This window comes from Panthera leo, chromosome B2, assembly GCF_018350215.1.
Source record: "Panthera leo isolate Ple1 chromosome B2, P.leo_Ple1_pat1.1, whole genome shotgun sequence".
NCBI classification, from domain to species: domain Eukaryota; kingdom Metazoa; phylum Chordata; class Mammalia; order Carnivora; family Felidae; genus Panthera; species Panthera leo.
This window is the reverse complement of record NC_056683.1, coordinates 31197928-31323593: the sequence shown is the minus strand read 5'-3', so window position 1 is coordinate 31323593 and position 125666 is coordinate 31197928. Positions and strand designations below refer to the sequence as shown.

At 37.7% G+C, this 125666-nt stretch overlaps 3 protein-coding genes and 3 pseudogenes across 3 annotated transcripts; 3 read left to right on the top strand and 3 right to left on the bottom strand.

Moving 5' to 3' along the window:
* The first annotated feature begins 6920 nt into the window (after positions 1–6920).
* BTNL2 (butyrophilin like 2) lies at positions 6921–22661 on the top strand. Its single transcript, XM_042940373.1, has 8 exons — positions 6921–6999; positions 8928–9275; positions 10940–11221; positions 12644–12664; positions 16005–16352; positions 17365–17646; positions 18342–18437; positions 22621–22661. The coding sequence occupies exons 1-8, from the start codon at positions 6921–6923 to the stop codon at positions 22659–22661; spliced, it is 1497 nt and encodes a 498-aa protein (XP_042796307.1).
* A 437-nt stretch (positions 22662–23098) lies between these two features.
* LOC122218983 lies at positions 23099–23426 on the top strand (annotated as a pseudogene).
* A 4212-nt stretch (positions 23427–27638) lies between these two features.
* Positions 27639–38985, bottom strand: LOC122220660 (butyrophilin subfamily 1 member A1-like). The gene is made up of 9 exons (XM_042940372.1): positions 38907–38985; positions 38005–38352; positions 34187–34468; positions 33901–34068; positions 31003–31023; positions 30882–30908; positions 30034–30060; positions 29561–29587; positions 27639–28340 (listed from the first exon to the last, which is right to left on the bottom strand). The coding sequence occupies exons 1-9, from the start codon at positions 38983–38985 to the stop codon at positions 27700–27702; spliced, it is 1620 nt and encodes a 539-aa protein (XP_042796306.1). The 3' UTR covers positions 27639–27699.
* Positions 38986–39007: 22 nt separating this feature from the next.
* LOC122220659 (butyrophilin-like protein 1) lies at positions 39008–52879 on the top strand. Its single transcript, XM_042940371.1, has 10 exons — positions 39008–39066; positions 45487–45670; positions 46223–46304; positions 47268–47618; positions 48220–48501; positions 48641–48870; positions 49555–49576; positions 49760–49786; positions 51568–51594; positions 52291–52879. Exons 1-10 carry the CDS (start codon positions 39008–39010, stop codon positions 52803–52805), a joined length of 1779 nt encoding a protein of 592 aa, XP_042796305.1. The 3' UTR covers positions 52806–52879.
* Positions 52880–53122: 243 nt separating this feature from the next.
* On the bottom strand, positions 53123–75060 carry LOC122220658 (annotated as a pseudogene).
* A 25036-nt stretch (positions 75061–100096) lies between these two features.
* Positions 100097–116214, bottom strand: LOC122220657 (annotated as a pseudogene).
* Between the last annotated feature and the right edge of the window lie 9452 nt (positions 116215–125666).

The window sequence follows — 125666 nt, the reverse complement described above, 5'->3', positions numbered from 1 at the left end:
TCAGCTTCCTTCTGCACACATGGCCCCCTGTAGACCTCCATCCTTACTGATCCTGTAATGGGCAGCCTGAATTCATCATTTAAGCCTCAAATATTACTTTAAAGTGAGGGAACCATTCCTCCTCTCAAAGCCAGTTATCTTCTATCTTGTGTCAGAAAAATCCATTTTCAAGAGGAACAAATACAAGAAATATTACTTTAAAACATTATTTCAAAGCCTCAGGCTTCTTCTAAACAGCAATAATGACAGTCACACTTTCTTGTCTGTTGTTGTTCCCAAGTTTAAAGGGTGATGGAGGAGGGGGACAGAGAAGGACCATACCCCCCTTCCCAAAGTGCCCACTGAACTTGTGAAGAGAGGCCACGCTCCACTTCTGAGCAGCAGCTCCCCATCAGTGCTCTGGGGAAGCCATCTTCTGGGTGGGATCTTAGGGCTCTGCCAGTGCCGTCTCCCCTCCAATCAGAGAGAAGACCAAGAAGACTATGAAATGATATATTGGTATGTCACCAGAATATGAGAATTGATTATTTTTATTTCTTTTCCCGGAGAGAACTCTATATTTATAAGACCCATTGCTATGGGACTCCATGAAATAAATTATCTTTCTGGTGAGTTGACCTGACAATTCTCAAAAAAGGTTTCCATTAGGAGCCCCAAGAATAGGAGCTGATGGTCATCACCTGAATGTCTCCAAATTCTTAACAAGGCTCCTGACTCCTCTTGCATTACTCCTTTCTTGTCATTTCTTATCTCCTCTACTGTTGTAGTCTCCCTTTTTTCCACAACTCCACTCCCAATAATGAAACCTATACCTAAATAGGAATTTTATGTCATGATTATATTCTCACATTACCCTTTTAGGAATATTTTAACATGAGTAGTGCACGTATTATCCTTGTCCTTATTTTAAAGCTAAGGAAATTGAAGCACCAAAAAGAGACTTATCCAAAGTAAAGCTTATCCAAATTTATAGCAAAACCAGAGTTAAAATCTCAGACATCCTAAGCTCAGGGCTCATTTTATCATACTGGCTGAGGGAGTCGTGAATGACAGCAGCATTTGGAGGAAGAAACAGCTGAGTGAATCATGTGTTGAAGAAAAGCCCTTGAAGGCCTAATAGTGAGTGTGTCTCTGCTGCCCTCTGGTGACCATGTAGATGCATGACTCTCCTTTCCTTCTGTTCTCCCTCCCGCCCTCTCTGGGATCCTTGCCTGGTCCCAGATGCTTAGTCTCCTCAGTGCTTCCTGACTGTTTCTCCCACATGTCAACATATCCCTACACAAAATGGACATCCATAGTTTACATAATAATTCAGGACACAGTTCTTACTTCCAAACTGGTAGGCCCTTGAGAAAGCATATGTAAGGGTTTTTTGAGAAGAAATGCACAAAAATTTAAATAAGTTTCCTCAAGTTGGCAGTTACTACTACTGAGACTGACCATAAACAAAATGTATAAAATGGGTGCTAAAGACTCCTGGGAGAATCCCAACAATCTATATCGAGGTGATACAGAATATGTGCAATGGGTAGAATATTTTCACACCGCAAATTTCGGTGTAAAAAATTTTCTGTGTTTACTTACTGATCCTAACCTTTATGTCAAGCACTATTATGTCTTATAGTAGAGGAATTAAGCTAATAATTGCAAGTGAAACTCAGTGGCATTCACAAGAATTAATCATTTAAAAACAGACATCTTCCCAGGGTTATTTCTAAGTCTTGAGGTAAGGATGATGCAGTGTTGGTATGGAAGGTTGTCCTCAAATTTCCACCATTGACTCCCACTATATGCCTTGATGATGACTATTCTTTTCACAACATCACTCTCCTCTTGCTATATCATTCCACGCCAGCATTTTAGGTAGCAAAATTCCTTCCAATATTTGAGCCTTACAAGGCCTACCTCTTCTTACCTTGGGTGACTTTCCTTTGCTGCTTCCGTGTTATTTTGGGAGAGGGAAGTCTGTGGCACAGCAGCCATTCTGGGAACCAGAGGTAAAGTGGGGCACTTGCCATATTTACCTAACAGATACATAGAAAGAGTAAAGAGATGCTTGGCAATGTTTAATTATTTTTCTCTCTTCTTTGAAGCTCTCATTCTCCACAGTGGAAAGACTCTTCATCTACACTGAAGGATGAAGGAGAAAAAATCTTATATTAGAGATAACAGCATCAAGTTAGGTGCCAAAATATGGGCTTATGATAACAGGGAGGAGAAGACACTTCAGGAAAAAAAAATCAGCTCAAATCTTGTTATATCATAATATCAGAAATGCTTATATTTTATACTGAAATGAACATCTAAAATTAAATTTTAAATTATTCTGGAGAATTCCTGAATCCCTGAGAATGTCTCTGCAGAACCCCAGGGGGACTTGTACTTTGATTAAAAAACTGACTTAGGAGAATTTAAAGGAAAATCTAACCTAAACAAGAATACACACCCCCCCCCCCAAAAAAAATGTGCTTCTGGCCTTTATTGTTATAATTTTTGTGTCCAAGCATTTGGTTGAGAAGCTTATTAAATTTCCTTAGTATCTGAGAGTCAATATCTGACTCAGCAAAAAGGGACAAAGAGCCAAGATGAAAAGAGCAGTAAACTTGCACATATGAGACCTTGGCTGGGTGCTGTGAAGCTGGGGAGGGTAATCCCTTTCTGGCCTCTGTTTTCTCCCCAGGAAAAGGAAGGATGGGACATTTGCTATTCAGTCTTTCTTCTAACTCTAAGCCCTAGCAAACTGCATTCAGGTGCAAACCTGACACTAAGTGGGGGGGGGTGGGGGGGGGGTGGGGAGGGAGACCCCTGATATACGGGAGGTGGAAGGAAGGGTGAGGACAGACCACCAGTGCCAGGGGCTGTGTGAGGACCTGCCAGAGACAGCGCACACTTAGTGTGTCAAATGGGGCCCAGTAGTGCCATGGCTTTCAGGGGTTGGTGGAGTGCTAATGTCACAGTTTTGGCTGCAACTAAACCCAGTCAAAGTCCACTCGTCTGAGTTTCACTTTTCCGGGGATTTCAGCTGGTAGGAGGTGAAAATGCTATTCTGATTGCAATCCATTTTCAGGGTGGGCCTCCAGGACCCGGCTGTCCCTTGAGCTTGGGTGAAGTGGCACAAATCCCCCTTCACCCTAAGCCAGGGGTACCTGGGGCCACCTCCATGCCGTCTGGCTGTCCCTCAGTTCTCCCTCGGTCAGCACCCCAGGACCCTGACCTGCCTTTGGACACCTGCACGTGGATGAAGGGTACACCTGAGACCAACTGAGAAGACCCAGCAGCCCCCAGCCTCACCCTGAAGGAGAAAAGAGACACGTGAGTGGCTTGCTGCGTCCCTGGCCAGGATGGCCAGGGGAAGTTGGGGAAGTCGACTAAGATGAGGAAATGGGATATGTGGACAGTCAGCGCCCACAGCGAAATTCTGCCGCTTGCCCTAATACCTTTCACTTGCATCTGACACTCATACCCAACTCCGTGCTTTTCAAAGTCCTACTGTAGTTTATGTGATCCTTATAGTACTGCTGTGCTGCAGGCCGGGTGAGGGCACTAGATTAAACTCAGAACAGCAGGATCACGTTATTAACTTGTGCGTGATGTTGTGCTTGTGTCTCTGGGCCTCACTTGTCTGTCGTGGCGATGATACAGCTGAACAAATGTTAGGAATGAGTATCTCCATCAGAGATGAGAGAATGGAGAAGTTCAAGAAAATAGAGTGAGATTCTCAAGGTCATAGAAGTAAACACAAAGTCACTTTGTCTCCTAGAATTCTTATTTTACCTTGCTTTCCCTCTATAAAAATGTGTAACATATCATCAGTTATATCTATTTTTAAAACATATAGATATATAAACTTCAAACTTTGTGGGCTGAATAAATTTATTCTCACTAGTTAATTACTGTAATTACTTGGCATTTTGCGAATTTAACATTTGATGTCTTTTACTGAAAAAACCAAACCAAAACAAAAAAAAAACCTCTAATGACCCAAATATATAGTAATTTGTCATTTTCTTTGGTGTGAATTTTAACAGTGCACACATAGGTCTCAGAATTCGGACTTGTTACTCACCAAATTCGTCAACACAAACTGCCACTTACCACTCATTTATCATTGCAGCTTAATACTTATACTTTATCCAGAAAATTAAATGAAACATAGGCTTTTAAGAATTCGATGATACATACACAAATTAGACCACATCTCTTGGGAATACCAAAGTTTACCATATTTAGTAGCAATGGCAATTTCAAAAGGTTCCTGGCCTATGTTCAAATGGTAAAATTGAGATGTAAAAAACCTTGTAATAAAAATGTTTTCATTTAAAGTTTGCAATGTAAGTCCATGTATTTATATACAAAAAATCTGCCAGAGATTTTCCGCACACTGACAGCAGATGGTCCATGACAGTGTTTTCCCTCGGCACTGTTGACATTTTAAGTTGGATAATTCTTTCCTGTGAATTGTATGATGTTTAGCAGCTCATCGGGTGCCCCCTTCCCCCAGTTGTGACCACCAAAAATTTCTGCAGACATTGCCAAAGACTCTCTAAGGGCAAGATTGTTACCTTTCCCATTCAGAACCCTGGCCTAAGGCAGTCATTCTCTCCATTTATACTCGCTCATGAATTTCTCTCTGAGCACCAGTGAAGGTTAAGACACATTTTCACCATTCTCTTCAAAAGTCTCAGGGGCATCAGGGTGTCTCAGTCAGTTAAGCATCTGACTTCAGCTCCGGTCAGGATCTCATGGTTCGTGATTTCCAGACCTGCGTTGGGCTCTGTGCTGACAGCTGGGAGTCTGGAGCCTGCTGGGGATTCTGTGTCTCCCTCTCTCTCTACCCCTCCCCCACTCACGGTCTGTCTTTCCCTCTCTCTCAAAAATAAATAAACGTTAAAATTTTTTTGAAAGCTTCATTAATTTGGGCAGTTTTTTTCTAGTTGCATTTGTAGGTTTCCCCCCTGCTTTAACGTGAAAGGCCTAAAGGAACACAAATCTATAAACTGATTTGTAGCAAGTGCGGGTCCTTCTTAGTTCACATGACTGAGCCATGGTGCTTAGCATGAACTTGACAGGCTTCATTTGCTCTTTCTTGGCAAAACAAAATGTATCTGCTTTTCACAAGAGGGGGCATCGGCAATCTCCTTCATTCCGAGGGGAAGTGACTGATAATGTTTCAAGCAGCGAGCAACAGATGGTCTATGCAGTCTTCTAACACCTGGCCCCATTTTCATATTGATACTTGAGAGCTCTTTTAGATCTTCATGTTGTGACTAGGCTTGTATCAGTTTCCCCAAAGGTATTTACATTTTTTTAATGTTTATTTCTTTTTGAGAGAGATAGAGACAGAGTGCGATCAGGGGAGGGGCAGAGAGAGAGAAAGAGAGAAAGAGAGAGACAGAGACACAGAATTTGAAGCAGGCTCCAGGCTCTGAGTTGTCAGCACAGAGCCCACAGCGGGGCTTGAAGTCACAAGCCCGAAGAGCATGTTCTGGGCCAGAGTCTGACACTTTACTGACTGAGCCAGCCAGGCACCCCCTCCCTAAAGATGTTTTAGATGAAAGTGTGCATCATTTTAAACAACGAACAGTCATAATAAAGTATAAATCATCTCCGGAAACACTTGGTTTATAATCTCTATTTGAGTGAATGTTGCTTTCCCTGCCCTGTAGAATCGTAACTGGCATTAGTTTCTGGGGAAAGAGAAGCAATAACTAGTTTATTGTCACTCCTAAGCAGGTTCTTCCAGTTTGGTGTGAAGCAATAAGATATTTGATGTGTCAGATGGAATGAGTCTTATGCTGCTTTCACTCTGAATTTTTCAGTTTTCAGAACTAAAGCTAGCCTTCTATTTTTGTCCTAGTAATTTTAAAGCTTTTTAGTTGGTGGAAGTATTTTTATAATGCTGGTACAATGGGCATGTTGGGTTCGCCAACCTCTGCAGTTGCGCTATTTCTTATACTTATTCCTGTGTATTTCAAGATGACACTGAAAGGCCATTTAGGGTGGTTTCCTTGGCGGTCTCCTTCTGTAGCCCTATTTCCACCACTCTGTCCTTCATTTTCCAAAGCGTGTCCTGCCCCTGGGTTCTCCCAAGGCACTAGCAATGGCTTCCTGGCTGCAGAGTGAGGATGCGGAGCCCAAATGTCCATCGATGGATGAATGGATAAAGAAGATGTGGTATATATATATATATATATATATATATATATATACAGTGGAGTATTACTTGGCAATCAAAAAGAATGAAATCTTGCCATTTGCAACTACGTGGATGGAACTGGAGGGTATTATGCTAAGTGAAATTAGTCACAGAAAGACAAAAATCATATAACTTCACTCATATGAGGACTTTAAGAGACAAAACAGGTGAACATAAGGGAAGGGAAACAAAAATAATATAAAAACAGGGAGGGGGACAAAACATAAAAGACTCATAAATATGGAGAAGAAACTGAGGGTTGCTGGAGGGGTGGTGGGAGGGCAGATGGACTAAATGGGTAAGGGGCATTAAGGAATCTACTCCTGAAATCATTGCTTCACTATATGCTAACTAATTTGTATGTAAATTTTAAAAAATTAAAATTAAAATTAAAAAAAATTTTCTACGTGCTCAGAATAAATGGACCTTAGGAGATTTTTTAAAACATGGAAATATTATTGTCCCTTTAGCTCAGGAGGGCTTTTCATTTCAATCAGAAATCTTCCCTCAGGCCTAAAAAATTGATTGAAGTACCTCACCTGACGTAAGGGGTCAGAAATGAACGGTAACTGCAGAGAAATGGTGTCAAGTCCGTTTCCTTGTTTGATTGTGGAGGAGTTGATGTTGATCCCTTGTTGTGACTGTGTAATTATTGGAACCCACAGAGTGAGTTTGCTCCATGACAGTGTACTCATATTTTTCTCCTGTGTTTGCTCCAGGGAGAATGGTGGATTTTCCAGGATACAGTCTATCTGGTGTGGTTGCCTCTTTCTTCTTCGTACTGTTCACCATGAGGCAGCCAGGTACGATGAATGCCCTTGTTCCTTTTACTGTATGCCCAAATGTCCCAGCGATACAGTCAACATGCAGAGTTCCAAGTCAAAAGGGCTAGGACAATATTAGGACTGGGGATCCAGGAACCAAAGCATCTATGTTCCAAAAAGGGTCCTCAACTTCCAGCTGTGCTATCTTTGGGAAGTTACTTGAGTACCTTCTCCCTTAGTTTCCTTGTCTCTATGATAAGAATAACAGTATATCTGTGTCTTATAGGCTAGGACAGACTTTAGGATTAAATGAGGCTTCACATAAAATACTACCAGGAACGCATTAAGATATTCATCCACCTTCCTGCTTCCATGCAAGACAGCACTTTGGAGACAAGACAATCGACTGCTTCTTAGCATAAATTAAACAGCATGAAAATACTTGGAAACAAGAAATAGAAGAGATTTCCAAGAAATGGATTTTGAAATCTCAGTAGCTGAATTGTATCTTTAAAAAAGATTATGGGGGCGCCTGGGTGGCTCAGTCGGTTAAGCATCCGACTTCAGCTCAGGTCACGATCTCGCGGTCCGTGAGTTCGAGCCCTGAATCGGGCTCTGTGCTGACAGCTCAGAGCCTGGAGCCTGCTTTGGATTCTGTGTCTCCCTCTTTCTCTGACCCTCCCCTGTTCATGCTCTGTCTCTCCCTGTCTCAAAAATAAAATAAACATAAAAAAAATAATAAAAAAATAAAAAAGATTATGAAAATTAGGTGTCAGAGGGAAATGTCAGAGGCCCAAGGAAAATGCAGCATGCAGAAGTGGAAAACATATTAGACAGGGCACCAGAAGGCACAGGCACCAGACTGATTGCTGCAAGAAATTATGTGATGTGACGTGGGGATGCTCTGCCCTCTGTGTAATGCAATTTCTTAACCTGTAAAAGATGTCAACTAGATGGAATGAGTTCAGATCTAGCTTCATATTTGGATTCCATAAATGAAGAACACAAGCACATCTCCATTCAGTTCTATAGTGATTTTTGACGTGATATTGATCAGCAAGTGAGGAAGTTGAAGTTCCTTTTTAAGATGATTGGATGTGGCAGAGAAAGTGAAAATGGCCCCAGAGCATTTTAGGATAAGAAAGAATATAATAACATGACTTATGAGATTATTAAACTTAACAACAAATAGAATTATTAAATATCTCTTCAATTTGTAGATAACAACAAAGAGGTCAAGCATGACTCAAAATTTGATTAAAAGGCTCAGACTCTCTAGACAAAACACTGCCCTTACTCTACCACAAAATGCCCTTGAAAAAACTGAATTGTACATACATAGCTCCAGTAACTGGAATCTTGCCTACTCCAGACCAAAAATTGTTTAAAGTTAAAAAATAATCCCAGTTCCTTACCTGGGACCAGAGAAATCCTGAAAAGCTGAAAAATCTAATGAATGAATTTATTACCTAAATTTTAGGAAAAATGATTATGAAAGCAGTCACTAACAGTATAGAGTAAAATCACTAACTATAAAATAAATTACTATAAAATATAAAATAAATCACTGACAATGTTCCCAATGTGAAAAATCAATTTATACATTAACTTATTTGAGAATAAAAACAACCCAGAAATTGTAGCTTTAGTATCTTAAAGGAGAAGAACTTGAGATTCCAAATCTCAAATCTCACTGGATATAATGGCTTCACCCCCAAAATCACACAGCTGGTGACAGATATAGTACTGACACTCAATTTTTTTCAACTGCATGTTCTCCTCAATACACAAAATTGTCTTTTTAACAGCAAAATGTGCAAATATCATGCTATATTTCTTTAAAACACTGAAAATAAAACCCTTCCTTCTCCAGGTGCCTCCATTTTGATAGGTTGGACATCCCAAAGCAAGCATATTAATCTCCCAACTGACATTTCCCAATTCCTCTTTTTCACTCTGTTTTGTAGATAGCTGGAGAGTGATTGGTCCTGCACATCCTATACTGGCTAGGATTGGGGAAGATGCTCTACTCACCTGTCAAATCCTACCCAAGAGGGCCGTGATGCCCACAAAGATGACATGGTACCGCTCAGATCCCAACGCAGTGGTGTTTGCACAGTGGGATGGAGCTGATGTGACCGAGATGCAAATGGAGGAGTACAGAGAAAGGGTAGAGTGGATAAAGGATGATGTTCCAGAGGGAAGTGTGACTCTGAAGATAAACAACATTCAACCATCTGATAATGGGCAATACTGGTGCTGCTTCCAAGAGAAGAACTATTATGAAGAAACAAGCTTGTTGCTTGAAGTAGCAGGTGAATATCTTGGAAAAGACAGAGTCTTGGAAGGAGAGCTTTATTAACTTGTGGTAAGCTTATTGCCAGTTGAAGAATTACCTTCTAATCATCAAGGCAATTCCTAATGCTCAGCCCTCTTCATTTGAAGAGGAATGCTTTCATTCGAAGGCAGATAGTTCTGAAGTCTTCAAAGCAAGCTCACCTAAAACAGTCTTCTCAAATTTAACTTACACAGTTTTGACTATTCTTTACAATGGAATGGCAATCTGTGACATCCGGTCATTAACAGTTTTTCTGAGCCACAGATTTGTGGTATATCAGGCCGATGTGTTAGGGTAAGTCAATCACTGAGTGAGTGAGTCTAGCTGATTGCCCAGCAGTCATATCTCAATGGAATGGGTTGTTCTCTACCCGACCTCCAATATGCAGTAAATTAAATGTGAAAATTGTGTTTCATTGTGGAATGCCCCCCAGTTAGAAAACTAGTGCTGAGAACAAAGTGGTTAAGAACTTTGTGCTTTTATGGAGACTACCAAATATTAGTGTTCAATGAATTGAGGACTTCCAGACGCATTTGGACATACCCACTGTGATGCTCTTGTATTAGCAAAGTGAGAAACAGTTGAGAAAAAGGGGATGATTGACCAAACGATTTGTGCTAGGGAAAAAAACACGCATTTGAAAAGTAAATAATCATATGGTTCCCTGACAGGAATAACTCCCTCATATGCTAATGAGAAAATCAGGCAAATCCACTTATCTTCTCAGGGAAATAGTTCTCTGGAGATGTTACCATCTCTGACTCACACTAAAAATGTTCCCTAACACTGTTTTTTCTTAATACCTACAACTACGATCATTATTTTTATGTTCTAGGTGATTGAAGATGGATGAAAGAGCATATGTATTTCCGAGATGTGAAGAGAGGGAGGCAGCTGTTCACTATCAGGAACCTTTGAAAATAAGCCACACATTTCCTAGGGCTCTAGGTGAAGGGAGTGAGTCTCTTTCCCCTAGCAAGTGATAGAGTCAGAATTATCATCTATGGGGACCCCTTTGTTTGGGTTTGAGAGTGATGTTGGATAAAGAAAGAATTTCATGATTACATATAACTGGGATTTCTCAAAAACATTTTCCCATTTACTGGAAGGAAGATTTAGAAACAAGAGCTCCTCATGGGGCATTCCATTCTACATGTGCAGGTTATCTACTTGCTCCCCAAGGTCACAATCACCAACAGAAAGAATGTGAAGAATAGTCCCCATGTAGATGATTTCTGGCTTTATATTAAACATTCTAATTCTTGACTCTGCATCAGAGTCAATGTATCATCTAAAATGTCGGACAGAGTTTGTGGCATTGGGAAGCTCAATGAATAAATTATAACACCTCTTTGCTGGCAGTACTAGTGACATAAGCAAAATGTCGTTATGTCCCTTTCTCTATTCTCCTCCTGTCTGGATCTGAAGAAAAATACGTATGCTAAAGTTTATACATCCAGACTGGAGAACAAAGTGAATATGAACTCCAGTTTGAATGCGAAGAAGATTTTGGGCTACTTCTTGCTCCCCAGACCTATGAACTCTTGCCCCCTCCCTATAAGTCATGTCACTGGGATCTCAGTTTCTATGATTTGTGCCTCCCTGGGTTCCAGGCCTCAGGGCTGTGTCTTCCTTCCACAGGTGTGGGATCTTCCCCTTACATCCACATGGAGGGACCTATAGAAAGTGGAGTCCAGCTTGTGTGCACTGCAAAAGGTTGGTTCCCAGAGCCCCAGGTCTATTGGGAAGATGCCACAGGAAAGAAGTTGCTGTCTGTCTCTGAGCATTCCATCCAAGATGAGAACGGCCTGTTCTATGTGGAAGCCACTCTTGTGGTGAGGAATGCCTCTTTGGAGACCGTGTCCTGCTTCATCCACAACCCTATCCTCAATGAGGAGAAGAGCTCAGTCATCTCCATTCCAGGTCAGAGCTCTGCCTCTAGGACTAATGTGCTCAGATTAACAAGAAAGGTTCAAGGGACTGTTCCTTAGCACTGAATATTCTTTTTATCAAGGAAAATATCTAAAATTTAATAATATGTATTAAAAGGTATAAACTACTAATGGTTGGAATTTTGATTGAATACTTTGATTGAATAGCTATTGTGAATGATATTCCAGTTATTTTCAAGTTCTACCTTTTCTTTTTGAATTAATTTTCTTTACTCACAAGTATGCATCACATGACAAAGAAAATAAAACTATGTTCTTTCAATTAAAATGTTTTCCTATGCCACATTGTGCCAATTACTTCTGGAAACCTATCATGTGATGATTATCAGAGATGGAGACAACTATTTACATAATAGCATCTTATCTATAACCTTATTTATAAATAGCAACAAAAACAGCAAAAAAGGCACAATACAACAGTGGAGTGTTGTGTCTTATGTTATTATAAATTATAGTATTGATGCAAAATGATATTTTCAAATGATTTTAATGGTTGAAAAATCCTCATGATGGACTATTAATGATGAAGATTATACCTATCTACCTACTTACGTATCTATCTATCTATAAACATTTACAATCATGTGAAGAATAATGGCTTTTAAATAACTTAAAACAGCACTAAGACTTTGGGACACTTTCTTATATTTAGATATTAGGATATAGTTATTATTACTCATATAAATGGATATGTGAAAGAATTTAAAGTAAACATTACATGTGAATTTTTTTTGTCTTTTTTAAAATGTTTATTTATTTTTGAGAATGAGAGACAGAGTGTGAGCAGGGGAGGGGCAGAGAGAGAGGGAGACACAGAATCCAAAGCAGGCTCCAGGCTCTGAGCTGTCAGCACAGAGCCTGACGTAGGCCTCGAACCCACAAACTGTGAGATCATAACCTGAGCTGAAGTCAGCCCCTTAACTGACTGAGCCACCCAGGGGCCCCCACATGTGAATGTTAAAAGGAGCTGAATATATATATTACATGCTTTATATATATAAATGCTTTATATATATGTTTAATCTGTCGGTTTGGAATTTGAGGTAATAATTGTGTATGCCCATATATTTTTATACTTTCCATGCACTTATAAGAAGAATATGTATTATTTTTATAAGATATTAAATTTCAATATGTTAAATATCAGGAAAAACAAACAATTTTTTGTGTGTGCAAAAAAAAAGGAAACACAGCTGGATCACAAAATGATCTATGGGAAAGAATATTTTTCTGCATTTAATTTCTTTTTTATAAATTCAGCTTTTCAATTCAAAGTAGAACTTTTTTCTTTTCTTTTCTTTTCCTTTTCTTTTCTTTTTTTCTTTTCTTTTAATAGTTTCTCTCCTTTCCTTAGATCAAATTCTTTAATATATTATTTTCATTCTTTTTACAGAGAAACTCCAGAATGAGCTAGGTAAGTAGACATTGGATGCACAAATGTAGAAAAGACTTTGCCTCCCCAAAGGAAAGTGGTAATCCCTGGACAAAGCCAGCAGGAGCTACCATGACAGCTCGTGATCCAGATGAGAAACTGAGGCACGACTTTACCAAGTATCAAGTTCAGTTACTACCAAAGGTGACTAGCCAAATGCAGGCCTCCACAGCCTCCTTCAGGCACCATTGCACAGTGTAACCTTTGACTTTAAGTGTTCACAGGGACCCCAGTGAGCTTCAGATAGACACCCGTAAGGGGCACAGACATAATCTCGGCTCTATTTGACTGGAGGAAAGGGTGGTGCCATTGTGTCTAAGGAATGGTATAGGACAGGTGGTGGGGCTCTGGAGGTCCTTTTAAAATATTTTAGTGTGAAGGGGCAGTGTCATGGTAACTGGAAGTCACTACCCATCACCTTAACCCTCTGGCCTGCTATGGTTTCTGCACCTTCTCCTCACCCCAGTGGATGGGAGCCTCATCACTATTGGATGGGAGCCATTACTTTCCCAGATCAGGCTGGAACAATGTGCTGGGTCAATCAATCATTTCCTGTTTTTCTGTTTCTTTTTTTTACTTAGTAGTTGGACTGCAGTATTATTATTTTACTGTACTTAAGATAAAGATAAATGGTTTAAAAAGTAACCAACTGATATTTGAGTCTCTTTCAGTTTTTCCTTTACTTCCTACCATCTTCTTCCTTTCTGTGATGTCTTCTCCCAAACCATGATAACCAGCCTGCTCCCTGCCCAGATGCATATGTATCACTTATTTTTTCCATCAATATCCTGCTCTCTCTCAAATCACCAGTTACAGGAATGTGTGTGTGTGTGTGTGTGTGTGCCTACGTGCACATTAGATGAGCTTAAGCATACTTTTCAGTCCATGTAGGAATTTTTGAGGAAAATCATGGTGGCAAACACACCTCAATCTCTGCCAGAGTCTAGTGTGACACTTTCGACCCTAGGAGCCATAAAGATAAAGGGAAGGGCCTTGGGAAGGTCAAAGGTAATGCCACAATCTGAGGAGAACTTCACCCCTGTGAGTCTTACCTTCTAAGTTAGATCCCTTTCTGCCTGGGTGGTATCTGCTTATGAGCAGTCAGAAACCTTAACCAACAAAACTTGTTAGTTACAGATCAGAAAGTCAAGCCAGTGTTTGGGGCAGACTGACATATGTCCTTCTCTGTCCCCCAGGAAGACTTTAGGTAAAGAGTCACTCCTCCAAGTTATCTGAATCTATTTGACATGTCCATTGCAGACCCAGCACACAAAATGCAATCTGATGTTGTGCTGTTCCTAGTTGTGCTGACCTTCTGGGACCACAGTAAAACATGATGAAAATATGGAGCTCCCCTGGCTTCCTGTCAGGTGGGGATTACAGGGCTGCACCTTCAGGAGCTTTGAGGGTTGGTGATCATCATTGGTCTCTATTTTCCTCATCTTCAGAATGAACGTGTTGAATTTAATCTCTAATGTAGTGTCAGGCCCTAAGAGTCTGGATATGATATGATACAATTAACTTAATATTATATAATATCTATATCTATATCTATATCTATATATAGTTCACTTAATTGAATATGCTGATTGAAAGAGGATTACATGACATATGATGGGATTATCAGTTTTTAAGGAATTGGTGTATTATGCAGTAAACTGCACTCTCCAGAGAATATTTAATTTTCAGTGAATATTCAGAGGGCATTTCAGTAACGTACATACAATACCACCAAATAAAACAAAACAACATATGTCATCACAAATTGTGTGGAAGGATATGGACAAAACTATATAGAGAAAGGGAATTATGCAGAGCTTCTCACAAGGAACTTGTATTCTAGTAGAATATCAATTATTAACAGATTGCACTACATGATTTTTTTCCTGCACTTTAAACTTTATTTTTTACTTGGATATTGGAAAAACAGGAGTTTCATATATGTATGATACACCTACTCATACGGGTAATAGAGATAAGGAAATCGTCTGTTTTATTAAGCAATTTACTGTAAAATACATGGATAGAGAAAGAGCAGCAGACTAATCCCTAGTTCATTTTTTCTGACTCCTACTTTTCCCTTAAGATTTTAAAAGATATATATGCAATGGAGATAATATTATTTTAGGTAAAATTGAAGGATAAAGCAAACAAAATGCTGGAAATAACTGGGAGTCAAATTTTAGCTAGAATAGAAAGGAATAATCTGAAAATTAGGATTGTGTTGACAGAAAGTTTCCTTTCTAAAGAAGTACCTGGCAGATTTTGGCTAATTACATAGTGAGGACATTTTTGCCATCAACTCCCATCCAGACAATATATGAATTTATGCCTGTGTTTCTATTATAAATGATCACAACCTAAGTGAAAACATTTTTACCACTTGATAGAAAAGGTTGACTCTCAATTTAGAACAAAGCAAAACTGGCATGGTCAGAGCCTGATGAACTGGAAGTGTAACATAGCTTGGGTCCAGGAAAGCCACCAGAGAATATCTCCCATTTTCACAATGGGAGGATTAGGACTCTTTTGTGTATTTGTTGTTGTTTTATGTTTTGTATTTTAACAACCTCCCCAATTCTTGATCTTATAATGCTTCTCAAAATATCCTGATGACATTGAACCTGATGTGTGTTTACAACTCCACATATGTGGGACCTCAGGGAACTAAAATATAACACCTTATAAGGTGTTATAAAAAGCAAACCAGGGGAAGGTTTCTTGATATTTCATTACTAAAAATCCACCTGACACTCCTTCTTATCCCTTCTCATTATCAAGCCAGAAAGAATGGTTACAGTGCCCTTGAGTCTCACGGTCTGCATGTCTCCACTCACATTGTTTGATCATCCAAGAGGTTTATATAGATTTTTGTGTATAACTCCAGAACAATCTTATTATTTTGATAGTGATATACTTATTTTACAGTTTAAGAAACTGAGGCATACACAGATTGAGTAGTTTAAAGAGGTCATATAGATGTGAAGTGATAAAATACTAATTTTATTCTAGAAGTATTAATTGCAAAATTATTTTATTGGGGTGTAATCTGAATAAAATTATAAGTAAGGGCAGGTGTGGGTTCCATCAGTAGTTCTTTTTTTTTTCAGACTGACACACATCATGGGATGGTTCTACCTTGGACAGGGACAGCCTCTATCCTGATTCCACCAAACTTCCCCCTCTCTAAAGGATGACCTTGTGGCTCACAGCTTCCTTGGGATGCCCATGGGTTCTAAACACCACTGGAGATGTTCTTACTGATGGCACTATTTGTTTCATTTTGTTTCTTTCATTGTGTTTTGTCTGCTGTATTTCATAGCTTCCTTAAAAGTGATTGGACCTTCCCAGCCCATCCTTGTCAGAGTGGGAGAAGACATACAATTAACCTGTTGTCTGTCCCCCAAGACTAATGCACAAAGCATGGAGGTGAGGTGGCTCCAATCACACCATTATCCTGCTGTTTATGTGTATGTGGATGGGGAACATGTGACTGAAGAGCAGATGACAGAATATAGAGGGAGAACAACCTTGGTGAGTGATGCCATCAATGAGGGGAGACTGACCCTGCAGATACACAACGCCACAACGTCAGATAATGGGCAGTACCGGTGCCGTTTTGAAAAAGATGGTGTCTACCAGGAGGCCAGTTTGGATCTGAAGATAGTAGGTAAGGATTCCAGATGTTTTGGTTTCAACCTCCGTTCCTACTGCTTTAACATGCTAGTTCCTGGAAATTTCCCTGGTACCTGAAATTTTCTGAATGACCATTCATTTGTCAAATTTATATTGAACACTCTGATGCACAGGAACTGTAGTACATACTTATAAGTTCACAAACTCAAATGAACCAGATTTAATTCTCTGGGTATAAAATCTGTGCACTTACCAGGATCTCCATAAAATGACCACATGTTTACTAAAATTGGAGAATTTTACTCCATAACTTTACACAAAACTAATTATTTCACAGAGTGTTATTAAAATTCTGGAAAATGTGTAGTTACTAGGAAGTATAACTGTGCGAAGATTAAACTAGATCCACATATCAGTTAAAATAATAAGTATCAACAGAATTGGCAGGATGGAAGAGGAAAGACAAAATCACTCCCTGAATGATAATTTCCCACTGCTTATATTGTGAGTTAGAATTGATTTTTCAAGGTTAGCAAATGCCATTGAAGACACAGGTCAACATCTTAGATAATTGATTTGTTTCTCTCATTGATTTTGTGTCTCCGTTCATAAACATATTCATGACACATCCATAGGGGCACACGTTGGGAAGTTAAATGGACTCCATCATTTTCTGCCACTGGACACACATATTTCTAAAATCTTGATCTTTAAGAATATTCTCTTAATCATTTTCTTTTATGCTGTCCATGAGATTTGTGTCATGGTCAAACTTATTTTGTTCACAGATACAGAAAAGATTGGATTTAAAATTTATTGTTCCTCTGACTCTCACTGAGGATTGAATTTAGGAAGACAAAAAATAAAAAACAAAACAATAAACCACTCCAGCCAATGTCATCTCTCAGTGGAATATAATTCCACTATAAGCTTTATTCTCTTCCCAAACCTTTGACTTGCCAAGCTCTTTCCTCTCAGTGAAGTTACTGCCCATATAACCACTTGGCAGATACTTGAGGTTTTGTTCCTTGATCTTTATTCCCCAGGTCTAGGTTCTTCCCCTCTGATTACCATAATAGGACAGAAGGATGGAGAAATAGAGTTGATGTGCAGTTCAGAAGGGTGGTTCCCACAGCCCCATGTGCAGTGGAAGGACATGGAAGCAAAGATAATACCATCATTTTCAGAGGTTCTGACTCAAGGAAGTCATGGGCTTTTCCATGTGAAGACATCTCTATTGGTCACAAACAGCTTTATTGTGAATGTAACCTGCTCCATTAGCAACCCCCTTCTTGGTGAGGAGAAAATGGCAACTTTTTCTCTCTCAGGTTGGTGACTCCATGTGTTCCTCTCAGCTGTGGAAAATAAATATGAAGACAAATGCAGACTTACTTATTTTATTGCTCTACCATATTTTAATTTTTATTTTATTCTCTCTGATAAAATCTCCACTATCTCTTGCAAAACTGGTCTTCAGGACACCTGGAGATCCTATCGATATCCCTTGACTAAAGTCCTAAGGTTATATTGTTGTGTATACACTGACTTTTAAGAATTGACTCTACTGTGACTCTAAGGACAAAGTCTTTTCTTCTGATGTAAAAACAATATCACTCTTGGTGTTCTTTTTTCTTTATTGTGGATTGTCTTCAGAATTAGAAACTAGTTTTCCTTAACATCATCTTCATGCCTGTGGATTAAATAATTTTATCCTTTTGTTATCCTCATTACTCCAGCGATGGTGATATAATTGGAAAAGAGAAGGGAGAGAAATGTGTGTGTGTGTGTGTGTGTGTGTGTGTGTGTGTGTGTGTGTATTTCTGACAGGAGCAAACAATAAAGCTAGCATAAACTTTGGGTCTCTCCTCAGCTTCTGCAGAGCAGGGAGGAACTGACCAGCTATCTCCTTGAGAGACCCACTTCTCATCCTCCTTTCTAGCCCAGGAGTTGTTCAGATAAAAAGAACAATCTTTGAATTTTCCCAGGTTCATGACTTAATGAGCTTATGGGTTTTCCATTTTAGAGTCCATGATGACTTTTTCATGGAAGACAGTGTTTATTTGTGGATTGCTTCTTGCTGCAGCTGTAGGCCTGGTCATGAGGAAGAGCTATAAAAAAGGTAAGTCAGGTAAATAGAAATGGTATGGAGCATACTTTGTAATGGGAACCTTGCTGTGCACTTTCCCTAGCCTCTCTTTTCAGCAACCGCATAGGGGAGGCTTTCAGTGAACATTCAGTAATTAATGAAACATAAGGTCCATGGTTTTACATTCATGTAATGGAGGATTGGTGTTGACTGATATCAGAGTTTACAGTGATAAAAGTAGCAAAAGAATTAAAAGACAATAATTGGATCCCACTATGAACATTCCCAAGTGATCTAGTTAAGGAGAGGATGAAAAAAGTAGCATAGTCATCTATGCTTTCAAGACTGATAGCTGAGACTTGACTGAGGTTCTGTTGGCATGAACATTTCACTAAGATCTTTAAAAATATGGTGACTCACTTATTGGTGGTTCTTGTTCTGTGGATAAAGGGCCCTTATGTGTTGACATAGAGATTGTTTTTTGTGCCCTATAAAGTTTCTTCACTTCAAATTTCTTATGTCACTGTAACTTTGGTTTGCCTGTTTGGATGTTAATGTAATGAAATTTATATTTTAAAATACTCTCCACATTGATTATTATCATAATGGATTTTCTTTCTCTATAATGAACATGACATTGGATCCAAATAGAGCTCACCCAGAATGACACTTTCTGAGGAGAACAAGCATGTGACCCCTGAACACTCATGCAGCCATACATCCTATGGAGATTTGACAACTTGCTCAATGTGCCAAGCCAGGAGGGGCTCATGTGAGGGAAGTGATACTGTGAGGTGGAGGTTGGGGACAAGACATTATGGGTCTCAGGTGTTGCCAAGGATAATGTAGCAAGGGAGTCATCCCTGTGTTACCTGAGAATGTGTTCAGGCAATGAGTCACTATAGAAACCAGTACGGGGCCATTACCTTTCTTCCAGGCGTCCTCTCCATGGCTCCAAGATGGGTCAGAATCTACCTTGAAGAGCCTCTGGATACCTTTCCTTTTATAATATGACCAACAAGTGCTCTATCTACACTTTTCCCCAAGTTTTCTTCTCTGAAACTACACTCCTTCTTCATTTTCATTCTTTGATCCTTTAATGTGGGTTCTCCTGACATCTTTCCTGCACCCATGAAATTTTGCAACATCTCCAAGGGAAATAACAACCTTGGATTCTGGAAACAAGGATTATATTCTAAGTCCCAGCTCTTCTCCTTTTACCAGCTGCTTGAAAGGTTTCACACCATCGTCAAGCTACCAAATCAAGATGCTTTAATGTCAGTCTGGCTTCAAATCTGATCTGGAGACTGATCCTTCAGAGAACTATCCTCTCCCAAGCTGTCTGATATCCTGCCACTCATCACAACCTGATATGTGATGACCAAAGATTCTTAGAAAATCCAATGGGAAATGCAATTAGGCCTATAGGAGGAAATGCAAAGAATTATTATTTGATATGTTTCTTTACGAAGGTGACAATTTTCCAAGTGGAGCTAAGTAAATGAAAAATACTGTTGAAAAGAGTAAGAGAAAATACAGCTAAATGGAAAGAGAAAATATGATCACTGAGATATAATCTTGAATATCATATGAAATGTGGAATTCCTGTTCCAGACTTTTTCAAAAAGTTAATAGAGAACTTGGAGTGAAAAAATGTTTCAGAAATTCTAGTCCAAGACAAATGCCATATGATTTAATTTATGTGTGGAATCCAAAAGCAAAACAAATGAATAAATAAACAAAAAGCAGAATCAGATCTATGAAAACAGAGAACAAACTGATGGTTACCATAGAGAAGGGGTAGGGGTATGAGCAAAATGGGTTAAGGGGAGTGGGAGACATAGGCTTCCAGTTATGGAATGAATAAGTACAAAAATTAAAGGTACACCATAGGAAATACAGTCAATAATATTACAATAGTATTGTATGGTGACATATGATGAGCATAGCATAATATACAGACTTGTTGAATCACTATGTTGTAAACCTGAAATTAATGTAACATTGTGTGTCAACTTTCCTCAAATAAAAAAAATTTAAGTAAAAGAAATTCTAGTTCAAGAAAAAAAATAATTTCTTTTCATTGTATCTATATGAGATGATAGATGTTAACTAAACCTAGTGTGGTAAACATTTCCACAATATATACAAAATGAATCATCATGCCGTGGACCTTACTCTTATATAGTGATATATGTCAATTATTTAACAATAAAAGGAAAAAAAGAGAAAAATTCATTGTGTCATGTATATGAAGGTATCAGTTTTATTTTTAGAGTAAAAAAAGTGCACAATTAAAATTTATAATTCCAAGATAAATGTACATAAGTGATAAATGCAACACATAGAAAAATTTGTTTAAAGTCATAATGAATTAAAGAAGAGAGGCTACATGTGGAAGAGGAAAGACTCTGGAAAAGGGAAGACTTGGAAAAAGTCTTAAAGTCTTCTTAAGTGACAATGAAGAATACCTACTAATGGCACTCTGCTGCTTTTTAGGATGACACCATCACAGTAATCACTGTCCTTTGAAAATCATTCATTTGTTGCATCCTGGAGAGCCTCTTTTGGCTCATAGTATTTTTTTCTCTTTTTTTTTTTTTTTAAGTCATACATTTATGTTTGAAACTATGTATTATTCTCCCACTGGTATTTACACATTTATTTTACTTAGTTTTAAATTTTTCAGTTGTGAAATACACATAGCACAAAACTTATTCTTTTAGCCATTTTAAAGTATACAATTCAGTGGTATTTATGCCTTCATAATTTTGTGCAGCCATCTTCAGCATCCAGTTCCAGAATATTGTTCCAGAAGAAAACTCTATAACGATTAAGCAGTCACTATCCATATTCTCCTCTCCCCAGCCTTTGGAAACCACTAATCTCACTAATCTGCTTTCTGTCCCTATGAATTTGCCTATACTAGATATTTCATATAATTGGAATTGTAAAATATATGGATTTTTTTTTTTAGTGTCTGGCTTTTTTTTTTTTTTACTTAGCATAGTGTTTTTAAGGTTCATCCATGTTGTAGCATGTACCAGTACTTCATTCCTTTTTTCTGTTAAAAAATTTTATTTTTTTAAGAGCTGTTTTAGTTTTACTACAAAATTGAGTGGAAAATTCAGAGCATTCTCATATCCCTCCTCTCTTTCCTCACAATTTCCTCTACTATTAATACCTTGCACTGGTGTAGTACATTTGTTACAACAGATGAATTGATATTGATGCATTATTTCCAACTACAGTTCATAGGTAGGGTTCACATCAGGGTTCACTTTTTGTGTTGTACATTCTGTAGGGTTTGGCCAATGACTTACCATTTTTGGTACATTAATATACCCTGATATACTCTATATTTTGAAGACAAACTTATTAGTAGATATGTTAGTTTTGCCTTAAAATATTTTTAATGTTACTCTATTTTGATTTAATATAATTTAAAATATTTTGTCTAATAAAGTCTGAAAGTTAACTATCCCTTTATTTATTTATTTATTTTTTGTCTTCCTTCCTGATCAGTCTTTTTGCTTCTTAGTTTTATGTACTTGTGCCAGCCCTATATATAAACATATAGGTTTTCCCTAGGAAGGTCTCAAGAAAATGTGTTTTTTATCAGTCACATTCTTTCACTATGTATTAAGAAACCTGCTTTTCTTTAGCTCACCAAATTGGGGATTAATTTATTTTCTCAGTTCCAATGCCACTTGGGAAAATCATGGGGAAGGAGAATGATTGGTGGCTTGACTAAGACACCCCAATCATTGAGCCATCACTGTGGCTGATGGATGGATTGGTCATCAAGGATCCTGTTCCCTGACACTCCTGATGCATAGGTAGCTGGTCGTAGTCATGAAAAGCATGGGAACTCTCAGAAGAGATGTACAGATTGGATGGATCTCAGTTTAAAGGAGAGGACTGGAGGAAACCAGAGACTTTAAGTTCCATTAGGGCAGTGATTGTGTGTGTGTGTGTGTGTGTGTGTGTGTGTGTCCTCACAAAAAGTGACATATATTAGTTGATCAATAAGCATTTATGAAATAGAGGAATAGATTCATAAATAGGATATTTATAAGATATTTTATCTGTATAATGCACTGCGGTCAGCTGTAGAGATAAAGTGATTAGTAAGGCTGATTCCTGCCCTAAGATATTTTTTTTATTCTACTACAGTGTCTCTTTGTTTTTTGAATGTCTTATCATTCCTTTCTAGGCTCTATTCAGAATGGGATTGCCAGAGTGGTCCAGCAATAAATAATTAATTGATGGAGTCAGATGGTGAATTCAAGGTCACTACTTTGTCAGGAACTATGGGCTACTTGGAGATCCTTCATTGCTTGTTGATTTACTCATAGCAGAAATGAGGATATGATGGAGGATGCTACCCATCACATTTCTACAACTGTGATCCCAGCAGAATATTAGCCTTAATATTTTCTTTCATTGCCACCTGTAGCCTATGTTCTTTAAGATCTAAGCTTAGAAGGACAAAACCCATTAAAATGAGTGGAGGAATAGGGGCGCCTGGCTGGCTCAGTGGTGAAGCATATGACTCTTAATCTCAGAGTCCTGACTTCATTAGAGCTTACTTAACAACACCACCACAACAATGAAAACAACATTTCAGAGCCAGGGAGCTGCCCCCCAGGTCCACAGTGGGTCTGCCTGTCTGCCCAGCCTCTGCTGCAGCCATGGGAGTGCAGGAGGAGACCATCTCCCCTGGAGGTGGGTGAACCTTGTCCAAGCATGGTCAGACGTATGTGGTGTACTACCCAGTGATACTTGAAGATGGAAAAAAATTGTATTCTTCCCAGAATAGAAACAATCCCTTTACATTTATGCTAGGCATGTAGGAGGTGATCCGAGGTTGGAAAGAAAGGATTGCCCAGGTGAGTGTGGGTCAGAGAGTAAAATTGTCTCCCTAGACTACATCTACAGTGTGGTGCCACGGGGAACCCAGGCATCATCCCACCAAATGCTACTGTCCTCTTTTGCATGGAGCTTCTGAAACTGGAATGACAGGAATGACAGGGCCTCCTCCCCATTCTTAGATGTGTCATGGAGGGATCCAGTGCCTCCAGAAGCACATGTGAATCATATGGAGCTTTTTCTGACATTCCACAACACTCTGTATAAACATGACCCTGACTGAATATGTTCTGGCACCCAGCTCTTTGCTCTTTCCCTTTCTTCCCCTAAGTGTGTTGAACTAAACTATATGCCATAAATGTCGTTACTCATTTTATTTAGTTTTTGCTTTTGGGGTGAAGGTTCAGTTTCAGTCTTTTGGATCTAAGTTTCCATGTAAGTACTAGTCAAGTATTAACAGCACAGGTAATGGGTTAACTTTAGAATAGAAATTGGTGTGGGTTGGGTGGGGGAGAATGCAAGAATCTTTATTTTATTATTTTGGATGAAATTTTTATCTGTCATATAGTAAACATTCTTGCTGCTGCACTGCTAAGTCATAGCAGATTTGAGGTGTTATTGAGGGCCCGCTCTCCAAGTTGAGACATGTCCTTGGGTCAAATTAAAAGTCCTACCTAAAACTAAAGTGGGGAGTGGGAGATCCTTGCCTCCAATATACCATGCCAGTCTCCCGTTAAACCCTCTGCCTTTTTGTTTGTTTGGTTTTGGTTTTTTTAATATAATTTATTGTCAAGTTGGCTTACATATAACACCCAGTGCTCATCCCAACAAGTGCTCTCCTCAATGCCCATCACCCATTGTCCCCTCTCTCCCATCCCCCATCCACTCTCAGTTTGTTATCTGTATTCAAGAGTCTCTTGTGGTTTGCCTCCCTCCCTCTCAGTTTGTTTGTAATTAATTTTTTCCCCTTCCCTTCCCCCATGGTCTTCTGTTAAGTTTCTCAAGATCCACATATGAGTGAAAACATATGATATCTGTCCTTCTCTGATTGACTTATCTCACTCAGCATAATACCTTCCAGTTCCATCCATGTTGCTGCAAATGGCATGATTTCATTCTTTCTCATTGCCAAGTAGTATTCCATTGTATATATAAACCACATCTTCTTCATTCATTCATCATTCATCCATTCATCAGTTCATGGACATTTAGGCTCTTTCCATAACTTGGCTATTGTTGAATGTGCTGCTATAAACATTGGGGTACATGTGGCCCTATGCATCAGCACTCCTGTATCCCTTGGGTAAATTCCTAGCAGCGCTATTGCTGGGCCATAGGCAGATCATTCTCACTGAGTTGCTGGACACTACAGGTATCTGTGTCCAGGCTAGGAGGGACCTCTGAAACCTTCTTTGTGGCCTGGCTTATTATTACTATTTTTTTTTTTCCATCCTGTGGTTTTTCTAATGGATGTTAAGGACTTTTGTAATTTCATAGCTATCCAAGCTCTACTTCCCCAATTGTAAGAACTTTAATCAAAAGTTTAAAATGAAAGGACACCTGGGTGGCCCAGTTGGCTGAGTGTCTGACTCTTGATTTTGGCTCAGGTCACCATGCTTCATGAGATTGAGCCCTGTGTCAGGCTCTGTGTTGATAACATGGAACCTGCTTGGGATGTTCTCTCTCCATCTGTCCTTGGCCCTCCCCCACTCTCTCTCTCTCAAAATAAACATTTTATTAAAAATTTTTTAACATTTTTATTTATTTTTGAGAGTTAGAGAGAGACAGAGTGCAAGCGGAGGAGGAGCAGAGAGAGAGGGAGACACACAGTCCGAAGCAGGTTCCAGGCTCCAAGCTGTCAGCACAGAACCCCACACAGGGATCAAACCCACAAACCATGAGATCATGACCTGAGCCAAATTCAGATGCTTAACCGATGGAGCCACTCAGGCATCCCAATAAACATTTTTTTTTTTTAAGTTTAAAGTGATGGGGCGTCTGGGTGGCTCAGTCAGTTAATTAGGTATCTGACTTTGACTCAGGTCATGATCTCATGGTCCGTCCATGGATTTGAGCCCTGTGTCGGGCTCTGTGCTAACAGCTGAGAGCCTGGAGATTGCTTTGGATTCTGTGTCTCCCTCTCTCTCTGCCCCTCCCCTGTTTGCCCCTCCCCCCCTCAAAAACAAATAAATGTTAAAAATTTTTTTTTAGAGTTTAAATTGAAGGTGCTGGTTATAGTCACCCAATGAAAGTCCAGACATCATGACAAACTCTTGAGTGTTGTCTTGAGAAAAGCTTCAGTGTCTCCTGGTTTTGGATGTTCAGCTACCCCTGCTGATCTGTTTCCTTGCTTTTCTTCCCCCCTCTCACCCTTTGCTGTCCTGTATAATGATTTGGTGAGAGAAATTATTGCTGTCTACCCACTCCCACCTCCCCACACTACATATGCATGTCAAGTTTTATTATTGCAATAAAAGTGCTTTTATGCTGGCCTTTCTAAAACAAAAAAATGAGCGGAGGAGTAACAGGTGGAAGCATTCTGTAGTTTCTTCAGTTGAGATACTTAAAAACATATCTGAAACCTCATGCTGATTGTCCAGGGTATATAACAAATGTAAAATATCCAAAACTCAACCTGTTATCCTTCCTGTTCTATATCACAGTTTCAATCCCATTTGTTCCTGTTTTGTGGTTATCTCCATGCAAAGGGTTCTTATGTCCAGAAATCCCTTCTCATCCACCATGTCCATTTGATTATAGCTATTAATACTTGTCCACCATTCATTTACCTCTCTCCTGCCTCTATTTTTGCTTGCTTATTATATAAGCCCTCCGTTTACTGTCAGTAAATTTAATATTCTGGGCTCTGGTTTCATTCTTCCTGGGTTTCAATGCTGGCTATAATGCATCAGCAGAATGTTGCTAAGGAGATACATCTTCCAAGAGAGGTTGATAATGAGATGTATGGTTTAAAGATCCGTTAATATTGTATACAAATCTAAGTGGATCTCTTCTATCTCCAGGAAGAGGGAGCTTGTTTGACAGGAGAAGCTCATATTTTATATCCTTGAAGACATAGGCTTAGTTGCATTAAAGGGAAAGAAACCCTGAAGAGTGGGAAGAAGATGGTCAGAAAGAAAAAAAAAATTTATATATATATATATATACCCACAAACCATGGGTTTGTATACAAACCATATATATATACATATCAGCATTCTCAATGACTTTTTCTCCATGAAGCCTATAGGTGTTTCTTCATTCTTATTTGACTATTTTTCTCTAAAATCATAAACTGCAACATCAACTCCTTTTTCATTCACATACTCACATAGGGCACAATTCAGGACCTGCTAACCAGTGAGAATTTGGTAAAAAACAACAAAAAGGGTGTGTTGGGGGGGGGGGTGGGTAGGTTTCTCTCACAGAAGTCTTGGGCTCCTGCTCAAATGGTTTATAGTTTTATATTAGTTCTCCCTACCCCATGGCAGACTCCAAGTTTAGAGGTCAATGGCCTGAAGAAAGGACAAGCTGAGCTATTAACTTTCACAAAACTTGGACAGTTTTGTGTATCTCTAACACTAGTAACATGTATCAAGAATTTACTCAACTGTGATTCTTCCCTTCAAACACCACCCCCTCCTTCATATTTGATAACAAAACTAGTAAGAAGAGAGATTTTTCTCTTTAAATGCAGTTTCTTTAAATGTTTATTTATTTTTTAGACAAAGAGAGTGTGACCAGGAAGGGACAGAGAAAGGGGGGACAGAGGATCCAAATCAGGCTCTGCGCTGACAGTAGAAAGCCCAATGCAGGCCTCAAAGTTACGAACCAAACTGTGAGATCATGACCTGAGCTGAAGTCAGATGCTTAACCGACTGAGCCACCCAGGCACCCCTCTTTAAATGTAGTTTTAAAAATACTACTTCAACACACACAACAGAAGAGAGGCCATGCACTTGTTTTGGATTTTCTTGCTGCTGCTCAAAAAAGACACTGAATTTCCCCAAAACCAATGCGAGAGGAAACTCCCCCAGACATTTTGTAGTTGTCCCATTTCTCTTTCTGCCTCTCTTTTTGAAAGGGGTTGATAATGTACCTAGTGAAGCTGACCTACTCTCCACACAGGGACAGCTTTCTTGTTTTTTCTTTTAATGTTTATTTATTTTTGAGAGAGAGAACAGTGTGTAAGTGGGGGAAGGGCAGAGAGAGGGAGACACAGAATCTGAAACAGGCTCCAGGCTCTGAGCTGTCTGCATAGAGCCCAGCGTGGGGCTTGAACTCAAGAACTGTGAGATCATGACCTGAGCCGAAGTCAGACACTTAACTGGCTGAGCCACCCAGGCGCCCAGGGCAGCTTTCTTTGAGAATATACTTATAAGAAGCCTGAGCAGAGACAGCAGAAGTGCTGACATTTCACCTCTTATGGAGGTAATAGAGGATTAGCCTCTTGGGCAACACCCATATCACGACTCTTTAGATGAGTCTTTGGAGAAGACTCAGGGTAATTTTCAGTGTCATCTGAAGCTGAGCAGATGGTCACATATGTGCCAGCACCCTGAAGGCTTAAATAAGGATGGAGGGTCCCATAGAAGGTGATTCCAGTAAAGGAATAGATGTGGGATCCATCAACCATGTTGTAAAAGGACACATCCTTATCCTCCAAGTCCAGGAAAACTCCTATCCTTTGAGGATGCTGTCTCAGTGACAGAGACTCTGGGCGGGAGATGAGAACTCCTTTGTTATATGCTATCACCCAGAAATTCTTCTCTGGACTTTCTACAAACCACCCATTTCTCTCCGCTGTATCTGAGCAAACACCCACAGCCCATCTAGGTTCAAGTCCAACTTCTGTGCCTATATTGACTTCTATCTCCCAGTAATGTCTCCCTGTGGTAAAGTAATTCTGGCCCAGAACACTGAAAATGGTTTCAGATTCCCCTTGTCCTTGGCGTACTGAAGCATCACAATTCTGAGGAGCATTTCCCATTAAAGAAACTTGTTTTCTATTCTCAGATAGGATGAGGTTGTGATGAGCTGTGTCTGGATCCAGAGTAACAGCAACTGCAAATGTGGGGGGTGGGGGGGGGGAATAGGTCATTCCACAGTGGAAAGTGGTTGTCCTTAGGAAAGATGCTGTCACTTTATGCTTGCTCTGAGTAATTAGGCCCTGTCATATTCCAGTCACAGTGTATCTACTTTCATTTAAGCTTCTTTGGTATCATTTTCATTTGGAATCATTTATTATGTAATAATTAAGTCACCCACTTCTCATGCACTCTTATTAGATTTCTAATGGCTGAAATCTTAGGCTCTGTAGTCAGAAAGATCTGAATTTTGATAATCACTCTGTCTTTAGTAAGTGTGATCTTGAAATTACTTTGTTTCTCTCAGCTTCACTTTACCCTCATAATCATGGACACAATTATGACACCTCAGCATAGGACTGTTGTGAGAAATAAACAAGATAATGTGTAGAGAACTCAGAACTAGGTCTTGCCCATGATGAACACTTGGTAAATTTTTTAGCTTCCAATATTTATAGTAACACTAATACCAGTAGTAATAGCAGACTCCAGTACTGATACCAGCAATAATTAACCTGTTCTTCTGAAATCAAACATCGTCAATAGTCAGAATTTTTCTCATAAGAATTTGTATGTGGGAATACTAGAATGTGCTTTAATTTGGGGAAGATTGAATTAAATAGGAAACATTTGTGGATGCAGGGATATTCAGAGTAAAGCAACATGTACTAGAAACTGATAATCAACTCATAATTCTGGAAAGACTCTAAGATAGTTTTCCACTTACACTGAGATACAATGAGCTAGTCCCTGTCTCAGGCTGATGTAATAGACTTCCTTCTTACTGAACTGCTCTTGCAGTGTTATTCACACAAATAAATCCACCGTATCACTAAGTCCCAGACTGAGAAGTCAATTCCTCAGGGAAATTCCTTTAATCCACCATATTTTTCTCATGGAAATCTTGTTCTTTCATAACCTTCATTACAACTTGTACATGTACTTTTCCATGAAATCAGAGATCAGATGTCCTTTATTTATTTGACCCTGAATAAACAGTTCTATAAATTAATTGTAAATGAATGAATGATATCAGAAAAGTAAGAAATCTGTTCACATTTCAGCATGAGATTGAGACTGAACTGAAAGCCATGAAATGAAAAAACAACCAGGTTTTATTGAGAGTTTATATAAATGTAAGAGTTTCTAATTTGTGATAGAAGAGATTGTGCGGGTCAAAATAATAAGGCCACTCACCTGCTTCAAACTGTTCTTTTCTCCAGTCTAAAATGAAAAAAAAAAACAACTCATATAAGAAAATACATCAAGAACATGTCTTCTCACCTGGGTGACTCAGTTGGCAAAGCGTGGGACTTTGGCTCAGTTCATGATCTCACAGCTCGTGAGTTCGAGCCCCGCGTCAGGCTCCGTGCTGACAGCTCAGAGCCTGGAGCCTGCTTCCAATTCTGTGTTTCTCTCTTGCTCTGCCTCTCCCCTGCTTATGCTCTCTCTCTCTCTCTTTCTCTCTCTCAAGAACAAATAAAACATTAAAAATTTTTTGAAAAAAAAAAGAACATGTCTTCTCAACTAGGAGAGAGAATCCCCTGTATTTTTTTGAAGTCCCACATTCAAAGTCAATTTTCCAGAATATAGCATGTCTTTGAAAAATGCCCTAGAATTGCCTCATGAAATCCCGGGGTGCCTGAAGTCCCAAGACATCTGTTACTCACCAGCATATAACTTTGCTTTTCTCCAGTCTGAAATAAAACAAAGGAATTAGATTCTCTCATCCTTAGGACCTTCACTCCAGACTATTAAATTGTTACAACCACATGAGATATGAAGATTTATAATAGTGCTATATTTCTGTATTAATCACCTCAATGACAGCTCTGGGGTATTTGTCTCCTTCAGTCTCCTGTTCTATTTCTCACATTTTCCACATTCCACCAACATATCTGTGATAGAATAGGAGGTTCTGATTCTTTTGGGAGAAGGATAAGATAAACTTGAATTGTGAGAGTGTATTGTAAAGTCTAAAACTTCATGTGCTGCCTTGACATCTTTGGACCTCACAGGGCTCTAAACGCCATAAGCTCCCCTTCTCTCACCAGATATGCCTCCAATCAGCAGGAAAATCTCCACATTCAACTAATTTCCCTACCAGTCAAGCCAGCTGAACCCCACCTGGTCCTCAACCTAATGCCTTTCACCTTCCTATCAACCTGAAAAGTTACTCAGACAAGCCAATCATATACTTCCAAGGAGACTAGTAGAATTTCATCTTATTATTACTAAAAAGCCTGCTTCCCTCAGCCCTTGCTGGTTCACTCTGTTCCCAAGTGAAAACCCATGTGGTCTGCATGACTTGTGGTGTCCTCCTCCCCCAGGATAGGAGTATACGTGATTAATAAACTGCTGTCAAGCTCATATGTCCAGTGTTGGATGTCATGTGTCTAACCATCTTATCCTAATTAGGGTGGAGGATCCCTTCCTCACTAGCAAGGTGAATAGGGTATGATAAGAACAGAGGGACAGATGAGATGACTGGTCCAACCACAACACTGATATAACTTACCTTGTTGATATAATTGCTTTCTTCTCCCTGAAAAGGAATAACAACCTGTGAGGTGCAAAGTACCAGCATGGAGTAAGGACTCTATTTCTTGTACTAGAGCAAAGAAAAATGGAAAACTTACCAAGCTCTTTCTCAAGTGATTCTAAAAAGGAAAGAAAATAACAAAACATTTTATGGAAAAAAAGTCCAGACTACATTTCCTAAGCTCAGGTCCTGAACACTACTTCCATATACCTAGATCAAGAAATTCACCTTAATTGAGAATTACTGTGACCATTTTTTTTTCTAACTCCATGTTTATAGCAGTGAGTTTTCTGTCTCCATTGGAGAGAAGATCCTAAGCTCCATGTCTTACTGGAGGTCTTGGGACTCTAACTAAGTACACTCCTATCTCTATGTTCCTATAGATGCCATTTATATATACAGCCAACAGGGGAAGATGGCGGTGTAGGAGGACGCTGGGCTCACCGCGTCCTGCTGATCACTTAGATTCCACCTACACCTGCCTAAATCACCCAGAAAACCACCAGAAGACTAGCAGAACGGAGTCTCTGGAGCCAAGCACAGGCGAGAGGCCCACGGAAGAAGGTAGGAAGGGCAGCGAGGCGGTGCGTGCTCCACGGACTGGCGGGAGGGAGCCGGGGCAGAGGGGCGGCCCGCCGGCCAAGCAGAGTCTGGCTTGCAAAAGCGGAGGGGCCGGACGGAGTATGTTCTGACAGCAAGCAGGACTTAACATCTGGAAGGTTATAAGCTAACAGCTCTGCTTGGAGAACGGGAGGTCTGGAAGACAACAGGAGGGAGAGTTGTTGAGCCCCGGACAACAGAGCTCAGCTTGGCGGGGAACAACGGCGCTCACCAGCACCATCTCCCTCACCCATCTCCCAGCCAAAATCCCAAAGGGAACCAGTTCCTGCCAGGGAACTTGCTTGCACCACCCAACGCTGTGCTTCTGCAGATCCATCCCTCCAGCGGTGGGTCTGACTCCCTCCCGGTGCCACAGGGCCCCTCCTGAAGTGGATCTCAGAAGGAAAAGAGAGCTGAGCCTGCCCCTCCCACCCCTGTGCACCTTGCCGATCCACCCCAGCTAATATGCCAGATCCCCAGCACCACAAGCCTGGCAGTGTCCAAGTAGCCCAGATGGGCCATGCCACCCCACAGTGAATCCCGCCCCTAGGAGAGGGGAAGAGAAGGTACACACCAGTCTGACTGTGGCCCCAGCAGTGGGCTGGGGGCAGACATGAGGTCTGACTGCAGCCCTGCCCACCAACGCAAGGTATTCAAGACAGCACAGGGGAAGTGCCCCGCAGTTCCGCACCACTCCAGGGACTATCCAAAATGACGAAACGGAAGAATTCCCCTCAAAAAAACGTCCAGGAAATAACAACAGCTAACGAACTAATCAAAAACAATTTAAACAATATAACAGAAAGTGAATTTAGAATAATAGTCATAAAATTAATCACTGGGCTTGAAAACAGTATAAAGGACAGCAGAGAATCTATTGCTATAGAGATCAAGGGACTAAGGAACAGTCAGGAGGAGCTAAAAAATGCTATAAACGAGCTGCAAAATAAAATGGAAACGACCACGGCTCGGATTGAAGAGGCAGAGGAGAGAATAGGTGAACTAGAAGATAAAATTATGGAAACAGAAGAAGCTGAGAAACAGAGAGATAAAAAAATCCAGGAGTATGAGGGCAAAATTAGAGAACTAAGTGATGCACTAAAGAGAAATAATCTACACATAATTGGTATTCCAGAGGAGGAAGAGAGAGGGAAAGGTGCTGAAGGTGTACTTGAAGAAATCATAGCTGAGAACTTCCCTGATCTGGGAAGGAAAAAGGCTTTGAAATCCAAGAGGCACAGAGAACTCCCTTCAGACGTAACTTGAATCGATCTTCTGCACGACATATCATAGTGAAACTGGCAAAATACAAGGATAAAGAGAAAATTCTGAAAGCAGCTAGGGATAAACACGCTCTAACATATAAAAGGAGACCTATAAGACTCGTGACCAATCTCTCTACTGAAACTTGGCAGGCCAGAAAGGAATGGCAGGAGATCTTCAATGTGATGAACAGAAAAAATAAGCGGCCGAGAATCCTTTATCCAGCAAGTCTGTCATTTAGAATAGAAGGAGAGATAAAGGTCTTCCCAAACAAACAAAAACTGAAGGAATTCCTCACCACTAAACCAGCCCTACAAGAGATCCTAAGGGGGATCCTGTGAGACAAAGTACCAGAGACATCGCTACAAGCATGAAACCTACAGACATCAAAATGACTCTAAACCCATATCTTTCTATAATAACACTGAATGTAAATGGACTAAATGCACCAACCAAAAGACATAGGGTATCAGAATGGATTAAAAAACAAGACCCATCTATTTGCTGTCTACAAGAGACTCATTTTAGACCTGAGGACACCTTCAGATTGAAAGTGAGGGGATGGAGAACTATTTATCATGCCACTGGAAGTCAAAAGAAAGCTGGAGTAGCCATACTTCTATCAGACAAACTAGACTTTAAATTAAAGGCTGTAACAAGAGATGAAGAAGGGCATTATATAATAATCACAGGGTCTGTCCATCAGGAAGAGCTAACAATTATACATGTCTATGCACCGAATACTGGAGCCCCCAAATATATAAAACAATTACTCACAAACACAAGCAACCTTATTGATAAGAATGTGGTAATTGCAGGGGACTTTACCATCCACTTACAGAAATGGATAGATCATCTAGACACACGGTCAATAAAGAAACAAGGGCCCTGAATGATACATGGGATCAGATGGACTTGACAGATATATTTAGAACTCTGCATCCCAAAGCAACAGAATAGCCTTTCTTCTCGAGTGCACATGGAACATTCTCCAAGATAGATCACATACTGGGTCACAAAACAGCCCTTCATAAGCATACAAGAATTGAGATCATACCATGCATACTTTTATATATACAGCCAACAAATCCATAAATTCACAGATCCCACCAAGTCTGATTCACAGTTTTACCTTTGTCTTTACTTTCTTTCTCTTTTTCTGCCTGGGCTTCCTGTGTTCTCTTCTTCTCCTGTCGTTCTTTCCAGGCCAAAAACACAACAGCACCCAGGAATATCCCAAGTATGATAAACGTCACAGCAAATGCCGTCATCCAAGGAGAGGTCCTAGGGAAGAAGGATTCTGATACAGAGGTCCCAAAGACTTGATTAAAAACATACACCAAGCAATCCTACTCCATCCTAGTTCTTAAATGTCCCCTCCTTACCCTTATCCTGTCCCCCAAATGAGCAACACTGACCTGGGATAGAAATGGTTTCCACCTGCTCTTGTCCAAAGAAGGGGTTCTTCATGGAGCAGGACACTTCTCTTTTTGAACTGTCTCTTACAATGAGGGATGCCTCTATTTGAAATAACCCATCGTCATCCTGGGTCTCAACCTCAGAAAGAGATGGTATCTTCTCTCCCATTGCATCTTTCCATTGCACCTCAGGCTGGGGAAACCACCTCTTGCCTGTGCATGTCAGTCTTATTCCTGTACCTTCTGGACCTACCATGAAAACATGAGGACCAGAACCCAGACCTGGAGAGGAGAAAGTCATTCATTTGAGACATGGACACTTTTGGCCCAGAAGTCCCTAATTTATACAGTAACACCAGTGTGGGGATATGGACAAAGCACCATCATTCTTGGGGGGAGGAGAGGGTTTGTTTTCTTCTCTTATTAAATAAACGGGTAATTGTAGTAAAATCTCAAGAGATTTGAAGCTGACACTAGGTCTTCATACTGATGCCTATCACACTTTCTCTACCCAGGCATATCTGCAATTGGCCATAGAAGGAAAAAAGCAGAGCAAATTTTACCAATGTTAATTTCTTTCAGGAACACACCAATATATCTATATCTATCCATTCCACTTACTGAAGTCTCTAGAACCACTACCTTTCTGTGATTAAACTGAGTCTTGTAGTCACTTCCTTAAACAATCTCATTTTGTAATGTTTTCCAAATTTTCTTTCTTCCTCTGAGTACAGAATAACAAAAAGATGAAGATAGCCAGGTGAAATGATTCCATGAAGGAGTCAATATGTTTTTCACTTTTACACTCTCATTTATTTATTTTCCCTCCACAACCTCTCCTTTTTAACTTTTCACAGGTTGGGTCTACTAATGAATCCAGCACCCATATTAAAACATTACACTACTAGAATGCTAGAAGAATCCACTGTCTCTGAGAATAATAGCTATCCTGGCTTCTAAGGCTATATATTATTTTGTACTTTTTAAACTTATCTCCTGACATGGTTCTTCTTAGTTCTGGCTCAGTCCTACTCCAATTCCTCAGATGTAGGAAATATATTATAAACCTCAGAGACATTGTCTTTTTTGGCTAAAAATTATAATGAAACTATTAATTTTTACTGTCAGATACTGACTTGCCTGGGAAGGACACACTTGTAAAAAATAGAAAGCAACCTGAAAGAAAATCTTCAGAATTACTTGAGGGAGGTGCCAACTCTCTTGAACAAAGGAAATGAATAGAAGTGAGTAAAACGGTTCATGAGCACAACAGATTCTTAACTATAGAGAATAAACTGATGGTTATGAGAGAGGAAGTGGGGTGGATGGGTGAAAAAGATGAAGGAGATTAAAGAGTATACTTATCATGATGAGCACTGAGTAATGTATAGAGTTGTTGAATCACTATATTGTACACCTGAAACTAATATTACATTGTATGTTAACTACCTGGAATTTAAATAAAAACTTTAAAAAAATAAATTAAGCAAGTTTATGTGAATGAAAAAAAGAAAAAAAGAAAAATAATATTCAATGTCATCAAAAGTATAGATAAATACTGTTAAGAATAAAAATTGGAACAATTATTAGACTGTCAGGGTGACATTGTGGTTATCCTGAAACTGGAATTATTAAAGTATAGGATAAAAAAGTTATAAGTTATAGGGGCGCCTGGGTGGCTCAGTCGGCTAAGCGTCTGACTTCAGGTTGTGTCATGATCTCATGGTTTGTGAATTCAAGCCCCGCGTCGGGCTCCGTGCTGACAGCTGAGCCTGGAGCCTGCTTTGGATTCTGTGTCTCCTTCTCTCTCTGCCCCTCCCCCACTCATGCTGTCTCTCAAAAATAAATAAACATTAAAAAAATTATGTTATAAAGTTAATTGTTTGAGAAGTTTATATTATATCAATTTATATTGCCGCATATTTTCATGCAAATATATGTATTTTGTGATTTTTGCAATAATATAAAATTGAAAATTGTCAATGTTCATTAAAAAGTAAATATTAACATAAATTATGGAATTTCTATATAATGAAAATACGTTTAGACATTAAAAAGCATAATTTTTTATAATCTGTCTCATATATTGTAAAGGAGAAAAAGGCAAGTTATAGAAAAAATATATCATGAAATATTGTAAATAATATTACTGTGTGTATATGGAGCAGAAAATTACTTGACACTTTAATGTGTTAACTGTGCTAAATTAACTTACTTAAATTTTCCTCTAAACTTTCCCCTCTCCTGATTCCAACTGTAATATTTCAGCTTCAGGAATATTTTTTTTGGCTTAAAGCATAACTGAATGGAGAAGACGACTCTCTTGCTGTATTGCTGAGTGTACAAATTAGTGAAAGTAATTGTGCAGTATGGGTGGAAAGAAGAATGTTGATGAGCTAGTGTCCATACGGGGAACAGAAGGAAGCTTTGGTAGATTGAATGGGAGGTTTCTCAAAACCTAACAAAGAGACAGAGATCTTCAGGGCTTCTAGAAGGGTAGCATCAAAAGTTTTTAATAATATCCGTAACTTAATCTTTGCAGTTAATGGAAGAGGTTAACAAAGTCTGGGATGATGATCATCCTAGCACTAACCAGTGAGGACCCAAGACTGGAGCTGAATCCTGAATGCTTTGAGCTGCATAGGACCTTTGCACAATGATTACTCAAGAGAAAGAGGGGCAGGAAGCCCCAGTAAGAATTAAGACAAAGCTTCACACTAGCCCGATTGGCTGGGGGCTCAAAGATTCAATTTTGTATTTAAACAAGTTACAATAAACATTTTAAAGGTTAGTTTATGAACAGAGATTAAGGTCTGCTACATAAATATATTATATTAATTATATAATATATAACATATATTATAATATATAATATATAATAAAATAATATCATATATTGTTATATTATATATAATATATACTATATTATTGTACTATTATTTTATTATATATAATTATATATTACTATATATAGTAATATATAATATATATATATTATATATTATATATAGTATATATATTGGTATTGATAACAATCTGGTATTGATAGTTACTTTGGAGAAGAAAAAGGAATATTGAAAGGACAGAAGGATTATCAACTTATATTTTCTATATTTTTTGAATTGTTGGAGTTTGATACAATGAGTTATAATTTTATTGTAATTAAAAATAAAAAAGCACCAATGGTGCCAAAATTGACAGTGGCCAATTCAACGTCCTATGGACCAAGGCTCAGTCATTCCAGCTTTTCACACTGGTCTCTCTCTTCAGGGCCTTTTTATTTCCCAAAAGCTACGCAGTTGATGGTTTTCTCTACTTCTGCTTCACTTAGTCACTGAGCGTCAGTTATTTTCTGGCCTCAATCCTCTGGTGACAACTTTTGTTCTCTGCAATACCTGTCCACCCTGCCCAACCCCCATAGTCACTTCCTCCAAACAGTGCATTCAAGACTCAACCACTGACATTCCCAGCTGAGCCTCTACCCAACACAGCAGCCAACTAGGACTCTGGTCTCTGATGGTAATTTTAGGGAATCATGGTGTCTTCCTTCAAAATGTGTGAGGAGAGACATATCAGAGAAATAAATGATCTATTTTTTATGGCAGATACTTATGGAAGTCATTGAATATTAAAGTACAGCACAATAAATGTATAAATAGATTAAGAGAATTTCGGATTAAACCCAGTGTGAAGGACGTTGACCAGCTCCGAGAATATGTACCTTTTTGTCTCTGTTCTGTTCACCATCCTCCCCAGAAATCAAATGCAGAGCACTTACATTCCCTTAGAACGATCTGTGTTCTCAGATAATTACTCACCGATCACCTTCAGCTCCAAAGTGGCTTCTTGAAATTCACTGCCTTTTTTAAAAAAACACTTGTATATTCCACTGTCTGAGATCCGGAGACTGTAGATTCTCACAGATACTCTTCCCTCAGTGATGTAATCTTTCACCAACTCCGCTCTCCCTTTGAAATCTACCAGCTGTTCTCCCACCTGCTCCATTCCATCCTGATATACATACACAGCCTCTGAGAATTCAGAACGGAACCACCGCAGCTCCATATTCTCTGCACTCATGGCCGGGGACACGTGACAGGGCAGCACTGTGTCCATGCCCAGCATGGCTACAATTGGCTCTGAGGGGCTGATAACCAAGAATGAATCTGTGGAATAGAGCCATAGTGAAAAGAATATCAATGACCTGTCTGGACATTTTGGAATACAGCATCATTATTGGCCCAGTAGAAGCCCGTAGACATTGTCATTCATACACTAGTTTCTGTAGCAAACATTCAGACTGAAGATGGTGGTGCACAAGACAAAGAGTATCTCTACCCAATCAATAGGGTAATCTCTTATTGAACAAATAATTTTTTAATTGCAATGGTGAGAAATTCTATGAAGAAGTAGGGAAGAGTGTTGGGAAATCATGAAACCAGGGTTTTTAATTAGGTCTTGGGCTCAGAAAAATGTGTTCTTCATGAAGCAGAGACCTGAATGAATTAGAAGGCATTAGTGAAATAATTCCAGCTGGTCTTTCTCTCTAAACTAATCATATAATGGCTTATTTGCCCTCATGTATGGGCAGATAAATCATTATATCAAAATGAAGGATTTGTAATTAACCCAGGCATATAGTGATAGGGTAATTTACTCCTTCTGTTCAGAGAATAAAAGAATCCAAGAATATAAAGTATAAAATATAAAATATTCTTACCTGAGCCCCACATGGACACCTGGAGAAGTAGGAGAGAGAAGAAGTCTCTTAGCAGAGACAAGTCCAAGAAACCCACCATCTTTCCCAGAGCAGACAACAGTATGACACAGAGTAAGGTCCTGAAAGTAGCTAGGGTAAAGACAAAAATGGGATCGATAAGGTAAAAAAAAAAAAAAAAAAAAAAAAAAAAAGTCGTAGTTAAGACAATTTGCAGTGATTCTAAGAAATGGCCTCCAGAAGCTCTCAAACAACTGTAGTGTGTCTCTCAGAGAACATCAGAGAAGCCTTTAACACTCCCAAAAAAAAGAACTTTTGTTTCCCTTTTCAAGGAAACAGTCTGTTTTAAAGTTTATTTATTTACTTTGAGAGAGAGAGCAGGGGGAGGAGCAGAGAGAGAAAATCCCAAGCAGGCTCCATGCTGAGCCCCGACACGGGGTTGATCCCACAAACGATGAGACCATGACCTGAGCCGAAATCAAGAGTTGGATGCTTAACCAACTGAGCCACCCAGTGAACAGTCCCTCCAAGTGAACAGTCTTCATCTCAACAGCCAAGTTCTGCAATGACAAATCTGTCCACAATCTCTCTAAATTCTTCTCTAACTCAATATTTTTTCCAATGGACAAAGAGACAGAAGGGAGGCAATGAGCAACCACAGAAAGAGATGGCTTTAGTACAAACATTAATTTGGCTTCAACAAATTCTACTTCCCCTCACCGCCCACCCCCCACCACATTCCTATCTGATGGAGGAGCACATATAACTTGGTTTGTCCTCTGTCAGCCCTTAGGATCCTTGCCCAAATGCTCTCACTTCCCTCTCTCTTGCCCATCACCCACAAAAATGCAACACTCACATCTTTTACATTCTTCTTACAGAAGTGAAGACATTCTGAAACTTCTCAGACTCAGGCCACAGGCACCATGGATAAATACTCTCATCCATTCCTTCCAGTTACCTGCTCTTGGCTGCCAACAGGTATCTCCAAGATGCCAAGAGGATATCAGACTTTGCAAAACATGGGGTCTAGGAGGAAGCCTGGGGTGGTTTTTTAAGGGGGTTGAGACAACTGGAAGAAAGACGGCCCCTACATAGGAATCTCTCAGCAGTATACTTCTCTTTGACGATACTGACACACTCAAAACCGAAAGTAAAATAAGATAAGGAAAGAAAACTTTGACCTGTCATGTATAGTAAATCTATCTAATGATTACTTGCTTATAAAATATAGACAGGATCAAAAGCAAGTCATTTCTTTCTTTCTGAGAAGTATATTGTCTAGGTTAATAGCATAGATATTAGAACTTGACTACCTGAGTTAAGATCCTGGTGAGGCTATTTACAATTTATGATTTTAAGCAAGTTATACAACCTATCTGTGCCTCAGTTTCCTCATGTGACAATGGGTTGGATAATAGTATGTACCCTATTTTGGGTGAGGAGTACACAAGTGTATGTAAAGCACTTAGAAGAGTGTCAATAACTTATAGATTATGTGTAAGTTGTTAGCAATTTTTATTTTAATGTCTTGCTCATTCACCACAAATGTCTGCCATTCTGATGAGAATTTTGGACTCCCTCATTTCATTAGGCAGGGAACTGAGAAGACATGGGCACATTCATACTCTCTAACTCATCTCCCAGAGAGAAATTTTCTCCACTAACATCCAGATTTTATCCATCTCAACAAGGATAAAAGAAAAACAGTATTAAAATTTCCCAAATGATCCTCCTAGATTTTCATCTTCATTCAATGCTATAAATAATGGGAGAGGTAAGGATGAGATTACCGTCCCCTGTCTACATAAATCATTTTTGTTTTGAAGATCCTTTAAGGTCTATGAATTCTAGAATAATTGTTTCTTGCTTAGAATGACAGAAATTCTGAGTTAGAGACTAAAATTTTTTTTTAAAACTCTAATTTAGACTTTTGAAACTCTGTGTCTAAGATTAAATATCTATAAATGGTTTATAAGAGACATAGAGAACAAGAAATAAATACAAACCAGACACATTCTAATACAGTTGTAGATATGGCGCTAGTAATTTTTTAAAAAATAACATTCAGAGAAATTCAAAGAAACAAAATTGTCCTTTCAAATAGATACATTTAGTAACAACACAGACTTTTGAATGGTGCTAATAGCATACAGTTGAATTAAAAAATGCAAAATCAGAAGCTCCTGGGTGGCTCAGTTGGTTAAGCATCCGACTTTGGCTCAGGTCATGATCCCACAGCTTGTGATTTCGAGCCCACATCAGGCTCTGTGCTGACAGCTTGGAGCCTAGAGCCTGCTTCAGATTCTGTGTCTCCCTCTCTCTCTCTGCGCCTCCCCCACTCATGCTCTGTCTCTCTCTCTCTCTCTCTCAAAAATAAATAAACATTAAAAAAATTAAAAAACGCAAAATCAGTTGGGAACTCAAAAAGGAATTTTAGTTATAATTTAGTCAGAAATTAACAGAACTATTATAGAAACATATAAATGAAGTTATAGAAGTTATGTTATATAAACTATGCTATATCAAACCTTTATGACTTTGTGAGATCCAACAATTTCTCTTAATTTTTGATTAATATAAATCCACTGCAGACAATTAACATGGATTAGTAGAAATGACCCAGTGTGACACTGATCTAACTCCTTCCTCCACTGTGCTGGGAGTTCCAGATCTTTTCCAGCTGTTCTTATATAAACAAATACCAAAATATCTGCTTATTTCAAGCATTCTTTTTGAAACTTTCTTAAGTATGTAATCTCAATAGGGATTTGGATTTACATTTTCTAAACAGTCAGGGATTCGACATGAATGTGAATGATACTTGAATTTAAGTTTATGAAATAAGTCACTACCACAGAAAAGCCACACAGTTTCTCTTGGAGGCAACTGCTCTTTTGGGAGAGGCTACCAGAAAAACAAAAACACAAAGTCAGCATGTGGCTCTTCCATTCCTAGGTAGCTAACTTCAGTAGACAACATCTACCAAATCTCCTATCTTTCCACCTTACTCCAACCCAAGTGGAGTAAACAGAGCATGAGATGTATCTCCAAACCTCCCTGCTTCAAGCCCCTGTGGTCAAAACCTCCAACTCTTCACTCTTTACATAAGAGAAGCTTTGTGAGGGGGAAAGTTCTGATTCCTTATTTGTCCAGAAATGTCTTTTGCCCTTACATTTAGATGTTCATTTTGTCACTTAGATAATTCTAGTTTCTACTCAGGGATGTAAAGACTACTTTGAATTGTTTTCTAGCAAATAATTTAACATTCAACATGGCAGATGTATGATGGAATCTGATTCTTCTCTTGTACATGAGGGATTTTTTTGGACTTTGGAAGCTTTGAGATTCTTTTTTATTTGTTTGGGATTCTAAAACTTTTTAAAAATTCATGCATAAGTGACATCTTTTTTCCCTCCAATAATCTAACTCTTTATGAAGTACTCTTTCTTCTGATTCTGGGCCCTAATCTGCTTCCCAGTTTGGAAAACCTATTAGATGAATGTTGAAGTTCTGGATCTAATGCACTTAATTTAACTTATGTTTCTTAGATTTTATCTCTTTGATTTAAAATATCAGATTCTGGAAGAATCCAGTAACCGTTTTTCTAGCCCAATACATTTTTTTTAAGTTTTAATTTAAATTACAGTTAGTTAATATACAGTGTAAGTTTCAGGTGTACCGTTTAGTGATGCAACATTCCATGTTACACCAAGTGCTCTCGCCCAATATTTTGACCTTCAGCAGTGTCTACTCCCATATCTGAGCCTTTCCCTTGGTTTCTACTTTAAGCCAGTTTTTCACTCCCAGGAATGTTGACTGTTTCTTCAGTCCTGCGTTTCCTACAGATGAATCCTTCCTATTGTACTTCACATTTGTATTTTTAAAAATCTTTATATGCATATTATTCTTCACTTTTTTATGTGAGAGAAATTTGAAAATTCAAGATAAGCAAAAATAACAGATAGAAACACCCATATTTGAGAGTCTCTTATGGTTTGGCTCTCTCCCTAACTCTTTTTTTCCTTCCCCTCCCCCATGGTCTTCTGTTAAGTTTCTCAGGATCCACATAAGAGTGAAATGTATGGTATCTGTCTTTCTCTGTATGACTTATTTCACTTAGCATAACACTCTCCAGTTCCATCCACCTTGCTACAAAAGGCCATATTTCATTCTTTCTCATTGCCAAGTAGTATCCCATTGTGTATGTAAACCACAATTTCTTTATCCATGATGGGAGGGTGGGGAGGATGAATGATGGGCATAGAGGAAGGCACCTGTTGATATGAGCACTGGGTGTTGTATGGAAACCAATTTGACAACAAATTTCATATTAAAAAAAAAACACCCATTTTTGGGGCACCTGGATGGCTCAGTAAGTTAAGCGGCCAACTTCGGCTCAGGTCATGATCTCACAGTTTGTGGGTTTAAGCCCTGCATGGGACTCAAGCTCAGAGCTTGGAAACTGCTTCAAATTCTATGTCTCCCTCTCTCTCTCTCTCTCCCCCTCCCCTGTTCACACTCTGTCTCCCTCTGTCTCTCAAAAATGAATAAACATTTAAATATATATATAAAAAAGAAACACCCATATTTGTATCACTCAAAAATAAATACCACAGGATACCTTTTTTTGTGATTTCAATGTCTATCCTTTCATATTTATTGAGCAAATAAGACCATACCGTTCACACTGTCTTAAAACTGCTTTTCGAAATGAATAATATCTTGTAGTGCTCACTTACCCTCCCTCCTCACCTTTCCCCTTAAAAACATTAACACTGCTATAGACATGATGTAATTCCCTTAAAATATTCTCCACAGATTGACTTTCCTCAAACAATTCTCTATTATTGGGAAAAATGTCTTAATATATATATATGAATTTTTCACATTTATTTTCTAGCTTTGTTGGAAATGTATATTGATCTATTTACATTTGGGAACAGAATACACACACAAGCATATTCAGAAATCTCAAAGTAAACAAGAGGTAAGTAGTATCTTTAACCCTCACTTTTTTTCTTTCAGTGTTCTCTTCTCATTCCCAAATACTTCAGACTTAACGTATTAGGTGGATGTCAGAGCTCAGTGCTCAGTGGGGAGGGCTGCCCTACGTGATGGGAGAGGGCTTGAGTGGATGAGTAGGGAGTGAGAGAGGTGGGAAAGCAACCCTGAAAATAACTGTAGAAAAATATATTGTAGGGGCACCTAGTGGCTCAGTCAGTTGAGCATCTGACTTCGGCTCAGGTCATGATCTCATGAGTTCAAGCCCAGCATCAGGCTTTGTGCTGACAGCTCAGAGCCTGGAGCTTGCTTCAGATTCTATGTCTCCCTCTCTCTCTGACCCTCCCCTGCTCACACTCTTGTCTCTCGCTCTCAAAAATAAATAAACATTTTTAAAAAAATTTTTTAAAAAGAACATATTGTACTATAATCAAACAATGCCATATTATGCAGCAATAAAAAAAATTTTAAATGTACTGATACACATGGTTGAATCTCCAAAAAAAAAACATTTTGTTTATCCAAAGAAGCCAAACGCTAAAGCAGACATGCTGTATGATTTTTTTTTTATTGTTTTTGAAGTTTTAGGAAAGGCAATATTAAGCTATCATGATTCATATCAAAATACTGTTTGTTTTTCCTGGAATGAATTGGCTGACAGTAAAGATGAGGGAAATTTTCAGGAGACAAACATGTTCCATATTTTGAGGGAAATGGTAGTTCTATGAGTGTAAGCATTTGTAAGACTTCATTGGCATGTACATTTCAAATCCATACATTCCATTGCATGCAAATTATATCTCCATAAATTTTATTTTTAAAGAGTCAAATGTACCTCACTGTCTCTAGAGAATATTTATTTAGAATCTTGGTATCCCTTTCACCAGACTGCTAGTGGCTTACATACTAATATTTACGCAATTGCTATTTGTGTCCCTAATTATCTGTCAACTTTGTGTGATATGAAAAAACATGACTTGGACTTGGAAAGAATGTGAAATGGAAAGAAACGCCTTTTGAGCACATTCTATGTCTGGGACTGTACAATTGTGTTATTATTTCCATGTTACTTTAGGGAGCCCTAAAGTTTTTGGATATACAGCCCTAAGTTCCTCAGAGTACAGAGCCCTCCATTTCCGACCTCTTGTTTTCCCCTGCACAGCGCAGCATGTGGCTTCCAGTGTCATTTGGGGTGTGATAGGAGGAAGCCTGTATCTGTGGTTCTTGTTCTCTTAATCAGTTAACTTTGTGAGTTAAACATTGGGATGACCAACATCCCTGAATATCACACAGGAAAGGGATTCTCCCTCCCTGAATAATGTGATTTCAGCCCTTTGCAGGTAGGAAGACGTGAGCATTTTTGACCAAAGCACACCTTAGACTTCCTATCATTTTATATCTTAGCCCAGTCCAAAGTCCCCTAGGATTAATTCTATTACCTCTACTTTTCAAAGTAACAGGAAGAGCTGCAGACAGGCTGTGATTTCCTCATTCGACTCCTTCTAGGAGAGGCATTCACCTGTCAGCGCCTCTTGGCAGCTCCATTTGCCCCCTTTCCTAAGTACATTTTCCAATCCAGGGATGGGTTAGAAACTTGCTGCTCCCAGAACCTACAGCCACACCTTTGGATGCTGACCACAAGAACAACCAGGTACCAATTGTCTCTGGAGCTGGGCCTTGTAGTTGCACTGAGGAGATCAGGAGTTTCCAGGAAGCCCCTGGCTCAATCTGGATGTGAGAAAGAAATGTGTGGTGATGTGGAGGTGAGTTTGTGGGAAATATGGATCCCAAAAACAAAAGGGCTTGAGCTCCAGGTCACGTGGAGAGAAAACTCCTTTCTCTTTCTGGAGTTAAGCCACAAACAAATAAATAAATGTATGAATGAATCAGTGAATAAATGCAAGAAGGAGGAAGTTAGATCGGCTAATAGGAGTGGACTAATTTTGTGTCTGCTTTCATTTCTCAAAATGAACTCAGGGTTTTCAATTTCAAGAGAGCTTTGGTGAGAGGATGAGTCCATAGATAAACAAGAGAACCCCCAGGGCACAAGAGAATGGTTTATAGTTTCTCTGCTGGAGAAACAGTTGGTTTTCAGAAAGAAGAGAGGGAAGGAAAACCCATTGGGGAGGGGTTGGAATTGGTAGTGGTCTGTCAGGAATAACAGCCAAAAAACTATGTATGAAAGTAAATCTTTGAACAGGGGATTTTTTTTCCCTAAAAGCCTTCTTCCTGCTAACTTACTCACCAGCTTCTCCTACAGAGTACTTCTTCCTTGTCAGAGTGAATATTTTGTGCTTTTACTTTCTGTTCTGAAGAAGATGGTGGGCTCTCCTGGCTATTATGCTGGCTTCCTCCTTCCTGTCCTCCTTCTCCAGGTGTCTACATGGTACTCAACAGGTCAGTGTTCTCCCTCAGGCTTTTTATTTATTGGCTTGTTTTCAATGGCTCTTCTCAGATGATGAAAATACTTGGTCATTCATCAGTCGCCAGTGTATCTCTTCTCAAAGGCAGTCAATATTGGGGGAAAACCGTGACTGTGTTCACACTAACAGAATGCTGGAAAGTTCTGGCCAAGAATGGGAGTGATCTTTGTATCAACACCCCTTATTACTTTGGGTAGACCTTAAAAAACTCATAGCTATGTTTATCTAAATCTTTATTGAGTATGGGTGATTTTAGCCTGCTTAATTTTGATGTAATTATCAGTTAAAAACATACTTTATAATGTTCACACTGCCAAGAAAACACAAGTCTGAGCATAAAGAATTTGGACTCAGGATCTCTGGGCTCTATCTGGTTATGACGCTTGACAAAAATTTTTTTTTCTGGGACTTGAGTCCTTCCATAAATACGAAGGTCCCTCAGGAAGTTTTCAGACTCCAGGTTTATAGACAAACCAGGCATGAGTTTACAATAATGATATTTTTTTTGTTAACATCTCTAATTTGATGTCAGTTAGGCAGGGAGTATTAAAATGTTTCATTTCTATACATGTTGATTCAGCAATTCTACAAGAATTTATCATAAAGAAAAGGTCTTCCTTGTGTATACGTATATATGTATTAAATGGGAGAACCTGGGAGGCTCAATGAGTTAAGCTACTGACTCTTGATTTCTTCTCTGGTCATGATCTCACAGTGTGGAAATGGAGCCCCAAGTCAGGCTCCATGTTGAATGTGAAGCCTGCTTGGGATTCTTTCTCTCCCTCTCTCTCTGCCCTCCTGCTTGTATGTGCACATGTGTGCATGGGCACACGTGCTCTCTCTCAAAAAAAAAAAAAATCTTAAAAAAAAGAAAAATGCAGTTGGGGCTTTTGTCTCCCCCTCACTCATTCCCCCAATCTGTCTGATTTTCATGCAGTGTCCGGGTTTTCTGTAAAGGGACCGGTTGAGCCAATCGTGGTTCTGCTAGGGGCAGATGCCACTCTGCCTTGCCAGCTGTTGCCTGAGCAGAGTGCAACCCACATGCACATCCGGTGGCACCGAGCCCAACTCTCCCCTGCTGTGCTTGTGTACCAGAATGGACAGGAACAAAGTGGGGAGCAAATGCTGGAATACCGTGGCAGGACAGAGTTGGTGAGGGACTCCATCAGCAAAGGGGGTGTGGCTCTGCTGATCCAACATGTCCGTGCTTCTGATCATGGCCAGTACTGGTGTCATTTTAAAGATGGTCACAGTTCCCAAGAAGCCGTTGTGGAGCTGCATGTTATAGGTACGTCAACTTGGCACAGAAGTGTGCATCATGGTGTAAAGCAAAGAGAAAAATGAGGACATTTGGATTCCTAACGTGGCATTTCTTATGATCTTCCATATATTGATATTGATATGCTAATTTACCTTGCAGGATATCAGTTTCCTAAACTATACAGAGAGGATATGACTACATACTCTATTCACTTTTAAACACCAAAAAGGGCAGTATTTTTAGGGTTGTTTTGGTATCCTAAAAGACTCCAGAAAATAAACTAATATTAATTCAGATCGGTACTGACACGCTCAGACATTAGTAGAATTTTATACATTCAGTAGGAAAAGACAATTTATAGAATTAAACTCCTTCTATAGCTTTAATTATACCTGTTTTTTCCTATCCGTGAAATGACCCCAAAGCTTTCTTGTCCAAACATAGTGCAAAGGCATCAAGTTGATTTCAAAACTGAATCACAGTTTGGCCTAACACTCACTACGAGAGGTTTCTTGACCTCTGAGCTTCAGTTTGCTCATCAGTCTAGTGAGGGCACTTTGGCCTTCAGCCTTAGGGGCTTCTAAACCCCAAGGACCACAGGCCTTAAGAACATGCCTTCTCTCCTCAGGGTTGGGCTCTGTGCCTCGTGTTCACATGATGGGGCCCGAGGATGGTGGGATACGAGTACTGTGCTCTGCAGAAGGCTGGTTCCCAAAACCCAGGGTACAGTGGAGTGACATGATGGGTGTGAAGCTACAGTCTCTCACTGAGTCTCACACCCAAGATGAAGATGGGCTCTTCCATGTGGAAGCATCTCTTGTGGTCACAGACAGCTCTCTGGGCAATGTGACCTGTTCCATCCAGAATCCCCTCTCTGGTCAGGAGAAAGTGTCAGCCATCTTCCTCCCAGGTGAGTGAGGCACAAACCCCAAGGCAGAGTTGAGGTGTGAGGAGGAGAGGGAGGGGGGAAACAGAGTTGAGGGAGCCTTGGAGAAAGGGCAGGATAGCCTCTAGGCTAGTCTCACTGTGTCTTCACATGCCTGTGTCAGAGCCCTTCTTCCCCAGGATGTCTCCATGGAAGGCAGCCCTGGTTGGGACAGTCCCTGTGCTGGTACTCCTCCTCACTGGGATCAGCTACATTGGCTGGAGAGAACACGAAGCCAAAGAAAGAGAAGTAAAGAAAAGGAAGAAAGAATCTCAGGAAAGAGATCAGATGGAGAATGAAAAGGAATTGGCACTTAAGGCGAAAGGTAAATTGGAACAGCAGGACAAATCAGATGTTCATGGAACAGCTGGGGGTATAGGTTGTATAATGTACATGGGAAAATAAAAGGTTGCCAAGGGACCCCAGGGAAAATACAGGGTACCAAGAATTCCATAAAGCTGGGAATCCTATGGAAAGGAGAAAACCATGTGGGAAGCTTGGAGATTTGTGGGCAGTGATCATCAGGCCTCTAAGGTGGGGCTCCTCAAACCACACCATGCCCTTCATGCATCTGTACCCAACCTATGCTGCTGTTTGTCCTTCTGGAAATGTCTTCCCCCATCTTATCCTCCTATTCTTCCTTCAAGAATAAGCTTCTGAAGAACCTAAAAATTCCTACCTTCTCATGAAGCATAGGCCCTCCTTCCTCAGTGACCCCATGACATTTCCCATGTAACTTTTCTTAGCACTTGTCATTTTTAGATTGTCATTTCCTAGCACTTGTCAAGATTAGATTGCTAATCCTTCTCACCTACTTAACTATGGACCCTTAAGGGAAGGCCACATGGAATTGATTCAGCTACTCCATGAACTCAAGAGCAGCGAAAACCCAGTTTGATGGATTTTTTATCTCTTCTTTCAGAGAACCTCAAGGAAGAACTTAGTGAGTCTTGCTTCTTCTCATGCCCTGTATAGAATTTGCTCCCCTGTCGACATCTGTTCTGGGTCTCTCACTGAATGTCATTTCTTTCAGAACAGCGAAAGGCACTATACGATGAAGGTAAGCAACTGGGTTTCCCACACCACTCAATGTTTTGATGTCCAACACTTTCTAAGCTCCCTCTCCTCAGAGGGAAAGACTGAAAGATTTAATAGCGATTGGTGGAAAAAAATAAGGGGGAAGGAGAAGAATGTGAGGCTCCGGATATCTTGGCTTGCCTTAACTGGATTTGTTCTGTTTTAGTTTGGAAGAAGGCCCTGCTGTATCCTGGTAAGTAACTCTCTGACTTAGATCTTTCCATGAGACTCTCATATTCTGAGTATAATAAGCGGAGACATAAACACACACAAGCACACATCCCCTTGCAAGTTGTGAAGATTTATTTGGTACCAATCTATAGTATTTTGTATTTGGGAGCTCAAATGTTCAATTATTTTTCAGAGCTAAAGAGAAATAACTGTTGACTGGTAAATTCCACATGACTAGAGTAGGACTTGACATAAATTGTTAACCTATCCACAATGGAGAAGGAAGAGAAAGAATTCAGAGCGATTTTGATGAGATTTAAGAAGAATAAAGAATAGCCTATATTATATCAGCACTCCTATACTGTGAATAAAGCTCAAAAGAGAAGATAATGTTACATTTCACATTTGGAGAAAAAGATATTATGATTTTATTTATTTTACTATAAATAAGGAAAGTAAAGTTCAGTACACAAGAACAAGGTTTAAGCTTGAAAACAATCTCTCAAAATATTTTAATATTATTTGTAAAAATATGTTTATCTGGTAGTAGAGGGAACTGGCTATTTTATATCTTCTAATACCTGTGCCCATGTACTGTATGTGTTTAAGACAGTGTATGTGCATATGTAATACAGAGTTAGACCTCAAAAGCATACTAGGTCATTCCTTAAACATACAGTTGTGCAATTTTTATATGCCAGATATTGTGTTAGATGTTGGTGCATAGCCATGATCTCTGACCATTTAGAACTTGAATGGTCTTAAACTTGGGGTGGGAGGGGTGAGTAAGCTAACAACCAGGCAAATGCACACAGTCTGGTAAATGCTTTGGTAAGAGAGGATCAAGAAGCCCCTCCCAAAGGCTAAAGTCAGGTAAGCAGTTTCTGTTAAGAGCTTTCTTTCCGGAGCTGCTTTAACATGTTCCATGATTCTACAAGAGAGAGCAAAGTATAGTATAGTAAGGATGAGGATATGTGGGTTTTAGTTCCAAATATATCAGTTAATTACAGCTGAGGAATTCAGTCATTTTTGCTTTCTTTACCTCAGCCTCCTTATTTCTAAGATGAAGAGATTGGAAAACATGATCACAGATGTCCTTCTTGACTCACATATTCATTGATTCTGTATATAGAGTACTACCCTTCTTAGAAGAGGGCTGGTCAGTGAGAGGCCATCAAGAATTATGGATAAGTTCTTATCTGCCTATTGCCCCAAGACACTAAGAGAATATCCAATCTTTAAATAAAATCATAAATCTTATCATAAGAGAAGTGGCCCCAGGCAGAAGCAGATGTAGTTCTATCCCCCATGAGAAATCTGTCTCTGGAGAAAAATATTAAAAATCTGATTACAAGTGTCCAAATAAAAGAGCTTAGTTTAAAAACCTTGGTCATAAATTTAACTCTACTCTGAAGTGGTCATAGGCTGGGAAAACCCTAAAACAACAAAACAAAACAAAACAAAACAAAATATACAATAACATTTTATAACTTTCATCCTCAGTGAGGAGTGCCACAAAAGTCTTAGGTGCCTAGGACACTAGACCCTGCTCCAAGTGTTCTCCAGACTTATTTCTGCAGCATCAGCTCAATTGAGGGGATTGTTTCTAATCTGAGACAGCAGGCAGGAAGTACATCCTTTGTCTTGTAGTTTCTGGACACTGCCGTTGTTCAAGGGGCTCAGCGGAGGACGGAAAGAGAGCTGAGAAGAGACAGCAATGATCCAGGAGAGGAAGTGTGTACCTCATCTTCATTCTGTGGGTATGCTTCCATCACAGTCTCAATTTGTATTGCTCTTTTACAGACTGGAGGAAGGAACAGTTCCAGCCTGGTGAGTGGCTCTTTGTTTACTTTTCTCACTCCTTTCCAACCTACCTGAGGATACCTTATTTTTCCCTCCTAACATTACCTCCTAGTTGAAAAGACAGAAGTACGATTATTCTGGTAAAGAGAAGCAAGAACATGAAGATCATTAACTGTTGGCCTGAACTGAAAGTTGCTGCTGGGATTAGCTACTCTGGTTGCATTTCTGCTTTCATATAATGGCCACGCTTTCTCATCTCTGTGTGTGGATGTGTGTGTGGTGGGGGTTCCACTTGGTTCTGAACAGAAATTGTAGCCCCTGTTGGGGAGATCCCCAACTGAGTAGCAAGTGCTCAAAATGGTGAGAGTAACTCAACCCTTCTTTTTAAAGAGGTCAGCTGACATGGAGTCTGTTACTAATTGAAGAACATGGTTCTAATTTGTAAAGAACATGGAAAAACACTATTCTCAAGTAAACACTACAAGTCTCAGCTCATTCTGGCACTCTGCCAAGACATTGATATTATAACATGGGTAATATAAGAAGAGATAAGTAAATTGCACCCAAGGTGAGAGCACTCCACAGCTCTACCTCCCCCAGTACACACACATTCAGGGGATAGGTGTTCTTTCACTACTTGATCCTGGTTTTCCAAGGTTTTGCTTGCACAACTTTCTGAAATATATAATGTTGGCCCTTCCCTTCCCTTTTCTTTACCCTCAGCCACTGTGACTGTAAATCAGGAAATCTTTCATCAGAATAATTCTGACCCAGAGAGAAAAGAGAACTTCAAAGAGGAAACACACGATCTATCTCTCAGGGATAAGCAAGGAGACTGCAACCTTATCACGCTGAATCAGCAAGACTTCACCTCAGGAAAACATTACTGGGAAGTGGATGTTAAGGACGCTGATGAGTGGACTCTAGGCATTTATGAGAATCCCACAGACAGCAGGGAGTTATCCAAAGATCTAAAAAACAAGAAATTCAGAGTCTTAGAGAAGAAAGGATGTGAATACAGGGCTCTCACCTATTACCTCCAAAACATTTCTCTGCAAGAGTGTCTCTTGATAAAAAAGTGTCCACAAAAGATTGTGACTTTTTTGGATTATGAGGATAATGACATTTCTTTCTATGACATGACTGAGGGTACCCACATCTTCTCCTTCACCCAGGCAAGTTTCTCTGGGTCACTCTATCCTTACTTCAACCTTAAATCCATGAAGCTCTCCTTATAGGTGTAACATTAAGTGACTTAGAGGAAGAACCCATACTGTGAGGATAATAGCCCATTCTCTGTAAACTCTAGATTGCTAGGGTGTTTTTTTTTTAAGTTTGTTTATTTATTTTGAGAGAGAGAGAGAGTGGGGGAGGGGGATAGAGGGAGGGAGAGAGAGAGAGAATTTCAAACAGGCTCCACACTGTCAATGCAGAGCCTGATGCAGGGCTTGACCTCACGAAGCATGTGAGTGCCAGAAGACCATGACCTGAGCCAAAGTTAGATGCTTAATCGACTGAGCCACCCAGATTACAGTTCTGATGGGTGACCTCAGGCTCACTGATTATCAGGCCTCTTGGCCTGAAGGTCCATGAGTCCCTGTGACCAGCGTTTCTGACTATATCCAGCAGTGTTTCTGAATTGCAGAGAAGAATCTTTTTGTTGTAGTTGTTATTGTTATAAGTGCTGTTTATTGCTTTATATTTAATATATCACAGACTGATAGTTTTCTAAAACAAATTATTGTAAAAATGAAGTCAATAAAAAACAAATGCATACAATTACAAGTTGTAATTATTGTTAGATTCAACATTCTTAAAATTTCTCTGTCAATTTACTCTAAATGTTAGAAATACTCTATTTCTATATTTATCTTGTAAAGAAGTGGTAAGAAACAGTTAATATAGTTCACTGGTGTGTGAACCATAATTTAAGTAGCACTTCTAAAGCAGTATTCAAAGGAGTAAAAGTTAGATAAACCTCTTCACATTTCCCATTGCAACACTGAATAAAAGTGACAAAATAGTGTTATTTTCAAATGCTGAAGGAGAAAAGTCAAATTATAATTTGATGCAAGCTAAGCTATATCTTAAATGCAAGGATAATTTGAGGAAAGAAAAAATAAATATCAATCACAATCCAATTCTAACAAATGTGATGATGTCAACATGATAGCAGTCTGGGAAAACTAATGCAGTGAGAGCATATTGAAGTATTTATCTTATTAAAGAAAGAGAGAGACATTTTATTACTGCTTTGCCCAAGATATTAATAAGGGAAATAACTATATATTTTGGGGAATTCTAAGTATAGACACCAACAGAGGTAAGGAAAAGGCCTTCTTCTCCTTCCAATCAAAACTGTCATATTAAAATGAAATGACTAGAGGAAACAATAATTAGTGTTTAAATAGGGGTAAGAAGAGAATGTGCTCCTGTGAACTATACTGAAAAACCTGGTAAATTCTGTGGATATGGAGTAGAGTACCCAGAAGAGTCTTGCCCCAGTGGCAGGGAATAATCAGACCTAAACTGATCCAATACTGATGAACAAACCTTAAAAGCAAAGCTCAAGAGGATCAAATTATTTACAAGTATCTAACTTTATTCCAGAGCAGAGTTCAAGTTAAAATTCACAGCCAATCAAAAATTACGAGGCTTGGAAAGAAGCAGGAAATCCAACTCATAATGAACAGAAAATCAATAAATTAAAATTGACATGGAACTGATGAAAGTGTTAGAGATTTAACAGACAAGGAGAGGGGCGCCTGGGTGGCTCAGTCGGCTAAGTGGCCGACTTCAGCTCAGGTCACGATCTTGCAGTTTGTGGGTTGGAGCCCCGCGTCCGGCTCTGTGCTGACAGCTCAGAGATAGGAGCCTGTTTCAGATTCTGTGTCTCCCTCTCTCTCTGACCCACCCCGTTCATACTCTATCTCTCTCTGTCTTAAAAATAAATAAACGTTAAAAAAAAAATTTAAAAAAAATAGACAAGGAGATTAAAACAGATGTTGTAACTATATTCCAGATATTTAAAAAGTTCACTGTATTCTAGATATTCAAAAAGTTCACTAGAAATATGCATTTAAAAGAAAGACCCAAATTCAAATTCTTTAGTTGGAAAAGACCATGAATGAGATGAAAATTACATTGGCTATGACTGGCAGCAGATTAACAGTTACAGAAATAAATGATTAGTAAACTTGAATAAATAAAAATGGAAACGATCCAAAATAAACCGCACATTTTTTTAAAGTATTTTTTAAATAGTATCAGTGAGTTGTGGGAAAACTTTAAAGGACCCAATACAAAGGCAATTGAAGTTTTTGAAAAGAAGAGAAGGGAGGACAGAAAAAGGATTTGAGAAAATAAGAGCCAAATATACATTCTAAATTTGATCATTATAAACTCCAGATCCAAAAAGCTGTCCTAGTCTGTTTGGGGTGCTATAACAAAAATACCACAGACTCAGTGACATACAAACTACAGAAATTCATTTTTCATGATTCTGGAGGCTGAGAATTCTAAGATCAAGGTGCCTTTAGATTTGGTGTCTAGTGAGAGCTAGTTGCCTGGTTTGTAGACGGTTGCCTTCTCACTGTGTCTTCACATGGTTGAAGGGATTATGGAGCTTTGTGGGGTCTCCTTTTTAAGGACACTAATGCCATTCATAAGGGCTCCACTCTCATGTTTTAATTGCTTTCCAAAGGTGGAAATACTAAACACCATCATCACTTTGGGGATTAGGCTTCAACCTATGTATTTTGGGAGAACATAAACATTCATTCCATAGCAAAGTTCAATGAACTCAAAGAACAAAAATACAGAGAATACATAGCATATGCAAATCAAATTGCTTAAAATCAGAGATTTAAAGATGCCAAAGTAAAAAAATTAAATTATGTTCAGAAAAACAAAGATAAAGATGACAACATATTTCTCATCGTAAACAGTGTAAGTGAGAAACATGGAAAAAATATATATCATCAGAATAGCATTTAATACCCAGTGAAAAATTTTCAAAAGCAAATGTGAAATAAAGATGTTTTCATTCATAGACAAGCAAAAAAAAGCAATCATCACCAGCAGACCCACACTACAAGAATGGTAAAAGCAGTCCCTTTAAACAGAAGGAAAATGGTAACCAATGGAAATTTGTATCTATACAAAGGAATTAAGAGCACCAGAAATGGTATCTGTATAAGGAATTATAAAATGATTTCTTTTTCTTGTTTAAAATTTTTAAAAGATAAGAGACACTTTAAACAAAAATAATAACAATTAAGAATGGGATTTATAACAGAAGAAAAAATTTAATGTATAACAACAAGAGCACAAAAACCAGGAGGGAGGACATGAAAAAATACTGCTGTAAGTCTCCTACTAGACATGAAGTAGTATTAACAGCATTTGAGGTTAGAACGTTGTAAGTTAAAAGTGAATGCTATAAACTGTGAACATTCACTAAAATAACAACAAAAGTACAGTTATTAAGCCAGAAATGGAAATAAAATGAATCATTAAAAAATAATCAGCTTGGGGCACCTGGGTGGCTCAGTTGGTTAAACATAGGACTCTTAGTTTTGGCTCAAGTCATGATCTCACAGTCTGTGAGTTTGGGCCCCATATCACGCTCCATGCTGACAGCAAGGGACCTGCTTGGGATTCTGTCTCTCTCCATCTCTCTCTGCCCGTCCCCTGCTCACGCGCTCACGCTCTCTCTCTCTCAAAATAAAATTAAAGATGTGGTTTATATATATAATGGAATACTACTTGGCAAAAAGAAAGAATGAAATCCTGCCATTTGCAGCAACGTGGATGGAACTGGAGGGTATTATGCTAAGTGAAACAAGTCAGTCAGAGAAATACAAATATCATATGTTTCCATTCATATGCAGAACTTGAGAAACTTAACAAAAGACCATGGGGGAAGGAAGGGGGAAAAATAGTTACAAACAGAGGGAAGGAAGCAAACCATAAGAGACAGTTAAATACAGAAAACAAACTGAGGATTGATGAGGGGTAGGGGAGAGGGGAAAATGGGTGATGGGCATTGAGAAGGGCACTTGTTGGGATGAGCACTGAGTGTTGTATGTAAGCGATGAATCATGGGAATCTACCCCCAAAACCAAGAGCTCACTATACACACTGTATGTTAGCCAATTTGGCAATAAATTATATTAATTTTTTTAAATAATCAGCTAACTCAAACAGAAAGAGGAAAAAGTTAATGTAGTATAGATAGAACAAATAGAAAATAAACAAATGATAGACTTGAACCATATCAATAATGACATTAAATACAAAGGCAGATTGTTGGGTTGGTTAAGAAAGTAAATCCCTGGGGCACCTCAGTGAATCAGTTGGTTGGGCGTCCGACTACGGCTTGGGTCATGATCTTACAGTTCGTGAATTCGAGCCCTGTGTCAGGCTCTGTGATGACAGCTCAGAGCCTGGAGCCTGCTTCAGATTCTGTGTCTCCCTCTCTCTCTGCCCCTCCCCCGCGAATGCTGTCTCTCTCTGTCTCTCAAAAATGAATAAACATTAAAAAAAATTTTTTAAAAAAAGAAAATAAATACCCAAATATACGCTGACCACAAGAAAAATAAATATAAAAACACAAATAGGTTAAAATTAAAAGGATGGGAAAAGACATATTATACAAATATTAATGAAAAGATAGCTGGAATGGCTCTATTAACATTAAAGTGGATTACAGAACAAAGAAAGAATATTATCCAGGATAAAGAAGGCCATTCTATAACATTAAAGGGGTCAATTCATCAAGAGAACATTACAATACTAAATGTTTAGATAATAATAATCATTTGCAGTAAACATAAACAATACATGATGAATATTATCTAAGTCATTTAAATTTTATAAATAAAAATCTGATAAAATTAGGAGAAACAGACAAATCCATAAATATAGTCAAAGATTTTAATACCTTTCTCTCAATAATTGATGGAATAAGTAGATTATAAGGACATAGAAGACTTGAATGAAACCACCAACTAACATGACCTAGTTGACATTTATACAACATACCACACAGCAAGAGAAAGCACATTCTATTCATATTCATGCAGAATATTTACAAAGAGAGATCATTTTCTGAGCCATAAATGATATCTCAATATATTTAAAAAGATTCACATTGTAGGAAGTATCTTCTCTGTTCACAGTAAAATTAAATTAGAAAGCAACCTGGGAAGATACCTGCAAAAATCCCCACATATTTTGAAACTAAATAACATACTTCTATAAACTTTGGGACAAATAAGAAATAAGAAAGGAAAGGAAGGAAAGGAAATTAGAATTGGAATCTAGAAAACAGTACATGGTGAAACCCCAAGGCCTAGGACAACAGAGGACAGCAGAAGAAGTTAAAGCCGTTAGTGCCTATGCTACAGAAAACATTAAATACAGGTCAGTTTCTATCAGATTAACATAAATCTTCTCACTAAAGGCCTAATTGCTTTAGTTCCTATTACCTCATCCAACACTTATGACTTTCAGCAAAAAATTGCAAGGCATGCCAAAAGGCAAAAGCAAAACAAAATAACACACACAAATACACAACAAAAAGCAAACAAACAAACAAAAGCCTGAAGAGGCAAATTCAGCATCAGAATGAGACTCAAATATGACATAGAAGTTGTAATTATCAGACAGGAAACTTAGAATAATTATAAATAAAATGGTAAGGGTTCCAGTGGGAAAAAAAAGAAACATGTAATATAAGCAGGGGTACAGAAATTGTAAAAATAAACCCAATGGAAATGCTAGAAGTAAAGGGTACAGTAACAGATATGACGAATGCATTTGATGGCATTTTTTTTTTGTCAGTAAACTCAAAATGGCCAAGGAAAAAGTCAGTGAACCTGAAGAGAGGTGAATAGAAATTTCCCAAATAAAATCCAAGAAAAAAGAAAAAAGAACGACTAAAAGAGAACAGAATATCCAATAATTGTGGCACAATATGTGACATCTGTGCAGTTGGAATACCAGAAGGAGAAAAGAGAAAGCAGGAGAAATATTTGAAGTAATAATGGCTGACAGCTCACCAAACATTTTGACAGACACAGAGACACAGATACAGACAGCTCAAAAAACACCCAAAAAAAGGATAAACACTAAAAACATCACATTTAAGCACATTATAGTCAAACTGTATAAAACCAAAGACAAATAGAAAATTTCAAAGGAAGCTACAGGAGAAAAACATATTGTCCATAGGGGAACAAGGGTAAGAATTACAGCTAACTTCTTGTCGGAAACCATGTAAGCAAGAAGAGAGTGAATTACGGGGCGCTTGGGTGGCTCAGTCAGTTAAGCATCCAACTTCAGCTTAGGTCATGTTCTCACAGTCCGTGAGTTCGAGCCCCGCGTTGGGCTCTGTGCTGACAGTTCAGAGCCTGGAGCCTGCTTCAGATTCTATGTCTCCCTCTCTCTCTCTGCCCCTCCCCTGCTCATGCTCTGTCTCTGTCTCAAAAATAAAAACATTTAAAAAATTAAAAAAAAAAAAAGAGAGAGAGAGTGAATTGGAATCTTTCAGTGGAGTGGAATGAATTATATATCCAGCAAAAACAGTGTGCTAAGTAAAAAAAGCCAGACACAAGAGGTCACAAATGGTACAATGCAATTTATATGAAATATATGGAATGGCTCAGACAAGAAGCAGAGTACTGGTTTCAAGGGATGAAGAGAGGAAGTAATGAAGACTGACTGCTTCGTGAGTAGGAAGTCCCCTTCAGGAGACTGGGATTTTCCCAGGTGATCAGATTGTTTTTCTGAAAGAGCATATTTGTACTCATGTTGACTAGCTGCTGTTCTACATCATATTGTTATTCCTTCTGATAGTGATTCTAGGGTTAATGATGGAACCATCTCAGAACAATTACACATTTTTAGTGGTTTTATAATGTCTTCTAAATCGTGTAATCTAATTTGAGTCAGATGTTAATGTTAATGAGATACTGCAGTAGTAACTGCTATTTTTCTGACAACTGACTGAAATCTTAAAGCCTGCATACCTCTTCTTAAAGCGGTGAGTGTGCAAAATCTGGAGTTCCTCTGCTGTTTCTTTATATAGGTAGATAGGGCTGTCAATTATTTCCCATTTAGTTGTATTGACTTTCATCCATATTTAAATACACAGGTCATTAGCTTATTATAATTTGACTATTTATACTATTTATACTATACTATTTATACTATTTATTTATGTATGTATGTATTTATTTATTTATCTGAGAGAGAGAAAGAGTGTGTGAGCAGGGGAGGGGGCAGAAGGAGAGAGAGAGAGAGAGAGAGAGAGAGAGAGAGAGAGAGAGAATCTTAAGCAGGCTCCAGGCCCAGCACGGAGCCTGACATGGGGCTCGATCCCACTACCCTGAGGTCATAACGTGAGCCGAAATCAAGAGACAGATGCTTAACTGACTGAGCCACCCAGGTGCCCCTATTTACGTTACTTTCAACTTAATGGAGTGTAAATAAAACTTCCAGAGCACACATGAGGTGGATATTGGATACATAGATTAAGATTTGGGGTGGGCTTTCTGTGGGTTATATGTAGAACTCACATATTTAATATTCATTGTTTTAAATGACCAATACTTGGACTATTTTTAAAATAGTGTAATAACCCTAGTCATACTGTTCAATGTTTGCTCTTTAAAATAAGTAGTTACAATTAAGTGTTCTAACCCTTGCATTTCAAAAAAGCTGGTCTTTACTTTCAGTTATCTGTTAGTTCTTTCTTTTTTTTAAGTTTATTCATTTTTGAGAGAGAAAGACAGAGAAAGAGAGTGAGCAGGGGAGGGGCAGAGAGAGGGAGACACAGAATACAGAGCGGGGTTCAGGCTCTGAGCTGTCAGCACAGAGCCCAACTCAGGGCTTGAACTCACAAACTGTGAGATCATGACCTGAGCCAAAGTCAGATGTTTAAGTGACTGAGCCACCCAGGCGCCCCAATGGTCTGTTAGTTCTATTTAAGAGGGATGTTAAAAACTTTGAGTCTGAAAGAATTCTCAACCAAATTTAGTCTTGTCTCTCATCTTGATTAGATTAATTCCACAATGATTCAGTCCACAATAGCTCAGAGGGATGAATAATTTGCCTTTATAAATTACTTTGTTGTTTACTCAACACTTTGGGAGTTGTCAGACCCCAGACTGTCAGTTACTCAAGGGGCAAGAACCATATCTTCTCCAAGCTGTGTAAATGTTCTGAGGTGCTTGGCAGCATTCTGTACCCTGTGGGGTACTCAGGTACTCTGCTTGATGTTGCTCACAAGACTGAAAAACTAATCCCATAAAGTACCTACTATTAAAATGTAGCAAAACTGAAAAAAAAAAAAAAAGATTTACAGACAAACAACAAAGGAATTCACTGTTAGTATACCTGGCCTGCAAAAAAATGTGAAAAGGAGTTTTTCAGGCAGGAAAAAAAAAATGACATAGATCAGAAAATTACATCTGCATAAAAAAAGAAAGGTCAGGGGCACCCAGGTGGCTCAGGCACCTGAGTATTGGGGTTGAATGTCTGACTTCTGCTCAGGTCATGACCTCGAGGTTTCTGAGTTTGAGCTCTGCATTGGGCTCTGTATTGACATCCCAGAGTCTAGAGCCTGTGTTGGATTCTGTGTCACCCCCTCTCTCTGCCCCTCCCATGCTCACGCTGTCTCTCTCTCTCTCTCAAAAATAAGCAAGCATTAAAAAAATTTTTTTAATGAAAATAAAATTAAACCTTCTTTTTTTCTTATTATTAACAGATATAAAATATAACTGCTCAAAGCAATAATAACAGTGTTTTGGGTGATTATAGTATATGGATAAATAAAATGAGTGACAGCAATATCACAAGGTATAGGAAAGAGGATTTGGGAGTACTCTATTACAAAATATTCACATTGTACATGAAGTGATATAGTGTTATTTGAGGTGAGCTTAGATTATTTAAAAATATATATGTTAAGCTTCAGGTAAATCCCTAAAAGGTTTAAAGGAGGTATAAATGATATGCTAAAGGAGACAGTAAAATGCAATCATTTAAAAAGTTCTGTTAAAACCAGAAAAGGCAGAAAAAGGGAAAGGGAGATAAAATAAAAGAAAAATGCAATGAATAGGAAACAGTTACAAAGATAGTAGATACTAATCTGACTATATAAAAAAGTATCCTAAATATGAATGGGCTAAATACACCAATCAAATGACAGCGATTGTCAGCATAGATAAAAAAGACAACACCCAGCTATACATTGTCACTAAGAAACTCACTTTAAATGATAAAGACTCAGATACTTAGAAGCAAAGGGATAAGGAAAGATAAATCATATTAGCATTAGTTGAAAACAAGCCGAAGTATTTAGATTAATTTATATTAATTTTATTAAGGGCAATACATAGGATAAATGAGTTAATTCCCCAAGAAGATATAACAATCCTTAGATGTAAGTGTTGAATCGCTAAATTCTACACCTGAAACTAACATTACACTATGTGTTACCTAACTGGAATTTACATAAAAACTTGAGGAAACAAGAATAATCCTAAACACATATGCACCTACATCAGAATATCAGAGTACATGGGGCAAAAACTTACAGAACTAAATAGAGAAATAGACAAACTATAACAGTTTGAGTTTTAAACACCCTTATAATAGTCTTATATTGCTGTTCTAACAAACTGCCACAAATTTAGTAGCTTGCAAATTATCTCACAAATTATCATATTAAATTTCTGAAGTCTGACAGGTCTCACTGGGCTAAAATCAAGGTGTTGGCAGGTTTCCATTCTTCCCTTCTGGAAGCTGTAGTGTAGAATCTGTCACCTTGGCTTTCCAGCTTCTAAAGGCTGCTCATATTCTTTGGCTCATGGTCTCCATCCTTCATCTTCAAACCAGAAACGGCAGGTTAAGTTCATCTCATATGGCATCACTCTGATCTTTTGTTCTATCTCCATCTCCTTTTTTTTTTTTTTTTTTTTTTTTTAGTATTTATTTTATTTTGAGGACAGAGTAAGAGAGAGCATGCAATGGGAGGGCAGAGAGAGAGAGAGAGAGAGAGAGAGAGAGAGAGAATCCCAAGCAGACTCCACACTATCAGCACAGAGCCTGACATGGGGCTCAGTCCCACGATTGTGGGATCATGACCTGACCTGAAATCAAGAGTAGGAAGTTAAACCAACTGAGCCACCCAGGTGCCCCATCCCTCTTCCACTTTTAAAGATCTTTGTCATAACATTAGGCCCACTCAGATAACCCTGGATAATCTTCTTGGTCAGCTGATTGGCAACGTTAATCTTTTCTGCTATCTTAATCCCTATTTGCTCTGTAATATAACATATTTTTCAGATTCTGAGGATTAGGATGATCCAGATTAAGATCAAGCAATGAAGATTAACATTAAAAGTGATAAGTCATGTTGACTTTATATATCTTCAAAATGATGTGATGAGAACTGTCCTCATTCAACAGAGTGTGGGCTTCATCCACCAATATCTAACTCTTGTCTAATCATTTAAGAAAAATGAAGACAAACCCAAATTGAAAGACATTGTATAAAATGCTTTGTCAGAACTCTTCAAACTGTCAAGGTCATTAAAAATAAAGTCTGAGAAACTATCACAGCCAAGAGTAACCTAGGTTTACATGACAAATTAATGTCATATGGTATTCTGGATAGAATCCTAGAACAGAAAAAGAGAATTACATAAAAACTAAAGAAATCTGAATAAAATATGAACTTCAGTTAATAATAATGCATCAACATTGGTTCATTAGTGGGACTATAGCACCACACAAATGTAAAAAATGCTAATGAGGGGAAAGGAGGATGGAGTAGATGGCAATACCTGCACTCACTCTGAACTCGTCTATAAATCCAAAAACATTCTAAAATTGGGTGGAGGAATGAGCAAAATGGGTGAAGGGGATTAAGAGGTACAAACTTCCAGTCATAAAATAGAGTTATCATGGGGATGGGAAGGACAGCATAGGGAATATAGTTAATAATATTATAATAATATATGGTGACATATAGCAACTACACTTATTGTGATGAGCATTGTGTAATGTATAGAATTGTCAAATCACTATGTTGTACACCTAAATTAATATAATATTGTACACCAACTATACTTCAATAAAAATTTATTATAAATGCATGTAAATAGGCACATAGTGGAGTCCACCATTCTTAAAATTCATTAACTTATTTATAAATTAAGAAAGAATTTATTAAAAATGAGAACAGTAAGAAGAAATAAAAATATTTATACATAATATATTATTATATGTATAATTTATTCATAATTTATATATGTATGATATATATATATAAAGAAATATTCAGCACCTAATAGAAGAGAATCTTCCAGAAATGAGGGAAGATCAGAGTCTTCAGACTGAAAACACTCAACAGATGGCCAGAATACTGGGACAGAGGGAAAACTTCGCCAAGTAAATCTCTATGAAAAAACTACCTATAAAAGGACATGAATCAAACTGGCATCTCGTTTCCCATCAGCAACATTATGTAATAGTAACCAATGGAACAATGTCTTCTAATTTCTGAAGTGTCCAAGAAGTTAATAATTAGCTGGAGTATAAATTAAATAGTATTTTAGGGAAAATAATATTTCAGTTATGTATGGTTACAGAAATTTTACCTACTACATGTGCCTCTAGGAAGATCCTGAAGATAATACTCCAGAGAAATGAGGCCTAAACCAAGAAAATGGATCCAACCCAGTTGAAAACTGAAAAGAATTCCAAAGTAACAAAGAGCCAGAGATTCAGAGGAAAATATTTCAAGTTTGGGGAAACTGTGATTCCATCAATATTATAAACTGAAAAGGAAAGGATCTACTTCTGCCAAGTTTTAGCTACAAAGGTTTGCATTAAAGGATATTACATGGCACACAAACTACTTGGTAATTAGAAAGCTAGACTCTGATGAACATGGGCAGTAATAAAACGCCTCGCCCTCATAGGAGATGTTTAGTGGAAACACCCTGTTTCACCACTGTCTGTATTCCACCAAGATGGGAAAGCCTGTAATGTGGGAAAATTACAATAACTAGGGAGAGTGTTCAAAGACAGTGGAAGACCACAAATGACAACCGTCCAAGATGTAAGTGCATAACATTCAGAGAACAAATTATCCTGAAAAAAAAAAAAAAATATATATATATATATATACACACACACACACACACACACACATATGTAGGAATGGGGAGCTTGGTAGAAAAGATAGTTTGACAAAAATCAAAGTATTTTAAAGAAGTATAAGGCATGATCTTAAGCGATTGCTGAAGTATAAGAACAGATACATGATCTGGTATGATACTAGACTCCATTAGTCTAGTTATGGAGTTATGGCACTGAACCTGGAAAAAAAAAAAAAGCAACTTTTATATAATCATAAAGTGAATGTTTTCTGTCAGTACTCAGATTGGAGGTAACCAGTTAGCAAAAGGGAAGACGTGTGTATACAAAAAAGAATATCAATATTAATATCCTTAACAGTATAGAAGCAAAAGTGTAACTGGTGTAAAATGGGGCAACATCTGACTGGTTCAGTCCACAGAGCATGAGACTCTTGATCTTGGAGACTCATGATTTTGAGCCCCAAGTTAGGTATAGAGATGACTTAAAATATAAATAAATAAACTTACAAAAAAAGACTGGACAAATACGTTTGAGTGGGTGGTAGGGAGAAAATGTGGAGGAAAGTCATAAGGAGTGAAGAGTTGGATAAAATGTACAACTCTGCTCCTTTAGAGCACCTCTTTACTTGCTAGATGGGGTACTCTCTGATTCATGAATTGTTTATTAAAGCTAATTAGATCTTCAAATTTACTTGGTTGAATCTTGTTATTTAACAGTATAAAGTAGGTCTTCTATGAGTAGTAAATTCTGTTTATGTGTAAGACATACACAATAATAATTAGTATATATCCCTGGAATAATGGGAGAAAACTAATGCTGGAAATTTTGGTACTGTTAATAGCAATTTTTATTTTATTTTTAAAAATTTTTAAAGTTTGTGTATTTATTTATTTAATTAATTAATTAATTTATTTTTGAGAGAGAAAGAGAGAGCATAGGGGAGGGGCAGAGAGAAAGGGAGAGAGAGAATCCCAAGCAGGATTCTGTACTGTCTGAGCAGAGCCCGATGCAGGGCTCAAATCCATGAACTGTGAGATCATGACCTGAGTCAAAATCAAGAGTCGGACACTTAACTGACTGAGCCACCTAGGTGCCCCAATAGCACCTTTTAAATTAGGCATTTGAAGGCAGAGTACTAGAGGATGCTTTAATATCTGCTTAGGAAAAAGGAAAAGAGAAAAGAGATAGGTAGTAGAACCATCTATGACAGAAGTGATGCAGGCTGGCTTGGGTCCAAGGACCCAGATGGGGTTCCCTCAGAACCAGCCCAAAGGGTCCTTGGCTTTGCACAGGGTGGAATCAAACATGAGCTGAGAGAAAGTGAGAGCAGAGCTTATTGAAGACATAGAGAGCAGATACAGACAGAGTGTTTGGGAGACTCAGAAAGGAAAGGAGAGAGAGTTTCATCTTTTCTTGGGGCCTGGAGCTTTTACTGAGGATTGTGGTCTGGTGTACCTATCTTCTCAGGTATCCAGGAGCTGCTTAAAACAAAGAGGAGTGTTTAGGTGTCCTCAATAAGCCATTTATGCCTGGGAGCCACGGGTCATGGTGTCAGTGGTCTGGAAAATGTAAATAATGACCCCACCCAGTCACTCCTTAGATGTTATCTATTGCCCTGGAAGACTCCAAAGAAATCATTAACTCCTTGACCTTTATAAGGAAGACATATATTATCTGAACCATAAGGCCTAAGGTGGAGGTGCAGATAAAAACAGTTTATTTTTCATGGAGCCCCTTCAGTTTCCCTATCCCAGAAGGATAAGCAAAGCCCCCAGTGAGAGCCCATAAGAAAGAAGAGGAAACAGCAGGGTTCAAAGACTAAACAGCAGGGTTTTTGACTAAAAAAAATAAAGTTTATATATACACCATGGCCAATGTGAAAGAAGTAGAGCGTGAGTTTTCTAACATTCCATAGTTGGTATTTTCTACTCTGTGTCTTAAAATAAATATGTGTTATATTTTCACACCAAGCATCCTCTCCCAATTTTTCTCCTGAGAACGCCAAAATTCTTTTGAGAAATCTTGTTTTCATATTTTTGACACATGAATTTTGAGTGAGGCTCAAAACCACAGACTTTGGGTTAAATAAGTGATTAAGGCACAGAGCGCCTGGGTGGCTCAGTCGATTCAGCATCCAACTTCAGCTCAGGTCATGACCTCACCATTTGTGAGCCTGATCAGGCTCTGTGCTGATAGCTCAGAGCTTGGAGCCTGCTTCGGATTCTGTCTCACTCTCTTTCTCTGCCCCTTGCCCCCGTCAAAAATAAATAAACATAAAAAATTTTTTTCAATAAAAAATAAGTGATTAAGGCTGAACCAGTTCATGTATCAAATCTCCTCAGCCACAGTAACTATTTTGGGAAGAAGCATTCTATCCAAGTTGATCTCTTCAGAGGGAATTCTGGACTTATGAGAGCTTTAAGATGGAAAGCTCTGTATCTTTTATTGGACTTAAATCTGTTAAGACGTGAGACTAGCAATACTGTGGACTACCCTAAAGATGGACCCTAACTTGATCTGAAGTCCACTTGAAGGACAGCAGAACCAAGAGATGGAGGCATGGTCCTGCCATCATGCCACATCTGGAAGGCATTTCTTTTCTGTCACAGAAGACACCAAATTCATTTTTTGCATAAATTAGATGTTTCATTATTTTAAAAAATATAAATCTCTAGCAGATATATCAATATTATTTATTATTGCTGCTGAATAATTAATACATGGGGAATTATTTTGGTAACTACAAGGATTTTCTTTTCCTTCTGCTTTTTTCAAGCAGTCTATGCCACTGCTTAATGGCAAATGCTGCCAGTGATATCATATAAATCTAGACTCGCTGAAGTCAGTTCTGTGTTCCATATCCCCCACATGAGGGCATTCCACAGTCCCATTTATTTACTTATTTATTTATTTATTTATTTAAAATTTTAATTCCAATATAGTTAACATACAGTGTTATATAGTCTTAGGTGTACAATATTCCACTATACTCTTGATTTTGTAAACCAAAGCTACAATCTCTGCATCAAGATTTTATTTGTGAAAAATCACACTTTTTCCTGAAATATAGTTTGTGTTGTTGGATATCTAAAATCATGTACTATATACTATTTGAACAGGAGTTCTGCCAGTTTAAGAGAAAAAAAATGGTTAACCGTGCAATAAATTTTTTTGGTGAAAATGTCTTGACTGATTTATGAAGTTAACCATTTATTCATTTACTCTAAGAGAGCTATGCAGGTGAATGCATCCTTGGATGCACAGTTATAAAATTGAAAACTTTTGTATTAATAATGAAGTCAGGAAGGAATCAAAGACAAGAACAATATAATTTACCGATAAATTAATGCCAGGCCTTTTTAGGTTGGCTATGGTTCTGATTACATATAAAGTAATAAAAATGGCATTTATATACATTCTCAGATCACTGCTTGCAAAAACGTATAGGTAGTTTGCGATAACTAAACATCAATGGAAGAAATATGCTGAAGAGGCTATTAGCAAAAGAAAAAAAAATTTTTCAAACATGGTCGTGTTCCCTGAAAGGTCAGGGCAAGGGGTCTTACTACATGGATTACCTCATTTTCCTTTGGGAGACTGAGGGCCCTTGTGACAAATCACCTCATTGATGCTGACTGGAAAATTCCAGATAGATTGGCTTAAAATCCTACTCTTGGCAAGTTGAAATTGCAATTAAGTCGTGGTTTGCTGTCCTGGGGGCAAATGACTCCATTTTGGGCCTGTGGATTTCTTGTTAATACCAGTATCCTTTTGACAATTAATAACCAAAGCCAAAACTAATATTCAGTGTTTTCACAGTGCCCAATTAACATTTTTCTATCTTTTTTTTTTTTTTTGAGAGAGAGAGAGGGCATAAGTGAGTGAGGGCCAGAGAGAGAATCCCATGAGGGACAGAGCGGGGGAGGGGAGAGAGAGACAGAGGGAGAGAGAGAGAGAGAAAAAGAGAGAGAAAGAGAGAGAGAGAGAAGCAAGGGTCACCCGAAGCGTGGTGCCTATTGTTTTTTTACCTGAAGTGGGGCTTGTGTTCACCTGAAGTGGGGCTCAAGTTCACCTGAAGAGAGGCTCGAGGTCACCCAAAGCGAGGCTGATGCTCACCTGAAGCAGAGCTCGAGCTCACCTGAAGTGGGTCTCGTGCTCACCCAATGTGGGACTTGAACTCACGAACCATGAGATCAAGACCTAAGCTGAAGTCAGATGCTTAATGACTGAGCTACCCAGGCGCCCAATACTATGTAATTTCATGTATAGCATTTCATTGGATCTTTACAATACCTCGTGAATTTGGTATTATTTCCATTTTATAGGTGAAGAAAGCAAGACTTAAAATGTATAAACTGGAAAATGGTAAATCAAACTCTAACTAGTTCAGCTCCAGCATTCACTATCCACTACAGAGAGGATGTTTAAAACACAGAGAATGCAGCTGTCCTGAGACCAGTAATTCCAAATGTCAGGATGCAGTGCAGACCAATATTTCTTGACCATTGCCATGCAAACCCCTTACTTACTACCGCCCCGTCCTATACTCAAGCATCCATTGTGGACTATTAAAAACAAAACAAAAAACACCAGAAGTGACCCATTATTAAGTAATGATTGAAGCTACATTTATAATTTTGGAAAATCCACGAAGGAAAAAAATCAAGCCATTTGTTCTGGAAATTTAAAAATGGTATCTAAGACATTAGTAGCCTGGCTGGAGTTAGAATTTCTTCCTCTTTTAATAGAAATTCCTCTCTAAGCTTACAAACAGACACAAAAAGGATGTCTGAAATGTTCAGCAGTCTATATTTCAGACCACAACTTTTTAAATCCCCCAATTTTGGTGTAGAGATGGAATTTCAATGGTTATCAGTAGATCTGAGATCACGAGAAGATTTTTCTAAAGGTTACAAGTTGAGATGAAAAACTGTAGACACTCCAATATACTACACTTTACAGAATATTTCCTTCTTTCTTCCTTTTTTTTTCTTTTACAGAATATTTCAAATTAGAAACAATGAAGGTTCTCATCAGAAGATTATCCACAATTTATAAACTTACATGCTAGAATGACAGATAGAGCTCCCAATCTTCTAATTTACCTATAAATAACTCAGAAAAAAATATTATGTTTTATTTATTCATTTGCTTATTTTGTTTTTTAATTTTATTTTAATCCAAGTTAGTTAACATATAGTGCAATAAGATTTCAGGAGTAGAATTAAGTGATTCATCATTTACATATAACACCCAGTGTTCATCCCAACAAGTGCCCTTCTTAACGCCCATCACCCATTTAGCCCATCCCCCCACCAAAACCCCTCCAGTAACCCTCAGTTTGTTCTCTATATTAAAGAGTCCCTTATGGTTTGCCTCCCTCTCTCTTTATTTTTGAGGGTGAGAGCATGAGCAGGGGAGGTGCAGAGGGAGAGGAGGAACAGGGGATCCAAAGTGAACTCTGTGCTGACAGCAGCAAGCCCAATGTGGGGTTCGAACTCATGAACCCTGAGATCATGAACTGAGCTGAAGTCGGATGTTCAAATGACTGAGCTACCCAGGTGCACCTCAGGAAAAAAAAAATTAAGTAGGCTAATTAATATAACAGATATAAGTCATGTGAAATGTTGGGTTCAGTAGCAAATTGTCAAGAAAGAATTCTTCAGAAGTCTTCAGTGCAAAAAGGGTGGCTTTATTAAAGCATGGGTACAAGATGTGTGGGCAGAAAGCTGCACTGGGGTTGTGAGGAGTGACTGTTTATATACTTTCAAGTTGGGAGACGGTTAGGGATAGTGTAAGTCTCTATGGAATTTGGAAGCAAAGTTTTCAGGACCTTGAGGGGTCATCTACTGTGTATGTAAAACCTTAGTCATGAGACACTTCAAATGTATGTCAGTGGGCCATATGTTTAGAGGATGATTGCTATCATATATCTTGGGTGGTAGAGATGAAGGACGTTTCCACAGGGATTTTTACAGGATCTTGGAGATCAGTCTAATGTCAAGCTGAGGTTGCCTTTTGCCTCTAGCAAAGTATTAACATTGACCCAGTTGTGTTCCTGGAAGAGGGTCACCCTGCCTCATCGCAAGTACTTGTCAATGGGCTGTAAGTTATAAGGAAGTTTAATTTTTTTTTCTAGATTTCTTTTGCCTTTGTTCTCATATGGAAGTCTGGACTGGCTTCTCTACATTTATAAGATGGCTATAAATTTTATTTGGTGTAATTACAGAGTAATGACCTTCAGTTTCTTCATAAGCAAGCTCTTATTTGTGCAATCTTATTTCAAAGGTCACTCTTGACTAATGTATTCTTTGAAGTCAAAGTATTTAGAAGATAAAGAAAAGGAAATGACACATTCAAGATGGAACCAAAGGACTCTACCATAACTTTACTCCAAGGCCAGTTATACTTTAATTACCCTGAGGCACCACAGTATCTTTACACTCATGAAGATAGTGATATTGATAAAGAACACTCAGTTAATTGTGGGTGAAGCTCTTAATGAGAAGAACAGAGTTCCAATATTGATAAGAGGGTCCTTGAACTATGCATTCCCTTCCACCTCACTCTGCCTTGAAGGCTCAGCCTAAGCCACTAGATAAAGAATAGGAGGCATGGACATGTCAGCCTAGGTCTGTGGGTGCACAGTAAAATCACTTGAGAATATTTTGTAAATTACCGATTCATAGCCCTAATTTCTGTTTTTCTCCCACAGTCCCAAGAGATTTCTATTTGATTAGTCTGAGGTGGGACCTTGGCAATGGTACTTTTTGTAAAGCTCTTCAGATAAACCTATTAGGAAGTTAGAGTTGAGTACTGCAGATCAAGAAATAGGATTAATATTTCAAACCAGCTGAGTAGCCAAATGGACTTTGATGCCAGGCTTTATTGTGCTGTACCACTTAGAATATATATTTCTAAGCTAGACAATGAAAATTGGTACATGGCTTGTTGGTTGACCAAACATTTAAAAAGTTTTGTATTCTTACTATGCAGAATTTGGGATTAATTTATAATTTTTGAAGGTTGTGATATAGAAGTCTGCAGTTCTTTTCCTAACTCCATTTCCTCTGCCTGCTTTCTCATTCCACCCAAGGCAGATAAGAGATGTTATGAAGTATCCTAATTCAAGAATAATAGGATACATTAGAGGATACTTCCTCTATTAAGATTATTCCTGGCCTTTCTAAAAGGTTAGGAAAGAAAGAAGAAAATAAAGCTTCTGTACATAAAGCCAGACAGGTGAAAATGTTCGAAGAAGGTAAAGCTCCAATTGTCACTGCCTAAGAAAGATTGAGGCAAGTAGCATAGATGAATTCTGTTTTAGGTTTTGGGTGAACATTCTTGGAAAATAACACTGGTGAGTACATTCCTTCCAGGCAAGCATTTCCTTACCATCAATAGGTTAAATAGAGACTTTAAGGGAAAAGAGGAAAAATAACCTTTCTCTTTCAGGTACTGTCAAGAGACCTAAAACATTTTCCATACTTTTGATTGACAACTTACATTTCAAATTAATGGGATAAACCACTTAACTGTGCTGTCCCAAATTATCCTGTGCCTAGGCCGAAGGCATCTATAACTAGGATAGAATGAGGTACAAGGCAAAAATACTTAACAGTCCTATAAGAACTCAGTGTCCTTTCTTTCTCTCATTTTTTTTCCATTATTGACTTAGGCTCTTGGATAGGCATGTAGAACAAGGGAAATTGGCATTTGTGGAGGCAAAATCTCACATAGAAATTACTAGTTATCTATAGTGGAGTGAGTGTCTATGATTTACCAACTAAACCTAGCTTGATGCTAGGATAATGCCATGATAAGCAGTATTTTTTTTTTTTTTTTTAATTTTTTTTTTCAACGTTTATTTATTTTTGGGACAGAGAGAGACAGAGCATGAACGGGGGAGGGACAGAGAGAGAGGGAGACACAGAATCGGAAACAGGCTCCAGGCTCCGAGCCATCAGCCCAGAGCCTGACGCGGGGCTCGAACTCACGGACCGTGAGATCGTGACCTGGCTGAAGTCGGACGGATAAGCAGTATTTTGGAAATAACAGTGAGATTCTTGTATCAGAGGAGATGGGGATTATTTTTTGCAGGTCAAGGCAGGGTATTCTGTGTCTTCAAATATGTAATGTAATTAAGCTGAAAGAAAGTTATATATCAAGTGCAAAGCTGCTACATTTAAAGAAAAAATACTGGATGAATTCTGGACATAGGCAGCATTTCTGGGACCATGATGATAAGTGAGTAACTGTAATCCACAGAAATTATGATGGGATACCAATTAGTTACCTACTACTGTGTAATAAAATACTCCAAAATCTAGTGGCTTAGAAACAACAAATGCATATTATTTCTACTAGTTTCTGACCTGAGTAATCTCAAGGACAGGTTAGCTGGGAAGTTTGGCTTGTAGTCTTTCATAAGGTTGCCATCAAGCTTTTGGCTAGACCTGCAGTCATCTGAAGGCTTGACTGCAGATGGAGGATCTGCTTGTAGGAAAGTTCATTCACGTGGCTATTGACTGAAGACCTCAGTTCCTCAACATGCCTGCCTTTCCACTGAGTTACCTAGAATCTTCAAGACATGCAGTTGAGCAAGTGATGAGAGAAAAAAAGAGATCAGAGGTGTAATGTCTTTTATAGCTTGTTCTTGGAAGTGATATACCATCACTTCTGTTCTTTCAGTTAATCATACAGATGTCCAGACCAGTTTTGGTAAAATGTGGGAGAAGACTTTGCAAGAGTGTCGTTACTGGGAGTTGAGGGACATTGGGACCATTGTGGGGGCTGGTTACCATACCCAAAAAGCAAAACATTTTCATTAGTTGCTGCCCCAGTGGTGACAGTCGCTTTGCATTTTTAAAAATAAACCTTATTCTCCCTGTCTGTATATTCTGTTTCTCACATAAAATAGAGGGATTGCCATATTTTACAAGAAAATCACATCTTACTGCTACAGGACTATAGTAGTAAAATAGGATTTCTTTCTTTTGAAAAGATGATATTCCTAGGGGAGAATTTCAGGGCTTTGTTCCATATTTGTGAAGCAGAATTTTTAAAAATATGAGACTGACGAAATTGCAGATATTCTGCTTTGATTACCATGGTTTTGTGGTAAGATTTTAAATCATAAAGTGTGAGTCCACCATCTTTGAGGGCATATATATACACATATATATATATACACATATATATGTGTATATATATATGTATATATATATACGTGTATATATATATATATATACACATATATATATACATATATATATAAACTGTATTTACTTAGAAGCATTCAGAATGTCAACAAAGCAGCTATAACTTTTTTTTTTCAATTACAGAGCTGTTATTCAGCTAACAGAACAATTATTTCATATAAGTAGCTTTGGAAGATAAGAAAACTACCATCCCCAGTGTAACTAATTTGTGCTATGCACTAACAAGAATCTGCTTTAAATGTCCTTGTCAATTTAAAACCCCTATACTGTACCAGGCAAGGTTAGTGGCTGCTGAAAATACCACCAGGACAGGGCTTTCTAAAGACACATTCAGTAGTGTGTTAATTTATACCAAAAAAGACACTGTGCAGTTTAAAAATATATCTTATACAGTCTTACATTTCAATTTTTTTCTTTAAAAGGACTGAGTGTTGTACAGGGGGTTAAATGCTTTATAGATAAAAAAAAATGTCTAGAACCAACTTCTTCAGCACCATCATATTCTTCATCTTCATCTTCTTCGTCTTCCTCATCCTCCTCCTCTTCCTTCTTTTTCTTGCTTTTTTCAGCCTCGATGACTCCCTTCTTTGCTGCATCAGGCTTTCCTTTAGTTCACTAGGCAGTAATATCCTTTTTATATTTTTCCTTCAGCTTAGCAGCCTTATTATCATAAGACTGCTTGTCATCTGCAACAGTTTTTTCACATCTCTCCCAGTCTTTGCAATGTCACCAATGGATAGGCCAGCATCTTCTCCTTTGGTTTTTGGTTGATACTGAGAACAAAACAAGAGGAAGGCCAAAGGAGGCCTGTTGGGTACATTGGGATTCTTGAACTTCTTTTTTGTTTTCCCTTTAGGGGGGATATAAATTTTCATTTCTCTTTCATAATGGGCCTTGTCTGCCTTTTCCATGTCTTCAACTTTTCCTTTCTCTTTAGTAGACATGATCTTCCAGTTCTCTCAGCACTTCTTAGAAAACTCTGAGAAGTTGACTGAAACATCTATGTGCTTCTTTTTTGTGTCTCTCTTGACAAGTTTGCACAGAGAATGCATATGATGACATTTCCTCTCTGCTTCTTAGGATTTCCTCTGCAAATGTTTAATTATTTTCCTCAGTGAGGCACAGAATTGCCCAGTGCCTCGCTGACTCTCAGTTGCCCTCAAACTATCTCTATTGAGCTCATTGTACTGCAATGGCTATGAGAGTGAGAGCCAGACACAGCATCTTTGTTGCTTTTCAATATTGTTTTAGTTACTTGGCATTTCTTGAAATTCACATAAACCTTAGGATGGCAATGATATTTATTTCTTTTCATGCTTTAAAAATATTATTCCTCTCTCATTTGTCTTACACTATTTTAAGTGAGAAATATGCTGTCATCCTTATATTTTTTCCACTTTATACAATGTTGCTTTTTTCTCTGGATGCTTTTGAGATTTTTTTTAATCCCTGGTTTTGAGAAATTTGATTATAACATGCTTTGGTTTAGTTTTCTTTGTTTTAAGTATTTGTACAGATGATCTATGGACTTAGTCTGCATCGAATTTGAGATAAATTTGGGTCACTATTTTTCAAAACAGATATTTTGGCACATCTGAATTGTCTCACAGCTCACTGATACAATGTTTATTTTTCCCCCAAGTTCTTATTTTCTCAGTATCTCATTTTGTATTGACTCTGTCTTCAAACTCACTAATTTTTTCTTCTGCAATGTCTAACCTGCAGCTAATCACAGCTAATGTAGTTTCCATGTCTAACATTTTAGCTTTCCTACCTAGAATTTTGATTTGGGCCTTTTTAAAGTATCTTCTAGATTTTGACTTAACATGGTCAATCTTTTCTAATCTTCTTGAACATATAAAATATAGTTATACTAACTTTTAATGCCTTTACTAATTCTATTATCTATGTCACTTCTGGTTACTTGCCAATTGGTTGATTTTTCTCCTATTTGTGGGTCATATTTTCTTGCTTCTTTGAATGGTTGATAACTTTCAACTGGATGTCAAACATTGTTAATTTTCCTTATTAGATGATAGATATTTTTGCATTCCATAGTTTTGACATTTGTTCTAAAATACAATTTCTTGGCATGATGTGATCCTTTGGGGCATTATTTTTAGGATTATTAGGCAGAATCAAAAACTGTGTTTAGTGTAGAGCTAAATTCTCCCGACTACTAAGGTAAAACTGTTCTGAGTACTCTACCTGATGTCTCATGAGTTGTGAGGTTTTCCACTTCAACTAATAGAAAGAAGAACTATTCTGGACCCTGTGTGGACTCCATTGATTGTTTCCTCTAATCTTCTCAGGTGGTTCTTCTCCAACCTTGGGTAGTTTCCTCATATATATTCACTGTTCAATGTTCAGTTGAAGACTGAAGGGAAATCTTCTGCAGATTTCTGGGATATTTTCTCCCTGTGTGTGTGCAGTTATTTCTTCTCTGGCACTTTGCAAACTCTAGCAACTTTTGGTTTCCCTGGATTCCTAGATTGATTCATCAAATCAGAGAGAGAAAGTTAGGTTCTTCCAGGGTTCCTGGAAACTTTCTCTAGGCAGTCAGCTGGAATAATTGTAGGACTTCTTTCATTTGTTTTCTACCTCTCAGATATCATTGTCCTTCAATGTCTGACGATGAATGTCTCAAGACAATGTTTCATGTATTTTATTTAGGGTTTTTGTTGTTGTTGTTGTTGTTGTTGTTGTTGTTGTCATTGTCGCTGTTGTTATTTCAAGGCTTTGTTACCCCATCTTGATCGAAAGCAGAAGTCTTATGCTTAGATTTTGATTGAGATTTCATTGAATCCATATACCAATTTTGTGAGAATTTAAATCTCTTTTAATAGTAAATATTTTATTTTATTTTTTTAAATTAATTTATTATTTTTAAATTTACATCCAAGTTAGTTAGCATATAGTGCAACAATGATTTCAGGAGTAGATTTGTCAATGCCCCTTATCCATTTATCCCTTCCTCCCTCCCAAAACCACTCCAGAAACCTGCTCTTTATTCTGTATACTTAAGAGTCTCTTACATTTTGTCCCTGTCTCCATTTTTATATTATTTTTGCTTCTCTTCCCTTATGTTCATCTGTTTTGTATCTTAAATTCCTCATATGAGTGAAGTCATACAATATTTGTTTTCCTCTGACCGACTAATTTCACTTAACATGATATTTTCCAGTTCCATCCACATAGTTGCAAATGGCAAGATTTCATTCTTTTTGATTGCCAAGTAATACTCCATTGTATGTGTGTATATATACATATATATACATATAAGGTATACATATATACCACATCTTCTTTATCCATTCTTCCATTGAGGGACATTTGGGTTCTTCATACTTTGGCTATTGTTGATAGTGCTGCTACAAAACAGCACACCTGTATCCCTTGGATAAATACCTAGTAGTGCAATTACTGGGTTGCAGGGTAGTTCTCTTTTTAATTTTTTGAGGAATCTCCATAATGTGTCCCAGAGTGGCTGCACCAGTTTGCATTCCCACCACCAGTGCAAAAGAGTTCCTCTTTATCTACGTCCTCACCAACATCTATTGTTAACTGAGTTGTTAATGTTAGCCATTCTGACAGGTGTGAGGTGGTATTTCATTGTGGTTTTGATTTGTATTTCCCTAATGATGAGTGATGTTGAGCATTTTTTCACATGTCTGTTAGCTATCTGGATGTCTTATTTGGAAAAGTATCTATTCATGTGTTGTGACCATTTCTTCACTGGATTATTTGTTTTTTGAGTGTTGAGTTTGATAAGTTCTTTATGGATTATGGATACTAACCCTTTGTCTGATATGTCATTTGCAAATATCTTCTCCCAAATATCGGTTGCCTTTTAGTTTTGCTGATTGTTTCCTTCGCTGTGCAGAAGTTTTTTACTTTGATGAGGTCTCAATAGTTCATTTTTGCTTTTGTTTCTCTTGCCTCTGGAGATGTGTTGAGTAAGAGGTTGCTGTGGCCGAGGTCAAAGAGGTTGTTGCCTGTTTTCTCCTCTAGGATTTTGATGGCTTTTTGTATTACATTTAGGTCTTTCATCCATTTTGAGTTTATTATTCTGTATGGTGTAAGAAACTGGTCCAGTTTCGTTCTTCTGCATGTTGGTGACCAGATTTCCCAGCACTGTTTGCAGAAGAGACTGTCTTTATTCTACTGGATATTCTTTCCTGCTTTTGTCAAAGATTAGTTGGCCGTACATTTGTGGGTCCATTTCTGGGTTTTCTATTCTGTTCCATTGATCTTAGTGTCTGTTTTTGTGCCAGTACCATACTGTCTTGATTGCAGCTTTATAATACATCTTGAAGTCTAGGATTGTGATGCCTTCAGCTTTGGATTTTTTTTCAAGATTGTTTTGGCTATTTGTGGTCTTTTCTGGTTCCATACAAATTTTAGGATTGTTTGTTCTAGCTCTGTGAAGAATGCTGGTGTTGTTTTGATATGAACTGCATTGCACATGTAGATTGCTTTGGGTAGTATTGACATTTTAACAATGTTTGTTCTTCTAATCTAGGAGGATGGAGTATTTTTCCTTTTTTGTGTGTGTCTTCTTCAATTTCTTTCATAAGCTTTGTAGAGTTTTCAGTGTATTGATTTTTCACCTCTTTGGTTAGGTTTATTCGTAGGTATTTTATGGTTTTTGGTTTTATTCCATTGTAAATGGGATCGATTCCTTGAATTCTCTTTCTGTTGCTTCATTACCAGTGTATAAGAATGCAACCGATTTTTGTGCATTGATTTTATATCCTGTGACTTTATTGAATTCATGGATCAGTTCTAATAGTTTTTGGGTGGAATCTTTTGGGTTTTCCATACAGAGTATCATGTCATCTGTGAAGAGTGAAAGTTTTACTTCCTCCTAGCTGATTTTGATGCCTTTTATTCCTTTGTGTTACCTGATTGATGACGTTAAGACTTCCAATACTGTGTTGAATGACAGTGGCAAGAGTGCATATCCCTGTCATGTGGGTATCCTGACCTTTGGGGGAAAGCTCTCCGTTCTTCCCCATTGAGAATGATTAGTGGTGGGTCTTTCATTTATGGCTTTTATGATCTTGAGTTATGATCCTTCTATCCCTACTTTCCTGAGGGTTTTTCTCAAGAAAGGATGCTAGATTTTGTCAAATGCTTTCTCTGAATCTTTTAAGAGGATCATGTGGTTTTTGTCCTTTCTTTTATTGATTGATGTATCACATTGATTGTTTTGTGAATAATGAACCAGCTCTGCATCCCAGGTATAAATCCTAGGTGGTCGTGGTGAATAATTCTTTTAATGTATTGTTGGATCTGGTTGGCTAGTATCTTGTTGAGGATTTTTGCATCCATGTTCATCAGGGAAATTGGTCTGTAATTCTCCTTTTTAGTGGGGTCTCTGTCTGGTTTTGGAATGAAGGTAATGCTGGCTTCATAGAAAGAGTTTGTTTCCAGTTTTCCTTCCATTTCTATTTTTTGGAACAGCTTCAAAAGAATAGATGTTAGCTCTTCTTTAAATGTTTGGTAGAATTCCCCTGGAAAGCCATCTGGCCTTGGACTCTTGTTTTTTGGGAGATTTTTAATTACTAATTCAATTTCTTTGCTGGTTATGTATATGTTCAAATTTTCTATTTCTTCCTGTTTCAGTTTTGGTAGTTTATATGTATCTAGGAATTTGTCCCTTTCTTCCAGGTTGCCATTTTATTGGCTTATAATTGCTCATAATATTCTCTTTTTACTTTTTTGTACTTCTGCAGTGTTGGTTGTGATCTCTCCTCTTTCATTCTTGATTTTATTTATTTGGGTCCTTTTTCTTTTTGATCAAATTGGAGAGTGGTTTATTAATTTTGTTAATTCTTTCAAAGAACCAGCTCCTGGTTTCATTGATCTGTTCTACTGTTTTGTTTTGTTTGTTTGTTTGTTTGTTTGTTTGTTTTGGTAGCATTGATGCTCTAATCTTTATTATTTCCTGTCTTCTGCTGGTTTTGGGTCTTATTTGCTGCTCTTTCTCCAGCTCATTAAGGTGTAGGGTTAGGTTGTGTATTGGAGAGCTTTCTTCCTTCTTTAGGAAGGCCTGGATGGCTATATACTTCCCTCTTATGACCACCTTTGCTGCATCCCAGAGGTTTTGGGTTGTGGTGCTATCATTTTCATTGGCTTCCATGTACTTTTTAATTTCCTCTTTAACTTCTTGGTTAGCCCATTAATTCTTTAGTAAGATGTTCTTTAGTCTCCAAGTATTTCTTATCTTTCCAAAATTTTTCTTGTGGTTGATTTCGAGTTTCATAGCGTTGTGGTCTGAAAATATGCGCGGTATGATCTCGATCTTTTTGTACTTGTTAAGGGCTGATTTGTGTCCCAGTATATGATCTATTCTGGAGAATGTTCCATGTGCACTGGAGAAGAATGTGTATTCTGCTGCTTTAAGATAAAATGTTCTGAATATATCTGTTAAATTTATCTGGTCCAGTGCATCATTCAAAGCTATTGTTTCCTTGTTGATTTTTCTGCTGAGATGATCTTTCCATTGTTGTAAGTGGAGTGTTGAAGTCCCCTACTATTATGGTATTATTATCTATGAGTTTCTGTATGTTTGTGATTGATTTACATAGTCGGGTGCTTCTACACTTGGAGCATAAATATTTACAATTGTTAGGTCTTCTTGGTGGATAGACCCCTTAATTATGAAATAATGCCCTTCTTCATCTCTTGTTACCATCTTTATTTTAAAATTTAGATTGTCCCATATAAGTGTGGCTCCTCTGCTGTTTTTGGTGACCGTTAGCATGACTTATAATTCTCCATCCCCTTACTTTCAATTTGAAGGTGTTTTTAGGTCTAAAATGGGTCTTTTGTAAACAGCATATAGATAGCTTCAACAGTCTCTACCAAATGTCCTTCCAGCAGTGGAACCGCTTTTCCTCGTGTGGCCCGAGAACCTCCCAGACCTCACTCTGCTCCTGGGGATTCACTCTTCCCACCAGATCACCACCAGTTATCGAGCTGCGGAGTTTCAGACTCTGCACTCCCCCTGTTTATAAAGTCTTAATTGAATTTAAACCCTCTCCTTTTGCCTTTTTCCCTTTTTTATTCAGTCTCTTGCAGCTGTTGCTACTCTTCCACTTTCTCTCCAGCTGCTTTTGGGGGAGAGGGTGCTTTTTCCATACTCTACCCCCATCTCCATCCTCTCTCTGCATGAAAAATCAGCTCCCTGCCCTCCACAGCTTCTCTCTCCCCCAGTTCACCTCTCCACGCTGTGTACCTGCTGAGTTCCATTGTTCAGGTTGTGCAGATCGTTGTGTTAATCCTCAAATCAGTTTTCTAGGTGTGCAAGGTGGTTTAGTGTTGATCTGGATGCATTTCAGGGATGAGAGACAAGAACTTCTATGCTGTTCCACCATCTTTGTCCCTCCTGTGATCAAATATTTTAAACATAAACTTAGAATATTGAAGTTTTGAGCCTTTTTCTTAGTATTTATTCAAGTGCAAGTGAAATAATTGTATATTTAGCAACTGCAAAAAATTCCACAGTTAAATTATTAGCATTAATGAGTTTATCAAGGTTATTAGATACAAGAATATAACAATAAGATACAAGGTTACATAGATATAAGAATAGATATTAGATATAAGAATATAAATATTATTTCCAAGTATTTTGTAATTTTGATGAAAATGTGAATTGTATCCCTTTTTCAAATTGTATGTTCTGTATATTTTGGTTCTATAGAAGTGCCTTGGTTCTTAAATATTATTCTCATATCTAATAACTTTGGTAAACTCATGAATTCCAATAATTTAACTATGGAATTTTTTTGCAGTTAATAAATATATAATTATTTCAATTGCACATGAGTTTTATTCCCTCTGTTCCAACAATGATTAAAACTCCCAAACTCTATAGTATACCCTTTTATCAGAATTTATGATTGAAATACTAAGATATGCTACATTCCTGTTTTCCAAAAGTTGGGAGATAGAATCAGAACTAAGTCTTGCTAATTGGTTAGACCCAGATACCTGTCATGTGACTGACTTTTCTTATTAGATCATGGCTAAGCCATGTGGGTTTGAGACCAATATTCTGGAAGCTGAAGGGAGGGAAAAGGTATGGGAAATCAAATCAATAGGGAAAGCAAATATTAAAGCAAAGGGGTTAATATTATGATCTACCACACAAGGCCAAGTTACACTCTCATCTAATAAATTCTTATATAAATAATTGCCTTTTAGAAGCCTTCTGATTAGTCAATAAACAACTATGCAATTAGACAGAGGTTTCTTTTCTGGCAACGTCTCACATTTTCTTTCTATTCACCTTTCTTCCTCTCTCCGGTTTTCAGACATTGTCTCAGATGCATCTTAGTCCTTTTAATTCTGGTTGGCATGATATTTCATCCCCATATTTATGTTCTCCTTAATGTCTAGTCATTAAGGGGAAAATCTAAGGGAAAAATTGCTCCAGATTCAACCACAATTCACCACTTTAGCAACCATAAACTAGACAGAGATACCATATATTATTGCCTAGATCACTTTAACAATAGTCTCCTTGTTCTTTTCCTCCCAGTACTGACTAATCTTAATACAACAGCAATAATAACTGTTCAATGTCTTACTAAAGACATAAGTTGGAACCTGTCATTTTTCTATTCAATGACCCAAAACATTCCCTATTTCACTCAAGTTAAAAATCAAAGTTGTTATTAGATTACTAGATGTTATATGATCTGTTACTTTTCTGACCTCTTCTCCAATTACTGTACTCCTGTCTCCTTCACACCAGTCACATGACTCTTTCCATTCCTTAAAAACACCAGACATGTTCCTGTCTTATGAACTTTGTTGTGGTTGCTTCCTCTGACTGGAAAATTCTTCATCTAGAAATCCACTTAGATAAGTCCTTTACGTCCTCCAGTTTTTACTCAAGTATTATCTTCTCACTCAGCCTGTCCAGGCTGATCGATTCAAATTGAACCCCACCTTCTCTTGCAGCTCCCAGTAGTCCCCATTTATTGCTAATATTTTCTTTTCCCTTAGCAGTTAGCACTTTCTAATGTGCTTCATTCCTGAGTGGTATGCTAACTTCAATAATGGTTCAAATTCTTCATCTTTCTCCATATACACGCTCAGAAAAACTCTCAAAATTATAAAATTATACATATGGAGAACAGTTTAGCTATTGCCAGGGGTTAGGAACAGAAGGAAGAGATTGGCACTGGCTATTTAGCATGGCTCTAAAGGGATAGCATGAGTGAAATCCTTATGGTGATGCAACAGCTCCGTGTCATGATCGAGCTGGTGGTTATATGAATTCATACATGTGATAAAATTGCATGGAACTAGACACACACACAAATATAAGTGCATGTAACACTGGTCATATATGAATAAAATGGGTTGTATTCATTGTAATTCTTTGGTTTTTACATTGTACTACAATGAATTCAAACAATGATGTTGGGAATGTAAAATGGTACAACCAGTTGGAATTCAGTTTGTCAGAGTCTTACAAATTTCAACTTATTTCTCTGCTATGAAGTAACAATTTCACTCATGATATTTACCCAAGCAAAATGTAAACAAATATACACAAAAAAAGTTGTACAAGGTTAAGCAGAATTATTCATAAATGCCAAATACTAGAAATAACATAAATGTCTATCAATAGGTAAGTGGATAAGCAATTTTCATATATTCACATGATGAAATAATACCAATAAAGGAAACAAATTTCTGGTAGATTCAACAACATCAACAGTTATGATGAAAGAAATCAGAACAATATTTGCTTCAGGGTAGAGGAGTGGATGGAAATGGGAGTAAGAAAGCTTTCTGGGATGATCAAAATCCCATCACTTTTTTGGGTTGGTAGAAACAGAGGTGTATATATTTGTCAAAACTCAAAAATCTTGAATGTTATTTTAGACGTAAACTAAATCAATACAATTACAATATTAACTTGTTATATGTTTTAATGAAATCTTCCTACATCTTTAACTAAATAATGTCTGTTCAGTTCATAAGTACAGAGTAAATTTTAATAAAACCCATCACAATGGTACTGGTTTTATACATTTTACACTCTTTCAACTGTAATTGTATATGCTGAAATTCTATTATTTGATGCATACGAGCTTAAAAGTGTGTTCATTTCTAGTGAATTGAATTCTTTTTTTAAAAGTTTATTTATTTTGAAGAGAGAGACAGAGACAGAGACAGAGAAAGCATGGGTGCATGAGTGAGGGAGGAGGGCAGAAAGAGGGAGAAAGAGAATCCAAATCTCTCTGCACTGACAGCTTAGAACCTGCCATGGGGCTTCATCTCACAAACCATGAGATCATGACCTGAGCCAAGTCAAGAGTTGTGTGCTTAACCAACTGAGCCGTCCAGGGCCCCTCTAATGAATTGAATTCTTAATATGTCTTGGTTTTTTTTTTATTTTTCAAAATGCTTTTGCCTCAAAGATTAATTTGTTCCATTTACTTAATAAATTTACAACTGCTTTACTTTGGTATATGGTATAACTATAACTCTTCATATAACCCTTTTCTTTAAATGATATAACCATGTGTATTCTTTTATTTTGTAACTTTTGCCTCTTCAGTCTTATGATGGTAATTAATAATATTATGCAGTGTATATTCCAGGAGCTCATTTTTAAAATCTAATATAGATATGTTTGTATTTTATCTGGAGATTTCAATTAAATTACACTTAGTTTTTGTTATCATTTCTTTGTTTAAGCATTTCATATTTGCTTTCTATTTGCCTACTGAATTTTTATTCATTATGTCCTTTGTAATGTTCTAGTACACCCTTTCTCACCTGATCTTCCACAAAAGAATTAGGTCCTACAGAAAATTATTTGAGTGACTATTCTGTCGATCTCAAAGGAACATAGATACAAGGAGGAAGTTAATCCATTACATATAATGTTTTAAGTTACTAGAGCTTAATTTTCTCTTAAAATTTTGATGGAGAAAGGATGGTTAAATAAATAAAACTGACAAAAATATGCAGTATCATTGATAACTAGGATGGTTTAGATTTCAGAGATTATATGGATTCTCATATCAAATACTGTAAGTCAAAGTAGTTATGTATAGAAACATGTCCAAAGCCTTCACTGAAATCTTAGTAATAGATTAGTCTGGAAAAATATAAACTTATTATAGATCAGGGTTTCTTATCATCATGACTATTGACATACTGGTCAACTCCCATGGTCCCTACCCACCAGATGCCTATAGCAATGTCCAAGATATAACAAACAAAACTATCAATAGAAATTGACCAATGTCCCCTGGGTGAGCAAAATCATTTCCATTGAGAACCACTATAGACAACTACTTCAAGGAGTTTGAATAAAAATGTAAGGATTAGATGGTTCAGTCAGTTGAGTGTCCAGCTCATATCAGTTCAAGTCATGATCTCATGGTTATGGGATTAAGCCCTGCATCAGGTTCTGTGCTGAGTGTGGAGTCTGCTTAAGATTTTCCCTTTCTCTGTCCTTCTGCCCCTTTTGCTCTCTCTCTGTCCCTTTTGCAGGGGAGGGGCATAGAGAAGGAGGGAGAGAATCCCAAGCAGGTTCCACACTGTCAGTACAGAACCTGACATAGGGCTTGAACTTATGAACAGTGAGATCATGACCTGAGCCAAAACAGAGTTGGATGCTTAACTGACTGAACCACCCAGATGCCTCTAAAATAAAATAAATTTTAAAAAATGTAAGGATTGGATAAAAAAACATGAGATTTAGATTAGATATATTGACATGTACCCCATTTTCTCTAATGTAATTATTCAGTGCTTTTTTTTTTTCTCTAAGTGTATGGAGACACCACATATAATGGAAAACTTAGTTTTCCCTTTTTCCGTTGATTTTGACTTTTACACAATAAATGTAGTTTATTATTAATAATGTTGTGAACTGAGGACTTTTATGTGAGGAATGAATAGTAAAAGGGATATGGAAAAAAATGAGAAAGATGTTAAGTGATAAAGCAAATTTTAAAGAGAAAATAATCTAAGGAAATAAAATTTTTAATCAAGAAAGGGAAAGAAAATTTATAGGAAGTAGAACATCATTTTCACTGTGAAAGGAAATAAAATAAAAAAGAGACATGAATTTTTGATAGAAGGGCAGAAATTTTAAGAATTTTCCACTAATGTCTTGTATTTCACTGCTCTGCCAGTACTGCCCTTTTTCAGTCAGGCTTGCTCAGTCCCAGTGTAGCAGGCTCTTTACCCATAATACCAGCAGAAACCCTTGCCCACTTCACCTCTACCAACCGGAGAGTTCTGCAGGACTCCAGTTTTACTGGAAGCAGCATTAGGTCTCATTTCACACTTGGCACACTCTGGCCAGGGAAAGAACATTGCCCACTGCAGGAAAGGAGAGCCTCTGCAGAAAGCTGGTCTGAAGGAAAGAGCAGCCAAACACAACAGGAGAGCACACACACACACACACACACCAGAGACAACCTGAAGTGCCAGGCCCTGGAAGCTACATGACCTTTTCTTCATAAAGCCATTACTTTCAGGAATAGGAAACATAACTTTTTTTCTAACACAGAGACAAAGTCAGTGACCTAGACAAAATCCCAAGACAGAGGAATTCAACCCAAATGAAGGAATAAGATAAGGCCATGGCCAGAGTCCTAAGCTAAACAGATTTAATAACATGCCTGATGGATAATTTAAAGCAATAATCATAAGGATACTCACTTGGCTTGAGAAAAGAATGGAAGACTTCAGGAAGACCCTTACCACAGGGATAAAAGAGCTAACAAAGTTTGAGTCAGAAAGGAAGAATGCAATTACTGAGATTGGAAACAGGCTTGATGCAAGGCACAGGATGTCAGAAGAAACAGAGGAATGAATTAGTGATATAGAAGACAAAATAATGGAAAATAATGATGCTGAACAAAAGAGAGAAAGAATTTGGAACATGAAAATAGACTTAGGAACTCAGTGATTCCATCAAATACAATAACTTTGTATAATGAGTCCCAGATGGAGAAGGAAGAAGAGGAAGAAGAAGAAGAAGAAGAAGAAGAAGAAGAAGAAGAAGAAGAAGAAAGAGGAGGAGGAGGAGGAGGAGGAGGAAGAGAGAAGAAAGGGGGCAGAAAGTTTATTTGAGGAAATAATAGCTGAAAACTTCCCTAATCTGGGGAAGGAAAAAAACATCCAGATTTGGTGGCACAAAGAACTCCCATCAAAATCAACAAACGCAGGCCAACAAGAAGACATATTATGATTCAACTTGCAAAATATACTGACAAAGAAAAATCTTAAAAGCAACAAGACAAAAGAAGTCCTTAACTTACAAGAGAAGACCCATAAAGCAAGCTGGAGATTTCTCAATAGAAATTTGTATTTAAATTTGTATGGAACTAAAAAAGACCCCAAATAGCCAAAGCAATCTTGAAAAAGAAAAGCAAAGCTGAAGCATCACACTTCCAGACTTCAATTTATATTACAAAGCTGTAGCAATCAAAACAATATGATAGTGTCACAAAATATACAAATAGCTCAGTAGAACAGAATAGAAAACCTAATTACATGGTCAATCAATTTTCAACAAAGCAGAAAAGAGTACCCAATGGGAAAAAGTCTTTTCAACAAATGGTGTTGGCAAAACTGGACAGCAACATGCAAAAGAATGAAAGTGGATAATTTTCTTACGCTATACACAAAAATAAATTCAAAAGGAATTATAGACCTGGATGTAATACTTTAAAGCATAAAAATCCTAGAAGAGAGCATAGGCAGTAATTTCTCTGACATCAGCCATAGCAACTTTTTTCTAGCTAGATCTCCTGAAGCAAGGGAAACAAAAACAAAAATAAACTGTTGTGGCTACTTCAAAATAAAACTTCTGCACAATGAAGGAAACAATTAACAAGACTAAAAGGCCACTTACAGAATGGCAGAAGATATTTGCCAATGACATAAATGATAAAGGGTTAGTGTCCAAAATCTACAAAGAACTTGTACAAGTCAACTCCCCCCCCCCCAAAAAACCCCAAATTATCCAATTAAGAAAATGGGCAGAAGACACGAACAGACATTTCTCTAAAGAAGACATCCAGATGGCCAACAGACACATGAAAAGATGCTTCCCATCACTTATCATCGGGGAAATGCAAATCAAAACTACAATGAGATATCAGTTCCAATGTGTCAGAATGACTAAAATAAACAACAACAACAACAAACATCAAATGGTGGCTAAGATGTGGAGAAATAAGAACTCTCTTACGCTGTTCTTGGGAACACAAGCTGGCGTACCCACTGTAGAAAAATGTATGGAAGTTACTAAAAAGGTTAAAAATAAAACTACCTTATGATCCAGTAATCACAGTACTGGTATTTACTCTCCCTCCCCAAAATTACAAAAACACTAGTTCAAAGGGATACATGAACCCCTATGTTTATAGCAGCATTATTTACAGTAACCAAAGTACTGAAGTAGCCCAAGTATCCATTGACTGATGAATGGATAAAGAAAATGTGGTATCTATATATCTATATCTATATCTATATCTATATCTATATCTTACTATCCACAAACACACAGACACACACACACACACACACACACACACACACACACACGGAGTACTGTTCAGCCACAGAAAGAATGAAATCTTGTCATTTGCAATGACATGGATGGAGCTAGAGAGTATAATGTTAAGCAAAATAAATCAGAGAAAGACAAATACCATTTTATTTCACCTCTATGTAGAATTCAAGAAACAAAAACAAATAAGCAAAGGGCAAAGAGACAGAGGGAGAAAGAGAGAAGAGAGCAAGAAACAGACTCTTAACTATAAGAGAACAGATGGCTACCAGAGAGGTTGTAGGGTGTAGGTAGGTAAAATAGATGAACAGAATTAAAAAGTGCATTTGTCATGATGAGTATGGAATTGTTGAATCACTATTTTGTACACCTAAAACTAATATAACATTGTGTGTTAACTGTATTGGAATTAAAATAAAAAGAAAAGAAAGATATCACTTGTTCTGGATTGGAAGTATTGATGTTGTTAAAATTTTCATATTATCCAAAGCTGTCTATATTCAATATAATCCCTATCAAAATTCTAAAGGCATTTTTCACAGAAATAGAAAAATAACTCTCAATTTTGTATGGAACCACACAAGATCCCACATTTATCAAAGCAATCTGCAAAGCAACTATGAGAAATAAGAACAATGCTGGAGGCATCATACTTCCTGATTTCAAATTGTACTACAAAGCTATAGTAATCTAAGCAACATGATGCTGGCATAAAAATAGAAATAATGGAACAGAATAAGGAGCTCAGAAATAAACCCCTGCATTTACAGTCAACTAATATTTGACAAAGGAGTCAAGAATACTCAACAGGAAAAGATAATCTTTTCAATAAATGGTGTAGGGGAAACTGGATAACCACATGCAGAAAAATGAAATCAAACCCCTCTCTTATACCATTCATAAAAATTAACTTGACATGGATCAAAAACTTAAACATAAAAGCTGAAACTGTATAACTTCTAGAAGAAAATATAGGTGAAAATATCCTTGGCATTGACCTTGGCAACAATTTTTAGATATGATACACAAAGCACTAGCATCAAGAGCAAAAATAAAAATCAACAAATGGGACTACATCCAACTTCTTCACAACAAAAGAAACAACAAAATAGAAAGTTAACCTACAGAATAGGAGAAAATATTTGTAAACTTTGTCTTGGATAAGGAGTTCATATCCAAAATAAATAAAGAACTCACACAACTCAAAATTTTTTAAATTTAAAAACAAAAAACAAAAAAACAAGCAATCCAATCAAAAAATGCACAGAGGAACTGAATAGACATTTTTCAAATATGGCCTCCAAATGATCAACAGGTGCATTAAAAGATGTTTAATGTTACTAATCATCAGGAAAATGCAAATCAAAACTACAATTAGATATCACCTCACACCTGTTAATACGGCTGTCATCAAAATGATAAGTTATAACAAGTGTCAAGGATGGTGGAGAACAGGGGACCCTTGTGTACTGTTGACAGGAATGTAAACTGAAACAGCCACTATGGAAAGAGTATGACGTTTTCTCAAAAAATTAAAAATAAAACTAACATATGATCAAGTAATCCCACTTCTGAGTATATAAAGGAAATAAAAACAGGATATTGAAGATATATATATACTCCATGGTTTATGGAAGCATTATTCACAATAGCCAAGATATGGAAACAATCTAAGTTGTTTATGAATATCATTCAGCCATGAGAAAGAACGAAATCCTGCCTTTTACAACAACATGGATAGACATTGAGGGCCTTCTAAGTTAAATAAGTCAGGCACAGAAAGATAAATACTGTGTGATATAACTTAAATGTGAGATATAAAAAAAGGTAAACTCAGAAACAGAGCAGAATGGTAGTTACCAGAGGCTAGGAGTGAGTAAATTGGGAAGATACTGGCCAAAGGTTACAAACTTGCAACAACAATATGAATACTTCCTGGAACTCTAATAGTATTCTGATTACATTCAGCAACACTGCAGTATGTATATCTAAGTTATCAAAGAACTAGATCTTATTGAAATTGTGCTGTATATAAAAAGTCTTTCCAGTAACATCTTTCCTTTAGATAAAGGTGATTATAAACGTTAGTGTGGAAGCCTAAGTGAATATCCCTGTGCTTAAGGCCTTGAGAGCAAGAGTGGGGAGAGGCAGAAAGAGAGGGAAAGAGAGAATCCCAAGAAGGCCCCGTGTTGTCAGTGTGGCGCCATGAACCAAGATATCATGACTTGAGTTGAAACCAAGAGTTGGACACATAACCTACTGAGCCACCAAAGTGCTCCATCAGCTCACCACTTATTAAGGACTTGGTATTTACACGTTTGAGAAACTCAGAGAATACACAAGATCTGTACACTTCACCATAGGTAAATTTAACATCAAAAGGGGAAAAAAAACCTACAAATATTAAATTGTAGTTAATTATATGCATACTGAAGTTTTATTGAGAAGTGTATTGGTGACTACAATTTACCTTTAAACTTAATGGATTGGTAAATGAATGGATACAGAGGTAATAAATAAATACAGTAAAATGTTAATGATAGGAATTAGGTTGTGAGTATATGGATGTTTACTGAAAAATTATTTTATCTTTGCCATATTTACAAACTTTTTAAAATTTAAATATGTTTTGGGTAAGTGTAACAATGCAAAATTAACACAAAATTAATAATAAAGATAAAAACTTTTCTTAAAAAGGAAAAGTATGGCTGTGCATGGCATGTTTGTGCTGCATATATATTTTCTATGGCTGGAGACCCAATCTAGAGATAGTTAAACAAGGTTTTGAATACTATGCTATGCATATTGATTGAATTTTGAATCATAGGAACCTACAAATATGAGGAGGTATTTCTTTATATTTGTCTTTAAGTAGGAAAACAGCATAATCAGGCTAACAATTTAAAATTTTATTGTGTCTATAGCGCTAAAATGTATTATAATACTGTGAGGTAAAAAGCCATTGAAAAGTGAAGATACTAGATGATTCTGAAAGCTGAGAATTTGAGAATCTAGGAGAATGATAAGATCCAGGGAGCCTGAACGTACTGAAAAAGAAAGACATCTCCACTGGAACTGCAATGGTAGATAAAAGAGAGAGTGTAACAATGAAAGTTTGGTGTAAGTAAATGATACAACATTTACATGATGTAGTAGAATTTTTCATTGAGTTAAACAAAAAAAGCATTCCAAGAGTTAGTTTATATACATCTCTCTTTGTTAAATGAATTCCTTAACATCTCCACTGCTTAGCTCATAAATCTCACAGGAAGAAGAACTTTAAATGCCTATTTAGACCAATTCATAGAATGTAATCATTAGCCACTGTTGAGGATTGAAGTGTGTCCCTCCACCCCACCCAGTACATTGAAGCCCTAATTTTCAGTACCTGTGAATGTCACCTTATCTAGAAATAAGGTCTTGCTGATGATAGAGTTAAGAGAAGATCATTAGGATGTACCTGAATCAAATAAGACTGTGTCCTTATAAAAAGTGGGAAATTTGGACATAGAGACAAACATATACACAGGGGGAACACAGTGTGGGGATGAAGGCAGCGATAAGAATAAATGCATCTACAAGCCAAGGAGTGCCAAAGATTGCCAGCAAACCACTGGCAATGAGAAACCCTGCTCTTAGACTTCAAGCCTCCAGAATTATGAAACAATAAATTTGCATTGTTTTAAGTCACTCGTCTTGTGGTACTTTAAAACACTCCTGGGGAAATAATGCAGCCACTAATAAAGATGCTCCAGGTTGAGGGAATATAGTGGTGAATGTAGCATAGTTTTTTAATCTTCACGAATTCCTCAAACCCCACCTCCACCCCAACACACACAGCAACTAGTATAGCAAAACCAAAACACATTGACAATGCCTACAACAACACTAGGTGATATTCTGGCAATGTCTTTTCACTGAACTGTCCCCCTTCCCTATGGAAAGGTAAATACTTTCCTATGGAAAAGTATATTTCATATACCCATCCTTCACCTCCACTAATTATAGTCATGAAAGAATCTTTCTCCTACCTTCACTGTGAGAATCAGGTAGCATTCCTGGAGATAAATTCATGAAAATGTGCACCATCCAAAGACTTTACTTTCCAGAACTTTCTTCCTCTCATGCTAGTCCACATTCAGCCTTGAGCAATACATCAAAATTACCATTTAAGTGTCCCTACCAGTTTGTGGCTAGAGTGGCTTCTGCTCCAAATAAGCATATCTCAGCTGTACACCTCTCAAATGGCCTGTCTCTCCAAATATGGGGTGGGAGGGACAAGGAGAGTGTGGACTGTCCTGCAACCGCAATTACTTGATGGTTAGAAGAAAAGTAGTTTGTTTTAGTTTGTTCGGCTTTTCTTGTAATGATAGGAGTAATTTATAATGTATTTACATGTGGGATTAAAATGGAAGGTGTACAATTTTGGTCAGTAGTAACTTGCTATTAACACAATCAAACTTTCTTGGAGAAATAGCTAATTCCAGGCCTACAGAAGGAAATGGATAAAGTCGGAGGAATGAAATGTGCATAAAGGCTTTCAAAAGCTCCCATGTAGTCCTGGGAATCTGGACAACTATGTGCAGGCTCAGTTAGGAACTACACATAGCTGTGTGTATGCACAGAAAAGACCTGAAAAAGAAAATCTAATCTTTCACCTATTGCTGTCCCGGAAGGTTCTGTGCAAACAGAAAGTAGGAACAAGGTAGTGTTGTAAACTGCCTGGCTCAGCACTTAAGGTGTGTCTCAACATACATACACAGCCTCTTGTCAAAGACTGGAATTTGTTGTTGGTGCCAAAAATTTTCTCTGTGCAATCACTAGATAATGAATAAGCAAACTGAACAGAGACGTCAAGGCTATAGTAAACAAAACATGCAAATTTAAGGAATTAGGTCACAAAAGGATTTAAATAAATACACAACTACAACAAGCAGCAACAAAAACAGCCCATAGGCACGGAAGGAATCTGACTTCTAGAATTGAAACATCATAATGTTCCAAATGTCTAGTTTTCAATGAAAATCATGAAGCAGGGTAAGAAACAGAAAGTTGTCAATACACAGGAAAAGGTTTCTCGGATGATGGCGGCTTAGGAGGACGCTGAGCTCACTGTGTCCTGCGGATCACTTAAATTCCACCCACACCTGCCTAAATAACCCAGAAAATCACCAGAAGACTAGCAGAACGGATTCTCTGGAGGCAAGCGTAGACGAGAGGTCCACGGAAGAGGGTAGGAAGGGCAGAGAGGTGGTGGGCACTACACGGACTGGCAGACGGGAGCCGGGGTGGAGGGGCAGCCCGCCAGCAAAGCAGAGCCCCTGAGTCTGGCTTGCAAAAGGGGAGGGGCGGGACAGAGTGTGTTCTGACAGCAAGCGGGATTTGACATCTGGAAGGTTATAAGTTAACAGCTCTGCTCGGAGAACAGGAGAGCTGGAGGACAATGGGAGGGAGAGTTGTTGAGCTCCGGACAACAGAGCACATCTTGGCGGGGAACAAAGGCGGTTGCCAGCACCATCTCCCTCGCCCATCCCCCAGCCAAAATCCCAAAGGGAACCAGTTCCTGCCAGGGAACTTGCTTGCACCGCGCAAACACCCAACGCTGTGCTTCTGTGGATCCATTCCTCCAGTGGGTCTGATTCCCTCCCGGTGCCACAGGGCCCCTCCCAAAGTGAAGCGGATCTCTAAAGGAAAAGCGAGCTGAGCCTGCCCCTCCCGCCCCTGTGCACCTTGCCGATCCACCCAGCTAATAAGCCAGATCCCCAGCACCACAAGCCTGGCAGTGTGCAAGTAGCCCAGATGGGCCACGCCACCCCACAGTGAATCCCGCCCCTAGGAGAGGGGAAGAGAAGGCACACACCAATCTGACTGTGGCCCCAGAGGTGGGCTGGGGCAGACATCAGGTCTGACTGCGACCTCGCCCACCAATGCAAGTTATTCAAGACAGCACAGGGGAAGTGCCCTGCAGTTCCCCACCACTCCAGGGACTATCCAAAATGAGGAAACAGAAGAATTCCCCTCAAAAAAACGTCCCGGAAATAACGACAGCTAACGAACTGATCAAAAAAGATTTAAACAATATAACAGAAAGTGAATTTAGAATAATAGTCATAAAATTAACCGCTGGGCTTGAAAACAGTATAAAGGACAGCAGAGAATCTATTGCTACAGAGATCAAGGGACTAAGGAACAGCCAGGAGGAGCTAAAAAATGCTATCAATGAGCTGCAAAATAAAATGGAGACAACCACAGCTTGGATTGAAGAGGCATAGGAGAGAATAGGTGAACTAGAAGATAAAATTATGGAAACAGAAGACGCTGAGAAAAAGATAAAAACATCCAGGAGTATGAGGGCAAAATTAGAGAAGTAAGTGATGCACTAAAGAGAAATAATCTATGCACAATTGGTATTCCAGAGGAGGAAGAGAGAGGGAAAGGTGCTGAAGCTGTACTTGAAGAAATCATAGCTGAGAACTTCCCTGATCTGGGGAAGGAAAAAGGCATTGAAACCCAAGAGGCACAGAGAACTCCCTTCAAACGTAACTTGAATCGATCTTCTGCATGACATATCATAGTGAAACTGGCAAAATACAAGGATAAAGAGAAAATTCTGAAAGCAGCTAGGGATGAACACGCTCTAACATATAAAGGGAGACCTATAAGACCCGTGACCAATCTCTCTACTGAAACTTGGCAGGCCAGAAAGGAATGGCAGGAGATCTTCAATGTGATGAACAGAAAAAATATGCAGCCGAGAATCCTTTATCCAGCAAGTCTGTCATTTAGAATAGAAGGAGAGATAAAGGTCTTCCCAAACAAACAAAAACTGAAGGAATTTGTCACCACGAAACCAGCCCTACAAGAGATCCTAAGGGGGATCCTGTGAGACAAAGTACCAGAGACATCGCTACAAGCATGAAACCTACAGACATCACAATGACTCTAAACCCATATCTTTCTATAATAACACTGAATGTAAATGGATTAAATGCGCCAACCAAAAGACATAGGGTATCAGAATGGATAAAAAAAAACAAGACCCATCTATTTGCTGTCTACAAGAGACTCATTTTAGACCTGAGGACACCTTCAGATTGAGAGTGAGGGGATGGAGAACTATTTTTCATGCCACTGGAAGTCAAAAGAAAGCTGGAGTAGCCATACTTCTATCAGACAAACTAGACTTTAAATTAAAGGCTGTAACAAGAGATGAAGAAGGGCATTATATAATAATCACAGGGTCTATCCACCAGGAAGAGATAACTATTATAAATGTCTATGCGCCAAATACAGGAGCCCCCAAATATATAAAACAATTACTCACAAACATAAGCAACCTTATTGATAAGAATGTGGTAATTGCAGGGGACTTGAACACTCCACTTACAGAAATGGATAGATCATCTAGACACACGGTCAATAAAGAAACAAGGGCCCTGAATGATACATGGGATCAGATGGACTTGACAGATATATTTAGAACTCTGCATCCCAAAGCAACAGAATAGACTTTCTTCTCGAGTGCACATGGAACATTCTCCAAGATAGATCATATACTGGGTCACAAAACAGCCCTTCATAAGTTTACAAGAATTGAAATTATACCATGCATACTTTCAGACCACAATGCTATGAAGCTTGAAATCAACCACAGGAAAAAGTCTGGAAAACCTCCAAAAGCATGGAGGTTAAAGAACACCCTACTAAAGAATGCATGGGTCAACCAGGCAATTAGAGAAGAAATTAAAACATATATGGAAACAAACGAAAATGAAAATACAACAATCCAAACGCTTTGGGATGCAGCGAAGGCAGTCCTGAGAGGAAAATACATTGCAATCCAGGCCTATCTCAAGAAACAAGAAAAATCCCAAATACAAAATCTAACAGCACACCTAAAGGAAATAGAAGCAGAACAGCAAAGGCAGCCTAAACCCAGCAGAAGAAGAGAAATAATAAAGATCAGAGCAGAAATAAACAATATAGAATCTAAAAAAACTGTAGAGCAGATCAACGAAACCAAGATTTGGTTTTTTGAAAAAATAAATAAAACTGATAAACCTTTAGCCAGGCTTCTCAAAAAGAAAAGGGAGATGACCCAAATAGATAAAATCATGAATGAAAATGGAATGATTACAACCAATCCCTCAGAGATACAAGCAATTATCAGGGAATACTATGAAAAATTATATGCCAGCAAACTGGACAACCTGGAAGCAATGGACAAATTCCTAAACACCCACACTCTTCCAAAACTCAATCAGGAGGAAATAGAAAGCTTGAACAGACCCATAACCAGCGAAGAAATTGAATCAGTCATCAAAAATCTCCCAACAAATAAGAGTCCAGCACCAGATGGCTTCCCAGGGGAGTTCTACCAGACGTTTAAAGCAGAGATAATACCTACCCTTCTCAAGCTATTCCAAAAATTAGAAAGGGAAGGAAAACTTCCAGACTCATTCTATGAAGCCAGTATTACTTTGATTCCTAAACCAGACAGAGACCCATTAAAAAAGAGAACTATAGGCCAATATCCCTGATGAATATGGATACAAGAATTCTCAATAAGATACTAGCAAATCAAATTCAACAGCATATAAAAAGAATTATTCACCATGATCAAGTGGGATTCATTCCTGGGATGCAGGGCTGGTTCAACATTCGCAAATCAATCAACATGATACATCACATTAATAAAAGAAAATATAAGAACCATATGATCCTGTCAATCAATGCAGAAAAGGCCTTTGACAAAATCCAGCAACCTTTCTTAATAAAAACCCTCGAGAAAGTCGGGATAGAAGGAACATACTTAAACATCATAAAAGCCATTTATAAAAAGCCCACAGCTAACATCATCCTCAATGGGGAAAAACTGAGAGCTTTCCCTCTGAGATTAGGAACACGACAGGGATGTCCACTCTCACCGCTGTTGTTTAACATAGTGTTGGAAGTGCTAGCATCAGCAATCAGACAACAAAAGGAAATCAAAGGCATCAAAATTGGCAAAGATGAAGTTAAGCTATCACTTTTTGCAGATGACATGATATTATACATGGAAAATCCCATAGATTCCACCAAAAGTCTGCTAGAACTGATACATGAATTCAGCAAAGTTGCAGGATACAAAATCAATGTACAGAAATCAGTTGCATTCTTATACACTAATAATGAAGCAACAGAAAGACAAATAAAGAAACTGATCCCATTCACAATTGCACCAAGAAGCATAAAATACCTAGGAATAAATCTAACCAAAGATGTACAAGATCTGTATGCTGAAAACTATAGAAAGCTTATGAAGGAAATTGAAGAAGATATAAAGAAATGGAAAAACATTCCGTGCTCATGGATTGGAAGAATATTGTCAAAATGTCAATACTACCCAAAGCTATCTACACATTCAATGCAATCCCAATCAAAATTGCACCAGCATTCTTCTCGAAACTAGAACAAACAATCCTAAAATTCATATGGAACCACAAAAGGCCCCGAATAGCCAAAGTAATTTTGAAGAAGAAGACCAAAGCAGGAGGCATCACAATCCCAGACTTTAGCCTCTACTACAAAGCTGTCATCCTCAAGACAGCATGGTATTGGCACAAAAACAGACACATAGACCAATGGAATAGAGTAGAAACCCGAGAACTAGACCCACAAACGTATGGCCAACTCATCTTTGACAAAGCAGGAAAGAACATACAATGGAAAAAAAAAAAAGTCTCTTTAACAAATGGTGCTGGGAGAACTGGACAGCAACATGCAGAAGGTTGAAACTAGACCACTTTCTCACACCATTCACAAAAATAAACTCAAAATGGATAAAGGACCTGAATGTGAGACAGGAAACCATCAAAACCCTAGAGGAGAAAGCAGGAAAAGACTTCTCTGACCTCAGCTGTAGCAATCTCTTACTTGACACATCCCCAAAGGCAAGGGAATTAAAAGCAAAAATGAACTACTGGGACCTTACTTAGATAAAAAGCTTCTGCACAGCAAAGGAAACAACCAACAAAACTAAAAGGCAACCAACGGAATGGGAAAAGATATTTGCAAATGACATATCAGACAAAGGGCTAGTATCCAAAATCTATAAAGAGCTCACCAAACTCCACACCCGAAAAACAAATAACCCAGTGAAGAAACGGGCAGAAACCATGAATAGACACTTCTCTAAAGAAGACATCCGGATGGCCAACAGGCACATGAAAAGATGCTCAACGTCGCTCCTCATCAGGGAAATACAAATCAAAACCACACTCAGATATCACCTCACGCCAGTCAGAGTGGCCAAAATGAACAAATCAGGAGACTATACATGCTGGAGAGGATGTGGAGAAACAGGAACCCTCTTGCACTGTCGGTGGGAATGCAAATTGGTGCAGCCGCTCTGGAAAGCAGTGTGGAGGTTCCTCAGAAAATTAAAAATAGACCTACCCTATGATCCAGCAATAGCACTGGTAGGAATTTACCCAAGGGATACAGGAGTACTGATGCATAGGGGCACTTGTACCCCAATGTTTATAGCAGCACTCTCAACAATAGCCAAATTATGGAAAGAGCCTAAATGTCCATCAACTGATGAATGGATAAAGAAATTGTGGTTTATATACACAATGGAGTACTATGTGGCAATGAGAAAGAATGAAATATGGCCCTTTGTAGCAATGTGGATGGAACTGGAGAGTGTGATGCTAAGTGAAATAAGCCATACAGAGAAAGACAGATACCATATGGTTTCACTCTTATGTGGATCCTGAGAAACTTAACAGAAATCCATGTGGGAGGGGAAGGAAAAAAAAAGGGGTTAGAGTGGGAGAGAGCCAAAACATAAGAGAGTCTTAAAAACTGAGAACAAACTGAGGGTTGATGGGGAGTGGGAGGGAGAGGAGGGTGGGTGATGGGTACTGAAGAGGGCACCTTTTGGGATGAGCACTGGGTGTTGTATGGAAACCAATTTGACAATAAATTTCATATATTGAAAAAAAACAAAAAAAATAATACACAGGAAAAACAAAAACTCAATAGAAAATATTCCTGAGGAAATCCAGACATTTGATTTGGTAGGTAAAAATTTTATTTTCTTTTCATTTAGAATTATTTTATTAAATTATAAGTGTACAACAGCCTCTCAACTGTACCCATGCACTTACATTGTTTTTTAAGGAAAAATGTTATGCCTTATTACACCATAATCCTAATAGCTTTTCAAAACCTTGAGAAAAATCTTTAAAAAGATTTTACATGTCATCTGAAACTGACAAATTTAACACTATCAAAAAAGAGTGCTTCTATACTCTTACAAAAACCACTAGAAAGAAATAATAATTATAAAGCTAAGAGACTGTGTCAAAGGAACATTTTTTTTAAGCAATTTTTCTTCAACAGTAGGGTAATGGTATTAAATAATTCAATCCATTCACAAAATGGCTCTCTGCATCTGCTCTGGTCTCTTCTGCCTTATCATTGCATATTTATGCATGACTGAGATATGAGTTTCCTTAACATTGTTATTTCAATAACCTGAAGCTGTTCTATTAATTCTGAGAGCTTTCATTCTCTCCTATTTATACAATGAAGCCCATGGCAAATAGGAAGAAGCTGAATTTTGACTTCTTCCCCCATAACCCCCACTTCCTCCACTGCCTGTAGGACCATAGTTGCCTCTAGGACCATAGTTGCCTCCACCATATGGCCTCACATGTTCCTGGTACCACCAAAGATTCCACTTTCATTGGACTATAGTTACAAGGTTACTAGGTATAATTTCCAAAACCATTGTAATTTCCACTTCCATAATTTCCTCCTCCACAGTTGTCATAACCACCTCTGTAGCCCCCATCCTGGTTGCTACATCCAGGTCCCCCACCACTATATCTTCTTCTTCCTCATCCATAACCAGGGCTACCTCTAAAATTGCCACCTGTTGGTTCTCTTCCATACCCATTACAACCATCCCCAAATCCACAACCACTTCATATGCATCAGATCCTCCCCTAAAATTATTTCCTGGTCCTTGTCCAAAATTTCTACCACCACCAGGAGAATCTCCAAAACCAAAGTTTCCTCCTCTTCCACTTCTAGAACTTTGGCCTTCCTGCATTTCTTGTCTACACAAAACCATTCTTACTTTTGCATTATGACCACTGATGGTATAATATTTCTATAACACAATCTTTTTTTTAACGTTTATTTATTTTTGAGACAGAGGGAGACAGAGTGTAAGTGAGGGAGGGACAGAGAAAGAGACACACACAGAATCTGAAACAAGCTTCAGGCTCCGAGCTGTCAGCACAGAGCCCAATGCAGGGCTCGAACCCACAAGCCATGAGATCATGACATGAGCTGAAGTCGGATGCTTAACCAACTGAGCCACCCAGGCGCCCCTGCAACACAATCTTATTCACAGGATCATGATCATCAAAAGTAACAAATCCAAAGCATCTTTTCTTTCAATACTGCCTATCAGTAATTATATCAATGGTATCAATCTTTCCATATTTCTTGAAGTAATCTCTAAGATGATATCCCTACTGTCTTCATTAGTTCCACCAAAAAACAGCTTCTTTACAGTTACATGAGCCCCTGGTTTTCCAGTTTCCTTTTTTGCAACAGCACATTTTGGCTCAACCACTCTCCCATCAATTGAATGAGGTCTTGCAGCCATGGCAGCATCAACCTCAGTCACAGATGAAAAAGTTACAAAACCAAATCCTCTTGATCTTTTGCTCACAGGATCACTCATGACCACACAATCTGGAAGTTTTCCCCATTGCTGGTAGTAGTTCTTCCAATTTTCTTCTGTGGTTTCAAAGCTTAAGCCACCAATAAAGGGTAGATAAAAACTCTAAAGTACAGCATGTCTATAGTGCTAAAGAAAATTATAAGAATGATGTCTCACCAATTTGAGAATATCAGTAAAGAGAAATTGTGAAAAAGAAACAGAAATTCTGGTATAGTTGAAATAATTTACTAGAGAGACTCAACATCAGGTTTCGGAAGGTATAACACAATCAGTGAATTTAAAAGTGGGCCAGTTGAGATTAACCAGTCTGAAGAACAAAAAGAAAAAAAAATAATCAACAGAGCCAAAGAGAAATGTCTGAAACCATCAAGTATATCAATAAATATAATGGGACTTCCAGAAGTAGAAGAGAAAAGAAAGGAGCATAAATAATATTTGAAAGACTAGTGACCAAAACCATTCAAAATTTGATGAAAAATTTTAATCTACACATTCAAAAGGCTGGACAAACTCTAAATAGGATAAACTCAAAGAGAGTCATGCTGAGACACATCATAAACAAACTGCTGAAATTAAAAAAACAAACATAAAAATAATATTTTCACAACAGTAATAATGAAATGACTCACAATGGGGAAGTGATCATCTATAAAATTACCAGCTTATTTCTCATCAGAAGCTATGGAGGCCATAGGGTGCCTGGGCGGCTCAGTCGGTTAAGCATCTGACTTCCGCTAAGGTCATGATCTCACAGTTTGTGGGTTCAAGTCCCACATCAGGCTCTGTGCTGACAGTTCAAAGCCTGGACCCTGCTTCAGATTCCATATCTCCCTCTCTCTGTCCCTCCCCTGCTCCTGCTCTGTCTCTCAAAAATAAATAAATGTTAAAAAAAGTTTTAAAGAAAAAGAAGAAACTATGGAAGTCACAAGCAGTGGAATGACATACTTGAAGAGCTAAAAGCAAAAACTTTTCAAGCAAAAATTTTATATCCAGCAAAACTATCCTTCAAAAAATGAGAGACAAACCAAGACATATTCAAATCTACAAAAACTGAGAGTGTTAGATGCTAATAGGTCTATCCCCCACACACAAAAATGCTAAAATGATAGGATACTAGACAGTGATTCAAATCTATATAAAGAAATAAATAACACTGGTAAAATTAACTACATAGGTAAATTTAAGACAAATATATATGTATTTTTGCTTATAATTCATTGTTCCTATCTGATTTAAAAAGCAGCTGCATAAAACAGTAAATATAAATTAAATTGATGGGCATATAATGCATAAAGATATAATTTGCCATGATAACAGCATAAAAGGAGTGGAGGACCTCAATTTTTTTAAACTATTGAGATCAAATTGCTGTTAATATAAATCAGACTTTTATAAGTTAACAGGTTAGTTGTAGTTCTCAGTGAAATAACTACCAACATAGGCTAAAATTATACAACATGATAACAACAACAAAAAAGAACTAAAATGGCACATTAGACAATATCATTTGTACACAAAGAAGGCATAAATAGAGGCATTGATGGGGAAAATAAGACACACAGAAGAAAAGGCAAAATTGCAGGTCTTTTTTATTAGTAATTACATAAAATGTAGATGATTATACTCTTCTATAAAAGGCAGACTGGCAGAAAGGATTTAAAAACATGACGGGGCGCCTGGGTGGCTCAGTTGGTTAAGCGTCCAACTTTGGCTCAGGTCATGATCTCGCAGTCTGTGAGTTCGAGCCCCGCGTCAGGCTCTGTGCTGACAGCTCAGAGCCTGGAGCCTGTTTCAGATTCTGTGTCTCCCTTTCTCTCTGGCCCTCCCCGTTCATGCTCTGTCTCTCTCTGTCTCTCTCTGTCAAAAAAAAACATGATATAATTACATATTTTCAATAAAGGCTCACTTTATATTCAAGGACATAAATAGATTGAAAATAAAAGACCATGTGAACAATAAATGAAGGAGAGCTAGAGTGGTGACACTAATATCACACTTTAATATACCTTAAAGCAAACATTGTTACAAGAGATAAAGAAAAACATTATATAATTAAAGAGCATCAGTCCATAAATAAGATATAGCAATTATAAACATATATGTACCTAACAATTGAGCCCCAAAATACACGAAGGAGAAACTGACAGGATCAAGGGGAGAAACTGTTCAACAATAATAATTGGAGATTTCCATGTTCCACTTTCAATAGATAGATAAAACAACTAGTTTAATTATAATACGGAAATAGGAGACTTTATAAACCAACTGGACATAATAGACATCTATAGAACACCCCACCTGACAACAGCAGAAAACACATTTACAAGATAGAAAATATGTTAGAAACGGTCTTAATAAATGTAAAAAATTAAAGTCGTAAAAATATGTTCTTTTTTGCAATGAAATGAAATTAAAAATAAGTATCAAAATAAAATTCAGGAAACTTACAAATATGTGGGAATTAAACAGCACACTCATAAAGAACCCATGAGTCAAAGTCACAAGAAGTTAGGAAATACTTTGATATGAACAAAAATTAAAATGAAAAACACCAAAACTTAAGGTATGTAGTGAAAACAGAGCCAAGAGAGAAATTTATAGCTATAAACAGCTACATTAAAAAGGGGAAAAAAAAATAAGATCTCAAACCAATACCCTAAAATTCTACCTTAAGACACTGGGAAATAAAAGAACATACTAAGAGCAAACAGAAAGAAGGAAATAATAAATATTAGAGTGAAGAGACAACAGAAGAATAGAAAAACAGTAGAGAAAATAATGAAACCAGAAGCTGGTTTTCTGAAGATCAGCAGAAGTGATAAACATTTAGCAAAAAATAGATGACCCAAAACACTAAAATCAGGAAAGAAGGAGGAGACATTACTATAAGCCTTACAGAACAGGAACGATTATAAAGGAATACTATGAACAAATGCTGATAAACTAGATCAGATAAACTAAATGAAATGAATTCTTAGAAACAAACTACTAAAGTGACTCCAGAAAAAATGGAAAATATGGATATGCCTATAATAATAGATTAAGTTCATATTTAAAAAACTATCAAAGAAAAAAAAAAGCCCAGCCTAGATGATTTCACTAGTGAATTCGACCAAAGTTTTGAAGAAACATCAACACCAATCTTTCTCAAACTCTTCCAAAAAACAGAAAAGGTGGGAACATTTTTTATTCAATCTATGAAGCCAGATTACCCTGATCTCAAAGCCAGAGAAAGGCATTACAAGAAACAAAAACTATAGACCAGTAGCTGTTATGAATATAGATGCAAAAATCCTCAACAAAATATTAGCAAACTGACTCCAGCAGCATATTAAAAGGATTACACATGATAACAAAGTGGGATTTACCCTAGAAATGCAGAGTTGGCTCAGCATACAAAAACCAATCAATATAATACACCATATTTAATAGAATGAGAAAAAACACATTACCATCTCAATGGATGTAAAAAAAATTTTTGACAAAATCCAATGTCTTTTCCTAATTAAAACAGACAAAATAAAACACTTAATACACTAGAAATAGAAGGGAATGTTTTCAAACTGATGAAGGCCATTTATAAAATAACATCATATTAAATGATGAAAGTCTTGGGGCACCTGGGTGGCTCAGTTAAGCATCCCACTTCAGCTCAGGTAAAGATCTCACCGTTTGTGAGTTCGAGCCCTGCATCGGGCTCTGTGCTGATAGCTCAGAGCCTGGAGCCTGCTTCAGATTCTGTCTCTCTTTCTGCCCCAACCCTGCTCGTGCTCTGTCTCTGTCTCTCTCAAAAACAAATAACATTTAAAAAAATGATGAAAGTCTCAAATCTTTCCTCTAAGGAACAAAAAGGTTATCCACCCTTACCACTTCTATTCAACAATGCACTGGAGATCTAGACACAGGCAAGATAAATTGTGCGTGTATTCGAGTAAGTGAACAATCACAACGAAAATATGTTTTATGATTATATAAGGTCCAGAGTCCAGGGTGTCCTGGCTTCTGGAATAAGTTCATACTCCACCTAACTACAGAACTCAGGAACAGCATACCTTTATGTGACTGACACTTCTGTCTGACCCAGGATATTGCCCTGGGTGGCATAATCTCTCATCCCTGTGCTTGTATAAGGAACACAAAGACATTTCAGAATCCTGCCAACGCAGCTCAGAACAGAGTTGGGAATTTCTTTTAGGCCACGAGTGACGGACCTGAAAAGAACTCCTTCCTAAGATGGTGACTCAGCAAACAGGTCTAGATACAAATTCACTTATGAATAATGAGACACATAAAAGTAAGTTTTACTGCTGTTCCTGCTATTATTGTGTGTGTGTGTGTGTGTGTGTGTGTGTGCACGCGCGCGCGTGTGCGCGTGAAAGCGCGCATGTATGTGAGCTCATATGTCTAGTGCTTCTAAGAAAAGTATTTGAACCACAAAAATAAAGCAGACACTAGGATGCAATTTGCACTAGGGTGCAACTAAGTGTTGGAGCTGTTATTCTCTCAGGGCCGGTCAACCTGACTTCTCATTTCTTCTCATTCCCTAATTACAAACTGTCCCAAAGCTCTCAGTTCAATAATCTCTCATTGCATATTTCTTTTTTTTTTCCCATGTCATTCTCCTTTCTCATTTTTGCCCACGCAAGTTACTTTGGAGAGTCTCTCTGTCCCTATACTTCCCCTCTTCTATCAGCAATGCTCCTGAGTCAGATGCTTTCTGCATGGTTTAAATTTTGCTTTTCTCTCTACTCTAACCTCACAATTCCAACTCCTAGAGTGATCTCACTTCAATCCATCCTTTTCTGCATGTCATTGGAATGCCATTTATTCAAATATATATACAGATATTAACATTTAATAAGTGTGGTATTTACATTCTAAAAGGTGAGAAAGATGACTTTATAGGATTGAAAACCAACACTCTTATACTAACCATTCTGTGTAATAATGTAATAAAAGTTTTTTCAAAGGAACGTGTTGCTATGGAATTCTAAAGGACTATTAATATTCATAGTGAATACATTTTAATGTGCATCAACTCAGGGTTTTAGGACTAGAGTGGAGAGCCAACCTATACTGACTGTAGTTCTGATTGGTAGTAAGTTGGGGAAAATATCAATGTGTAATAAGACTGTGAATAAGTGATTAATTTTTCCTGATTGGAAAAATAAATAATCAAGGACTATCCAGATACAGAATGGAAAAAAGTTCTTTCCAGTCATCAGTGGGGTATCATTCAAGTTGTCCTCATATAAGATTTATATTATGCTCCAAAAATGTTTCATGCAAGAATATTATGGCATTGGGCTACTTTGATTTTAACCCCCATGACCTATTCACCTATTCCCCCCACCAATCTTCCTTCTAGTCATCTTCTGTTGGTTCTTTATAGTTAAGAGTCTGTGTTTTGGTTTCTCTCTTTTTTCTTTGTTTTGTTTCTTAAATTCCACATATGAGTGAAATTATATGGTATTTTTCTTTGGCTGACTTATTTTGCTTAGCATTATGCTTTTTAGATCCATTCACATTGTTGTAAATGGCAAGATTTCATTTTTTTTTTTCGCCGAATAGTGTTCCGTTTTGTGTGTGTGTGTGTGTGTGTGTGTGTGTGTGTGTGTATATATATATATATATATATATATATATATATATATATCACTTCTTCTTTATCCATTTATCTATTGATAGGCCCTAGGCCTGCTTCCATAATTTGGCAATTTTAAATACTGCTCACTATAAACATAGGGATGCATGTATCCCTTTGAATTAGTGTTTTTATGTTTTTGGAATAAATACCCAGTAATGTGATTACTGGATCATAGGGTAGTTCTATTTTCATTTTTTTGAGAACCTCTATACTATTTTCCAGAGAGGCTGCATCAGTTTACATTTCCACCAACAGTGCAGGAGGGTTTCTACACATCCTCGCCAAAACTTGTTTCTGTGTTTTTTATTTTAGCCATTGTGATAGGTGTGAAATAATATCTCTTTGTAGTTTGAGTTTGTATTTCCCTGATGATGAATGATGTTGAACATATTTTCATGTGTATATATTCTTTGAAGAAATATCTGTTCATGGCTTCTGTACTTTTAAAATTTTTTTTAATGTTTATTTATTTTTGAGAGGGAGAGAGACAGACAGTACGAGAGTAGGGGAGGGGCGGAGAGAGAGGTGGAGACACAGAATCCAAAGCAGGCTCCAAGCTCTGAGCTGTCAGCACAGAGCTCAACGCAGTGCTCAGAACCACAAACCTGGAGATCATGACCTGAGCCAAAGTCGCACACCTAACTGACTGAGCTCCCCACTTCTGCACACTTTAAAAAAATTTTTTTTAACATTTATTTATTTTTGAGAGACAGAGCACAAGCAGGGGAGGGGCAGAGAGGGAGAGAGACACAGAATCTGAAGCAGGCTCCAGGCTCTGAGCTGTCAGCACAGAGCCTGATGTGGGGCCTGAACCCACCAACTGTGAGATCATGACCTGAGCCAAAGTCAGATGCTCAACCAACTGAGCCATGCAGGCGCCCCTCTGCACACTTTTTAATTGGATTTTTTTGGTTTTTGGCTGTTGAGTTGTATAAGTTCTTTATATATTTTGGATACTAAGTGTTTATCGGATATGTCATTTGCAAATACAGTAAAACCTTGGTTTGCGAGCATAATTCATTCTGGAAACATGTTTGTAATCCAAAACACTTGTATATCAAAAAGGATTTCAAGAACAATTGGCTCAGTTGTGATCATGTGACATTTGGTGTCACGTACCACTAGTATTATAAGACATATTTTGTTTATCAAGTTAAAATTTATTAGACATGTTTGCTCATCTTGCAGAACACTTGCAGAACAAGGTACTTGCAATCCAAGGTTTTACATACTTTATTTAATTCCATAGGTTGCCTTTTAGTTTTGTTTATTGTTTCCTTTACTGTACAGAAGCTTTTTATTTTGATGTAGCCCCAATACTTTTTTTTGCTTTTATTCCTTTTGCCTCAGGAGAAACATCTAGAAAAATGTTATTATGGCAAATGTCAGAAAAATTACTTCCTGTCCTGTCTTCTAGGACTTTTTATGGTTTCAGGTCCCACATTTAGGTCCTTAATCCATTTTGAGTTTATTTTTGTGTATGGTGTAAGAAAGTGGTTCAGTGTCATTCTTTTGCATGTAGCTGTCCAGTTTTCCCAGCACCATGTAGTGAAGAGACTGTCTTTTTCCCATTGGATATTCTTTCCTGCTTTCTCAAAGATTAATTGACCAGGTAGTTGCAGGTTTATTTCTTGGCTTTCTATTCTGTTCTATTGGTCTATGTGTCTGGGTTTTTTGTTTTTTTTTTGTTTTTGTTTTTGTTTTTGTTTTTGTTTTTGTTTTTGCCAGTACCATATTATTTTGATTACTACAGCTGTATAGCATATCTTGAAATCTGGAATTGTGATACCCCCAGTTTTGTTCTTCTTTCTCAAGATTGCTTTGGTTCTTCAGGGTCTTCAGTACTTTCATTAAAAATTTAAGGCTATTTGTTCTAGTTCTGTGAAATGTTGTTGGTATTTTAATAGGGATTGCATTAAATTTGTAGATTTCCTTGGGTACTGTGAACATTTTAACAATATTAATTCTTCCAATCCATGGAATATTCGTGTCATCTTTAATTTCTGTCATCAGTGTTCTATAGACTTCAGACTACAGTTCCTTTGCCTCCTTGGTTAAGTTTATTCCTAGGCATTTTATTATTTTGATGCAATTGTAAATGGGATTGTTTTCTTAATTTCTCTTTCTTCTACTTCATTATTATTGTATAGAAATGCAACAGATTTCTGTACATTGATTTTGTATCCTGTGACTTTACTGGATTCATTTATCAGTTCTGATAGATTTTTGGTGTAGTCTTTTGGGTCTTCTATCTATAATATTATGTCATCTGCAAATTGTGAAAATTTTACATCTTCCTTGCCAATTTGGATGCCTTTTATTCCTTTTTCTTCTCTGATTGCTATGCTGGCCTCCACTGACATTCATTCAGGTGAGGAAGGGACACATTGTTAGTTGAGTGAAGGTGAATGTCTAGGCTCCTCGATCATTGCTGAATAGTGGGAGAGGAGTACCAGTTTTTTCTTTGTGTTTGGTTGGCATAGGAGAGTTCTTGCCTGAAAAGTTTCTGTCTTGCTATGTTGCTCATTTCTGGGCCTTTGGCATCAAATGGCAGCCTTTCCTCAAGGATGATTTGAGGAATCTTTGCCCATTGACATTTCTGGGTGATTGGTTTCTCCAGTATCCAGTCATGGATATTAGGCAAAAGGAAAACCCAGAAAACTCACATGTATCATTTTTTGAGCCTCAAGGTCCCTAGTCTTTCTACCTTTATCTCTCCACATTTCAGAGTATTCTTGTATTTTTTTACATATATTACAGGGTTTTAGGCTGTAGTTATTATGAGGAAAAGAGAAATGCGTGTCTATTCAGTCTTTCCCCAGAACTATATAATGTCTTGGCTTCTTAATTGACTAATGATATTGTTCCCAATGTCTTCAAGTCTTTAAACAAATGTTCTCACCAAAAGACTAATATACTTGTTTATTTTCTCTAGGCAAATTTTTTGGACTGTTTCAATCAAACACAATTTAATTTAGTTCACCATTGGTCAATGCCTTCTCTTGCTTGACTGAAAAATGAGTACCTGAAACTTATTTTGGTTATAGCCTCAATTTTTTTTTTATTTTCATGAAGAAATCCTTCTAACATATTTAATTTAAAATTTTAAAAATTTATCTTAGAGTTGCTTTACCATAATTTGAGAATATTGTGATGAGAGCTACTATGGTAATGCCAATGTATGTTTTTATCTTTTTTTCCAGTTTTTATTTTAAATTTCAGTTAGTTGACATATAATGTAATATTAGTTTCATGTGTATAATATAGTGATTCAACAATTCCATACAATACCCAGTGCTCATCACAAGTGTAGTCCTTATTCCTCATCACCTATTTAATACATTCTCCCACCCACCTCCCCTTTGGTAACCATCAACTTTTTCTCTATAGTTAACAGTCTATTTCTTTTGCCTCTTTCTCTCTTTCCCTTTGCTCATTTGCTTTGTTTCTTAAATTCCACACATGAATGAAATCATTTGGTATTTGTCTTTCTCTGACTTATTTCACTACTGCCTAGTTCCATCCATGTTTTTGCAAGTGGCAAGATTTCATTCTTTTTGATGGCTGAGTAATATTCCTGTGTGTGTGTGTGTGTGTGTGTGTGTGTGTGTGTGTACCACATCTTTATCCACTCATCAATGGACACTTGAGCTATTTCCAAATTTGGCTATTGTAAATAATGTTTCTATAAAGATTGGGATGCATGTACCCCTTAGATTTAGTATTTTTGTATTCTTTGGGTGAATACCTAGTAGTGCAATTGCTGGATCATAAATTAGTTCTATTTTTAATTTTTTACAAACCTCCATACTGTTTTCCAGAGCGACTGCACCACTTTGCACTCCCACCAACAGTGCAAGAAGATTCCCCTTTATCCACATCCTTGCAAACACTTCATTTTTGTGTTGTTGATTTTAGCCATTTTGATAGGTGTCAGGTTGTACTTCACGTTGTTCTAATTTGTATTTCCCTGAAGATGAGTGATGTTGAGCATCTTTTCATGTATCTATTGGTCATTTGGATATTTTCTTTGGAAAAATGTCTATTCATGTCTTCTGCCCATTTTTAAATTGGATTATTTATTTTTGGGTGTCAAGCTTTACTAGTTTTTTTTTAATGTTTATTTTTGAGAGAGAGAGAGAGAAAGTGAGCAGGGGAGGGGCAAAGAGAGAGGGAGACACAGAATCCGAAGAAGGCTCCCAGCTCTGAGCTGTCAGCACAGAGCCTGACACAGCACTCAAACTCACCAACTGTGAGATCATGACCGGAGCCAAAGTTGGTTGGACACTTAACCAACTGAGCCACCCAAGTGTCCTTATACTAGTTCCTAATGTATTTTGCATACTAACCCTTTATTGGATATGTAATTTGCAAATATCTTCTCCTATTCCATAGGTTGTCTTCTCGTTTTGTTGGTTGCTTCATTCTCTATGCAAAAGCTTGTTATTTTGCTGTAGTCACAAGAGTTTATTTTTGCTTTTGTTTCCCTTGCCTCAGGAGACATATCTAGAAAGAAGTTGCTATGCCCAATGTCAGAGAAATTACTATCTGTGCTTTCTTCAGGGAATTTTGTGATTTCAGGTCTCACATTCAGGTCTTTATTACACTTTGAGTTATTTTTGTGTGTGGTGAACGAGAATAGTCCAGTTTCATTCTTTTGCATGTTGCCAGTTTTCACAACATTTGTTGAAGAGATAATCTTTAGCCAGTGGAAATTCTCTCTTGCTTTGTCAGACATTAATTAACCATATACTTGTGGGTTAATTTCTTGGTTTTCTATTCTGTTCTATTGATCAATGTGTCTATTTTTGTGCCAGTACCATACTGTTTTGAATACTACAGATTTGTAATGTAATTTGAAGTCCATAATTGTGATGTCTACAACTTTGCTTTGCTTTTTCAAGGTTGCTTTGCCTATTTGGGGCCTTTTGTGGTTTCATAAAAATTTTAGGATTGCTTGTTTTAGCTCTGTGAAAAATGCTGGTAGTATTTTGGTAGGGATTTCATAACTGTTTAGATTGCTTTGGGTGGTATTGATATTTTAATGATGTTTGTTTTTCTAATCCACAATCATGGAATGTCTTTCCATTTCTCTGTGTCATCTTCAGTTTCTTTCATCAGTGTTTTATAGTTTTCAGGGTACAGTTCTTTCACTTCTTTGGGTAGGCTTATTCCTGGGAATCTTATTGTTTTTGGTGCAACTGTAAATAGGATTGATTTAATTTCTCTTTCTGCTACTTCATTATTGGTGTATAGAAATGAAACAGATTTCTATACATTGATTTTGTGACTTTACTGAATTCATGTATCAGTTCTAGCAGTTTTTTGGTGGAGTCTTTCAAGTTTTCTACATAGAGTATCATGTCATCTGCAAATAATGAGTTTTACTTTTCCTTTGCCTATTTGGATGTCTTTTATTTATTTATTTTTTGTTATTGTTGCCTAATTGCTGTACTAGGACTTCCAGTACTACGTGCATAAAAGTGGTAAGAATGGAAATCCCTGTCTTGTTCCTTAATGTAGAGGAAAAGCTCTCAGTTTTTCCCATTGAGGACAATGTTACCTATGGATTTTCCAGTTATGGCCTTTCTTATGTTGAGGGATGTTCCCTCTAAACCTACTATGTTGAGGGTTTTTATCATGAATGGATGTGTACTTTGTCAAATACTTTTTCTGCATCCATTGAAATGTTCCTATGGTTCTTATGCTTTCTTTCATTAAGGTGGTATATCACATTGATTGATTTGAAAATATTAAACCACCCCTGAAGCCAAGGAATAAATACCACTTCATGGTGGTGAACGAATTTTTAAATGTATTGTTGGATTTGGTTTGTTAGCATTTTGTTGATTTTTTGCACCTATGTTCATCAGAAATATTGGCCTATAGTGCTCTTTTTTGTGTGGTGTTTTTATCTGGCTTGGTATCAGGGAAATGATACTCATAGAATGAATTTGGAGGCTTTCCTTCCTTTAGTAATTTTTAGAATAGTTTTAGAGGAATAGCTATTAACTCTTCTTCAAATGTTTGGTAGAATTCGCCTGTGAAGCCATCTAGCCTTGGACTTTTGTTGGTTGGGAATTTTTAACTTACTGATTCAATTTCTTTGCTGGTTATTGGTCTATTCAAATTTTCTATTTCTTCATGATTCAATTTTGGTAAGTCATATGTTTCTAGCAATTTATCCATTTCTTCCAGGTTGTATAATTTGTTGGCATGTAATTTTTCATTGTGTTCTCTTGTTTGTATTTCTGTGGTGTTGGTTGTTATTTCTCCTCTCTCATTTTTGATTTTCTTTATTTGAGTCTTCTCTCTCTCTCTCTCTCTCTTTCTCTCTCATCTCTCTTATGAGTGTAGTTAGAGGTTTATCAATTTTGCTGATCTTTTCAAAGAACCAGCCCCTGGTTTCATTGATATGTTCTATTGTTTTTTAATTTCTATATCATTTATTTCTGCTCTAATATATATTATTTCCTTCCATCTGCTTGTTTGGGGTTTTGTTTCTTTTTCCTTTTCTAGAGTTTTTAGGTGTAAGATCAGGTTTTCTATTTGAGATTTTTTTCTTTCTTCTTGAGGTAAGCCTGTATTGCAATAAACTTCACTCTTAGTACCACTTTTGCCATGTTCCAAAGGTTTTGGATTATTGTGTTTTCATTTTCATTTGTTTCCATGTACTTTGTGATTTCTTCTTTGATTTCTCGGGTGACACATTCATTGTTTAGTAGTATGTCATTTAACCTCCACATATTTGTGGTCTTTCCAGATATTTTCTTTTGTTGATTTCTAATTTCAGGGAATTGTTGTCAGAAAAGATGCATGGCACAACTTTGATCATTTTAAATTTGTTGACACTTGTTTTGTGCCTTAATATGTGATCTATTCTGGATAATGTTCCATGTGCACCTGAAAGGAATGTGTATTCTGCTGTTTTAGAATAGAATGTTCTGAATATACCTGTTCAGTTCATCTGGCCCAGTGTGTCATTCAATGCTATTGTCTCCTTGATTTATTTTCACTTTAGATGATCCTTCCATTGATATAAGTGGGTTGTTAAAGCCCCTGTTATTATGGATTATTATCCTTTATGTTTGTTATTAATTTGTTTATGTATTTGTATGCTCTCATATTGGGTGTATAAATATTTACAATTATTATATCTTCTTGTATTGTCCTTTTAATTATTATATTGTGTCCTTCCTGGTCTCTTATTATAGTCTTTGTTTTAAAGACCAGTTTGTTTGATATAAATATTGGTATTCTGGCTTTCTTTTGACATTTATTTGTCTGATAAGGGTTTCTGCATCCCCTCACTTTCAATCTGCTGGTATCTTCAGGTCTAAAATGAGTGTCTTGTGGGTAGCCTATGGATAGGTCTTGGGTTTTTTTAATCCATTCTGACACTCTCTGTCTTTTGATTGGAGCATTTAGTCCATTTACATTCAAAGTAATTACTGATAGATATGTATTTCTTGCCATTTTATTACTGTTTTGTGGTTGTTTCTACAGATTTTCTCTGACCTTTTCTTATCTTTCTCTTTCATACTTTGGTGCTTTTCTATAATGGTATATTTGGATTTTCTTTCTCTTTATTCTTTGCATGTTTATTAGTGTTTTTTGATATATGGTTACCATTAGTTTTTGCATATAACAGTCTATATTAAGTTGATGGTCATTTAAGATTGAAGACATTCTTTTCTCCTATCCTCCCCGTTATAGGTGTATGTTACCATATTTTATATCCTTTTATTATGAGTTCCTTAACTGATTTTTTATAGAAATGCTCATTTTAATGTTTTTGTCTTTTCTACTGTCACTTTTGGTCTCTCCTTTCCAATCAAAGAGTTACCTTTAATATTTCTTGCAGGGCTGGTTTAGTGATCATGAACTCCTGTAGTTTTTGTTTGTCTGGGAAACTCTGTATCACTTCTTGTATTCTGAAGGAGAGCTGTACTGGATAGAGTATTCTTGGCTGCAGATTTCTCCCATTCATCACTTTGAATATATCTCTTCTGGTTTGCCAAGTTTCTGTTGAGAAATATCCAGCTAGACTTATGGGTCTTCCCGTCCCAAAAGAAGTTAATAACTGTTTTTTGTCCTGCTGCTTTTAAGATTTTTTTTTACACTATATTTTTCAAATTTATTTACAATATGTCTTGGTATTGGGGCACCTGAGTGGCTCAGTTGGTTGAACATCCTACTTTGCCTCAGGTCATAATCTTGTTATTCATGAGTTCGAGCCCTGCATCAGGCTTGCTGTTGTTAGTGCAGAGCCTACTTCAGATCCTCTGAACCCCCTCTCTCCTTGCCCCTCCCCCACTTTCACTCTCTCTCAAAAATAAATAAACATTTAAAAAAGAAAAAAAACAATATGTCTTGGTGTTCGTCTGCTTTTGTTGATTTTGATGGGAGCTCTCTGTTCCTACCAGATCTGGATGTCTGTTTCCTTCCCCAGATTTGGGAAGTTTTCAGTTATTATTTCTTCAAATAAGTTTTCTGCTTTTCTCTTTGGCAACTCTTATAATACAAATTATGTTTGTTATGTTTGATGGAGTCACTGAGTTCCCTAAGTCTATTCTCCTTTTATATAATTCTTCCTTTTCTCTTTTGTTCAGTTTCATTATTTTCCATTATATTGTTTTCTAGGTTGCTGATTCATTCCTCTGCTTCTTCTAGCCTGCTATGCATTGTGTCAAGCCTGTTTCTAATCTCATTTATTGCATTCTTCGCCTCTGATTCTTTTTTTACTTCTTACATCTGTGGTAATGGTCTCCCTGATGGCTTCTTTTCTCAACCCCAGTGAATATCCTTATGACTGTTGCTTTAAATTCTCCATTAGGCATGTTACTTATATCTATTTCAGTCTAGATCTCTGGCTATGGCTTTATCTTGTTCTTTCATTTGGCATTCCTCCATCTTCACATTTTGTCTCAGTCTCTGCCTTCTTCTCTGTGTTAAAAAAGCCAGTTATGTGTCCTGCCCCTGAAAGTAATGGCCTTATGAAGAAGAGGTCATGCAGTTTCCAGGGCCTGGAACTTCAGGGAATGTCTCTTGTGTGCTGCATGCACTCTGCTGTTGTGTTTTGGCTGCTCTGTCCTTCAGACCAGGAAGTAGTACACAGAGGCTTTCTTTGCCTGCTGTTCGCAATGTTTGGTCCTTGGCCTGAATGTGGCCTGTTTTAACTAGGTGCACTCTGGTCTGCTTGTGAAATGAGACCTGTTACCTCCTCCACTGGAGGAGCTCCAGCTCCACTGGAACTGAAATTCTGCAAAATTCTCTGATTGAGAGACATAATGTGGGCAAAAGTTTGTGCTGTCTTCTGGGGAAGGGTCCTGCTGTGCTGGGATCTAAATGAGCTTGACTGAGAAGGGCAGTTCCACCACAGTACAAGGGGATGGGGCTTGGTGTATGCAAGTTAAGTAACCAGTGATGGCATTGTGCCAGTTACCATATGTTGTATGTCCATAGGTTGTTTGCCTTCTCTCCAAGAGCAGCCCCAATGTCTGCAGGGTCTTCTGGAGCCAAGCCCACTGATGACAATTAAAGTCCAGGGTAAGTTCTGATCACAAGAACTCATGAAATTCAGTCCCTCTCACTTTCCAAGCCAATGGCTATGGGAAACATTCTCCTTGTTTATTCCCCTGTGTGCTCCTCTCTCACACACACACTTCTCCATGGTCAGGGCTCCCTTCCCTTTATAGCAGCCAGTATTCATTTCTCCCCTAAGTCACATCTCTGCATTTCCTACCTTCTTCAATGTGGTCTCTCCTCTACCTTTAGTTGTGGAGTTTGTTCTGCTAGTCTTCAGGTCAATTTCTGAGGTATTTAAAATGATTTGATAGTTATCTAAGTGGCATTCATGGTCTGAGGTAAGCCTAGGGTCCTCTTACTATGCCACCATCTTCCCTCTATGTTGTTTTCTTTTAGAACAGCTTTATAATGCTCTTACATAATAAATACATATAATTCAGTAAGAAAATAACCCACACTCCAATATACTTTAAAATTTTTCATTCAAATCCTACTTTTATCTTCTTTCCTTATTTTGACATGACTGGCATTCCCTGCTAATAAAACAAAGACATATAATAAAGTGTTGCTGTGGTGTGATAGTCTAGCCATTCAAATGATGCTCAATTATAACTGTATCACTGCACTACAAGCAGTCTTGATTGCAGCTACTCATCTTTATTATTGTAGTGCAAAACAGTTATAGACTATACACTAAGATTGAACATAGATGAGTTCTATGGGCACTAAAATTTGAATTTCACATTTTTGCATCACGTTTTTTTCATTTTTTTTCAATGATTTTAAAATGTGAAATCTATTCTGAAATCACAAGCCTTCCAAAAATACGTGTCAGACTTCATTTGGTTTGTGGATCAAAGTCTGACTATATCAATTTTGGCTTCATAGAGTATAGCAAAGTGATGAGGAGACACATGGAATTTGGCAGAGATTCCCTCATTTACTGTGAGGTGTCCGCACTCAGGGTTCTTCAAAACCCATGGGATAACCCTTGGTTTACCCTCAAATACTCAATCCTATGCTGTCTTCTCAGTGGCTGTTGTGATCTGCTGCTGTAGTGTTTGGGAGAAATGGGATCCCTGAGCTTTATCTATAAAGATTGAAACTTGCTCAGAGACCTACGGGTTACCTGAATTATAAAACTTCTATTGTAGAAACAGCAATAAAGTTGGTCCAGATGTCAATAAGGAAATTTTCTGTCATTCATTTTTCAGAATTCCACCCTGAAGCAGATGTAAACACCTATCCTCTCTTACGTCTAGGGATCATCATTTTTATTATTTTCCTGTGCAAAAACGAATATGGTAATAGTGGTAAGTTAGTTAACATGTAAAGTCATGGTATCATAAGGGTTCATTACTCTGACCAATTTTGACATGGTTCCTGAATGATGATTATAACAGAGATGAGGGGAATCTGCCTTCTCATTATAAAAACAGAATTAGAAGTAAGAGATGTGACAGTCTCACTTTATTGTTTACTTTTTACTTTTTCACATTTATTTCTAAGCCACATAATTAAGAGAGATTTTGAAAAACTGCAATTCATCAAGTATTTCATTCTCAAAATTGTAAAGTTTCTCAAAACATGTCTTTAAAATTAACAGTATAAATAATGTTTAACAGGAAAATCTGTAATATTTGAATTACTTATGAAATATTTGATTATTTTGATAATAAGTCATTGAAAGAAGATTCTCTCAGTCTCTCTGTCTTGTTATTTCAACTGTTAGGATTAGAAATAACTTGGGGCACCTGGGTGGCTCAATCAGTTGAGTGTCCAACTCTTGATTTTGGCTCTGGTCATGATCTCACGTTCATGAAATCGAGCCCCATGTCTGGCTCTGCACTGACAGTGTGAAGCTTGCTTGGGAATCTCTCTCTCTCCCTCTCTCTCTGCCCCTACCCTGCTCACATGTGCACCTGTGCTTTCTCTTTTCTCTCGGAAAAATAAGCAAATAAACTTGAAAAAAAAAGAAATAACTGGTTGAAGTTGTAAAGAGTTTGAACTCTAAAGAGTTCTCTAAAGAGCTCTGTAGAGTCCTTTATATATAAAGAAGAATTTTAATAATAGGATCTTTCTCATTATTGAGTATTTTTATAAAGAAATTTCACTACCACTGATAGCATGTAATCAAAATCTTAACGGTCATATAAATAAATTATTTTCTTGATTAGAGAATAGTTCTTCTATTACAGGATGGATTCCTAAGCTAGATGGAGGATTAAAATATATCATAAATAATGTGAAAGTGTAAAAAAGAAATCTTAAAATCTCAAGCAAGATTTATGGGGAAATGTTAAAAAATCTTTACCACATGTTTTTCAGAATTTTTACAATTTATAATTTTTACTATTTGCAAAAAAAAATTCCTACTTAAAAAAGATATACTCTGCAGTGCCTACAAATTAAAAAATCCTGAATATGCATAAATTTACAAGTGAATAAGTTGGGATTTATTTCAATATAGATTCATAGAAGGCAATAGGAATCAGTGATTATTAATGAATGAAATCCTATACAATATATTTTATTCTGAAAACAAACACACTGGATTTAAATAAATGCTATTAAATAAAAGCAAGACAAAATTTTTAAAAAATTCAATTTAAATGAATAAACATATAGTCAACCTAACGATAAAAATGGATATTGATACAAAACAGGAAGCAAAATTTGAATAAATATCTTTTAAAGTTCCTAATAATACAGGGTGCCTGGGGGGCTCAGTCAGTTGAACATCTGACTTTGGCTCAGGTCATGATCTCGCGGTTTGTGAGTTCAAGCCCCGCGTCGGGCTCTGTGCTGACAGCTCAGAGCCTGGAGCAGGCTTCTGATTCTGTGTCTCCCTCTCTCTCTGCCCCTCCCCCACTCACACTCTGTCTCTCTCTCCTTCAAAAATAAATAAACATTAAAAAATTTTTTTTTAAGTTCCTAATACATTAAAACAATAAACATACTATTAGAATCTGGTACAAAGTATATAGTCACACAATCTAATTTAAGGAATCAGGCACAATATCTGTATGAGGACTAATTGCAACTATTTCACTGAAGATGATTATAAAGCAGGCATCAGGAAAGCTGCTGTTCTAAAAGCTGTTGTGAAGGGCACCTGGGCAGGTCAGTCAGTTAAGCGTCCATCCTAAGGTCAGGTCATGAGCTCAAGGCTTGTGGGTCTGAGCCCTGATTCAGGCTCTGTGCTGACAGCTTGGAGCCTGGAGCCTGCCTTGGATTCTGTGTCTCCCTCACTCTCTCTCCCTCCCCGGCTCATGTACTGTCTCTCTCTCTCTCTGTCTCTCTCTCTCTCAAAAAATAAATAAACATTAAAAAAAAATTAAAAGCTGCTGTGATATAAGCAATGGACTGGTTTTTCTTTGTGTGGCTCTTATAAATCATCACAACTCTAATGGGTAATATTCAGACCTATAGCATTGCAAAGATTCTGCACGGTCAACCTTAGATATAAAAATCAACCAGTCATATCCATGTGTTCTTATGTTAGTCTTCACCATGCTGCATATGCACTGGACATGGAACCACTAAAATCCTCCAATGACCTTCTCCATGAAATGGATGGGTTTAGGGCTGGCTTCACAGATACACAACTTATGCAGTTGTTCAGGGCCCACTGCTGAGAATGCCCTCTGCTTGGTATAATGCTGTGCTTTCACTATGCTGGACTTTCAGTAAGTTTGTCTTTGAATATCTGTTTTATAAATAAAGTCCAATGAGGTAATAGACCATGCATATGAGCAGAGGAAGCAGCACACAGTTGTGCTCCAGCAGCAGTCCACACACAGTGGGGTCAGGCCTCTGGCTAACACAGGCAATGCACAAACACTTTAATTGGCGCAATGCGTATCCAAATGCCTGTGGCAAGCAGAATAACATGGGGCCAAGGAAGTGACTGGCACAGGCTTACAAATAGTAACAAAAGTTAAAGACTGTCACATTCAATTTATAAAAGAAACTTATGTTTATACAAAACTTTGGATGGACCAGTTATTAATGAAGACTATATTTAAAACAAATTTTTTAAATGTTTATTTATTTTTGAGAAAGAGAGAGACGGAGCATGAGTGGGGGAGGGGCAGAGAGAGAGGAGACACAGAATTCGAAGCAGGCTCCAGTCTCTGAGCTGTCAGCACAGAGCCCAACATGGTGCCTGAACCCACGAACCGAACCATGAGATCATGACCTGAGGTGAAGTCAGATCCTTAACTGACTGAGTCATCCAAACGCCCCAATGAAGAAGACTATTTTTAAGTTAATTTACCTTGGAATTAAAGATCCAGCATTACAGTGCATAAAAAGACATTTTGAGTTATAAACAAATCATGAAGCCACTTTCAGTTTCTTGTACAGCATACACATTACCGAACATGTCAGAGAAACATCAAAATGCCATTACATAAATTTATCTTTAAGGTCAGGACTTCCTGAATGGCAGAGTGAGGATCTCCATAAATACACTTCTCCAAAAAAAGCAATGAAACACTGGCCAAATGGTCAAAATCAGAACTCTGGAAGTTAACCATGATGTACAACAATTCAGGGAGTATTTATTCAGGAAGAACTGCTGAAATTCTTAAGAACAGTAGGAGTTTGTGCCTTGTAACTTGGCCTGCTCCTAACTTGGCTTGCTCCTATCCCTCTCTCTCCAACTCTGTGGTAGCCTTTAAAATAGCAGCCTTGCAACCATGGTAGCTGTGAAACAGAAGCCTTAAGACAACCAGAATATGGCCAGATTGACCTGTTTCATAGCTCCCTGGAAAAGCACCTTTCACTGGACATTGTCATTATTTGATCTGGTTTAGAAATTCTTTCATTGGAAAAACCCTATCCTCAGGGAATTTGTCAAAAACAATCAACTGCATATTTTTACATCTACCTAAAAATATGATATCAGTCAGGCAAGTAAGAGGCAGAACAAAACTTTTAAAGGAAGATCTGGGCAATGAGATGTCCAAAGGACACTTTGAAAAACTCTTGATTTGGAAATCTAGAAAACTGCATGCATGTGCAGGGCTATGTGCATGTCCAGGAGAGCCTAAGAGGTCCCCAATATCTCAGCTCTGGTTGACTGAGGCTGGAAACGGAAAGCGAAGGCTAAAGCCAAGTTATAAACTTTCTGAGCATCACAGGCATCCCCTAACACACACAGAGCCCCTTAGCAAAAGGTGGGAAATGTTTTGGCTCAAAGCAGTAGTAACAAAATCTCTGACCGATCGTTAACTGACCAGTAAGCTAAGTGCTCAAAGACTTCAGTGGCTACACACTACATGGAATTCAGACTTCACAGAGTTACGAAAACCACTAACCAAATAAAGGGCAGCAACAACAACATGCCTTGGGGGAGGGAGAGGAATCAGATTTCCGGAGTTGACACAGTATATTTTCTAACACTTCTGGTTTTTATCCAAAAATTAGGAGACACAAAGAAGCAGGAAAGTATGGCCCACATGCAGAAAAAAAAAGACAGAAACTGTCCTGGGGTGGAGGGAGTGGGTCAGTGTTGGACTTATTAGACAACGATTTTTAAATAAGTTATTATAAATATATCAAAGCTTGCAAGGAAACCAATTCTTTGAGTTAAATAATTAAAAGCAAGTATGACAGTGATGTCCGTCAAACAGATAATAAAGATAGAGAGTAAAGAGATATTATAGAAACTTTTTGTTGAAAAGTGCAAAAAGAATATTTTCTTTCAAGTGCAAATGAGTATTAAGAAGAATAGACCTTATGCTAACCCATAAAACAAGTACTAATATATTTTAAAAGATGAAATCATATACATGTTCTTTGACTACAGTGAAGTTATTTTACAAATCATCAACAGAAGGAAATTTGAGAACAAACATTAGGCACATAAGTTATTATTTTATTTAATTTTTTAATTTTAATTTTTAAAACTTTATTTATTTGAGAGAGAGAAGGAGTGCACATGTATGCACAGGGAAGGGACATAAAGAGAGGGAGAGAGAGAGAGAGAGAGAGAATCCCAAGCAAGCTCTGCACTGTCAGCACGGAGCCCAATGCGGGGCTCGAACTCACAAACTATGAGATCATGACATCAGCCAAAGTTGGATGCTAAATCAAGTGAGCCACCCAGGCACCCCAGGTACATAGGTTTTTTAAATATCCAATGGGTCAAAGATGAAATTTTAAGGAAAATAAAATATTTTCATTTGAATAAAAATTAAAACACACTTTCATTCAATTTCATGACTGAGAATGGTATATCCATTGCATGGGTGTACCAGATTTGGTTTATCCATTTCTCTGTCAATAGATTCTTCAATTCTTCCTGCATCTTTTGCCTACTGTCAACAGTGCTGCTATGACTATTTCTGAATGAGTGTTTGAATACTTGTTTTTAATATTTCTGGGGCATATACTGAAGAGTAATTTTCTGGGTCATATGGTATTATATGTTTAACTTTTTTGGAGAAACATCAAAGTGTTTTTCACAGCAGCAGCACCACTTTACATTCCCACCAGCAATGTACTAGTTTGGATTTCCCAACATCCTCCAGAACACCTGCTGTTCTCCATTTTACAAAAAATTACAGTAGTCCAATTGCATATGAAGTGGTAACTCATTGTGTTTTGATTTGTATCTTCCTAATGACTAATGATATTGAGCATCTCTTCATGTGCTTATTGACCTCCTTGGACAAATGTCTGTTCAAGTCCTTTACACATTTTTTAAAAAAGGGTTGTGGTTTTTTTATTGATGAGTTATAAGAGTTCTTTATACATTCTTACTACTAGGTTCTTATCAGATATATAATTTCCAAATATTTTCTCTCAGTCTACAGATTGTTTTTTAACTTTTTTTGACAGAATTCTGTGATGCACGAAATTTTTAATTTATGAAGTCTAATTTATCTACTTTTTCTCTTGTGCTTTTTGGTGTTTTTTTTTTCAATATATGAAATTTATTGTCAAATTGGTTTCCATACAACACCCAGTGCTCATCCCAAAAGATGCCCTCTTCAATACCCATCACCCACCTTCCCCTCCCTCCCACTCCCCATCAACCTTCAGTTTGTTCTCAGTTTTTAAGACTCTCTTATGCTTTGGCTCTCTCCCACTCTAACCTTTTTTTTTTTTTCCTTCCCCTCCCCCATGGGTTTCTGTTAAGTTTCTCAGGATCCACATAAGAGTGAAAACATATGGTATCTGTCTTTCTCTGTATGGCTTGTTTCACTCAGCAGAACACTCTCCAGTTCCATCCACGTTGCTACAAACGACCATATTTCGTTCTTTCTCATTGCCATGTAGTACTCCATTGTGTATATAAACCACAAGTTCTTTCTCCATTCATCAGTTGATGGACATTTAGGCTCTTTCCATAATTTGGCTATTGTTGAGAGTGCCGCTATAAACATTGGGGTGCAAGTGTCCCTATGCATCAGTACTCCTGTATCCCTTGGGTAAATTCCTAGCAGTGCTATTTCTGGGTCATAGGGAAGATCTATTTTTAATTTTTTGAGGAACCTCCACACTGTTTTCCAGAGTGGCTGCACCAGTTTTCATTCCCACCAACAGTGCAAGAGGGTTCCCATTTCTCCACATCCTTTCCAGCATCTATAGTCTCCTGATTTGTGTTTGTGCTTTTTGTGCCATTTATAAGAATCCATGGCCAAAGCCAAAGTCATGAAGAGGTATCTCTATGTTTTCTTTTTCTTTTCTTTTTTTAAATTCTTTAATGTTTATTTATTTTAGAGAGGGGGAGAGAGAGAGAGAGAGAGAGAGAGAGAGAGAGAGAGAGAGAAGGGGCAGGGGAGGGGCAGAGAGAGAGGGAGAAACATAGAACTTGAAGTGGGCTCCAGGCTCCATGCTGTCAGCACAGAGCCAGATGTGGGGCTTGAACTCACGAACTGTGAGATCATGACCTGAGCTGAAATCAGACGCTTAACCGATTGAGCCACCCAGGCGCCCCTCTCTATGTCTTCTTATAAAAGCTTTATAATTTTAGTTCCTGAATTTAGGTCTTTGATCCATTTTAAGTTAATGTACTTTATTTGGGGCAGCCAGAGTCCAACTTCGTTCTTTTGCATGTGGACATCTAGTTGTTTCAACACAATTTGTTGAAGAGATTATTCTGTTCTTATAGAATTGCCTTGGCATCTTTATTAAAAACCAGTTGACACTAGATTTATCAGATCATTTTTGAATTTTTGATTCTATTCCATTGGTCTATATATCTATCTTTATCTCAGTACCAGACTGTTTTGATCATTGTTGCTTTGCAGTTAGTATTAAAATCAGAAAGTTTTAGTCCTCCAAGTTTATTTTTTTCTTTTTTATGATTGTTTTGGCTATTTTGGGTCCCTTACACTTTCATAAGAACTCTAGTATCAGTGCTTCCATTACTGTAAAAATAATAATAATAATAATTAATTAATTAATAATTCTTGGGATTTGATAACAATTGCATTGAATCTGTAGATCTCTTTGGGGGTATTGCCATATTAGTAATATGAAGCTTTCCATTCAGTGAACATGGGAGATCTTTACATTTATTTAGGCATATGTTAATTTCTTTTAGAAATGCTTTCTACTTTTAAATGTACAAGACCTCTGCCCCCTTGGTTAAATTTATTCCTTTTTTTTTTTTTCTTTCATGAGCTATTGTTAATGGAATTGTTTTCTTAATCTCAATTTTGGATAGTTTATTGCTTATGTATAGAGGTAAAACCATTTGTATGTTGATCTCATATTCTGCAAATTTGCTGAACTTGTTTAAAAAAATGACCAGAAAAAGGTGGTCTACCAGAACAGAAGAGCTTTTTGACAACACCCGCCTTACTCTAGGGCAAATAACAACTGTTTCCCCCAACTTCCCAATACTTTCAGCTTACTTTAAGGAAGAATTAAGCTTCCACTCCTAGCTAGCAGCATAAGGCAGAAGGAGGCTGTACAAAGATGTATTGGGCAGCACTCTGTTTTCATTCCACACTGGTGTCTGTGGGATCCAGCTAAGCTTTCATCCCTGTATAGCAGAGAGATGAGGTGAGGCCATGCTCTGCTTTCCCCAGGAAAGTATCAGTGGGACTAAGGGATAAGCTGAATTGCATTTCCACTAGTAGCAAATGTGGCAGTGATAGTCAGCACTCTGTTTCTACCTGCAACCAATAGGAAACTGAACTTCCAGTCTCATCCTGGAAACACGTTATACATAAATCGCGTGACTGCCTGCCA

Bases quoted from the DNA above. Each gene is read 5' to 3' on its own strand.
- BTNL2 (XM_042940373.1), top strand. From the start codon at position 6,921: ATGGTGGATTTTCCAGGATACAGTCTATCTGGTGTGGTTGCCTCTTTC. The intron at 9,276-10,939 runs GTGAATATCTTG...TTCCTTCCACAG, and splicing joins CTTGTTGCTTGAAGTAGCAG to GTGTGGGATCTTCCCCTTAC. The intron at 18,438-22,620 runs GTAAGTCAGGTA...ATTCCTTTCTAG, and splicing joins GAGGAAGAGCTATAAAAAAG to GCTCTATTCAGAATGGGATT.
- LOC122220660 (XM_042940372.1), bottom strand. From the start codon at position 38,985: ATGGTGGGTTTCTTGGACTTGTCTCTGCTAAGAGACTTCTTCTCTCTC. The intron at 31,024-33,900 runs GTAAAACTGTGA...TTTCCTTTTTAG, and splicing joins GAAAGAAAGTAAAGACAAAG to AATCACTTGAGAAAGAGCTT. The intron at 28,341-29,560 runs GTGAGTGGCCTT...CCACATTTGCAG, and splicing joins AAAAGAACAGTTTGAAGCAG to TTGCTGTTACTCTGGATCCA.
- LOC122220659 (XM_042940371.1), top strand. From the start codon at position 39,008: ATGACACAGAGTAAGGTCCTGAAAGTAGCTAGGGTAAAGACAAAAATG. The intron at 48,871-49,554 runs GTTCATGGAACA...CTTTCAGAACAG, and splicing joins AACAGCAGGACAAATCAGAT to CGAAAGGCACTATACGATGA. The intron at 49,577-49,759 runs GTAAGCAACTGG...GTTCTGTTTTAG, and splicing joins AAAGGCACTATACGATGAAG to TTTGGAAGAAGGCCCTGCTG.